Here is a 127,357-nt window from a genome sequence, read left to right as displayed (position 1 = left end):
ACGGCGAGAAGGCAACAAGAATGCAACGACGAGAGAGAGAAAAAAGAAAAACAAAATGAGTTTTTTAGAGAGAAAAACCCCCAAAATAACTTTTTTACCTTCCAAATTAATGGGGTTTAATTCACCCCGTTAAACATAGGTGCATAAAATTGCACTTGGAAATACATATGTCATGTGTCATAATTTTGAGTTAAGTAGGTCACTTCTTTTATTGTTGTCATTTCTTTACAATGTCAATAACACATATGTCATGTGTCATAATTTTGAGTCAAGTGGGTCACTTCTTTTATTGTTTGTCATTTCTTTACAATGCCAATGACGCTTCATCTGATTTACAGAGAAATTTTTACCTATGCTTTCTCAAAATGTACTTACGCTATCCCAAAATGCCATATCCTCTTGCTCTCTCCTCTCTCTAAGGACGTCACACCAACAAAGAATGTGAGTGTGTCAGATTCAATAAAATGTGAACTAGGCTAGTTAGTCTTGTAAAGAAAAAGATGTGAAATTTGAATAATACTATTCTTTTAGACCGGAAATGGGGATGGCACCTTTCATTTCTAATCTAAATATATAGTATTACTTCTAAAACTTGCTCTCGCGTTTCTCTTATTTTGCTTGCTGGGTGCTTCGTTGAAATTATTATTCCACATAGTATCCTGCCCCCAAATGAAGTCCAAATCATGCCGGTAAAGAAGTGATGATTGAAGATAAAGCAAGTTCTGTCTAAATGCTGACATATGTATCTTTGAATGTCGGTTGAAGCAATATCTTGCTTGTTTGAATCCCCTAGAAAGGCAATATGCAAAGATTAAGGTTAAAGAAGAATCATTTAAGCCATGACAGATGGCAAAGCAAGGGAGAAACCTACATCTTCTTTGGTTTGCTGTGAGTGTTTGATTCCAGCAGCCATTACCGGAGGGCTTTTTGTCCATTATTTACCAATCAAGAAAAATCTGAAAATATAAATTTTGAGCCCCCAAATTATTTACAATAAACACACACAATCCCATAACAATTAAAATTATGGAAAGGAGACATATGGATTTTGCTACTTTGCCAAAAAAGTTGACCTACAGCCTTACAGAGACAAGAAGTCACAATATAACGTTCACTTGCTTCTCTCTCTCCCCTTCCCTTGTTCCAGCAATCACTTCTCGCCGCCGTTGCATCCTTTCTCTTGCCATTGCTGCAAAGAGGGAAGGGTGTGCAGCGATAGTGAGAGGCGAGGTGGTGGCGACAAGGAGTTGGCAGCGAGAGCCGATTGCTGGAGCAAGCAAGGGAAGTGGAGAGAGAAATAAGTTGGACGAGTGGTTAATTTTGCAATTGAGTGTTAACTGAGGAGTATTTTTGTTAGAACAGTTGGTCTCGATAGTCCTCTCTAGCAAAGTAGCAAAATTTGCAGACATATACACTATAAACCCACTTGTGGTTCCCATACCAATTCCTGTAAATATTTCTTTTTGTTGCCATTGATTAGGACCCGACCGGTAGGCAGTAGATCTAAATTGGGTGTGATTAGGATGATGGGATGTTATCATGTTTCCTTCATCCACTCTAGAAGAAAAGAAAACAAGAAAAAGATATTCTAGGCGTAGCATGAATGACAGTCAGGTAGTAAATTACAGATAAGGATGCAGATTCGAATTATGGCAGTCGCAGTGTGAGAGTTCCATCCTCATGTGGGAGTGGCTCCTTGTGGGCACTATGCACTGTGCCTCCTACCTGATGTGTCGCCGTGTACCATGTTTAACTCCTTCCACGTGCGTGGGACAATGTGTGGGGCCCTTAAGGTGAAGGACTTCACCTTTATGTAGACAAGAAAACAAGAAAAATGCACTTGAGGAATGCTCAAATGAGAATTGCTGGAAAAATATTTTTGATAAAATTAGAAAACAACGAAAAATAAATGAACTAATAGCATCATATCATTATCATGGTGTTCTAGAGACTTTGAGACCTTGTTATTAGTTGACTCTTACCAGAATCGTTGCCTAGGTAACTAGAGAAGCCATTGAATGAAATTACATCAGCATTCTGCATGAGGATCTCTTCTGATTATGATAACAAAGTTTAAATTTATTACTTTTTTTTGTTACTTATTATTATTTCTTTTGCCAGGCAATGGAAGGGAAATGAAAATATCAGCAAAAATTTAGAAAAGTGAAAGAAGAAATGATTCATGGGATGAACTTCAATTTCATAATAGATCCTTCCGTTATTGAGAGGTTGCAGGTTATTTTACTTAAAGGCATGCTTCTTGTGACACACGTGAGAAGTTTTAAATTTCATTTTATTATTATTTTTTTTGTTCTCATTGGTTGTAGATTATTCAAAACCCCAATAATTATGGTGTCTTAAATTGTATTAGTGGCATTGATGACGTTGACTTAAGAAAGCATATGGAAACTTTGGAAATTATCTTGCTTTCAATGAGTAAGACTTGGTAAGTTCACGCAATTGTTCGTGAATTTGACAAGAAATGGACCCGACTTATAAAGTTATGATTTTTTTTTCCTTTTTTGCTACATTTTGTTAGTATAACAGTTTATAATTGTGAGTTTTACACTTTATAATATTGTCTTAAAAATTATTCTAGAACAAAAATTTGGGTTGTATGTGCAATCATCAGAATTATATGAATTCTTGAAACATAAGACTTTTTGAATGAGAAAATAATTTAATTTTCTTATCTTGCAGTTCAAATCATCATTATTTAGATAATATAGCCATTTCAATACATTTTGACTCTGAAACTAAAGTTCGATTGTGATGATGCAGGGGATGTTGGTTTTCTCATTAATGCATATGATTTATTTTATTGGCTATTTGACAAGAATCTGACTTTCTCTGTTAATATGAATAAATTTATGTGAGAAATTCATGAGATTGTCTTTTTTCTTAGGAAAATTCTTCAAGACAGTCAACAGCTAGTTAAAGGGGGATCTATCCAAACAACCCCAAAGCAGCTACAACAGCGAATTGATATAAAACTGTGTCCTGCATATTGTTGATATGAAAAAATGGTACTTAAAAACATATGTATTGATGCAATCCACTTATAACTTAATATGTTCAGCCAGATAATGCAAATTCCTTGGGTCGGTTTGATGCATTAACGCTGCAAGAACTTATTAGTGATTGAGAAGCTTTTTGGGCAGGGCATGATACAGAAACTAAATCACATCTAGGATGCAGGCATCAACCTAGCTATATGCCACTAGCTGGAGCATGCACTGATGATCAATTGCTCTCTTCAACAAAATAATACTACACGCAACTTATTGGACCATATTGCCAAGGTCTAGTTTCTAGTCATATGGTCCAGCACCATGCCTGTTACCTACCTCGTTAATCTATCCGCCAAGATGGCACAAAAGCAACAATATTGACATGCAAAATTTGTTCTGAATGATTTGAAAAGCTGCTGCTGCTGTAGAATAGATAGAGGCCTCGTATATCTGACAACAAAAGCATTTGTCAACAATGGGATTATCTTCTAACTACAGAACAGATTTAAGTGCATCCCACACTTGAAAACGCTAGCTTGTACTAATCTTATTACTACATTCCCCATTAGAAGTTGCCGGAAATGAAGAAAGAAACACTATACTTAACGGAATGAAATTATGTGAGATTAGTATCTGCCATGCCATCACGTGGTGGATTTAGATATTTGCTTTAAAGCATTAGCAATCTCATCGGCTGTTGGTTCCCCACTTGTGCAGGCAACCAAGGGGCTCTCTCCAGGAACAATATCGTCTTTCAGATAGCTTCCTGCTGTTCTGAGCAACTCTTCGGAGCCTTTCTCCACAACCCCTTTCATGATCAGTGTCTTGTGCGTACCAGATATTAGTTCCTCATAATCAGTGTCTCCAGTTTCGCCAAGAATTACGTACATATTAGCCACGTTTAATCTCCAACGAACAAAAAAGTACCTGAAAGTAAATGCATGCTAATTACTTTCAAACTTCAGAAGCAACAAGAATAATAATACCCATTGGAACTGTTATCCATTGAATCTCAATTCAAGATAATTTAAAGCAAAATATGTTGCCAGGACATTTGGCTAATTACTTGCTAAAGAGGCTGGATTGATAAAAATCCAATTAGAGCCAGCCAGCCATGCATGTATTTACGAGGAGATATATTACCTCAGTGTTTGTGATCGAGATGCAAGGAGAGGGATAACTTGCATCCTTGTTGAGTTTCTGCAGTACATGAGATGGCAACGGAGACCCCGCATCCTAAGCTTCTGCCTCATATCATCCACTTTCTTTGCCTGCAAGTTAAAAAGCCAAACAGTACAAGTTAACTGTTAACACAAACCGCCCACCCCAACCTACAACAGAAGAAGACGACGACCACAACAACGAGGAGGACTAACTAAGGGAGCAAGTAACCTTAATTTTTCCCACCTTGCTGACATCCTTGAGAAAGTAGGAGAAGCAATGGGAATTGCTAGACTTCACATCCTCTTCAATTGGACTGGTAGAAGGAACAGGGCCACCCTCATTTAAGCCTAGTAGCTTCCAAATAGTTTGCTTTAGGCCATCACAACCCCACCGGTAGTCGATGTGCGATGCATAATCTGGGTCCGGATAAAGCTTTCCATCTTCATCTGTGTAGGCGCCTGGGTAATAGACTTCACTCCCGCTTCTACAAATCAAAGCATCAAACTCATTTATTTGAATATTCCCTGCTTTCAAGAAGGCTGTTAATTCTGAGAGACACATAGCTGTTGAGATAGCAAAACCGGAGAATCTGGCAGTTTGGGAGACTAAATTAACAGCCCTGAATATCTCTTTGATTATGCGAATCATCTTTTTCTCGGGGGCTCCATTGCAATCATAGCAATCAAGTGCTATGACAATCAAACGCCGCCGCCTCCGCAACATGGGATATTTGCTTGCAACAGTATTACCAGCTTCCTGCAGTTTCCCGCCGCTTTCAGAGTCTTGGGGCTCTGTTTCTGGCTTCTTCATCCTCCTTAGCACCTGTTTTACTTGGTCTGGTAGCTCGGGATCACCATTGGTTGCATTCTCTCCGTTAACTGACTCATTTAGTGATGATTTTTCCCCATCAACAGACAGCCTAAGGGACATATCTTGCACATCCTTCAATGAATCATTAAAGGACTCTTCAGCGGTAAATTCATCTGATGGGGTGTCCGTTTGCCACTGTGGGTGTCGCATCCGACAGGCGGCCACCCTCGTCAAGTACGTGCGGCAGTGTTCAGGCCAAGAAAAAAGATGGATGTTCTTCCAGCCGTTCTTTCTGCAGTCATGCCATAAGTTCTTCTCTGATACTAGCTTAAGCAGCGCACTGGCAATCGCTTGCTGATCATGAGGATCAACAAGGAGACCATTGTTCAAAGCCTGAAAAGAGAAGAACAAACACCAGGAGAGGTGTCAGAGGAATGAATTCATGGTTTCAACGTATATTGCCCATTTTTCCTTTTTGGCATAATTTATATCAAAATTCCTCCAGATGAGTTGCTAAGAATGCGACGTCAAAATATCAAAAGAAACTCGACAATTGACAAATTAGTGACAAGAGGTCCTCTAATTACCCGGTTAATGTCGACTGGTCCCCCATTTTTAGTTGCCACCATCGGAAGTCCATGGGCTGCAGCCTAGATCATTTCAACCATAATAGATTTTGACCCTCATTTTCAGAACAGAAGTTGACATAAGACCACGAAAATGGAAAAGTAATTAATACGAACCTCAATCAGGGTGAGCCCGAATGGCTCAACCAAAGCTGGATTTATGAAAACTCCCTGCCATAGTTGCAACCCTTGGTAAAACACCACAATAAACCATGCAAAGCAGCAAGTACCAGAAACTGTAAACTACAAGGAACCTTAGTTTTTGCAGCAAGGCGGTAGATTTCTGGAACATCACTTTGCTTGTGATGCTTTGGGAAGGCCACTTGGCCATATAGATCATATTTATCAATCAGTTTTAATACAGTTGTCAGGACACTAGCATTCCCAGAAGACATCTCATCTATATCATCCCTATTTCCCATTATAAGAGTCTGCACGCAGTATTAGAGCATTCAGAGACGCGCTTGATTATGTCATATAATAGTTCAACCAGCAATTGTGACACCTTACTCACAAGATTAGCAAGTTCTCTCAATGGACGGCATTCTCCAAAGGCTTTGACAAGAGTGGTGATATTCTTTTTTGGGTCGGGTCTTGATAAGGCCAAAATCATTGGCTTATGGGGATTTGTTAGAAAACGCATCACCTGCAAATACAGTTCAATTAACTTACAATATTAGCGGAAAAAATATATACACTAGGAAGCACATAAATTGTATGCTCACTTCCAACCATATTGCAGGGAGTGATTTTGGAGAAGAACCGTCTGAATTAGTTAGCGCTGTCAGTTCTCCATCAACTTCAGCATTATCTTCTTGAACCACCACATTACTGAAGTCCATTCCCGGAGGAATGACCTGCAAAGTAAATTTTTAAGCACACAAGTGCTACTCTGGATGTTCAAAAGTGAATTTAAACTCATCAGGCTATCCACAATATATATGCATCACTGGCAGATTAAACTTTGTTTGCTAACATTTTGTCATAAATATCATTAATTATCAAAACCACAAATCAAAGGAAACAGATGACAAAAAGCAGAAGGCAAAATTCAAAATTTTAATTATAATTCAAAAGATGCCAGGCATGATGAGAAGTTCCTTTGACATCAAATAGGCTAGCTTTCACTTCCTTAAAGCAGCATAAAAAAACCTTGTGGGCTATGCATCTAGAACCCACATGCATTTCAACTTAATCTATAAGGCCATAGTGCAGGAGTGAAGGCTAAGGAAATAGGCCTCCTCAATGTAATGCAAAAATCAAAAGCAGTTTATTTTTTTTCCAACTCCAATGTTACTTAAATATTTGTAGTAGGATGAAGTGGATTTCTCATGGAAGAAAGTGAGAGGATTCATTGTTGAAGATATGAGCAATATGAAACCATAGAATTCATCTACAGTTTGGGCTTATAAAAGAAGAAAGGAGAATTTCGAGTGTATATTATAGAAGATTGTTGGAAAAAACATTTGAAAAGATAATATCTGAAACCATGAACATCATCTCTAGATATTTAGCAAAAGACGCAATATGATCAACAGGTTATTTGAAATTTCTCTTTAATTACCGCCATCCTTGGCATGTAACGTCCATGACAATTGACCCCTCGTCTAGAGCGGGCCCGCAAAACCTTCTCAAGCTTGACATCAAATCCATCATATAGGCCCCATTGCTCTTCGATCTCCTGTTTGGTGCTCGTGATAACAAGTTCTGCCGCATCAAGGGAAAGCTCTTCTGCTTCTATCCTTCTCATAATCTTGTATGTAGAATTTATGTCCTCTTTTGACTGCCTTCCTTGCTTAAGAAGTTGTTCTAACTTGTTCCTTCCAAGTGAATGCCCTGTTAAAACCATTGGAACATTCAAAGCACCTGAAAGAAGAGCTGCACTGTCCCCTGCATCAGCATAGTGGCCGTGAATTACATATGGCCAAACGGGCTGTCCCGCACCAATTTGTTCGCCCAAGGCCTTTGACATATTAAGAATATGCGCCAGAGCTCCATCTACAAATTCTTGAACATACGGCCACAGTAATTCTTTCCTTAGGTACTTGTCGCGCGGACCAAAGGGTATTCGTATGATATATGCCCCACAGCTTTCTCCGCTGTCTGTGGCATCAGCATCTTCAGCACCCGTGGTTAGCATCTCTGTGGGTTCTCCGTAGCTCCAATCAACTTCAGGTGAGGAAATTTGGCGGGTGAACAGATCAACCCTATAAACACCAGGCATCCTAGCCAGCGCCCGAGCAAGCTCTACAACATATTTGATCTGGGAATATGCAATTGCCATGTAAGCAGGAGGTGCTTGCTCTTGCTGGTCAGTAAATGAATAGTAGGAAAGTGAATATGTATACCTGACCACCAGTGTCAGAATCACGTCCAAGCTCCATATTTTCCCCACGGACCAAACCATGCAAGCTGGTCAAGGAGATCAGCTATGATTGTGAAATTTTATGATTCAATCAATTTATTCGTAACTACCTTGAACAATAGGCTTAAAGATTTATCTTGCAGCAACTTGTAAGGAATATTTCTATGTTCTAGTTAACTCTTTGATTCTTTGTTATTTTCAAAGTGAGACCCCAGAAAGAAGGTTTGAAAGCAAAGCTATTCTTTTGTGATATCTAAAATCAGCCGTGTCAAAAAGAGAGGGACTTTACACGACTATATCAAAGCTTTTTTTGGCGCAATCAACTGAGAATCACTAAACATACAACTTCCACAAGTGTAACTACCATTATTTTGTGAAATAAATTTCCACACAGCTAGCTAGCTAGGTAGATGTCAATTGAAATTACTAATAGATAAATTCAAAAGTAGGTAGAGCTATATATATATATGTGCGCTATATAGTGGTGGCTTCAAAAGAGTGTTGGCGCCGGGGGGGTGGAAATGGAAATGGAAATGGCATGTAACAGTGTGTGACAGTACTTAATAAGGAAGGAAAGGCTTGGACTTGGAGATGCAGATGCAGTGGTTACCTGATAAGAACAATGTAAAGTTTCTTCTCCTTGTTAGTGTCTGAGTCTGACCAACCTACTTCCAGGTTGGAATAATTACGTTGGAACTTTTTCCTGGGGCTTTCAATAGTGACCGCCGTGGTCGTCATGTCCCCGGCTCCGGCGGCTACATCTCCCTTCTCTCCTTCAGACAAGTCTTCAGACATGTCTTCTGTCACATCCCTGCGCCCTTGTTCACGTTCCCACCTCCGATGAGCCGTCCTTTGCAGGTCTTCCCATTCCAACTATTGTTATTATTATTATTAGAATTGAACACCGCGATTAATTCAGACATCAAATGGAACCCTTTTCTGTTTTGCTTCTTTTTTTTTTTTAATGATTAAGTGATATTAGTATTGAAGAAGAGAGGAGCGGAGTAGTGATGAAGAGAAGAGAAGAGAGGAGAGCGAGAGGCAATGAGTGACAGAAAAAATAAGAAGGATATCTAGAATGAATGAAATTAATATATAAATGAAAGCAACCTGTTTCTTCTTGCGGGTGAGATGCCAAATGCGCCAGCACATGTTCTCCAAGCGGGAGCTCCTCTCGCGGGTGTTGCGGGTGGCGACGACCTTGATCCATGTCCTGTGCAGGTCAGTCTCGTCCACCCCCGTCACCACCTCCTCCACGAAGTACTTTGTGGGATTGAAATATTGCAAATAATGCCCCCCGCCTCCTCCTCCTCTCTCTGATCTCACCTGCTGCACTGCCGCCGCCGCCGCCTTCTTGTTGCTGTTCTCCTCTCTCCCACCACCAGCCCCACTGTCCAGTATCGCCTCCAGGTACCCGTTTATCCACTCGTTCCCCGCCATAACTAAACAACTCTCTCTCTCTCTCTCTCTCTCCTCTATATATGGATGATGATCTGCTGTGACTTCTTAGATATAATAGATTTGCACATACGGCAGCAAGGCCATTGGAATATTAGAATAGAATAGAAACAAAGATTGGAAGAGGAGTCCGGCTGGCGAGGCGAGAGACACCTGAAGAGAGAGAGAGAGAGAGAGAGAGAGAGAGAGGGGGGGGGAGGGGGGAGCGGGAGGAGACGGAGATAGCGGTTGAAGGTGGGGTCAGGAAAGAGACACGTGTCGGGGGGAGATTGAGAGTTTTAACGGGTCTCTGTGCGGTGGGATTGGGATTGGGATTGGGATATGGGATTTGGGATTACGTACAGTAGCAGTAACAGAAGTGGTATTTCCAAGATTGTCCCGCTTACCAATGCTACCTTACCTGTTAGTTCGTTAGCCCCCTCCCAATCCCATGCCCTTCCTCTTCCTCTCATAACTAACCTCCCTCCCTCTGCTGGCCGCCTTTTGCTCCTACTTTATAAACATAATAATAATAATAAAGTGCACGCGCACGCACACACTTAATTAAATTTATTAGGCCTTATATAAGAAGAAAAGATGAATCACGACTTGAGGCACTCTCTTAAAATCATAACTTGAAAAAATTAACTCTTAATTGTAATGTTATGTCTGAAAACATTTATATAATTAGTGTCTATATATATGTTGGTAATTAATTGGCATATAATAAGACAAATCATTGTTCAACAGCTAAGCTAGCCAATTAAGTACCTCAAGGATGGATGATGGGAGGATAGCCAGGCAGCCATATATAGGATCTCTCTGGCTGCTGCTGGTTGATGCCCAAGTATGTGGTAGCAAAATCGTCATCCCCATGTTGAAGTAGCCACCATCAACCAAACTTTATCTCCAATTCTCATCTCATCCTCCTCTACATTTATTTATTTAATTATATATATCCATCTTTAATTATCCCTTGAAATTTACGCTCATATATATACATACATGTGTGTGTGTGTGTGAAAGTTGTAATTTAATTTCACACAAGTACCTTGCCAAAATTCCATGGCTTGAAATTGAACAATATCACTTTTATATATATATATAGAGAGAGAGAGAGAGGGTAGCTGCGAGAATAATAATTTTTGGAAGGCGGGTGTGGGACTGATATGCATTTTTTTTTTTTTTTGGGGGGGGGGGGGGGGGGTACATGGACTAGCATGCAAACTAAAAACTGTTTTGTGGGGAATAATAATAATAATAATTTGCTAATTTAGATTTAGACAACCATTCCATTAGCGACACACTATACATTCATCCATGTTCTTCTCTCTTCTGATCAACTCATAATAATAATCGTAATATATGCATCCAATAGTAGTGTCGTCAGGTTATATTATATGATGAATTGGAGATGGACGATACAAATGAATTAGCAAGCACACATACACTGAAAGAAATATTGGTAGCCCATTGGAGCATGGATTATTGTTTTTGGTTGGGCCTTTACTTGCTATTGCCTTGGGCTTAGGGTTGGACTTGGGACACCACACCAGGCCGCATCAACTATTGAACATTAAATATATATTCATTAAATTGCATTTTCACAGCTGTCGTTTTTTTTTTTTTTTTATTACGCCCCATTACTGACGTACTCAACCACCTTACCCCCAAAATTACACTAATGAGATAAATCGGAGGATATGCCCAAATGATCAGGATGGCAGACCTTAGCACCATTAATATCACTCATAAGGTCCTTCCCTAGAAAAAAATATTATACTTATTTTAGGAATCGAACTCACACTAAGAATATTCAAACAAACTTTTAGCTTACCTCTTTACTACTTGGTTATGCCTTGGGAGTAGGGATGACTAGAGCTAGCAATTTTGGATACGACCCGATTACACGACATGACACGACACGACACGACACGGAGTTAAGCGGGTTAGGGTTGGGGTTAATCGGGTTCGGGTCAACCCGTTTATGACACGATTATTTTCGTGTCTTAGACATGTCAACTCGTCTAACCCGTTTAGATACGAAATGACACGTTTAATTAAACGTGTTAACGGGTTGACCCGAACACGTTAACACAATTATATACGAAATAACACGTTTAAAACTAAATAACACGTTTAACAGGTGACACAACACGACCTATTTAAATTAAACGGATTAAACAAGTTAACACGTGACATGACACGTTTAGTTAAATGGGTTGTGTCGTGTTATACGTTTAATAATCGTGTCGTGTTCGGGTTTAAGGAATTTGATACGATTATTAAACGGATCGTGTTCGGGTTAGCCTGACACGTGTTATACGTGTGTCTCGATACGACACGATTACAACCTAGGTGACAATTCGTGTTGGCGGGTCGTAATCTTGTCGTGTCGAGACACACGTATAACACATGTCAGGTTAACTCGAACACGACCCGTTTAATAATCGTGTCAAATTTCTTAAACCCGAACACAACACGTTTATTAAACATGTAACACGACACGACCCATTTAACTAAACGTGTCATGTCGTGTTGTGTCACCTACAATTCGTGTTAGTAGATCGTAATCGTGTTGTGTCGAGACACACGTATAGCACGTGTCAGGCTAACCCAAACACGACCCGTTTAACTAAACGTGTCGTGTCACCTATTAATCTGTTTAACCCATTTAATTTAAACGGGTCGTGTTGTGTCATATGTTAAACGTGTTATTTAGTTATAAACGTATTATTTCGTATATAATCGTGTTAACGTATTCAGATTAATCAACTAATTCTTTTAATTAAACGTGTCATTTCGTGTCTAAACGGGTTAGACAGGTTGACCCATTTATGACCTGAACCCGATTAATCATAACGCTAATCCACTTAACTCCATATGATGTCGTATCGTCTAATCGGATCGTGTCCAAAATTACCAACCCAACCCAGAGTTTTTTTTTTTTTTGACAGAAAAGCGGAGAATAGAAGAGAAGGGACTCGAAGGGACAAAATGGTCATTTCCTTTTATCTCCAAAATGTTAAAAGCTCGAAGGAAGGAGACTGCTTCCGTCACGACAGCCCCGTTGGCACTTGGCAGGCACCGCCGTCGTCTGAGTCCCTTTAAAATATAGGTGTCAAAAAGGCCGGCCCGGCCCGGCCCGAGTCGGCCCATGGGCTTTTTAAACGGGCCGGGCCGGCCCTTTTACTAAAAGGGCCGAGTTGGGCCCGGGCCCTTTTATCATTGATAGGGCTCGACCCGGCCCACGGCCCCCCTACAAAGGGGCCGGGCCGGGCCAGCCCGTGGGCTAGAGGGCCGGGCCGGGCCCTTAGCCCACAGGGCCTAACGGGCCGGGCCCGGAGGGCCCGGCCCTTTTTTTTTTTCTTTTTTTTTTAAATAATTTTTTTAAAAATAATACATAAAATATATACATATATAAAAATTAATTTGTTTCTTTTTAAAATATTTTCTATCTTAATTCTTAAGTTTTAAATATTATTTCATTATTTTATATACCTTATAATTTTTCTTGTGAATTGATGTGAAAAATAATATACATATAAAAAGGAGAATGTTTATTTATAATTTAAATATATAAAAAATTTAACTTAAAAATTTTAAATAAATTAATTGATGGTTATTATTTATATATATGGTGAAATTAAATTTTTTAATATCCAATATTAATAATTACTAAATAATAACAAAATTAAAAAAAAAAATGAGTAAGGGCTCATGGGCCTGGCCCATAAAGGCCCAACGGGCCACGGGTCTAGCCGGGCCGGGCCCTTAGACGGGCTGGGTCGTGGGCCCAATTTCTTTGGCCCGTATGAACAGTAACGGGCCGGGCCAAAGCCCGGCCCGTCATGGGCTGGGCCGGGCGGGGCCGCCCGGCCCTTTTGACACCTCTACTTTAAAACCCTAGTCTCCACAGAAGAAGCCCGTCGGCAGGAGAAAGATCAAGAAAATGGGGAAGAAGACGGGGCAGGAAGAAGAAGAGCTCCTGGAAACCCTAGGAGATTTCACTCGCAAGGAGAACTGGGACAAGTTCTTCACCATCCGGGGCCCCGACGACGCCTTCGAGTGGTACGCAGAGTGGCCGCAGCTCAGAGAGCCACTCCTCTCCCATTTCCATGCGCCCCAGGCGGCAGGGGAGGAGCCGTTGTCGTCGTCTTTGCAGATTCTCGTCCCCGGTTGTGGCAATTCCCGGCTTTCCGAGCACCTCTACGACGCTGGCTTTAAAGACATTACCAACATTGATTTCTCGAAAGTTGTAATCTCCGACATGCTCAGGCGGAACGTGCGCTCACGCCCCGGGATGCGGTGGCGTGTCATGGATATGACTGGCATGCAAGTACGTTACAACTTCTATATCTTTGTTTTCTTCATATTTACTTCACGGATTTGTGCACGCTGTTCTACAACTATATGTGTGCTTGCATCCTGGCAGCCAAATTGCCCTCAAGTATTGATCGACAAATAATGAAGCTATGCTAGATAGTTATCATTCCTCAACTCTTTAGTTAATCTCCTCATTCTGAGTCCTATAGGCTCGAATAGCTAGGTTGTTTGTAGTATTAGCCAGACGCTGTTCTTTGTAGCTTAACTTCTTGTTCAATAAAAATGGACGAAATTATAAAATATCTACATTAGCTATTTCAGCTGCATATTGGATAATTTTTCACGTTAAATTTATGCTGGGTCATGGGTGCAGTAAGTAAACTGGGGGAGAAAGAGGGAAATCGATCAAATTCATGGCACTAGTAGAATTCTAAGAGCGATAGCATGCATTTTTAGTTTACTCTTAACTCCATTTAATGGTGAAGACAGTTCAAGAGGTGCTATGCAGAAACATAATGGAAATTGATAGAAAGATGTTCAACTCTGTCCTTGTGTTAGGTTGACATATCATGATTGGACCAAAATAGAACCTCATTTAGACAGCCGAGAACTTGCTATGCATGTTATGAGGGTAGTTTGATGATAGTTTAGTCTTGGATGAATAAGTGGGAAAATGAGTTCTAAGCTATTATTTTATTTACTGTCAGTATAAAGATTGTATCCTTTTATTATAGATTTTAGACAAACCCCACCAGATAAGACAAAGGCTTGGTATGTTCTTGTTGTTGACTTGCCTGGAGAACATAGTGGTTTTTTCGCATTGAGGACAAACAAGTAGAATATTAAAAAATCACGAATAAAGAGAGCCAACTTATTGGGAAACATAAATCATCAGTTGGCAACCAATGACACTAAACAACTAATTGCAATTGAAATATCATGAATGAATAGACATATAATGAGTGGAAAAAAATAAACGGTTCAAGTGGATAAGCATGCCCGACATTTTTTTATGTGCTTGTAAAATCTCTTTAAAGTTGTAATTCCCGTTTCTCTAATTGTGATAATCTCTCCAGTTTGCGGATGGGACATTCGATATTGTCCTTGATAAGGGAGGATTTGATGCCCTGATGGAGCCTGAGCTTGGAGCTAAGCTAGGGGATCAATATTTATCAGAGGTGTCCTGCACTCAAATTTGAGTATAATTTTTGGACATGTATCTTGTTGTATGTGCTCAAAATTAGTTTTGATCAGCAATAACTCACCAATAATTTTGTTGTGATTCACTTAATGTCTTGTGTATCAACAGGTGAAAAGAGTTCTGAAATTTGGGGGGAAATTTGTATGTCTCACCTTGGCAGAATCTCATGTTTTGGGTACGGTTCATCTCAACTTTATTTGGGTGGCGTAAAATATTCTTTTACATGCTATTGCTTTTTTCTTGGTTTACTTCACCTAAAAAAAATATTAACTTACCGTGTTGTCTGTGTGATAACTTAATAAAAACCTGTTTTCCCCTTTGACTCTACATGGTTTACCATTAACATTTTGTCTGAGGGTGTATGTTTGCTTGCTTTATTTGTCATTTATCAGGTCTGCTTTTCCCCAAGTTCCGTTATGGGTGGAAAATAAGTCTTCATGCCATACCTCAGAAGCCATCTGATAGACATAATCTACAGACCTTCATGGTGATCGCTGAGAAAGAGAAATCTACAGTAGTACACCAGATATGGTCAGCAATTAATCAGTCTTCTCTTGATTATCATGGGAATCAGGTAGTGGGATTCTCTGCCTTTATGTAGAATACATCATAATAATTGAGCAGCTGGCACTGATAACATTGATGGACAAATCCTCTTGAATGTTGTCTTAATCATGCGAATTTTAAACCCGTATATCTTGAGACCTTGTTGGTAAAACTGCCTTGTATTTCAGGCACATGGGCTTTATGAAGCGCTTGAAATTGAGAACCATATTCGTGTGGAATACTCCAATGGTTCTGATATATTGTACTCACTTGAAGATCTGCAACTGGGAGCCAAAGGAGATCTGTCAGAGCTTAGTCCTGGTCGGAGGGTCCAGCTTACTCTGGGTCAACAGGGGAACTCACGTTTCTGTTACAGATCTGTACTTCTTGATGCTCAACCGAAGTCCAGTCCTTTCTTATATCATTGCGGGGTTTTCCTTGTACCTAAGGTTAGTATTTTTGTATACTCTGTGCATATTTTATTTTTAAGAAGCAAATGTATAAGCTACCTATTTTATTTCTATTTAATATTAACTCTAAATTTTGTGGGGTAAACCCATTTCTTTGGTTGGTTAAATCAGCGTACCAGCTTTTCTTGTTTCTTCCTTTGTTTTCTTTGGTTCTTTGGCATGACCTACAATGGTGTTAGCTTCATCATTGACAGACTGTCAGTTTCATCTTGCATCTACTGTTTGTAAAAATATATGGTAAAATTGGTTCTAATATAGTGGTATGATGCTTCACATATGAACCATATGGTAGAATGTCATGTTTGCACATTGGTTTTTACCATATTGCTGTGAGAATACTTGTTATGCTGTTGAACATATAATTCAGGGAATAATTAGTAAAAGAAGACCTGAATTGTGCTTGCAAAAAAATTGCTATTCCTACTTCCATTAATTTTCTGAAGGTTTGCTTGATTGTACCCTCAAGTATTTTTCTATTTTCTTCTTTAATTTTTAATTTGACTATTTAGTTTTGTGTATATGTTTAAACATACAAAGAGTTTTCAGAATTTGAACATTATTTGTTACTTAATGTATCTTTCTCTGTTTTCTCTTTGTTTGTGGTTTTCAATTTAAATTATAATGGAATTTCAGTTTTCAGGCTCGGGCTCAAGAGTGGTTGTTCTCTTCGGAAGATGGACAATGGATGGTTGTTGAAAGTGCCAAGGCAGCTCGTCTGATAATGGTAACTTGTTCTTTTGTTTTATTGATGATCTCTTTACATCATCTATGAAATTTGAACTATTCTTCTTTCTTTGGTTGAATTAGGTTATATTGGACTCCAACTACAGTACTGTTAGCATGGATGATATTCAGGTGAAATTTTCTTCACATTTATATACTAATGAGCACCAATTGGTGTGTTTATCACTGGTCAGTAGAATGACTTCTGCTTATTTTGTTTTTTTTTTCTCTCTCCATGTTTTCTTCTTCTTCCAGAAAGATCTTTCTCCTCTGGTTAAACAGTTGGCTCCACGAACAGAAGACAGTGGAGCTCAAATTCCGTACGTTAAATTTTTTTCCATCTCTTTCATGTTACCCAAAATTGTTTCTTCTCCTATGGTCCCCTTTGCCAGCATCATCATTCTCATTCATGTCATCCTTGTTGTTAATCATCATCTTTGTTAGATTTTCATGTCAACCTAGTGTATGCATCAATAGCTGGTGCAACTTGTTTCAAGTTTGAGATGTTTTAAATACTTGCGTGCAGTAACAGTTTCTTGCATCCCATCCTTTCCATGATTTTATGATCCTGTTGGAATAAGAAGAAAGTAATCTTTTTGGGTTGCGACTGAAAACAGTAACATTACAGAAAGTAGAGCTTCAATCTATTAGGATATCTCTGTCAAATGTGGTATGATGCCCGAAACATAATCATATTTTGTCTGATAAGGAACAACTTTGTACATCATTTTAGCTTATAAAGCTCATCCTTTGGGAGTATCTTGTAGTTGCTTATCATTTGCATAGCCTTCTTTGCATGCTTGATGTAGTTGCATTACATCATAGATACTTGAGAAATGAGGTTTTTAAGCTTATACACAAACTCTGGAATAATGAGACTGCAAGTTTGACTAGTGTAACAAATTTAGGTTTGTTTATCCTTTGGTTGATTCGGTTTTTTTTTTTTTTTTTTGGGGGGGGGGGGGGCATAAATGTCCTTCAGTTGCATGTTTCCGTACAACTGTTGTATGCCTTAATCCCACTAGGTGGGTTAGCTGCAAGAACTCTAGACCTCCAGCCTTCTTTGGGTTGTGTGATGTTTAAGGGTTTCCAACAAGTTTTCTTTGGTATTACTTCTCTCTTTTGCTATGAATTTTCCCCATTTCATCCACTTGCCTTTTAGCTGTGCCATTGGTCTTCTTCTCATGCAGTGTTATTATGCTCTGTAGATTTCAAAACCATAAGCCATTACCTATGTTCACTGCAAGGAATTGCTGTTTGGTCTACTATTATTCTGCACTGCTTGTTTGGTTTGATGGACTATTTGGCTGTAGGTTTATGGCAGCAAGTGATGGGATCAAGCAACGGAAAATTGTTCACCAGGTTCAGTTCTCTTTCTATGTCCATTTTGGATTTCAATGGGTTCATTCTACTTGGAAAAGTTCAACTTTTGTCAGCCTTTAACTTCTAGTTGCTCTCTCTCTCTCTCTCTCTCGCACACTCACACATGTTGTGACTAGACAGGCCTCACCTATTCTGCTTATTTGCAATGTTCTCCGTGCTAAACATTTTTTTCAAGAGGACATTCGACTTTTCTAGTGATGGAAATTCATAGAGGTGTTATTTCAATATTATTGTTCTGCCATTGTTTATTTGTGAAGATGGTGTGGAATATGTGAGGATGTCTCTAGCAGAACACATGAGACTGATCACTGAAAACCAGGTACTGAAATTCAAAATGCCTTCACAATGTTTGATTCTGGAAGGTGTTTTCCTTGGATACTTATGCTTCCTGGGCAATACTAAAAGTATGTTAAGTAATCCTTTATTTGTGAATGGTCTGCTCTTGTGAATTGTGGAGTCCTGATTATCAGTGTTGTAAGAACCAGATTAAACCAGATGATTGTGCCTGACAAACTGGGACCTGGCCAGCAGCCTGGTCGAGGTTGGCCTAAAAAACCTGCCAGTTTTTAGCCAAACCAGGAGTGACCTGTGCAGGTTGGAATGCACTCTCCTTAAAGCAGTTTCCCCTTCAATTTCAGATCAAACACAGAAAATTCTTTCCTGACAGAAAGGTGAAATTATACTGATTGAATAAAGCCACAATGTGAACAAGAAGCGTTCCAACACTCACTTTGAAGCACTACAGTGAAACAAAACAACAAACAAGCACAACCACAATCAATTCTAAAAACCTGTCGCTGCCCACTGGTAGTGCCTCCAATGTTGTTGATCATCTCTTCCTGGTTCCTGCCACAGTGGGGCAGCAGAAAGAATCGGCCATGAGAGGCTACTATTGGAGATGGAAGAAATGAAATTAGAGTTGAGCTTATTACCATGAAGCGCTAGACATGTTTTATTGTTGTCTCACATATCATATTGGAGTTTTTATTTTTTATTATTGAATCATTTTGGGGGCTTTTAACTTCTGTAGCATTGGCATGTACCCTGCCCTATGATTATAATTTCTATTCAATTGTTAACCACCATCTCATCTAAAAGCTTAAGCTAGTAGATAGAGGGTTAAATTTATCTTTTATGTTATTATTTTTATTCTCAACATCTGTAATGGTATAGCTTATGTTGTTTAGGTAACATCTCCATTGACTGGACCAATCATTGTTGATGATGTGGTCTATGAAAAAGTTGATGGCAATTTCAATAATCTTTTTCCATCCAAAGATTTGGTGTTCCGTCGCCTTACATTTCAAAGAATGGAGTGTTTGGTGCAATCTGAAGCTTTGCTTACACAAGAAGGATCTCAGAAAATTCTTTGTGAAACAGAGCAGAAGAAACCCCGATCATCTTCTAAGTCAAAGAAGAGAGGAAACCAGAGAAAAATTGATTATAAAGCATCTCTAAATAATGGTATTAACTTGAATATTTGATTATATTTTTCTGAGTTGTTGCAGGCTAGCTCTACTTATAAATGTTTCTTCCTGTTTAGTAATTGTTCAACAGTATTTGATTTGATATTTTATTCAATCCAGGTTACATAAGTTTGTCAGGTTTACTTTGACTGCTCTTACATTGGATTTGTTGGTTGGTCTCTCTTCTTATTATATATAAATTCTTTGTGCCATAGAATTGTGGGAATATCTGAAAGTTGATCACAACTATTTGGCTAGTTCATATCATACTGGAATAGTTGCTGGGTTCATGCTGATTTCTTCTCATTTGGAGAGTGCATCATCAACTGGAATAATGGTAAGGAAGCTCTTTTTTCCGTTAAATTATTCAAAAAATAGTATTTTTTCACCATATCTTCTGGTGGTGTTTATATATTAAACAAAGCATTTTTAAATAGATGTGTTTTTGTGTTACAAATACCAGGACTCTGGCAAAAATACGTTTTTCAGGTTTCAGTACAATGAGAAAACCTTTATTTGTCTCAAACTGCTTCAACAAAATAGTCTCCTTTTGAATAAGTTTTGAGCCACATATCCACTTATAACAATCTTATTTGCCACATCAATATTCTTCATTCTTTAACTGCCCTCTACTGACGTAGATGTCTTCCCAGTTTATTACTCAAAAGCCATTGCCTTATTGCCTTTCTCAGGTCAAAACTGTTGTAATTGGTCTTGGTGCTGGGTTACTTCCTATATTCCTCCATAGATGTCTGCCTATTCTGTATATTGAGGTAATTTGAACTTTGGTAACGTTCTCTACGATGGATTTCAAGTTCCTCTTGAATAATTCAGAATATATTTGTTTCATTAACAGGTGGTGGAGTTAGATCCCGTGGTTCTAGATCTTGCAAGGGACTACTTTGGTTTCAGGGAAGATAGTCATTTAAAGGTAGTTAAGTCATTTTTGTATTATCCATCTCTATTTTGGCCACTCTATTATTGGAATGATTTATGAGAAAGATGCAGAGGACAATTCTAGTTACCCTACATAATTAGTTTTCATTGAGCAAGTGGTTCTATTAGTATTTGCCAATGTCGTTGTCCTGCACTGCTCATATTGCTAAAATATTGGAGGGGCCCATTAGATAAATATTAGTTTCATGAGATTAGAATTTTTAGTTTTATCTTGCTTATGCCATTATTTCTTTTTAAGTTTGAATTTTAACAAATTTTATGGTAGACTTTAAGTAGTATTAGATTAGTATGTTGACAGGATTTGAAAGAGTTTTAGTTATTTTAGGATTTTAATCCTTAAATTATTTTGAAAGAGTTTTATTAATGTTTCATTATTTTTTTTAAACATGTCGTATCTCCATGTTGTACAAGTCGGTTTTACAATATCAATTATGCATATGCTCTCAAGATCTAGCAGACCATATTATTTTATAGTCCCTATCATTTGTAATTTTACATGTACATTTGATTACATGTTACAGGTGCACATCACCGATGGTGTTCAATTTGTTAGAGGAGTTGCAAATTGCAACAGAGCGGATGAGCTCATTACTAGACGTGGGAATGATGACACCATCTGCAACATGGGACCCCCTTCCTCAAATGGTAGCTACACTAAAACAGATGCAGAAGGCAAAGGGACTAATAGTATCGACATACTCATTGTTGACGTGGACTCTGCAGACTCTAGGTAAATTGTAGTTTCAATTCCTTGTATATTTGATCAAGGAAAACAGTTGTTGCCTGCTTACCTGTTTTTAGTATTTATATTTTAGTTTCTCATGTGCAGCTCAGGCCTAACCTGCCCTGCTTTGGATTTTGTGGAAGAGTCCTTTCTATCTACCGTAAAGAATTCACTTTCTGAGCAAGGTCTCTTTGTTATTAATTTGGTCTCAAGATCCTCAGCAGTCAGGGAGATGGTTATTTCAAGGATGAAAATGGTGAGAAAAGACATACTTTCACGGGGAAATATTCCCCTAAAACATTTGTTTGTAAGTTTTCTCAGTGGTCTAGCTTTGATTTTTCCCACCGATATGGGAGAAGCTATGTAATTCATTTTCATTTTTCCACATCATCTATAGGAATAGGACCATAGCAATCCGTTGGTTAGCATGCTCCTTCTTTATTTTTTTGACAGTCACACTGGAACTGGTTCTTGGTTTCTTCATATTGAATGAAGGTATACTTGAGTTTGTGGGTATCCCAGGGTTGGTTGGGTATATCTTTAGGAAGCTAGGTTGGGAAAATGAGATACATACTTCTTTGCTAGTATTTTTCTTTTAACGTATTTACCTTTCGTTGGTTTTCAGGTATTTGGCTACCTTTTTCAGATTCAGCTGGAAGAAGATGTGAATGAAGTTCTTTTTGCTCTTAATACAAGTAGTCATTTCAAGGAGGGTTGCCTCGAGGAAGGTTCTTGTCGCCTGGAGAAACTCCTTAGGTCTAAAAACCCAGAGAGAAGCCAAAGCATTATAGATGCCACTAAGAAGATAAAGTATCTAGGGTGAGGAACTTGAAGGGGGTACGTACCTATGTGGTGCAACAAGCATGATGGCATATGTATAAATATTTATATTGTACACTTATTATGGTGCCAGGGTGGGTGGGTGGGCCTAGAATGATTGATAATTCATACAAGGATTTCTCTCATTCATTCATATATGAAGCCAAAGTTAACTTTTGCCTCTGAATATTATGAGAGTCCAAGAGAGTCACAGCAGGAGCAGGAGGGGGAGGGGGCCATATTATGTATGTTAGCAAGGGCCCAACCCCAACCCCAACCCCAACCCCAACATTCCTCTTAATCAGAAGATATCTACATCAGTCATATGAATTGATCTGTGTTGATTTTTTTTTGAAGGCTGTTTCTGAAAATTAAAATTACAAAGAGGGAGGGAGGAGGATCAAGTAATAACAGGAGCCAGGAGGTTAGTATAATAAAATTGAAAGAAAAATATCAGAGTGGCTTGTTTTTAGATTAAATTTCAATTTATACAACTCATCTAGTAATAATAATAATGGTCAAAAGATGATATAATTTGTGTGATATATATAACACGTGTCATATGTTAAAGAAAGTGGAAATTAAATGATTGTTGGCTCACTGCTGTCCAATGCAATATTATTTATTTATTAACTTGTTTGTTTAAGATATATTAATAATTGGTCACAAGTTTTATTAGTACAAATGGGTGTTGAGAGAATATCCATCCTGCTTTGCACACCATTCTATATTATCTCTACGTCATCTTCGGGATTTTTTTTCTTATGTTTATATAATATGTACGTATGTATATATATTATTAATAACAGAGCTTTATGCAACATTCTTATGGGTGGGCTATAAAGAAGGGGCGGGGGGGGGGGGGGGAGTTGGTTGGAGAACCTAGAAAAGCGACAACATGTAAGAAATAAAATAATAATAATAACAATAATACCGGCAACAGCAAGTGCGCTTGACTTCTTGACGGGAGTGTCGTGGAACTGGCGTCAAGCATCACCGGTGGCTCCGGTCAACAAGTCACTCCCTCCCTCCCAACCCCACTCTCCCTTCTATTTTCTTTCTCTTTGCTTTCTTTCTCTCACTTTTCTCTTTCCGGAGTTGGGTCTTTGTCTTTCTTACCGGAAAAAGTGAATCTAATCTTCCGAAACAACTTCAACCTTCCGCATTCATACATTCTGGGTTTTGCTCGGAATTCGTAATGGCAGTGAGTTTTCTACTCTTCACCCCCCCCCCCCTTCCTTTTCCTTCTCAAGTGCAACTGCTGATAACTGTTAATGTGCCTTTTCATCTTGACTTGAACCCGCTGAATTTCACAACTTGGTTTAAAATTTGTTTTAGATTTAGTCGCGCAATATGTGGTTTTTTGGGTTTTTTGTCAATTCGTGTTTGCTTCCTCAATTGAATCTCACAAAATTTGGTCTTGGGCTGTTTTGGTTGATTTATTTGTCGATAGATTGACTTTTAATGTTGGTTGGTTTGTATACGAGACCAGATAAATTAGGCTGATCCGATGCTGGGTATTGTGGCAATGAGTTCTCTTTACGATTTAGAGTTTGCAGTTCCCCGCCCCCCCCCCCCCCCCCCCCCCAAAAAAAAAAAAAAAAAAAAAAAAAAACACACACACACACACACGCGCGCGCGCAGGGGGCGGGGGGTCTCTTGGGGATCGCGGTTCAAAGATTTGTAAGTGGATTTTGTTCTCTTCTGGGCTCTATGTTTGCATTTTTCTTTATTGGAGAGGTAGTTCTGATTGCATTTGGCCAAGGTTCATTGTTGTCACTTTACTGAGTCACTAGTGGATTTTGTTTGTTTGTTTGCTTGCTGATTCGCGGTTTAGATTCTTGATCATAATGATGGGTTCTCTCTCTCTCTCTCTCTCTCGCGGGTATGGGGTTGCCTAACACCTTGTTTTTTCCACATTAGGATGGATCGGGTATGCCCCACAAGGAAGATCCATCATCCATGCACATTTGTTAGATGCTAACAATCTTAAGGCTTAGAAATCCCTATTTGTGCTTTCAACTTCGGAATATTTCAAAAATAACCATTGTGATAACATGGACTAGTGACCACTGCTGAGATGTTATGAAAACAGTCTGCAACTTCAATTTGATAACAAGGCTGGTTTCGCCTGTGCAAGTCAATTATTTTTTAACTTGAAAAAGTTGTAAAGTCACTGAATTATTTCCACCCTTCAGACTGGAAGTTTCAGGTTATTTCTCATAGTTAATTATTTGATCATTCATGAAATCAATGTCCTTTGATGAATGGAAATAATTCACATTTGATGAATTAGTTCAGTGATTCAGGTCACTGGAGGGTAGTAATGCAAAATATTGTTAATTTGCTACAGGATACATTATAGCCTATAAAACCTGCCTGTGATAGTGTGAATAAATCTTGATGAGGAGCTCGAGAATACTGGGAAACTGGTAGACATATTATTTGATGAATACATTGGATACAATAAGTGCTGCTTCAGTAACTGCCAAATGGTTTCTAATTCTTGTAGATATTCATTTTGGCAAGTATTGGGGTTGAAATGGATCCCGTGCCTTGTACCTAACTTAAAGTTAACTTCTTGTGGATGTAGTTGGGAGCATTTTTATTTTGGGTTGGCTTGGAAAGTGGAAGGCAGATATCTTGTATCTTTATAATTATCAATATTTTAGGTTTGAGTTGAAAGTTCAACTTAGTAAATATGTTGAATCAGTCTTTGAGTTTTTGGATGATGCATTTAAAATTCATCTCATGGATAGATAACAAAGTGATGATGGATTGCTCATTTATTGGCCCCAATAATGTGGATGAATATACATGATTTTGAAAATGTGATGTCTCTGAAGAAACATTCATTCTGCCCTTGGTCAAATTAAATAATAAAGTTTGCTTTATCCATACTTGGAATTTGCACTGACATTTGGCATTGCTCCACAATTAAGTAGAATCGTGTTTGAAATTTAGCCAAATATTAGATTTAGATGCTTATCACTCTTGGATTTTGTGACTAATGAGTCTTAGGGTTTTTTGTTGGTGTATTGAACTGGAGTATGGGCTTGATATGTAAAAAAACTAGGAGATAAGAAGTTAGAGGGCATTTTGAGGGTCATGAACAAGGGCGGATCTACAGCTGCCCCCCCACCCCCCCCCCCGGGAAATAAAAAAGGTGGGGGCAATTAAGTAATGTTAATTAAGAATTTAAGATAGGAGAGAGAACCAAAAAAACAGAAGGAAAAAAAAGGAGAGAGAAGATAAATACTGTTTGGATAAAAAAAATAAAATTTTCAATAATCTAGGAATACAAAGAGACAAACCCACTTTATACACATATATACATGTGGATGAATTTGGGTATGTGTATTTGAATATGAGTTCATGACTATTTTAGTATGTAATAAAAAAATTTGGTTTATAGATTTAGACTTCTGTCCCCCTTGATCCAAGGTTTTGACTCCACCACTAGTAATGAACAAGTGTCCCCAGGATAGAGTAACAACAACAATGACATTCCAAGCTTTTATCCCACTATGTGGGGTCCACTACACGAATTCTAGCTTTCCACCACCAAATAGACAACTCAGTCCTAAAGCAAAGCAGCCAGGAACAAACAACTAACAAGCCACAAAACAGCCAGCAAAACACATAGCCAACCTCCCAAAACCAAAGGAAGCAAACCTAGATAAAGACAAATCATCTGAAACACTAATGAGGAAGGTGCCAGCAGGGAACCAAAATCTGCCCCTTAAGAGACCCAGGAAGACAAGAGATCACTCCAAACAACAAGCAGGCGGGCGCCAGTACCGAACTAGAGTGGGGAAAAGAGAGAGAATGAAGCCGCACCTGAACTGCCCGATAAATCTGATGTACCAACTGGCTCTCTGATGGAGCCACATCCAAGATTCACTGCTGGTTCCACTCTTGCCATAGAAAGTAAACCAGGGCCTGCCGGACCAATCAATGAGAAATCTGCCAAGTCTGCTTCCCACTTCATCAAGATGCTGCCCAAAGAATACCCTGCCGCCAGCTACACCATGGCCGGGAGAACTTACACTGCCACTAAAAGATACAGCCACTGCAGCCAAATAGACTAACTGTCCCTCTGAAGGTGCCGCCAAATCAATTTGGCCACCAATGCCATATTCCAAATGTAAAGAGGCTGAATGCCTAGACCACCCTGCTCCTTAGGCCTACAAACATCTGGCCGCAAAACCTTAACCTTCTGGGCATTTAGATCTGCCTCACTCCTCAGAAAGCTGTGGCGAACATTATCAATCTCCCCAAGACCATGCTTGGATAAAATAAACAGGGAGGCCCAGTACCCATGGATAGTAGAGAGGACTGAATAAAGCAAGGCAATCAAGGTTGTAAGGTGCCCTTAAGGTGCCATGATGTTCATATTGCCTGAGGCTCCAGGTGCCAAAAAATTAAGGCGTTATAATGTTCATATTGCCTAAGGCTCTAGGTGCCAAAAAAGTACTTGCCAGAGCAAAGCAAGGTGCTAAATCAATAAAAAATTAATAATAAATATATTTAATATAAAAAAGACAATCAAATAATGCATATAATATAAAACATCTAAAACATTCCTAAATACAAATTCTTTTAATATTTTTCAAGCAAAGACATAAAATATAGCAGCAAATAATGAAGTTGAGTTTGCTTTTTCTCTACTTAATTTTCATTTTTCCCCTTCCTGTTGCATTCTCTAGGGAATTTGCATGCCTTCTTTGATTTTTAGAGACAATGATCTTTTATTTTCATTTTTTTTCCCTTTGTTATAGCTTAGGCGAGCACCTGAGGGCCTCAACACCTCTAATAAGGCAAAAGATCTGTTCTATGAATAGAAATCGAAAAAAAGATGTTCCCACATAGCGGTAAGAGGCAAGAGTTCACCGAAAAGAGCCTCACCTGGTAGTATGCAAGGCGCCTTGTGTCACTCGAGTGCCAAACGAGCTCCTGTCTCCCTTTTGACTACTAGATTGAACCAATTGTAAGTGACCCCCAAAAGATGATAACCAACTTCTCCAGCTAGAGATACATTGATGGATATGATCCAATATGGGCATACAATTCTTAGTAACAAGCAAAATCCCCAAATACTGAATAAGCAGCTGGCCTCACCGAAAGCCCAAAATTTGAATCAACTCCTCCCATAAGGTATTATCCCCACAACACACAAAGAAACCACTCTTTTGGGGATTAGCAATTAGGCTCAACATATTAGAAAGTCGAGTTAGACGGGACTTGAGACAGAGCACAAAATCCACATCACCGTGAGAAAAAAAACAAGAGATCATTGACAAACATCAACATCACAGTTTGAGTGCTCTCACATTGCCAATGATAATAAAAAGGCTCCTCCTGAGTATGGTGAGCCACGATCCCATGCAACACCTCCATAGCTAGCACAAAAAGATAGGAGGCAAAGGGTGGCTCGGGTGCATATTCCAATTCAAATTCTTCTTTCTAGTTAGGAGGAGCCTTTGTCTTTCATTGCTAGTGCTTCATATCTTTTGGGAGGCGGTGTAAGTTCTCCCGGCCACAACGTAGCTAGCGGTAAGGTATTTTATAGGTAACATCTCGATGGAGTGAGAAGCAATCTTGGCAAATTTCTTATTGATTGGTCCTACAGGCCCTAGTCTACTTTCTGTGGTGGAAGCGGGACTAGCAGGCTTCTCGGATATGGCTCGACCAGAAAGCCAATTGGTGCATTAGATTTCTTTATATTGAGCAATAAAGTATCAACATGTGCAAATATGAGTGTAACAGAGATGATAACATTTTGATGGATGAGTAAACATACAAGGAAGTAAAGATTAAAGATGAGGTTATTCATAATAAGGTTGAAGTGACTCCTATTAAAGATGAGATGTATGAGATATAATTAAAATGGTTACATCATATCAACCGAAGGCTAATAGAGGCTCCTAGGAGAGTGGATGGAATGAAAAAAGTTTCAGCAAAAGAGGGAGGAATATTAAGTAAAAGTGATAAGGGCCTTACTATTAGAGTTGGACTTTGACAAGGGATATTCTCCTTGGATTGGGGAGAATTAGAGAAATTGAGGGGGAAGAACAGAAAGAATTGAGAGAGAGAGAGAGAGAGAGAGAGAGAATTAGGCGGGAGAGATGAATTTGAATATTGATCTTCTATGGTTTGGGGCGCGAAATCAACATGTATATATATTGATCCAACTCTTGAGAGTGGCGCCAAGGCCCATTTGTTCAACTATTACATGGGATAATTTGAATTTAAAAGTTTAGCCTAATTGCCAAACTACCTTTCCTGCCCATCATCAACTAAACCCCAATACAATCGACTAATCCCCCCCCCCCCCCCTTTCAGCAGCTTCTTGTCCTCAAGAAGATCAGAGAAGTCCTACCACCTTAGGAAACTGTTTGAGCATGTTGGGAAGGTACTCCCAAGTGCTGTTTTTTGGGTGTAGGGGACCATCTCACCAAGACTTGTGTGATAGGGGCTCCCTATTGGTATATAATCCTTTTGTCAAGGATTGCCATGGGTTCTGCAGCCTTTGAGGAATCTGGGAGTGAGGAGGGCAAGGTTGTACTCACTGAATGGCTCCCTACTAACTTCTTCAACAAGGACACGTGAAATACCGGGTGTACATGGGAGTTTGGGGGTAGCTAGAGTTTGTAGGCAACCGTTTCGATCTTAGCTACAATGGGATAGGGCCCATACTTTGGGCTCAGTTTAGAGTGTTGTCTCGGAGCTAGAGCTTTTAGGTGAGCTTGCCTTAGTCGTAGATAAACTTCTTCCCCTTCTTTGAATTCTCTGTCACTCCTTTTCCTATCTGCAAATTGCTTAGTCCGATTCTCTGCATTGGCCAATTCCCTCTGTAGGACCTTAAGTCCACCGTGGTCTCTCTTGCAATAGTAGGTAGCAGAGGGGGCTTATACCCGTATAAGGCCTCAAAAGGGGTCTTCTCAATGGAACTATGATGGCAAGTGTTGTACCACTACTGAGCCAAAGATAACCACCGGTGCCATCCCAAGTAGGTTTCCAAACATTGGTTCACCTACTCTATTTGGCTATCAGACTCCAGGTGGTAAGCGGATGACATGCGTAGCTTGGCTCCCAAATTCTTTAGTAACTCCTTCCAGAAAAGGCTGATAAACACCTTGTCTCTATCTAAGACGATGGATTGGGGAACCCCATGCAGTTGTGCCACTCTATCCAAAAATGAGCGTGCTACCTCTTGAGCAGTGAAAGGGTGTGTTAGCCCAATGAAATGAGAGAACTTTGTGAGCCTGTCCACTATTACTAAGATACAGTCCTTCCCCTTAGACTTCAGGAGGCCCTCCACTAAATCCATTGACATGTTGGTCCATGCTTGTGTAGGTACTGGGAGGGGTTGTAGCAGCCCCGGGTTGGTTACGGTCTCTGTCTTGCACCTCTTGCAAGTGTCACATTGCAACATAAACTCAGCTACCCACTTCCTTAACCGTGGCCAATAGAATAGTTGTTTGACTCTCTAATAAGTATTTTGTATCTCGGAATGGCCTCGAGTGGTGATCCATGGAGGGTGTCCAAAATCTTCTGCTTCAAGGTCTCACTGTCCGCAATTACCAACCTCCCCTGATACCTCAGTACTCCATTTTTGAGGGTGAACCCAAGTCTCGAGGTGGGATCTAGGGTAAGTTGCTCCATAATTCCCTTAGTCCACTCGTCTTGTTCATAGCTAGTCCTGATCTCTTGATACTAATTAGGGACAACGGCTGTGATAGAGGTCACCATTGCTTCCTCTGTGCACCTAGATAAGGCATCAACTGCCTTGTTCTTTTTTCCCTTTTGGTATTGGATGACATAATCCAACCCCATTAACCTTGTCATCCCCTCCTTCTAAAAGTGCATGTGTAGCCTCTGTTGCAAGAGGAATTTGAGGCTCTCGTGGTCTGTTTTGATGATGAATTGCCCCCTTCTAGGTAACGACGCCACTTATCCACTGCAATTAATACCGCTATTTGCTCCTTGTCATATACACTGAGTCCTTAATGCCTTGGGCTTAGGGCTTGGCTAATAAAGGCCAAAGGCCAAAGGCCTTCCCACCTAGGATAACACTGCCCCTACCCTTGTACTACTAGCGTCCATCTCCAAAGTGAATGGTTTTGAGAAATCAGGGAGTCCCAGAGTAAGGACTTCACTCATTGCCTTCTTGAGTTGCTCAAAAGCCTCTTTTGCCTTCTCATCCCATCGGAATCCCTCATTCTTCAGTAAATTGGTGAGGGGCTTGCTAATCACCCCATAATTTCTTGCAAACCTCCTGTAATAGCCTGTTAGGCCCAAGAAACCCCTTAGAGCCTTAACTGATGTAGGCCTTAGCCAAGTCAACATAGTAGCCACCTTTTTGGGATTAGTGCTCACTCTTGCACTGGATATGACATGTCCCAAATATTCCACCCTTGGTTGGGCAAAGCACACTTAAGACTTTTTAATAAATAGATGATTGAATCTCAGGACCTCTAGAACAATTTTCAGGTGGTTTAGGTGTTGTGGGAATGAAGGGTTGTAAATAAGAATATCATAAAAAAAGCTAGTACGAATTAGCGGAGGTAGGGTTCAAAAATGTGATTCATTAAGGCCTGAAATGTGGTAGGGGCATTTGTTAAGCCGAAGAGCATTACCAAAAATTCATAATGCCCTTGATGAGTAGAGAAGGCTGTTTTGGGGACATCGTCAGGGTTCATTTGAATCTGATGATACCCTGTTCTTAGGTCCAACTTGGCAAATACCTTGGCATGTTTCAGCTCAACAAGTAGGTCTTCTATTATAGGAATAGGAAATTTGTTCTTTACTGTGTGGGAATTGAGTTAGCGATAATCTATGTAGAAACGCCAGCTCCCATCCTTTTTTTTAACTAACAGTATGGGTGAGGAATAGGGGCTTTGACTTGGTCGAACAATTGACCTTGTCACATATCTTTGATCAAGTTCTCAATCTCTACTTTCTGTTTAGGGGGGGACCAATAGGCTCGAATATTAATAGGTTCAGTGTTCGGTTTTAAAACAATGGAATAATCAAAATGTCTATGGGGTGGCAGTGATTGGGACTCTTCAAATAGGTCCTTAAACTCAAGCAATAGTTTATTAAGGGAGTCTATTTCGTGTACCTTCCATGGTTGTTGATGGGTGGTATCCCATACTTTCTCTTGCTCTGCCTCACGTCCCCCATGCTCCACTGCCTCAATTGAAAATAATTGGGCCACCTGAGTCCATTTTGGACTTTAGGATTTTCTATAGCTTCCTCCCAGTTATCATCTTGCAAATTCTGGTCTCCGGGCTCTCGATAAGAGTCATTCTCCTTCCATCTTTCTCAAATGTGACTTCCATTTTATTGAAATCGAAGCTGATAGGGCTAACACCCTTCATCTAGTCCACCCCTAGGATATCACAACCCCCTAACTTCAGCAACCTCAAGTCAGCTTCAAAGGTCTCCCCATGCATTTCCCAACAAAACTCTTCACGTGCAAATCGACACATCACCTTGTTGTCATTTGCTATTGTTACCAACAGAGGATGAGTCCCTATCAATTCACACCTCAATCTGTTGGCGGTAGTCCTTTACTTTCCCTTCCACTCATATGATCTTGCTATTGGCAAGTCCTTTGAGGGCATGGAGTGATATTTCTACACTTTCTTCCTTGTCCTCATCTCCTTAGGGAAGTTCTCCATCATCATTTTCCTCTATCTCCTCATCCCCTTCTTTCAGTAGAAGTTGTCTTCTGCACTGATGTCCAGGGGTATATCGATGCCCACAACGGAAGCATAACCTGGTCTTCCTCCTTTGTTTAGCGAACTTCTCGCTGTTTATGGGCACAGGGACTAAGGCAGAGGATTGTCCCCCTCCTGTGCTCCCCTAGCTCATTTTGCCTCCTTCTCTCCCTATCCCTCTGCTCCCCATTTGAATCATTCTAGCATTCTGGGCCCTCATCTGCCCCTTTTGCTTCCTCATTAACTCCTCCACTGTCAACTCCTATAGCATTGCACACTCCGCAACTTGCTTAATCATTCTAGGCTGCTGCATTTTGACAGTGGGCCTCAATTCCTCACTTAGCCCACTCACAAAACTAGAGACAAAGTACCCCTTGATCCATCACTGAAACCATGTATCCCCTGCATCGTTCAGGTAAGCAGCTACGAGGGTCACATGCTGTTCCAACACCCCATAGATATTAAACATCCTTTCACACCTACGCACGCACCACCTCGAGTTCACTCCATCAAACATCGGGATCTTCAATTTAGGAATTGAAAATCCAGGTTGATGGGGAGCAGACTGAGTCCTCGGTCTCCTCTCTATGTGATTTTCCCCTACCATCACTGGATCGACCTCAAATTCAAAGGCGTCCTCTACTCTGGGGTCGGAATGTGTCTAGGCAAGATCGGATCTGATCTCTCTCTGGGAGGAAAGTCCGGAGAGAGTCTTACCTGGTTTTGGCTATTAAGCATTTGTATGAACATCTGCATTTGATCCCTTAGTTGGTTATGTTGCTCTTGAATCTCCTCCCGCCATCGATCCATGGCTCCTTTGGTCCTCCTCTCCACCATCTTCTCCATGGACGACTCCATGCTACCCATTTGGATCTACATATCAGACGTCGTCGCGGTGACTTGTTGCAGCTGTGCTTCCATTTGTTTCATGCGCGTCTCGTCAGTCATGGTGAATTCCAGTGAAATTGCTGCCCAAGAACTCACCTGATACTAGAATGTAAGAGTCCATTGCCCAAGAACTCACTCTGATACCAGAATGTTAGAGTTGGACCCTGATAGGGGATATTCTCCTCGGATTGGGGAGAATTAGAGAAATTATGGGGGAAGAACAAAAACAATTGAGAGGGAATAGGCGTGAGAGAGAGAGAGAGAGAGAGAGAGGTGGGAGAGATGAATTTGTATATTGATCTTCTATGATTTGGGGTGCAGAATCAGCATGTATATATACTGATCCGGCTCCTGAGAGTGGCGCCAAGGGCCACTTGTTCAACCATTACATGGGGTAATTTGAATTTAAAAGTTCAGCCTAACTGCCAAACTGCCCTTCCTGCCTATCATCAACTAAACCCCAATACAATCAACTAATTCCAAATTTATTACAATTGCATGCCCGTGACACTTACAAAAACTATGACCATAGATAGAGATGATTGGTCAACTAGAATTCATGTAACTTCACCCTACCTAGTGGGTTTAATGCTCGATATGTTGTGATCATATTAAATATTCTAAAAACAAGCATGCGAATAAGCAACTTACTAAGGGTTGCCAAATGCCCAAATAAAGTATATTTGTTTTTGATGGTGTTGGATATTGATACCAATGGGCCGGTTGGTTTATTGAAATAGTGTGCATAACATGGGTCCAGTATAACACACTAAGCACTGCACCTAAATTTGGTAGTTGAAATTTAACTTTTAAGCTCCCATAACCAAGGAATATAACCAAGATTTTCACATTATACTATGATGTGGATTTGAGTTCTAACAAACTTCCACCTTTGGGCCATAAGTCTGACTACACGCCTTAATTTTGAGTCTTTGGCCCGCGGTCAATTTAAAACATTATATTTTTGGACTACTATTGCATGATATAGGCCTGAGTCAACTCCAACATAACTTGTAAAACCATTGTTGATTATCCTTTATGAAAACTGCTACTTGAAGAAACTTTTGGGTTCTTGGAGACCAAGTGATGTACCCAAGGCTTCCGTAGTATATCACTGGCAAAAGATACAAGAGCTTGGCATTTGGTTGGTTCTCCTATACCACGGTGTATCACTTGTATGTGTGTTTGTTTACTAAAACCATTTGTCTTGTACTTGCAGCAACGTTCACAAGTACCGAAGTTTGGCAGTTGGGAAAGTGAGGAAAATGTTCCTTATACAGCATATTTTGACAACACGAGAAAGGGTAAGGATGGTGGAAGGATGAAACAGAATGAGCCTCAGGATAATGCAACTCCATTTCAAGCCCCTCCTTTCCAACAAGAGGCTGGATTGAAGGATCAAATGGTAACAGCAGCAGTAAGGTCAAAGCATGAGCATCAGAGAAGTCATGACGATGATAAACTCTCGATAGTGGCTGATTCTGATTTGCACCCTGAAGCTGTAGGTGAAAGGCCTGCATTTGACTTGTCTCATCAGCATTATGGTGGCGTAAGATCTGGAAGTGTGCAAGTCCAATTGGAGGCACTAAAGGGATCAGATGTGTTAAGACCGAGACATGAACTCCGGCAGAGTCGGGGAGAGGGTGACCTCAGGAGACTAACAGATTCTCCCTTGCGGCATGAAAGTGTAGGCCGGAGAGCTCTTGTGGACTCTCCTCATCATCGCCATGGTGGCACAAGTGCTGGTGAAACTCCCAAAAGGGTTTCACGGCAAAGTGCAGGTTCTGATCGCAGCATTGACCACTCACCACTGCACCCTCATTACCAGGCAAAGGTTGGAGCTAAAGTCGGTGGAGTTTCTTCTCCCTCATGGGAAAGGAAGGGTTCATCCGAAGGTGGCCATGGCTTATCTCCCTCTACTCCTGGGAGGTCCCGATTGAGATCAGCTACTCGAGGAGACAGTGTAACTCCTTCTTTCCTCTTGTCTGACCATCTACATTCTCAAATTTGCATTGCTCACATGTGCATGCATGTATTTACAAGTGGGGGTTTGAATTACCTAGGAATTGTTGAAAATTATGTAATTCCATGTTTAATTTTAGTTCTGAGCCATGACTGTTGAGAAATTGTAGGAAAGAAAATAAAACTTGTAGGATGTGATGTGAAACATCAGCTTTAAGTCACCAAGTTGTCTCTCTTGCCACGTCTTAGCAATCAAAGGGTGGCTTAGGGATGAACGAGGCTGCCCATGTAGAAACTTCTGGCTACCGAAGACTTATTTGTGGACTTGGTTCATGTAGGGATATTTCCTGTTGATTGTTATGCTTGAGGTGCAATGTGGCTCAAATGGTTAATCCAATTAGTGAAATCTAAAAGATCTTTGGTCATAGTTGGCTTTCAGTCTTCCACCCCTTCTCCTTCCTGCCCCTCCTATCTTGCACTTTAGTATCACAGCATAGCTGTGCTTTGTCTAATGTTATAATTCTACAGAAGTCTTTAAGCATGGCACTATATTGGATCCATTGAAGAGGTTGAGGACATGGTAACTTAGAATAGCATACAAAAAAATCAAGAATTTAAAAGTTTCCACACATGCTACCTTAGTTAAAAGGTTCTCTTGTCAAATATGGTCCTCGTATGAAATTATATATATATATATATATTTATGTATTTTTTTTTTTTTATTGTGACTGGATATCCTCATGCTAAATCCCTCATGGCTGTGATTTTGTTTTAATGCGGCAGCCTGATTGTAGTCCTGCAGTTCCCAAATTTGGTGAGTGGGATGAGAATGATCCTGCATCAGCTCAAGGTTTCACTCACATATTCAACAAGGTACGGGAGGAGAAGCAGAGTGGAGCAGGAAAGGTTCCTGCCATTGCGACTGAAGGTTCCTATTCCAATGGTCAGAAGCAACAGCGGAATGACAATTCCAAGGTCAGTGAGTTCCTTTTTGTTAAGTTTTCAGATCCTCTATACTTGTTGCAATTGGTGTTCATTGCATAGTGTATACATATAATTTACTACAATCAGGTGTATTTTGTCATTTACCATCTATAGCAACTTTTTTTTTTTTTTTTTTTGTTGGGGTGGGGGTGGGGGTGGGGGGAGGGTTGCGGTGCGATATTGATATTATAAATCACATTTACTGACCCTTCTATTACAGGTAAAAGAACAAAATGAGCGACGTGTACTGAATGAAGATTTTGTACATGTGTACAGAAGTATTCATCGCTGAGTTCGGTTATTGAACCTTTTCTAACCCGATTCTCTCTTTCACAGAGCTGCTGCTGCTGCTTTCCATGGGGCAGAAAATGAATCATTTGATAACCAATAAACAGTCAGTAAATCAGTCCTGTACACCATATATATAGCGTGGGACTTGGAAGGCTGTCTTCATGTATAGAGTAACTTCCTCTTAAGTGCATTCTTTATCGTGTGATTTCGGCAATTGAAAGCAATTTCCAATAGGAAAGCAGCATACCATCATCCCCCTTCCCTTACTTCATCCTCTTGCATGTGCAGTATTCCTCCATACCCTCTATATTCTCTTATATGCAATAAAAGAAACTCCCTAATGTATATTTTCTTTTTCCATTTTCTATTATGGTGGTATTATCTTTAAGCTGTTGCTATGATTGCACAACTAACATATTAGCTGCAACAACTTAAAAATTATTTTCTAATTATATTAGTAAGGCAATCAAATGTAACGAATGTTGTTAAAAATCAGATTTCTGCACCTTCGTGGACAGACATGAGTTAGTTGAACTTACTATAGTTATCTTCTGGATTGGCAAGAGTAGGTATTCTAGAGAGAGTAGATGGCCGACAACACACTACTACTACATGCGGTGTGTGTGACCTCGTTTTGATTAACTATTAGGACGAATGGGCGAGATCATGCTCATGCTTTAGATTTTGAGTGTTAAGCTAAGTGATGGGCATGAGGAATGCTTCTAAAAATTGTTTGTTGTTACATTCAGATTCAGTGGTATCAGAGAAGAATGACGCAATTGATTTTGATGCCACTCCAGTTGTATATGTACTACTGATTCATTACTATATCATTACTATTACTACCGATATGAACATTCAACAGTCTAAAATTACAAAACAAAAGCTCTTCCTGTACGGGATGTCTATCCTTTGACCTTTTAGGTCGGTTTCCGAGGGTTCGTCTTAGGTTACAACGTGCCTCCCACAAATGCATTTCCTTTCCTGGGTTTCTGTTCTTTTCATAACCTGACTACAAACATATCACATTTTATTTAATTTCTTTTCTTAAAAAAAAAAAAAAAAAAAAGAATCTACCACCAGCGGTTTTCAGACTTTACTCACATAGAGGCACCGAAGTAGGATACAATTGAATCGCACATAAGTTTGAAAATTTTGAGTGCAGTTACACAACTTTTGTTATGAAACAGAAAACAACCTGCGTTGGCACGTCAGCTGCATTCCTCATATCATTGCCGTGAAACCGGTGCTTGACGGGGTGCACCTTGCCTCGACAGCTAAGGTCTTGACTATGCCACGACAAGGGTCAACTCCAAATACAGCATTAGAGACTCCAATTGAACATCTATTCTTTCCTTGACATGCCTGCCCAGAGTAGGAGTAGGAAAAATGTCACTCAACTGACATAGTGTACACATCAGTTTGTTGGCAGATAAAACAGCTACTGTTCTACCTTGGTAAATCTCCACCCAAATGAGTGCATGCTAAGTCAGTTGGAACTTTACAACAGTTGGGACAGGGTTCATGGTCTACAACAACTCTCAGTTTACACCTGGGTTTGACACCACTAAATTGTTGCACAACTACATGCTCCATAAAGCTTTCTATATTGGCTGTCCCCAAGAAACTCAATACTTCTAAAGAAAGCTATTTATAAAATACTGTAGCTTTTCATCATGTGAATTGCCCGGCCATGTAGTTGCACTAAAAATGTTACTAGGTATACTATTACTTAATTACACTAGTTGGCCCTAAAATAGTGATGCACTCAACCTTGTGAATAGGTGCCATCAACTGCTAACTTCCATATATTTAGCATTTTCAGCAAAAATATACACCACTGACCTGAGACACCACAGACAACGAATTTGGTGCATGGCAGTTGCCTGTGGAAAAACTTTGGCAGCTACCTGCAGGGGTTCCATAGCTAGCAAATTCTATGGAGGAAATCTGATGCCCATCATCGCACTGCAAATGCAGTTCTGGGGTCAGATCGCCTATTGATATCTTTCCACTGACGACATCTGGATGGGACCACCACTGAAGGGGTGGATAATGGGATTCTGATACTTGAGCACAAATGCTAACGGTAGAACGTGACTTTATTGAAATTTCAAACGGGTTTCCTCCAGTCTCCTCAAAGATGACAAGTAAATTGTTTGATGCCTGTAACCAGGATCGTGGTACATGGTACCTGGAGATTTGTCAACAATTATGATGTTAGAATAGTTGCATTTACTTCAGTCTACTTTCTTTCCTATGAATTTTGATATATGAAGGATTATCTTCATATAATCATAGAAACATTGGACCAAATTTCTCTTTCATGCTATTCTACATGTAAAAAAGAGAACTAGATACAAATTTACCAGATCTGCGTTGGCTGGCCACAGTTTGTTGTGCACTTGTCTGAATTATAAGGGCCACGGTAGTCACAATTCCTTTCACATCCATGTATTGGTGAAACCAGAGTCCAGTATCTTCCTATATGGTGGCCATTAACCCATGCCTGGCCTTTTCCCATGCTTCCCAAATCAAGGGCAACTGGGTCTGTCCCAACAGGGGCATCAAAGTACGTCTACTTGGACAAGGAACAATATGTAAATAGGTGTTAGCAATTCTTTTGTTTACCTTGTAATTTTCAGATCTACGTTCTTTTCTTTTCCTTTTTCATTGATAAAATCTAATATAGAGGACAGACTCAGATATATGCATAAAAGAGTGCATTTACTTCTTTAAGTTGTTACATGCTCTAGAAAAGCTGATGTTGAGTCAATAATTTGATAGAGAAGAGAATGTTTACACAGCAAGAGAGGCTGAAGAAGGAAATAAGAAGATAGATCATCAATAGGCAGATGAGAATGTTTCTATGGACATGCATTCATGAACATACACAATTCTGAATTGTGACCTTTCACAAACACTTTTGATAGTATGAATATCTGACTCTCTTCTTCTTCTCTTCATCCATTATACTTATTTTGCTTTGATGCCAAAAGACATGATACAACTCTTACTATCAAGGGCAATGAAGTTCATAGAGTTTTCCAATGTGCCTTGTGAATCATTAAAATGAATTTGCTCAAGTTATCGTTCACATGAAAGCGGTTAGGCAAACCGGGGTTACTCAGGCTCTTTAACTCCTTAATTCAAATGTATTTGATTTAAGTCATTTCGGAACACGAAGGCCATCCTTGATTTTGCTTTCAGTTTCCTACGCTAACTCGAATGTCCATTTTTTGTTTGTTTGTTTTCATTACCTGCTAAAAAGATAGAAACTAAACCATTGCATTTGATAATGTTCTCGGTTTTCAAAATTTTGAAAATAAAAACTGAAAACGATGTTTGATAAAGATATTGTATATTTTATCAGATGACTAATATATGATGATTAAATTTTTAAAAAAAACTCTTTATTTTAGATATTTGGTTGATGAACAGGTGTGTGGCTGGTTGGCCACCAGATGCTACATTGATGGTGTGACTAGTCGGTCGTTGGAAGTTGGGTTGATAAGGGGGTGGCAGGTCAGTCGAACGAAAACAAAAATATGAATATGAAAACATATTTTTGATGTTTCCATTTTTTCCCAAAACATAAAAACTGTGTCCATTTCTTTTAGAAATGAAAAAACGTCATTTTTTTTTTTTTTGTCTTTTTCCCCAACACAAGTAAAAACAAGAAAAGAAAACTGATAACTTGAGAAATCAAGCCGCCCTAAATTTTCTGCGCAGCTGCTAGCATTTGTGAAATTAAAACAATAAGAGTGGTACGGATCCTTTTCAGTTATATAGCAGAATTGAATTATAAACAAATAAGCAGACAGGAAAAGCAATTTGTTGATATTGGTCTTCATAGAGATAAGTGCTGAAAAGTGTAAACTCACCTTGAACCAGGAGAAGGTAGATGAATTTGCATCAATTGTCAAATCAGTCCATTCAGCCTTTTCATTTTCGTCAATGCTATATATTTTCAGGAACTCACCATTGAGCCCAATCTGTAGCAAAAAGTGAAGTGTTCACACTATTAGATGCAATATTTTTTGTCCATAGGTTAACGATAAAATGGATCTGTCAATGAAAATGCCTGACAAAATATTATCATGAGGTCCGGCAAGCAAAGTAAAACAAGAACAACGATCAATGGTCTTACTCATAACTCATAAGAACTAAAACCCATCCATTAGAACCACATGGAATAAACACCCTTACTGTAAAAAATCCGAGAGCATGTTTGGAGTTTCAGCCAGCAGGTTTACACTGTTTAAGATAAATTTTCATTTGAGTTATTTTTGTTGAATAGTATTCTGAATCCAAGATGCTCCTGTAAGGAGAGTCCACAGAATGGAAGAAATTGGTGGTGAAAGAGGTCGAGGACCAAGAAAAACGTGGTTGGAAAATTTAGATATGACTTGGTTTATAATGGGTATCCATAAGATAGATGAAAAGTGTAAGTTATAATCCATTAGCGGATGCCACCTATTGGGAATAAGGTTTGGTGGGGTGTTGTATTGTTTTTAAGTCCAAAAGCTTTACCTGTATATATATTTCCTTCCCTCCTACAAAAACATCATTGGGATGTAGGATCATTACTTCATTGTTTAGGACCAAAAATGTACCACTGAACATGCACGCCAATTCATAATGGCTACGGGTATTAGTGTTTACGGTAGCGTAATCCCATATACCATGACAATTTAAAAACCAATTGACATCATGGCATTCATCAAGAGCACAATAAATAAATAAAACAAAAACAGAAGATCATCATCATTGAGAATCCCATGCGGTGCTGTGTCTCACACATAAGTTTGATGTCTTCCACAAGTTGTCGCCTTTTGAAATGCCATATCATACACATGGCACGTGCTTTGACATGTATAATGAATATGCATGCCAAATGTGAACCAGATAAAAATATGTGCCACATGAATGTCAAATGAATTGGTATATCTTTTCTTATAATAACATATCGGGGAGCTTACCATGCACTCTTTAATGCTCGGATAATGACACAGGAGACAGGACAAGTGATTATTCATTCTTGAGAATGTGTAGCATGGGTTCTTGGTTTTGAGGTGTTACCAGAGTCTCTTTCTGTAGGTTATGCAGTTGTTCCAGGGGCTATAATATGGTGGTTGCATACTAGGTCTAGTGGTATGAAATCATGCAAAGGAATACATAACGTGTTGATTCGTCTTATTTGATTTATCTTCATGTGGTATCTCCTCTTTGATTAGTCAATGCAAAAATCCCCTCAAGGTAGGAACAAGTGCCTTTATGAAATCCTAATCTCTCAGCCACTAATACACAAGTCCTTGGTAGATTCCGAGGGAGAGTATGATGTATCACGGAAATAAACACTTTTTGAACAAGAAAACTAACACTAGAAAAAAAAAAAAAAACACTTAAGAACCAGAAAAGCATATATATATATATCTATGTATCTAAGAGACTGATTGCAATTAGAAAAACGAGCTGAGTTCATGATCAGTGGAGTGAACCAAAATGTACATAATAGAAAAATACCTGGTATGTCCACAACGAGTCGGAGAGGTTAATATCCCCATTTCTAAACCCAGTAAGCTTAATTTGACCCTTAAACCCAGCTCCATCTTTCTCATAGAAAGCACCATAATTCTGTACAATAAATGGAAGAATTATGAGCATAAAGATAGTATAAATACTTGCACCATATGACCAAAGGAGTGTGTGGTGTTTGTGGGGGAAGGTCATATTTGTAGGCAACCTCCCCTTTACTTTTTTGCAAAGAGGCTATTTCCACAACTTTCTAGTCACATAGGAGCAACTTACGGTTGCTACCAAGGCTTGCCCTCATAGAGCAAAATTGGATCAATTAAAAGGAAAAAAACCAGCTTGAGCTAATTATAATTAAACATGGGTGAAGCTATCCAGGCCTGAGTTGAGTGTGGTCCAGTTACCCTGCTGGCATCTTAAAGAGTTTCAAGTTAATTGATGACCATATTTACTTCATGGCTCCCATTTTTGACCAGAGAGAATTATTGTGAAATCATCTTTTTCTTGATGGCATCTACCTAATGTATACAGCAGCAAAAGGAACTTCTACCAATGACATATTATTCACATATAACATATATATTATTGACAATGGCAACCATAAAAAATGAAAATAGGCTTAAAATCAAATTCAATAAGCTATTACTTATTTTCAAGTCAACAAGAAGCCACCAGAATCTTAGTCACTAAAGAAGTTTTCCTCTCTGTGGTGGTCACTTCTGCAATAGAAAAAACTCCCAACTCTAATTTTTTCAACGGGTTCTAATTTATTTATTTGGAAGAAAAGTAATACTTCTGTACACTAGATGTTTTAGTTGTAAATTTCTAAAAAATCAAATTTGGGGTTCAAAGTAATGTAGTCTAGCAAAGTTAAATTACTAGATTATAGTGTAACCAGTTGGTTGTTATCTAAATCAACTATGATATTATCAGGCTCCAACTAAAATCCGGCTCCAACCAGGATATTATCAGTAAGCTTTCAAGGAAGAAGCAAATGCCAGAATATACTCAAACCATAGCAAATATGATACATTGTGATTTATAGAACTATACGTCTTATTGGAAATAAAGTTCATGAAAAGACTGTAGTGTTGGAGATATAACACACTCATCATCATCATCATCATCACCATTGCAAGCCCTAATCCCACTAGGTGAGGACAGTTGTATGGAATTTAAATCAAGCCCTACATATGAATTACCTGCAGCCCAACTGTCTCGGATAATAACACTAAATCATTGTATCCTTGTACAAACTGAATGTGCTGATTGACCTTGATCCAATGGCCAGCTGCACTGCCTTCACATCCAAAAGACAGATGACATATTAAGAACGAACTTTCCTATAGGCATAAATGCATATTTCAATTATCCACACAAAAACATACCAGATACTAGGAGATTGTACAGCAAGAGGCATGAAACAAAGATAATACAATTTAATTCGTTTCCATTGATATGCTACTGGTTTGTATGTGTTTGTCTGGATATCTTTCTACATCCACGCAAACAAATAAAACCAAAAGAATCAGCTTCCTATTTCAATGGCATAAAAAAGTGAAGCAGCCCATAATTTTGTGTTTCAAGGTATCAAAGTATTACTGGCTTTCATAAATCAATTTTGGCACCTATTCTTCAGGATTATTTCACAATCATCATAGAACAATTAACCTAGGCCAGATAGAAGAGAATGCTTGACCAAAATCCGGTGGAGATTTAGGATCAAGTCAGCTGGGATCATATGCAAGAGCGTGTGAATACACACACACACACACACACACATTTAAAGCCACAATGAGCTTGTTTAATGAGCAAACTTCGTCCTAGAAAGAAGAGAATGCTGCAAGGGATACAAAAATGAAACTAAATATACCTGTAAGTCTTCCATTTATGAATATGCGCACCAAGTCACGCATGCTATCAATTACAAGAGCTGGCTCAGTTGAACTTTTCTCCCAAAATAAGATGTCATCATTGGACACATATACTCTGCAGTCAAAAATAATGAAGAGGCATCCGCTAGAAAAGCTTATACATTAAATGAGTTATAAAATGTTAACCTATCTAGAAAAGGGGAAGTGACTTATTCATGGTATAGAAAGGAGAGGTTTGCTGAAAAAATATCTTAGGTAAACAGACATGAGAACTGAAAATCTTATCATGTATGCAAAGATTGCCTTACATTGGTCCCCTGAAGCATGGCTGGGTCTTTTAAACAAAGCACTGCTTGATAAGTGGCTGTGGAGCTTTTCTCAGGGACCAGATGGGACATGGAGGAGAGTGATCATATATAAGTATGGTAGTGTGTTAAGAGATTGGTCTATAGGTAGGACCTCTTCTCCCTACAGACCTGGTCTACTGGTAGAATCTCTATTTGGGGTAGTTGATAAGCCATTTTAGACTTAGTGTTGACTATAATATGCTCTTATGCCATGGAAAAATCCATAATAGCTTTAACCTCATTATTTCTTTCTCTAAATCCGTAACCTCCATGCCCATCTCATCCATTCTATTTTCTACTTGCATGACCATTTAAGTCACGTCTTATCATGATCCTCTCCTCTAGGTATTTCTTGTATCAACCCCTCTAAATCTTCCCAAAATTTTGTGTTTATCTCCTCGCCTAACCCAATTTGTTTTCCATGTTTACTAATGATATTCATAACCACTTATCTTAGAACAACCTTAGCTACAATAATCATGTGTCCTATTCTCTTCACATCCACTACCCATCCTTTAAAGTCTTATCCATCATAATCCCCACTCCATTCCTTGCCTGATCCTTCCCAACGTACCAAAGTTTATATCTAGATTATGTCAACATTTTAGCCTTCTCTCTAATCCATCCCATTTCTAGAAAGCACATAATATTAAATTTTTTTGCCACTCATCATTCCTCACTAGTTTCATAGATTTTCCTCCTGATATTCCATGATCCAATCTTTAATCTATGATCCTAGACTTGTTGAGCAAAATTGCTCCAATCAACCTATTGTGTATTTTGATGTTTAACAAAACATAATTTTAGTAAAACTATTTTTGATATTTTTAAATCCCCTAATAGAATTTTGATATGTTTTATGGTGGAAAACATATTTTAAGTATTATAGTATTTTGTGTATCAAAATGAACCAAGAAATGCTATTTTTCTAAGTCTGGAAGATTAGCGCATTATAAGGGGACATATAAGAAAATATTTTCTTTTTGAAAAACTATCTCTCGGTATTTTGATAGCTAATATTCATTGTTGTTAAAATAATTTTTAATGAATTTTTCAAGAAATAAAAGGTGTGTATTTTGGGGGTAGTAAAATCGCTAAATTTCGAATTTGTTCTAAAACTAAAATTTTATTTTCTTATTGTTATGGATTTTGATTTTTTAGATATTTTTATTGAATCCAAATAGGGGGTACTCTCTTAGTAAATGGAAGGTAAAATATAAATTAAAGAAAATGTGGATTTTTTAGAATTTTAGTTTTAGAACAAATTCGAAATTTAGCGATTTTACCACCCTCAAAATACATACCTTCTATTTCTTAAAAAATTCATTAGAAATCATTTTAACAACAATGAGTATTAGCTATCAAAATATTGGGAGATAGTTTTTCAAAAAGAAAATATTTTTTTATATATCCCCTTATAATGCGTTAATCTTCCAGACTTAAAAAAATAGCATTTATTGGTTCATTTTGATACACAAAATACTATAATACTTAAAATATGTTTTCCACTATAAGACATATCAAAATTCTATTAGGAGATTTAAAAATACCAAAAATAGTTTTACTAAAATTATGTTTTGTTAAACATCAAAATAGTTGATTGGAGCAATTTGGCTCAATAATCTCCCTCTTTTTGATGATGACAAAAATACTATAATTTTATGAAAATATTTTTGCAAACCAACTCCCCCTAAGTTTTGTACTAATTGCTTTCCCTAACTAAAATATTTTTTTTGAAAAACATGAGCCAAGATTTTTTAATGAAAGACCATTTTTGAGAAAACATTTTTCCTTTCCCCCTTACAACTTACCTCCCCCTTTGGCATACCTCCCCCTCACTACATACTTCTCCCCCTTTTTTAAAATGTAAATATGTTGTAATGTATACATATCATGGATTGTATAATTAAGCAAATCTAATTTTTCTGAAAATCTGGACTGAGAGTCGACTCCCGGTGAGGGACAATCAACTGTGGGTTATGCAGAGTTGAGGTAGCTGAGAGCAGGTTTTGGCTAGTCGACTGTAGGCTAATGAGAGTTGACTGTCGGCATCTAGAGTTGACCGTTACAGGCTAATGAGAATCGACCGTTACAGTCCAATGAGAGTCGACTGTGGGTGTTGCGGAGTCGATTATCAGTTAGAATAGTTGACTTCCAGACTCCAACGGTCGGATTTTTTAACCATTAAAAAAGCTGTTGGAAGCCAAATCTATAAAAGGAAAAGGAGAAATCTGGAGAAAAGGAATGCACGACCAAGATCAATCTTTCTAAACACACTCTCAAGCACTCAAGAAAAGCAATCCAAGTCCCAAGTGTTAAAGATACATCATTTTGAGCCTAAGGCAAGGAAGAAAAAGTTTGCTTCTTATTGGTAACTCTTGTATTATTTATATTTGCCTTGTAATATCATTGTGTTTAATTCCATTTCAGTCCAAGGTTGTTTGGACATAGGATTTATTTGTAGTAATTGTGAATTCTTAGTGGCATCCTAGAACCCGTTATAATCTAGGTGTCTTGTATTAGTTTTCGAGGCGAGTTAAGGGGAAAACCTTGGTATTGTGTAAAAGTTTCCTAGGTGAGCTTGCTGGAAAACCTAGGTGTGGTTGTAGTGGAACCTCAAGTGTCAGGTTGACCTTGAGAGAATGGACGTAGGTGTTGGAGACACCGAACCACTATATATATCTTATGTTAATATTGTAGTTATTTGTGTATTTATATTGTTATCACTCTCAAACAACATATATATTTATAACAAGTATTTTCTTTATATAAGAAAAGCTCAAGAATTTGAAAAGGGAAGAATTCGGTTTAATAAGTTTTTATCACTCAATTCAACACCCCCCCCCCCCCCCCCCCTTGAGTGGCCATCGTCTATCAAGGGACCAACAAGACTAACTTCTTTACTAGCATTCATTCATAAAAATGCAAGAAACGTTGCAACTTTAACACTATATCAGAGCACCAATAAGTGGCCCTAGCTCATTTGTCACCACACTAGGTGATGTAACATGTTGCTAAAACAGTTACACACCAACTATTTGCTTATTTGTCTAGGATTCATGTTATTTGATTTGATGAGTTTTATGATGGTTTTCAACTATCTAACACAACCCTCATCCTTTACTTGAGCCTGGGACTAGTTATAAATCGGAATCCACAGGCAAAGTTAAAAAGATAACCAACATATCCAAAAACTAATTATGTTTTATATAAGTCAATAATTTAAGCTATCTACTTGCCGAGACAACATGTCAGAAAATAAATAGAATAATTTATATATGGAGTACAAAGACTTAAGAGAACTTGAGACAGAGTCTTCAAAGTAATCTTGTGAAGGCTTTTAGGAAGTAAGGGAGTTTGTTATAACTAATAGATTATTAAAGATGGGTTCAAGGGGAGAAAAAAGCATGTGTTAGGACTTGTAAAAGAGACATTGGAGCTTTTCTAATCACAATTAGATTAAGTCAATGATATATATCTTTATTCTTGAAATTGGAAGAACTCACTAAGCACATCCAAGAATGAGTTTCTTTGAAATATGTGATTCGCAAATAAAATTGTTTTGGTGGATTATGTTCTGGTAAGACTTGAATATTCAAATTATTTCAAGAAAAAATGAGTTTAAACATCTCAAATCAATTATCTAAAAGACATAAATTATTGAGGATGTTATTTACAAAACCAGGTAATGTGATTAAAGTGAAGATTTGTTTTCAACATTTTATGCAATCATAAATTTTGGTAGGCAAGCCTTGGTAACAAACAGAAGGTTGCACCTTTATGACTAGAAGGTCATGGGTGCAAATTGTGGAAATACCTTATTTGCAAAGCAAGGTGATGCTGTGTACAAAAACAACCATTCCCAACCCTTGTAAGGTGGGGAGCCTTGTGCACTAGGGACACCTTATGCAATTACAAAACTCCTTTTAGATTTAAAAGAGAAGTTTTATTGGATGGATATAACACTAGCTCTATAGTATTGTATGAAATGTTGGGTGGTTAAGGATCAATACACGCAAAATAAGAGCAAAATTGAGTTAAGGATGTTATAGGATGTATGGCCACACAAGGGAAGACAAAATTAGAAATAAGATTATCCCTAATATGGAAGGAGGACTGGTCCATATTAAAAATAAGATACACAAGACATGTTTAAGATGGTTTGAACACCAATAGAAGAACCTATGAGGATATTGGATGAAATGGAAAAAGTTTAGTAAAACAGGTATATGAAGACTAAAGAACTTTGTTGGATAACTCTTAGGAAAACATAATATACAATCGACTTGCAAAAGATAAAAGAAAAAATTAGAAAGAGTAAATTACACCAAAGACCCCTGAACTTTCACTAAATTACAGTGTACCTCCACATTGTGGAAATTACACATACCTCCTCTTGGTCAAAAATATTTTTATGAGATCCATGTAACTTATAAAACTTCAAGGGTACCCCAAATAACATAAATCTAACCTTAGGGGTAATCTAATAAAACACTTGAACAATAGGGGTAGTCAACATAATTTCTAAAAAACAAGGGGTACTCCCTATATTTATACCAAACCTCAAGGGTGTCAAGTGTAATTTACCTAAATAGAAATGATTGACAAGCTAGAATACGGGTAGTCAACCCTACTTTATGGGATTAAGGCTTAGTTGTTGTCATTGTTGTTTTCTTTTGCTTGCTGAAAAGAGTGGATGCAATCATCTGAAGCAGTTAATATATAAGAGAAGTGTTTGGCATACTGCAATCAAGGGTTGGAAAGGGAATCCTGTCTCATTCTTTTGAACTCCATATTGAGGACCCTTTAATAGGAATCCTATTGCTCTGAGAGAGATCCAATTCCTACTGTTACAAATAGAAGGATTAAATGGATGTCTGATGGTTACGTGGACCCTTTTTCCTCTAGTTGGTTCCATCCGTTTTGTTTTGTCCATTAACATTTGAATTGATAAGAAACAAAAACTATAAACTGAAATGAATTCACCAATGCAGAGAAGGATACTTCTGCCTAACATTTTGATTGAAAACAATGGAATAAAAATTCTGTTTCTATTCTGTTATGAATCTAATTACATGGGCTCTTCTTTTATAGAAGAGGTTCTACATAAAAAGAAAAGCAATCAATCTAAGAGGTATTTACATAAAAGGAAAGCAATCAATCTATGCAATAGGAAACTATAGATCTATATGTCATGACCCAAGGAATAATTAGAAGGGCAATAATGTAATTAGTTACCTTAGTTGGTTATGAGCTATTTCTGTTACAGCACATGGGTGTTGTTATTTTGTTATTTTCCCTTTTTGTCTTGTAGCTTAGTTGGTTAGAGAGCTTTGTCTGATAGCTAAATGAGGCTATATATATATTGCCTCAGCTATAGGAAGAGGGCATCCAGAATCAATGAATTGAATACTATTTCTCTCTAATATTCCACTCTTTCTCTCTCGTTCTTCTTCCTCTTTCTTCTATTCTTCTATTTCTCCCTCTCTTTCTCTTAATATCTCTCCATCTTTCTACTGATTTCTCCCTTCCTTCAATCTGATTTTCTTCCCCAATTCCTCTTTTAACCTATCACGAACCCTAGGTTCGTGACACTATACACAATAGGAAACTATACAATAGGAAAGAATAGCAGCTGTATATTTAGGAGAGTTTCCCAAGACTGGTTTAGGCAAGATTCCCTTAACTGATTTTAGGAAACTCATATCACCTTGAATTCTCCGAATGCTAACATTGATCTTACTGGATTCAGCTGTAACATTCAGATAAAGATGTACCTTATCATACACCACAAGTAATCAGACCGATCTTTTGTCACATTTAGATGCTCCAATATTCCTTGGGCAGTGAAATTGTCTGCACCCCATGCACCAATTGGCTCTTTAACAGTCATCCAAGTATTTGAGATATAGAAAGTTTCATCCTCTCCCGGTGATTGTCTAGGAACAGAAACAGTTGTAGAGAGAGGTAAAGTGAATTCCATTTTCTTAATGGAAGTCTGTGCCCCAACCTGCACGAAATATAGAAAGGATGGGAAGTACCTTAGAAAAATCGCAAAGAATCTATCTACACATCTTCTAGCAAGTACCAGAAGCAGGATTATTTCATAGCATGGTTATAATTCAAAGCTGATAACCTATTCAAAGATAACAGTAACACTCATATCATGCAAATAAAGATTTAGTAACAGAATATTACTGCAGTCTGGTAACCTTGGCAGTGTTGAAAGCCGTGTTCCTGCAGTCTGGTAATATACTCACTGACCACGGCGGTAAAGTATACACTTGACCCAAGAATTTAACAACAGCCACATTATGTTCATCAATATTTGCAATGAAGGCTGAGCAGCTTCTTTTATTTCCTGACCAAAGTAGGGCCTGACCTTCCCTATTAACACTTCTACCGTACACGTGAGCCTGAAGTTAGTCATATCAAGAACATTACTTTCTAAGAAATCTACATTAAAAATACATTCAGGGCAGAGAAAGGAATTTTAATGGCATTGTTCTACAATAGCAACAACAATCACGTCTTAATCCCACAAGCCGGGGTCAGCTTGACTGGCATTTTTCTATAACAGTAAGATAAATACCAAGAAATAAAGTTTCCTCTGCCCAAAACAATGAAAGATTTCCAGTACGTGTGTCAAACAACTGAAAGACCAAATAGATATTTTACATTGAGTACCACAAAACCAGGTTTGAATGTCCTGGGGAAACTGTGTTTTCCACTTACAGTGTACTTGTCATTTCATTTTAATTTATACTTTTAGACATTTTATAGTACCAAAGAAAAACACAGAAATCCTGCTAAATAAGATCATTTTTTCATTCCCATTGGATGTCTGAACAGAAAAACATTCATAGAAGATTTGATTACATTGCAATTTGGAAAGGGTAAATCTACAGACTATTTTTAGTCCATTCCTTGCCTTTTCTAGCATGATAATGATGCATTTGCTGCTATGAGATCACTAAATGATGTAGAAGAAACAAGTTCACAAATCACACCCATTTCCTAAACAAACGTCGCCATTGAAACAAAGAAAAAGAACTATTTACAACAAAAGGCAAGGAGCTATTCAGATGTGGAAAACAAGCCCTGTTTTCTGGGGAAAAAAATTCCACAAAAACGAAAAAGTGGGTAATTGTGTTCAAATGAGAATTTTTAGACAAAAAGTAGAAAACTTAATTCTCCAGTTTTCCAAATTTATACCTACTGTTAAAAAGCATATGAAAACGGGAAAACATCCAAATTTATACATACAATTAGAAAACTCCTGTATTCTATTTGAAAAACACCTCTTTTTTTTAAGGGAACAGTAAAAAAATCCTAAAGATGTTTCCTAACAGTCGGTATAAATTTGAAAACTGAAAAACAGAGTTTCCTGCTTTCAGTTTGGAAAATTTGGGGGTTGTTTAGTTGTGTAATGATTTCCAGTTTTCTATCTCTAATTTTCTAAAAAATCTCTAGTTTTCATTTTCCATAGAAAATTTGAAAATTGCATTCAAATGTTAGAAGAACAGAAAATAATTTTCAATTCAAAATTTGGAACATATGTTCATAAAAGATAAGAGAGATTTGGAAAACTTGTGTAACTTGCATTAAAGAAGAGAATGGAGACTATCCAAACAAAAAAAATTTAGAGAACCGCATCGTACAATCTCCAAATTAGTAAAGAAAATTTGGAAAACTCATTTAAGGAGTTTTCCAACTTTAATACAATTTTGAGAACCGCGCTTTCAAAATCTTCAGTCTCTACTTGGAAAATTTTTGTATTTGAACAAGTTTCTAGTTTTTCATTTTCTGTGGAGTAATTTTCCAGGAAACTCGGGTTGTTTTCCGCAACAAAACAGCCCCTTGCTCTTTTGGACATGTTTTCAAAACGAGGCCCATTTTCCATAACTATACATCTCTGTGTGAAAAAGACTTCCAGAAAACAAGGCATATTTTCCATAACTGTACAGCCCTAAGAAACTTAACAAGAACATAGACAGTTGACAGACAACTTGGACTCAATATCATAGCAATTAGAAGAAAGTTATTGAGATTCCCAGACAGAAAACAATTTAGCCAACAGTCAGGCATATCACACTGTTTTGGTCCCAGTTTAAGAAGCTAGGAAGAAGCTGAGAGAAAACCTCCTGTTTTGGTCCCAATTTAAGGTAATGAGGTGAATCAACAGCAACTAGAGCTGGTTCACAGAGCTTTATAGCAGCATGCAGATCCCTTAGGTGGCCCCATTTAGGCTGTCTTAGTAATCCTGTGTGGGAAAAAAGAAAAACAGCCAAAAACAGAGAAGTAGAAGGGAACATCATCAACAGAGATGTGAATAATAAACAAAATGAAACATGTACATTTAAGTGTTAATACATCAACCAACAATTGTTTTTAACCAACCCCACCTATGCTTGGTTGGGGTTACGTTGCTCATTTAAGTAAGGCTTACCTACCATATTCATCAAGTGGAGCATCATAATCATAACTAGTAATATAATTTGGTCCCCCAGAAGTCCGCCCAAAGTTTGTTCCACCAAAAAACTGCAACAACAAATCAGGAAAACCATGCATTTGGAAGTCAATATGGATGCGGAATAATCAAACAATTGGAGAAGAAAGTAGGGGAAGAAGAAGAAGCTTAAAAAACAAGTAGAGTCGAGAGACAATAACCAGGAGAGAAAGAAATGATATCACTTGTATTCAATAATCAAAGGAATGAATATGAGAATGCAGTGGGTGCCTTATTTATAGGCAAAATCTAATCCTAACTATAATATGATTATGAATCCAAATCCTATCATAACTATAACTCGATAAGATAAAAAATGGAAAGATAAACCTACCTAAAATATAACAAAATAAGATAATAAGATATAACCTAATCTAAACCTAATCTCTGAAATCAAAATAGGAAACTTCATCAAAATATCCCTATCAGCGTGTCACCATCACCCTTCAAAAGATAGGCCTTTTTGAAGATTATTCTTGGATTATGTTTCAATGTTCTCATCTCACCGTGTAGACTTTCTAGCTTTCTATCCTTTTAGAGTTAACCAAAATAATAACTAAAAAAGAAAATCAGCTTGAACAACATCCAAAATGATACAGGACCATGACGATCTAAGGATGAATCATCTATTCAAACTTCATATATGTAGGAGCTGGTGCTGTGGTTGTGCTTCAATCCTGCCCCTTAGATTATAAGTTACAGATAAAATTGTGCACCATTGGCACATTTTTAGTTGGTAATCAAGGATTACCAAGTAAATATGGTTTTTTCATAGATTGGACTAGAAGAAAGATAATAGCCCCCTGAGGAGTCTTTCATTACTGCTGTCTCTTGTTTTCATTGATAGGTCATGCCCCTTGCATTGTATTGTCTTCTGAGCCAATGTCAGGAGTAAAGCAACTTTAGGTAGTAACTAATTTCAAACATTCCAGAAAAGGAAACTTGTTTAATCCCAACATGTGTTGAAGATCAGCGGAACCAAAACCCAACATCTGTTGAAGATCAGCTGGCGACAAGCTGCTGAACGTATAAAAATGTTCACAGATCCGAAGCACAGATTCAATATCTAATGCTACTATATTTAGAATACATGCTATTAAATGCACTTAAACAATTTAGTTTATAGTACCATATAATAATTCTGAAAGCTCCCTCCACGTTCAAAGAAACGAGCAACTGCAAATGCAATGTCTTCAGCAGGTCGATGTGGCAACCTTCCACCCCATTTTGTATACCTTTGGAAAGAATTTAAAGGATGAATTCAGCTTCCATCAACTTCTAGCAATATAGTTTGGCTTAAATTACATTGAAATGAAATCATTTTTAACAGTATCATACACAGAAGAAAGAAACAGCAAAGGACAGAATGGAGGAATTCAATGCATTTTGTCAACAATAGACTCTTACCAAATAGTTTTACATACTAGTAAATCTTCTCCTATACGATCAGATTTCAGTGCTCCATCAAGAAAAATAAAAAAGAAGTAAAAAAAAAACACTTTCATATAAGTCATACCACAAAGAATAAATAATGGAAACTTCATCAGTATACCGACAAGTGCAAGAAACTATTCAGATAGAAAAGGATAACCAAAATTACAAAAACTAACCCAGAAATGTAATTAATGTATATCCAGAAGAACCTTCGTGGCACTTACCAAAAAGAGCAGAATTTCAATGGATGAGTGGTTTGATCTACTATTTACAAAACATTGGAGATCTTGTTTCCTAGATTCTTAGGATGTCTCGGTCGTTGAAACATCTGAGAATATTTCAAGAAAAATGCAAATGTCTTTAATTTAATGAGGCTTTACAAGGTTATTTTGGAGAAGACAATTGCATGCATATTTTGCTTATCTACAATTTAATCTAATGCTACCAATGTAAACACTAGCATATGGGGCAAGCTTTCAATAGATAGGTCCCTTAATAAAAAAATGCAAAATTAAAAAATTTGAATGAGCAGGAATGAACCCGATGACATCATGAATTGGTCATACCATCCATCCCAGTTCTCTGTCCACAATATTGGTTTCTTGTAAGAATTAGGCCTAAAACCATCACAGTAGTATCCATTGCAAGCATTTATCTGTGAGAGAGCAAAAAAGAAAAATATAAGGACAGGTATTATGATGCTTAATGTCAACCACCAAGACCATACAGAACAATTGATAAAACGCAACTGAAGAAACTGGAACCTCTTGTTCCTCCTTTTTTCTTACTCAAATCCAAGAGAATAGATTACAATATATACATAAACTTCGGCTAAGATTTCCTAAAAAATCTCCTAGACTTTAGCTTCTAGATATTAGGATGAGGACTCCTAATTTTTAGGACTAGATTATACACTAGATTAATTCATAAGAAAAACAAAATACATGAAGAGATAAATAAAATAACTCTAAAGATGATAAGCTCTTCTTCCAAATAAGATGATAAGCCTAAGCAGCCCATTCTTCATTCACGGAACTAGCAGATAGAAAGCATGTAGGACATTGTGATGCATAGTTGGAATTCTACACTCCCCCTCAAGCTGGGTTGTGTATATCAAGCATCCAGCTTGGACTTCAGTTTCTCAAAGGTCTGTCTCGGCAGTGCCTTTGTTAGAATATCCACAGTTTGAGACACTGTTGGAATATAAGTTAAGTTCACTATACCTGCTTCCACCTTTTCTTTAATGAAGTGTCGATCTAATTCTATGTGCTTGGTTCGATCATGATGGACTGGATTTTTTGCAATACTTATTGTGGCCTTGTTATCACATAATACTCTCATAGACATACTGAGTTGCATGTTTAGCTCCCTTAGCAGCCTCATAAGCCATATTCCTTCACATATTCCATGAGACATGGCCCGATATTCTGCTTCAACACTGCTTCTTGCCACCACTGACTGTTTTTTGCTCCTCCATGTAACAAGGTTTCCCTAAACATAGGAACAATAGCTTGTTGTAGATCGTTGGTCACTTATGGAACCAGCCCAATCTGCATTAGTGAACACATCTATTCCTCTATTTTCTGTTTTCTTAAAGTATAGCTCCTCACCTGGATTTCTTTTTAGATACTGAAGAATTCGATGAACAGCCTTAAGATGCACTTTTGTTGGATTATTCATGCTTCGACTTACCATGCCCACTGCAAATCCGATGTCAGGTCGGGTATGGGAGAGGTAGATTAGTTTTCCCACAATCCGTTGGTATCTCTCTTTGTCTGTTAAGCTATCTCCTTGAATTTTATCAAACTTGTAGGCTGCATCCATTGGAGTTTCAACTGGTTTGCACCCAATCATACCTGTCTCCTTTAATAAATCTAATACGTATTTCCTTTGGGTCACAGAAATTCCCTTTTTTGATCGAGCTATTTCCATCCCAAGAAAGTACTTTAGGAATCCCAAGTCTTTTACTTCAAATTCCTTTGCTAATAGTCTCTTTGCATTACTAATTTCTTCATTGAAATCTCCTGTGACAATTATATCATCCACATACACAATAATAATAGCTCTTTTCCCTTCCTTTGAAAATTTCACAAATAATGTATGATCAGATTGGCATTGGAGGAATTCATACCTTTTTAGAACTCTAGTGAGTCGGTCAAACCATGCTCTTAGAGATTGCTTAAGCCCATATAATGATTTTCTAAGTTTGCATACTTTCCCATCCTTACTTTGGTTATCAAATCCTGGAGGTATTTCCATATACACGTCTTCTTCCAAGTCACCATTTAAAAAGGCATTCTTGATGTCAAGTTGGTGAAGTGGCCAATCCAAGTTTGCTGCTAAGGTAAGTAGGACTCGAATTGAATTTAATTTAGCCACTGGAGCAAATGTCTCCTCGTAGTCTATTCCATAAGATTGGGTGAATCCTTTGGCAACTAGTCAGGCCTTGAATCGGTTTAAACTTCCATCAGCATTATATTTAACTGTAAAAATCCACTTGCAACCGACTGGTTGTTTACCTTTGGGAAGATCAATTATCACCCAGGTGCCATTCTTTTCAAGTGCTGTAATTTCATCCATTACTGCCATCTTCCACTTAGGTTCCCTGAGAGCTTCATAAATATCCTTTGGAATCTGTACATTGTCCAATTGGGTAGAAAATGCACGAAAACTGGGCGATAATTTGTCATATGAGACAAATTTCGCTATTGGATGTCAGGTAAAGGATCTGACTCCTTTCCGCAGGGCTATGGGCATGTTTAAATCAGCTGAGATCTCCTGTATTTGGGTTTCAATGTTAGCTTCAGGAGTAGGAACATAAAGTATATTACCTGTATCAACTTCAAGAGGTTCAGAATTTGGAGTTGATTCTTGGTTAGTGGTGGGTATGTTGCAGTGCTCTACTTTCCCTTGAGTTTTCTGACGCCTTGAATACACAATCAGCTCCTTAGGATCATTGGAAGGCTGAAGCAGAGGGGTTATAGAGGTAGGTTGAAGATCCAAAAACTGATATTTCTCATGAGGGTGATGCTCCCCCAGAATATCAGTTCTGGTGTAAAAAGGCTGATTTTCGAAGAAAGTAATATCCATAGTGTTGTAAAATTTTCTGGTGGCTGGAGAATAGCATTTGTAACCCCTTTGATGAGATGAATAGCCAAGACAGGCACACTTAATAGATTTTGGATCAAGTTTGCTGCGTTGCGGCTGGGTATTATGAATAAATGCAGTGCACCCAAATACTTTCAAGGGAATGGATGAGAGTAATTTGGTGTGAGGGTAGGTTTTAAGAAGAGTTTGGGATAGGGTTTTGAAATTCAACACACGGGAAGGCATCCGGTTTATAAGGTAGGTGGCAGTGAGGACTGCTTCACCCCAAAGATGTTTAGGAATATTGGATGTTAACATAAGAGATCTGGTGACTTCCAAAAGGTGTCTATTTTTCCTTTCGGCAACTCCATTTTGTTGTGGAGTGTCAACACACGAAGTTTGGTGAACAATACCATGTTTGGATAGGTAGGCATTAAGATTGGAATGGAAATACTCCCGCCCATTGTCAGTTTTGAACACTTGAATCTTGGTTTGAAACTGATTCATGATCATGCTGTGGAAGTGTTCAAAAATATTTCCAAGTTCTGATTTTTCTTTCATTAGGAACACCCAAGTGAGTCTAGTGTGGTCATCGATGAATGTGACAAACCACTTAGGACCGGTGATATTGTGGACCCTAGATGGCCCCCAAATATCACTATATATCATAGAAAAAGGATGTGAGGATTTGTAAGAATGAGTAGGACATGTGGCACGAATATGCTTAGAAAGTTGACAAATCTCACATTGATAAAGAACAACCTTCTTATTGAATAATGAGGGAAATAATTTCTTGAGATACATGAAATTTGGATGTCCTAATCTATAATGCCACAACATGGCTGGACTAAGGGTATTTAAGCTAGAGTTTAGTGCACTACATGGTTTTGGACCTGATTGTGATAGTTGAACATCTTCAACTCGAAAAAGGGAAGAGTCTTGAACACATCTTAGCACTGCCAATCCTCTTCTCCGAGCCCGATTCCTGAAATTCACACAAGTTGGAAGAGAATTTAGTGATGCATTTTCTCTCTTTTGTCAGCTTACTCACTGAAAGTAAGTTACAATTGAGATTAGGGACATAAAGAACTGATTCGAGGTTGATGCTCCCTGAAATCATAACAGATCCTATGCCTTTTACTTGGGATAGAGTTCCATCTGCTATGCGGACAGTATGCTTACTATCAGGACAAGAAGTATACTTGTTAAATAAAGATATATCTCCTGTCATATGATCTGTTGCACCTAAGTCAACTATCCAGGCCTTTGGATTTTCTTGTTAGACACTTAGGGCATGAAGGAAGTTACCTTTTGAGGCTAGCGTACCAGATCCAGTAGTATTATTTTGAAGAGTCTATTGCAGTATCTTTTGAAGGGCTTCCAGTTGTTCTTTACTGAAGGGATTGGCCTCAGCGTTTATTTGTGATTCAGCAGTATTTCCACGTCCTTCTTTCTCTCGGGCTGATTTCCAGTTTGCTGGTTTGCCATGAAGCTTCCAGCATATATCCTTAGTATGCCCAACTTTCTTACAGTGTTCGCACACTGGTCTGTTCTTCTATTGTTTGTCTCGATTGGAGGAATTTCCTTGGGCTATCATGGCAGAGTTTTCAGCTGGGAGAAAAGGGTGATGTGATCCCAGCATTAGTTTCTTTCGGCTTTCCTCCCTGCGGACTTCTGAGAAGACTTCCCTGACACTAGGAAGAGGCTTAATACTTAGTATTCTTCCCCTCACATCATCCAGATCTTTGTTGAGTCCAAGGAGGAATTGGTAGACTCGATCTTTTTCAACAATCTTCTTGTATTGTTGAGAATCTTCTGAGCACTTCCACGATTTTTCTTCAAGAATATCCAGCTGCTGCCATTGGCGAGTTAAAGCATTGAAATAGTTTGTTACAGACATATCTCTTTGCCTTAATTCATGAAGCACACTCTTTATTCCGAACACCTCCGATGTATTATCAACATTGGAGTAAGTCTCCTTAACCACATCCCATATCTCCTTTGCGGTTTTATAATACAAGAAGTTCTCTCCTATTGCATTCGTCATGGAGTTTATTAACCATGACATGACCATACTGTTTTCTACCTTCCAAATCTTGTAGGTAGGATCGGTTTCTTGAGGTTGCACTGTAGTTCCGGTGTGGTAATCTTCCTTGCCTCTTCCACAGACGAACAGCATGACTGATTGTGACCATTGGATGAAGTTCTGGCCATTCAATTTGTGTCCAGTAATCTAAAGAATAAGACCTTCAGGGATGATGGACATTGGAACGGCCATTCCTCCGGATCCGGACGATACTTCAGATGCTGAAATCTCGCCTGTGTTAGCCATGACGGCTTATCAGAAACAAGCTCACAATGGATCAGATTTACTGCTCTGATACCATGAAGAAACTGGAACCTCTTGTTCCTCCTTTTTTCTTACTCAAACCCGAGAAAATAGATTACAATATATACATAAACTTCGGCTAAGATTTCCTAAAAAATCTCCTAGACTTTAGCTTCTAGATATTAGGATGAGGACTCCTAATTTTTAGGACTAGATTATACACTAGATTAATTCATAAGATAAACAAAATACATGAACAGATAAATAAGATAACTCTAAAGATGATAAGCTCTTCTTCCAAATAAGATGATAAGCCTAAGCAGCCCATTCTTCATTCACGGAACTAGCAGATAGAAAGCATGTAGGACATTGTGATGCACAGCTGGAATTCTACAGTAACATTCAAATTTCAAATGAAGGTTTCCATCAGCTTTATACAGATCACAGTGCATTAAATCAACAAGAACAAATTGAAACAAGAAAATGTAAGGAAACAAGAACTTACAATATATTCTGGAGCATCAACTTGCTTGCACATGATCCATGGAACACCAGCATTGAGCCCAATAGCCATTTCAGCAGCCCATTTAACGTAGTCCTTCCCTTTCTGACCATAAGATCTTTCAACATCTCCATATTCATTTTCAATCTGATAAATTTCATTTCAGAAAAAAAGCATGCCTATTTACAAAAAGTATTGCTTCAAAGGAAAGGAAAAAATGAATATAACTCAAATGCTTAATCTCCCAGACCGTCTACCTAGGGCAAGGGGTGGGAGGAAGCAAAACATAATATCCATACCATCCCTCATGGAGATGGAAGATAGTGACTAGGGAGGATGTTAGAAAACAGAAAAAGAATTGTCCTTAACCTTTCATAAGACAATAAAATAATCAATAAACTCACAGTCTTCCAAACTAGATACCAATTATAAGCATTTACATTCTCATAGGGACATCAAAAGGACAAGCTTACATAAATGCCTCATAGATTGACCTTATAAACTAATATCAATGAGTGAAATATCCTACTACCTGCAACATAATGATTGGACCACCTTGCCAAGAGAAAAGCATCTCTTCACGCATCAGATCCACTATCTTCTTAACAAAGCCCTGCATCTCATCCTGCAATAGCATGAAATGTGATTAATCTGCTAACAATAATCGCCAATATAAAGTTTTTTTGGGGCATAATTTGTAGTGCAGTCGCTAACAGAAGTAAGTTGGTTTTTCAGCTTCCACAGCTGATAACCAAACAAAATAGAATGACTTCTGTACAATGTTGAATGCATATCAAGCTGAAGAGCATAAATCCTAAAAGTCTTGCTTATGGAGTAATGTAAATGAAGCAAGAATAGAGGAGCAATTACATTACAATAGCGTGGAAAAAGGTAACAACAGCCAAATAGTCAGTTAAAACTAACTAGCCAAGAAACTCAGCCCCTTAAAGTTGGCTAAACCACAGTGGCAAATATAATTTTATATGAAAAAGTATTCTAGAAAGGTTTAGCAGTAGGCATGACAGCTCAAATATGCAAGGGAGAGGAAAGATGGCAAAAGGAACCAGAAGGGGCTATAATTGAATTGTGGCTTTCTCATGTCTAGCAAAGTAAATGAAACCTAATGCTAACTAATGGAACATAAATACCATTTTAGAAATAAACATATACTAGAACAGTACTAGCAACTTGTTTTAGGCATTGCAAAAGGATTAAAGTTTTCTGAGGAAAAAAATCTCCATCAATCAAGACTTCTTTAATTTTTTTTGTTGGCTTGCTGAAAGTTGCATGTGGTATGTGTAAGTATTGAACTTCAACTGAGGCTACTTCCTGTTTCTCATCAATGATTTCAACTGTAAGTTCATCATTTCCTGTCTTTACACATCCAGTTCAGCATCAACGGCTCATCCACCTAAGATATAAAACAATTTGACCGTGTTTCAAATCACCCCCTTCCTTGAAACAAGCAATGGGGAGATGCCCTAACTAAATGAGAGGTTCAAGAACCAAAACTATACATTTATCACTCCGTAACTAAAATGATAGTCAAGCCTAACTTGCTTTTGATTTTCAAACAAAGTTCTAATTCCTAACCTTATTCCTGGTGAAACCTTTTGACCTTGAACACCCAAATTAACGTAATTACTTTTTGAACAAAGAGAATTATATTAATTTTCAATTTCAATCTTACTTTGTAGATTGAGTGTAACATCCCGCATCAAGCGATAGGAAGGATCGGAACAAACTTACCCAGATGGGTCTACGCGAACTTCTCGGGGGGTCACCCATCCTTGGATTTTCCCAGATCAAGCACGCTTAACCCTAGAGTTCTTTGCCTGCATTCAACCCAAAATTTATCCAACTGATGTTGTTTCCTTCCTTACTTATCCTCGACATATCCTATTCTCCTCTGGGCTCCCAGGATATTACATTGAGCATAATTTATGGTCGTCAAATCTACAAAGACAAGCCATTCCTCCCACTCCTAACACTTGAATGCACAAGTTCTGTAACTTCCAACACCTATATATCAAACATGGGACTTATTTGGCTTGCTAGAAGGTTCTACACCTCAGATTTAGCACCCAGCTTCATAAGATATCATGTCTTTTCATTTGTCCAGCATTTAGGACCTGGTTCAAATTAGGGTATAAATCAGAGATATTGCCAAACCAAAGGTAATTTGCGCTGAATAGCCTTATTTATCACCAAACGATACTATATGCCTGTTTTTCTATAGCAGCAACATCAACTTAATCAAAGAAACCATTTAAGTGAGTATAAACAGTAATGTAAAGATAAAACAATTTAAACTTGTAGATGAACTATATCACAGCAAATAAAGGTCATGAATATAAACCTTACTGTCTACCCACAAGTGAGAGAGAGTGTTCAAAGTTAAATAGTAATATAAAAGATACAACTATTCCACTTTTATCAGTTTAAGTTTTCTATTGAATTAGTCAACAATTTAACAATTACAGGTACGATCAAAACATAGACTTCGTAAATATGTAAAAGAAGACAAGCTCAGGGTAACATTATACCTTGAAGGGTAAATTGTCTGTTCGAAATTCTATGCCAGGAAGATCACGGAGCCACACAGGGATACCCCTGCACAGTTATCTAATTCAAGTAAGGATCCACATTAAACCAAAACTGGGGGGGGGGGGGGGGGTGTACTTTATATAAACCTCACCAGGAAGAAAATTTTCATCTCAAGGATCTAAAACCACTGATCTTTACCAAACATGAGAGATGATAAAAAAATAAAAATAAAAGTTTTATCTGGAGTACCATAACCAAAGAAAATTGCATTTTGTATTTTTGCAACTCTGTTTTTGCAATAATTGTAATGGAAGTTCCATTGGCAATTTATGTTAATAATTCATGCATTCAAATGGTAGGTTTATCCATCCTCAACAAATTCATTCATGTTTTAGAATAATTTAACAAAATAAGCATTCCTCAAAAAGAATAAAAGCATTTTTTTACCCCAAAAATGGCACATAAGAAACTGGATTTTATGAATGTCGAAAGAATTAATGTGAAAGAAAAATTTCAGGGAAACATGACTTGGAACAAATTCTACTGAAGGTAAGTTTTCCTGCTGAAGCATCTGATTTAAATGACAATAATAACTGCTCAAGCAACAACTCCCAGTACTGAAGAAAATGGAGTAAATCATTAAAGGCCTCAGTTCTAAAGATTTCTATGCAAAAAGTTGTAATAGAATCAAAGTCCAAATGCTATAGAATTCTGTGAAAAAGAGGAGACCAAACACAGCCCTCAAAAGAAAATGGCAATACTCATTCATTCTAGCCTCAAGGTCTCTAGCTATATTAAAAAGGTTAAAGAAAATATCACATCGGTCTATGGCCAGACTGACTATCTAGCCACAAAATTGATCTTAAAACTAATCTTTCCTACAGGAAACATTCCAAACAACCTCTCAAAAACACCATAACTAATAGCCCCAAAATGGAATCAGAAGTCCAATTGCCTTGTGAACTACCAAGTTTATTAGAAATCACTCTCCTCCAAACAAAATAACCAGTAGCAATGAACTGGAATCAAAAGCCCAATCACCCGGCAAACTACCAAATTTATAGCAATCACTCTCCTTGGGAGGATAACCTCTCAAGAGTGAACCTCCAAAACCATTAGCCTTCCTTATATCAAGCTTACAAATCAAACCATAATAAAAAGCTTTTGAGTGTAGAATGAATATATTTGTTAGTAACTAGAGTTGTATCCAAAATTTGAAAGTCTATATCATGCTTACAAAGCAGCCACATCAATGACCTCTTAAGATTAGAATCAATATACTCATTAATAATGAGAGATACATTAAAAAATCTGAAGACCCTTCACAATGGCATTGTAAGATGAAAAATGACAGTATCAACAATAGCCCTAAGTTTCAAGTCAGAATTGACAATAATCTTGTCGCACAACCTATTGAAAAAGATTTCTAGCATCTATTGAAAAATACTTTTACTACCTTCTAATATTCTATAACCATAGGTCTAAGAATGTAAAGGGCATTGAAAAGGGGGAAAAGGGGAATAAAATGCTTATACTACACACTTACAGACAATGCCCAGCCTAACACCTTCTCTTTTATGTTGCCAATGGACAACCAAACAAACATGCTTAAGAGGCTCATCGAAAGAGCTAATTGCTTCTGATTCATATTTATTTCATTTAGCCACCACCAAGAATGGCACCTAGACAGGCAAAAAACCACGGAATGCTCATAGATAAGATTGAGCTAATGCTAGTCTAACCTCAGTAGAATACAACCTTTTCTTTCTCCAACTGCCAAACTACTTGAATGGGCTAAAGCTGGACCACTTGGTTTCCAGTATAAGAAATGCATTGTAGGACAACAACTTCAACGTGCTTGCAGCACAAGAGACCAAGCTTTCTCCAACCTGTGACCATTAGCATAAAAAGCTACACTTGCAAACATAGCTCTACAGCCAAAATACATGTACTGGTGGAGATCCAAGTGAAGTGGTGAAATATGGCAGGTGTCTGAGTACCATAAGGAGGCGGAATTCTCAAAGCAGTCAGGTTATGTTATCCTTTCGGAGGAATTTAAACTTCCTATACTAAAACTACTCTTAAAGCAAATGGCATCCCAGTAAGACTGCATAAAGCATCTAGTTTCCAGAGGAGGGAGGTAGGATAGACACACACAGCCCTACCACTGCATGCAGAGAGTTTGACTCTATTTCTTAGGCCTGTGACACACAGGAAGCAACAGAGAAGCAACTTAGCTGCTGCAACAAGGCCTGCCCTCACCCCCTCTTACATTTACAATTGAGAATAGGAAAATACATAGAAGGGAAAAGAAACTACAATATTACATGGAAAAAGTAAAACCCATTATGTTTGAAAGATGAAAAGTCCTGCACAGGAGAAAAGAAAACATTAAACTAAATAACATACACTTACTGCAAAAGAGCTGAATTTAACACGCCTTACATATACAACCTAGAATTGATGTAAACATAAATGTGTTGACACTATGGAACAGAAATTTCTTGCTTTTTCAAATCCACAATCTTAATATGTGCCAACATAAAACACATAATAGCAATAAACCATCTTCTGAGTAAAGCATTCTAAAAAATATAGCATCATTAGTTAAAGGTGTTGAATATTGTTGATAAGCCTATATTTTTTGTTCAATTATAACATAATGAAAGTGAAATTTTCATTATTCAAAATGCAAGCTAAAAAATGTTATAATCAGAATGAGGAAGAGGGTAAGACCCGAAATTCCACTCCGCGCAGACATAAGGACCTATTCGAAGATGAAGATAGAGTCCACTGGATCCCACTAGCTTCACAAATTTGACGATATCATATCTCCCCTCAAAGTTATACTGAGCAGGCATGTAAAAAAATAACATCATTTAGTAAACAAATCTTATCTTGTTTAAGCCAACTTTCCTAGGCTACTAACCTTGGAATGGACTGTAAAAAACAACTACTCACCTGCCCTCTTACTGGCTCATGTCCACTCCAAAATGCATAAGTTTGGATGACATCTGCTCCACCTTCCTTGCTTTTAGAAATCAGATCAGGCCACATCTGTGGTGACTTCATATAAGTAAGTCTAGCATCATGAAGGCTTCACAATAAAACACGCAAAAGAAACCTTAAAAACCCTCATAGGAAGCATAGTGGTTGTTCAGTTGTGGAAAACAGGCCCTTTCTTTATTTTTTTGGAAAAGGAACAGAAGAATGAAAATCATGTTCAATTGAGAAATTTTTCTAAACTTTATTTGGCTGAAGATCTAGAATTCATGTAGCTGACGATTGTGATTGTTATAGAAAATGTAAACTTTATTATCTAGTTTTCCAAATTTATACAAACTGTTGAGATTTTTACAATAATTTTTACTGTTTTCTTCACAAAGAGGAAGTTTTTACAATGTTTTCCAGATAGGGAATAGGGCTTCCAAATCCAACCCAAACAAAATCAATAGTAATTATATTTATTAATATCAAAATAAATAATAAACTTATATTTATTAAATTTAATTTATAACAAATAATATTATAAAATTAGCAACATAACAATAGTAGTATTAAAAAAACTAAAATCGATCGATAATAAAAAGTAAAATAGTAATAACAACATTATCACCATCACAAAGCCTTAATACCACAGGGTGGGGCTAGCCACAAATTCTACCACTTCAATCATCTTTATTGTTTTAAGTTAAGAATATCCAACAAAGTTTTTGTGCTGACTAATTAAATTTCCAGAAAATATTCCTATCCGAAATAAAGAAATCCAAAATTTGCGTTGCCATTCAGAAACAATAACTATTTTTTTTTTTTTATAATTTTTTCTAATTTCTCTTTCGGTTAGTCCAATTTTTATTTCCCAGAATGTTGAAGTTGAATAACTTATCAAATTTGCAATTTTTCTTTTAAGGTCCTATTTTAGTCAACAAAACAAAATTACAAATTAATAGAAGAAAGAAACTTCCAATTTCAAATAAATTCATATGGCAGCCAGCCTCTTACTACAAGAGTCTTAAACAGAAGGAAATGGAGGAGTTATGAAATTAGAAAGGCAAGATTAGAATGTAGAGTAGGTACTACCTACCTCAGGAGTGGCGCGAGGATAGTGAATCCCGGCGGAGATAAGCATCCGCCTCTTGCCGTCTATGATCAGCGCTCGGTGATCGTAGCTGACGTTGAATGGTTTGAAGAACTCGCCAGCGATTAATGCGACCTGCAGGGTCAACGCCAGAACCAAAAACTGAAACGAAATTGGTCGAGTCCCAACCATATTCGATCGAGAGAGAGAGAGAGAGAGAGGGAGGGGAGGGAGTTCGACAGTGAGTTAGGCAGGAAGATGGGTTGGCTCTTAATTCTTATGACGGCGACGGTTCACCGGTCAGCTTTCTCGCATTCATCGTAAAACATATCTCCCAACCCAACCATTTCCTGGAGGGAAGTGCGCGCGTTGGATATTATAATCAACAGAAATAATTAAATATAAGATTTATTAATTTACAAAGCTCAATTCTGAAGTTTGCTTTAGTTGTAACAATATTTTTGAGGTTTTGAAAATAATAAAATTATTTTTTTATCAGAGATTGAGAGTGAGATAAAATAATAAAAATGTCCTTAATTTTAAGATTATTGTAAAATAAAAAAAACTAACGGTGATTATAACTAGCTATAATAAACACAATTAATGCCTATTAAAACCTAATAACTATTGAGGTTTTATAACAAAACCTTATAAAATTATCAAATTCTATGATTAAATCCCATAAAATTCTACGACTATGGTGATAAATATTAAATTACAGTGATCAATTTATTATGAGACAAAGTTTAGTGATTAGTAGTGTAATTTATTAAAAAAAATAAGATATAATTTTACATATTTTTAACATTAATAAACATAATTTATATATCATTACTCGTGTTTACTAAATATGATTTTTATTAATATTATTTTACGTCACAATATAAAAAAAAAAGAGAAATAAAAAACAAGTATTGTTTGTGTTGCCAAAGTAATATTGAAAAAAAAAAGGAAAATAAAAATAAGTTGTGTTTGTGTTGCCAAAGTAATATTGAAAAAGACAAAACATTCGATGATTTAGTGTAACACTACTTTACTTATTAAAATATATTATTTTTTTAAAATAAAAAAAACTCAAAGAGGAGGTCTCGTGTTACAAAATTCCAAAATCTTTTAGATATATAATATAATTTTTGGACTAAGGCCCATACAAAAATTAGTCTTAGTATGGAAAATGCTAGAAAGCCCGATGAAATTATCGACACGCTTACTAAAAGGGGTCAAAAAGACCTAAATGCCTTCGCTCACCTTCACCTTTCTTCTCTCTCCCTTCTCCCATGGTTGTTTTGCAGAGCCCTCGCCTCCCTTCTCTCTATCTTTACCAGGCGACCGTCATGCCTTGTTCGTTGCCTCGCCGACCGTCGCTGCGGCAAGGCGACGATGCTGGCGGCAAGGCGACGAACGAGGCGAGGCGTGGCGGTTGGCAGTTGCCCGGAGAAGACAGAAAGGAGGGAGCAAGGGCCCTGCGCGTAGCCATGGGAGAGAGAAATGAGATAGAAGAAAGGCGAGAGCTTGGCTGTGCAGTGAAAAGTATTTTGGTCTTTTTAACCCTATTCTATAAGCTTATTTGTGAGGTTGTCTAGCCCTCTAGTATTGATTAATACTAACATTGATACAAGGAATATTAAAATAATTAAATATATAATAATAAATAATCAACCCCACAAGAAATATAATATGATAGGTTAAAAATATATTCATGTCAATCAACTAATCTGAAAAATACATTACATATCAGTAATGTCGGGCAAGGTCTCTTGTCTTGATCATGATATTACATGATAAGCAACGTATTTTTTAAATTAATTTAACTCATTTTATAAGTTGTATTGCGTATTTTATATTATTATTATTTTTTTAATTTTTGTAAGTCAGATGGGTTAGATGATCCATATAGTATTTTTTTTTTATATAAAATACACTATGATGGGTTCACGAGTATTATCAATAACAATTATAATGTTTTTTTATATGAATTTTAACAATTACTTCTCTCATGATGGTTCATTTGTTTTAAGTTGATCTCCGTATTTGCATTAGATAATACAATGCTCGACACAGGTAATAGATTAAACTTATTTTTTATAAAATATTCTTAAGTTGTAATTTATTTAAAATATTACTTAAATAAAAATATAATATTAAAGAATATTATAATAATATTTAAAAAAATTATTAAATTATCTTATCTATGTACGCGCGATAATTGTGGGTGCCAGGGTTTCTGTAGGGCACGTTCAAGAGAGGTGCTGGGTGAGGGGTTGGATTAGTTCTGTACATGGTGGGGTGGAGGGTGTGGGAGAGGGGTTCTCTATATGAAAAATTTTAGAAAACCCGACAAGCTTATCGATTTGGTTACCAAAAGGAGGTAAAAAAATAATTTTGCCTTCACGCCTTGCTATTTCCTTTTTCCTCTCATGGATTATCTCGCATTTGCTCTCTTGTCTCTCCTACTATGGTCGCTGTCTCGCCGCTACATCTCGCCTTATTGTCGTCACCTCTTTATCATCGCTGCCTCGTCTCGCCACGTCGACACCAATTATTGGCGAAGCGAGGTGACGATGGTAGAAAGGCGAGGCAATGGTCATGACAAGAGAAATGAAAAGAACAAGGATGAGGATAATGATTTGCTTTATAAATTTATAAAATAGACGGTGACAAAATCATTTTTTTATCTCCTTTTACGAGGAGCTCGATAAGTTCGACGACTCTCTCCACATTTTGGGGGGGTCCAAAACTGGGTGGTGGATATTTTCGATAGTTGATTAAGTTTCATTTTTAAATACATTATTAATATTGCTGGCCAGCAAAGCCATGACATCACCTTCAACGTCTGCAAGCAGGCGCCCCCAAGCCAGAGTCCAAGATGCTGCTGTTGCTAGATTTGCCCATCCGATCTCATCCCTTCCTATCCTATCCTGTCCTCTCTCTCTCTCTCTCTCTCTCTCTCTCTATATATATATATATATATATATACAAGCCATCCAGCTGCAGCAGCTAGCCAGCTAGCAAAATCAATTCATTAAAAAATGACGAACGAGTTGCCGCCGCCGCCTCAGGCAGAGCTGGTTTTCATCCCCATCCCTGGCAGGGGCCACCTCCAGTCGACGGTGGAGATGGCCAAGATCCTAGTTGCCCGAAATCCCAGCCTGTCCATTACCCTTCTCACCATGAGGCACCCTTTTGATGATCCGCGTCCGCCCAATGAAGAAGATCCCCACGACAGCGCCTCCTCCTCCGATGCCCAATCCCAGCTCTCTAAGGATGCCCCCCAAAGAATCCGGTTTGTGGAGCTTCCCCAGGATGAATCCACCGCCGGCCCGCAGAAGCCCAGGTCAGGCAAGGACTTCGCCAAGGTCATTGCCGGTTACAAGAATGCTGTCAGAGATGCGGTCTCCAAGATTATTAGTGGTAATCCCAACGTCAAGCTAGCAGGCTTTGTTATCGACATGTTCTGCACCCCCATGATCGACGTGGCTAACGAGTTCGGAGTCCCCACCTTCTTGTTTTTCACGTCCACCGCTGCCTTTCTGGGCCTCCTGTTCCATTTCCAGGCTCTCCAAGATCACCACAACCAGGATTTTACCCTGTTCGTCGACCCGCATCCTGATTTATCCGTTCCATCTCTCTCCAGACCAATCGCCGTCAAGTACTTGCCTTCAGTGATGATGGACAAGAACGGCGGAGCCGCCTTGGTCATCAGCATGAGCAGGAGGTTCAGAGAAACCAAAGGGATTCTTCTCAACAGCTTCACAGAGCTAGAATCCTATGCCATCCAGTCCCTGTCCCAAGACGACAGTATCCCCAAAATCTACCCCGTGGGACCCGTACTCAGCCTGGAGGTGGAGGGCGGCAAGACGGATGTTCAACAGTACGAAGCCATCATGAGCTGGCTGGGCGAGCAACCGGAGTCTTCGGTGGTGTTTCTATGCTTTGGGAGCATGGGCCATTTCGACAAGGAGCAGGTGTCAGAGATAGCACACGCTCTGGAGCGCAGCGGGCACCGTTTCCTGTGGTCCTTGAGGCGGCCTCCGCCAAAGGACGCGCCGGGTTTCCCCACCGACTATGAAGAGGACCTGAAGGAAGTGCTGCCGGAGGGGTTCAAGGGAGAGATGGGGAAGGTGATAGGGTGGGCGCCGCAGGTGGCGGTGCTGTCGCATCCGGCGGTGGGAGGGTTCGTGTCGCACTGCGGTTGGAACTCGACCTTGGAGAGCCTGTGGTTTGGGGTGCCGATGGCAGCGTGGCCGTTGTATGCGGAGCAAAAACTGAACGCATTCGAGTTGGTGAAGGAATTGGAGGTGGCGGTGGAGATAAAACTAGACTACAAGAGGGACTTCATCACGAGGGAGACCACGGAGGTAGTGAGGGCGGAGGAGATAGAGAGGGGAATAAGGCAGCTGATGGGTGAAGATGATGGCAGCACCAGCAGGCGGAGGCGGCAGAAGGTGAGGGAGATGAGTGAAAAGAGCAGGAGCAGCGTCAGGGAGGGTGGCTCCTCGTACAAATCTGTCGGACGCTTCATTGATGATTTGCTTGTTTTGATGAACAGCAGCTAGCCCCAATATTCCAAGAGACGAAAATAAATAACTACTATAGCTAATATTACTCATTTTTTTTTATTTACTTGGGGGATATCCCGAAACATGAAGTGAATCTTTTTCTCTAATGTATCGTTGATAAATTTGAATGTAAACGCACTCTATACATATTTGGAGTTAAATATTTGACCTAATCTATATAAAATTTATTTTTTAATTAAATATTAAAATTTAACAATAAATTTATCTTTTCAATTATCACACTTACTCGAATTTTAATTTTTTATATAAGATTCTATGTATTTTATCACTATATTTGTTATTATTATTATTATTATTACATAGAGTGATAGAACTTCTCGATCAATCATCAATTTGTCAAATTAATATATATATATATATATGCTCACTTAGTTGATTGATGAGTAGCATCATCCAGTAGGCTCACAACAATAGTTTCATTACGTCACTTGAAACGGAAATAAAAAACGGCTAGAGTAATGTGTGGGTGATGGATGATCGATGACCATTGACCAATGAAAAGAAAGAAAAAAAGGTGGCACTTGGAAATTAAGCCTTCCCGTCTTTACCCACCATATATCCTCCGCCCAACGACGAAACAAGGCATATTCCTCGTTCCTTCCCTTCCGCTTCTTTACATTTTCATCCACTAACGTAGCTGTTGGAGGACTGTCCCACTAGCTAGTTAGCATCAATTAGGATCGTCCACACGTTAATCAACACAGGCATACAGACCCCCCCCCCCCCCCCCCCCCACACACACAATATTCCACCTTTCCCATCACATCTGATTGAGTGAACAAAGATTACTAAAGATGCCAATCCTCATCTGATCAATTATATAATCCTAAAATTAAGAGCAACAATACTCACAATTAACATAGAGGAGAGTCCTATGTTAAACAGCCATTTCCCTATTCATATGCCATTTTGCTTTCAGATACTAGCCGCCTTGTGAATTAGCCAGCGGGCCCAGCACTGTCCAATATATATATATATATCACACCATAAACTAAATAAACATGATGTTACCTTTGGTTTAGTAGGCGGAAATGATACTCTGTCGTTTTCATAATGACCAGCCACACCCACATGCCCTCTAAATCTAATGGGAAAAATATCTCCTCCTCCTCCTCCTCCTCCGGTATGCTGGCAAAGCTTCATCAGATTTTCACGATTGGTTGACGACATGACATGGTTGCTTGTTATCTAAACTGTTTCACACCTCTGCTTGCCTTGAATTTGAGTCTCTGTCTATAGATGTCTCAAGTACAGGGTTTGCTGGATTCCCTCCCATATCTTTCTTTCTTTTTGTGAAGAATAAACGTTCCAGCTAAAATCGTGAAGAACCCACGCAGCTCAGTCGCAATCTGTGATGCATTTTGAGAGTCCCAATCCTGAAACATTAGCCAGCCCCACCCCCGCAGAGGCATGCATTAATTAATCACAAAAATAAATAAATTAGAAAAATAATGAAACATGTTTACAACTTGGAAACTTCAGAAGAAATTATCTGGATAACATAATAAACAACAGGGGGAAAACACATGGTTTATTAATTAGTAATAATATATCTAGGACATTCAAGAAAGTTATATATATATTTTTTCATCTTTCTCAAATTCATTCATCAATAGAGGCACCAACTAATCAAATATGAAATACATATACATATTTAAGTTATAAAGAAGCAGTTATCAGACAAAAGAAAGGTGTGGCATTCCTGTTCCTGCAAAGCCATCCACTCAAGTATAACTAGATCTCCCTCGTAATTTTTATAAGCATTAGATGAAGCTGACAACATGAAGAGTCCATGACAAAGAAAGAAGTATTAGTTAGATGTATAATAAAAACCTGTACAGCCATTAGTGGGAAACAGAGACAAACATGCCAATTTCTTAGAACAATAGGATTGCATTGGGAATTAGCTTTACATTCTCTACTTTGCCACTAGGCTAGAGATGAGCTTACTACAGACTAGTTCAAGAGGATGTCCTGCCTATGGCTTTAGACAATAGCTTGCAGGGAGATACGTTAGAATCTAAAGATTCCAAGTTAAGTAGGGCCACTAACAATATATGAAGAATAAAGTCAAAAGGTAGAAAAGATTATTGAAAAAAAAAGAAAAGCAGAAGCAAATCTACTGTGTGAAGTATACCTGAGAGTGACCATTTTTTAGATCCTAAAGAATTAATATTTATGAGGAAGAAGAGGTGAAAGAGGGTATGACCAATGACTTGTGGACTTGTAAAATAAAATAAAAGTATAAATGATAATAGCTAATGAAAAGATGAATGTTTTACGAGTTGTGCAATATAAGATCAGTATCAAGTTGAAGGAAAAAATTTATATAACTTCTATCTGACCTTGTATGATCAATATTTGTGGAGATAAGATAAGTGGTGTCACATGAAAACAAAGTACACTAATAAATCCATTAGGGAGAAGTAAAATGTGGTGATAATTGAAGATGAAATGAATAGAGACCGTCTAAGATTGAACAACCACCCTATAAATTATAGACCAACCTATGAACCTGGAAGGCTACTGAAAAAGGTAGAAGGGAAACCAGGGAACAGGAGGGTTGATATTGTAATGGAGAACACAATTACCTTAACTTTTAACCAAGTATATAATATTAACTGCTACCAACAGGAGGAAATGGATCCATATAAGTGCAAGCCGATAGGTCAAGTGACATAAAAATTCATTTTTAACATGATAAACCACTTTTGTTGGTCTTTTATTTAAAGGGAAGTCCTAAACAATCTCAACATTTTGGGTAAAAATTCAGTGGTTTTCCTGTTTGACATGCACTGATTCTCATAACGATTCAAATTTTCAGCATATCCAGGTGATGTTAATTCTTTCTAAGAGATGAAAATATAGGACAGACCTAAAAGATTAAAAAGAAAAGAAAAGAATCCATTATAAGATTCCCTGCGTAGACCGACAATATTGATAAGAAATGGAGAAAAGGAAAAGCTTTTCCAAGAAAACCAGAAAGATACGTGCAGAAAGAAATCACCTTAAAAATGATGATGCTTGCTAGGATGGTGAGGGTTGTAAACATGACATAATAGAAAGGAGAAACAACAGCAGTGTTAAAGGTGTCTAGAGCCTGCAAAAAATGAATCCAGGAAAAGGATTATATATTTTCAAAACTGCAGGATTGGATAAAGCACCTTTTACTTCACACAGGGTCCTTGAAAATATAATTCTCCACAAGATACCAACTATACTTCATATTTATCTAAAGGCAAGGCACATTAAGGAGGTGGATGAATCACCTAACTTAGTTAACATCCATCTTTCCAGTTCCCTTCTCAAATTGTTGCAATTCTATCAATCTGATATATCCTTCAAGTTTTAGGGCTTTCAAGATATAAGCCTCTCTCTTTCTCTCTCAGAGACACAATAATACTACTAATCATCCGTACTATATTGATTCTGTATGTGAAAAACCATGACTTTCAACAAAATATGCTTCTGTTAAGTATTCAAATTACCTTGTTCAAATAGTTAATCTGCAAAAGACAACAGACAATCACAAATACAGTGAAAAACTATGTCTGGAAATAGGTAAATTGGTTTGATCCTGAAAATGACAGCTTCAGAGCTATTACCACAGCTTTAACACTCATAACCTACAAAAAAAAAAAAACTAGTAAGAACTACAGAAAACAGATAAAGGGGATGGTTTTTAAAAAATTTGAAGATGGTGTACATACCGTAAGAGACCCCATAAGTGAGCATATCCCAATGTAAACGATCATATGCGTTTGCCCGTAAAAAGGCACATAGAGGAAAATGAGGACAAGAACGAGAAACAAAACTATGGCAGCATAGACTAGGAAGGCTGTTGGTGCCAAAAAATTGCTTTGTCAGTTCAAATTATTAAAAATATAAAGAAGTAAAGATAGTGTAGTGCCGCAAAGAAGATATGTGTTAGATAGTTGGCATTTCAGTTCCAGTTTACTGTTTTTCCGTTTGTTATTTTCTTCATTTTCTCATTTGACTTTGTCAAAGTTAGTTGCTAGTGGACAATAATGGCTATTAGTGGCAGTTTTTTCTCAATTTGTTTCATCCACTCTGTGATCATGGCTGGTAGATAGGAAAGTTTGTTATTTTCTACTTGTATAAATTCTGCAGTTTGAAAGAATAAAATATGCTGGAATTTTCAAACATTTTATGTTCTTGTTTCTACAATTCTAAAACTATGGTTGTTCTGTTTCAACTTTCAACAGTGGTATCAAAGCAACAGTTGATCTTACAGGACCAAAAATGGCGTCCAGCAGCCTACCTTTAAATCCACCTATCATCTTCACTGGTGAAAACTATCATGTTTGGTCTGTGAAGATGCAAGCTTTTTTGGAAGCATATGACCTCTGGGAAACTGTGATTGCAGACAGGCCTATACCTCCTCTACTAGCAAATCCCACTTTAGCTCAAATCAAACACAACAATGAGGAAAAGGCAAAAAAATCCAAGGCCAAGTCACTTATTCAGAATTCTGTGGCAGATTGTGTTTTCTACAGAATTATGGCATGTAATACTGCAAAGGAGGCTTGGGACAGGTTGAAAGAAGAATACCAAGGCAGTGATAGAACATGCCAAATGCAGGTGTTGAACCCAAAAAGAGAATTTGAGTCTCGGAATATGCAAGAGGATGAAACAATTAGTAAGTATGCTAATTGAATCTCTTTGATTGTAAATAACATCAGATTACTTGGTGAAGATTTTGCAGACAAAAGAATTGTGGAGAAAGTTCTTGTGACTCTTCCTGCACAAGCTTTTTTGAACCTTCACTACTGCTGCCACTTCCATTTTTGCCCTTATTCTTTTGGTAGATCTACTTCTTTCCTTTTTCAGATTGTTGCTTATGCACAAAAAAGGCACCTTCAGTGACTCTATCTTGAACATCAACGTACAACACCATACACACCACAGCAAAATGGCGTCTCTGAGAGAAAGAACAGGACTGTAGTGGAGATGGCTAGGTGTCTCTTGATTGAAAAAAAGATGCCAAATGAATTCTGGGTAGAGGCAATCAATAACAAACCATCTGTGCAACATCTCAGAATCTTTGGAAGCATTTGTTACTATCAAGTACCAGAGCCAAAGAGAAGCAAGCTGGATAACAAAGCTCAGAAGGGAATTTTCATGGGCTATGGGTCATCAACTAAAGGCTACAGGATTTTCTGCTTGCAGACAGAAAAAATTATCTTGTGCAGGAATGTGAAGGTTGATGAAGCAGCAGTCTGGGATTGGAAAAATCAGAAGAATGCACAATCTGATTTCTTTTTCAACGGCCACTTTAATGAGTAGCCTCAACTTGCAGCTAATGAACTGGTAGATGACTTACCAGTGAGGGGCACCAGGACTTTGGAGGACATCTATCGGAGGTGTAGCTTGGTTATCACTGAACCAACAAGCTATGCTGAAGCACAAGACTCTCAAGAATGGGGGAGAGCTATGCAAGCTGAACTGGATATGATCAACAAGAATGGAACCACCTGGCAGCTCATTGATAGACCTACAAGCTACAAATCAAAAAGTAATAGGAGTCAAGTGGGTCTTCAAGACTAAACTTAACCCTGATGGCTCAATTTGCAAACACAAAGCAAGACTTGTGGTAAAGGGCTATGCTCAGTGTGGACTACCAGGAAACTTTTGCTCAAGTAGCAAGGTATGACACAATCAAACTTCTTCTTGCATTTGCAGCTCACAAATCCTGGCAGATTCATCAGCTTGATGTCAAATCTGCTTTCTTGAATGGACTCCTTGTTGAAGAAATTTATGTAGAGCAACCAGATGGATTTGCAGTTTCTGGTAAAGAGGATCAAGTTTATCTTCTAAAAGGCCTTGTACGGCCTAAAACAAGCCCCAAGGGCCTGGTATGAAAGGATGGACAGTCATCTCATTCAACCTGGCTTCAGCAGAAGTAAAAATGAAGCTACATTGTATGTGAGAGTCACTGATGGTGAGTCCCTAGTTGTTTCAATTTATGTTGATGACATGCTTGTGACAGGAAGAAAAATTGAACTAATCCAAAAGTTCAAGAATGAAATGAAGATAGTCTTTGAAATGACTGATCTTGGAGTCATGAAGTACTTCCTTGGCATGGAAGTGATGCAGTCCAGTGATGGGATTTTTATATGCCAGCAGAAGTATGTTTCTGACATCCTAAACAGGTTCAAAATGCAAGACTGCAAACCTGTGAGCACTCCAATTTCTACTGGATTAAAGCTTGGTAAGGATGAGGACTCTGAAAAAGTGGATGACAGCATGTACAGAAGCTTAATTGGCAACGTTTTGCACCTCATTGCAACCAGGCCTAACATTCTATTTGCTGTGAGTTTGCTCTCTAGGTTCATGCATTCGCCTAGAGAAACACACCTCACAGCTGCTAAAAGAGTGTTAAGGTATATTAAAGGAACCAGCACACTTGGGATTTTCTTTCCAACATCTATAAAAGAGACTTTGAAGCTGGTTGGGCACTCTGACAGTGATTGGGGTGGCTGCATTGATGGTTCCAGAAGCACTTCTGGATATTTATTCTCCTTGGGTGCAGGTTGTTTCAGTTGGAGCTCAAAGAAACAAGAAACTACAGCTCAATCAACAGTAGAAGCAGAGTATATTGCAGATGCCTCTGCTGTAAACCAAGCTATCTGGCTAAGAAAGATGCTGAAGGATTTGGGACATGAACAAACAGAAGCTACCAGGATCATGTGTGACAATATTTCTGCAGTTTCAATCTCAAAAAATCCAGCGTTTCATGGTCAAATGAAGCACATCAAGATCAAGTTTCATTTTATTAGAGAAGTTCAACAATCTAATGAAGTGTTACTTGTTCATTGTTCATCCGAGAACCAGCTTGCTGATATTTTCACCAAGTCACTGCCAAAGGAAAGATTTGAAATCCTGAGACAAAGAATTGGTGTCTGTCACCAAAATGCCAAGGAGGAGTGTTAGACAGTTGGCATTTCAGTTCCAGCTTACTGTTTTTCCGTTTGTTATTTTCTTCATTTTCTCATTTGCTTTGTCAAAGTTAGTTGCTAGTGGACGATAATGGCTATTAGTGGCAGTTCTTTCTCAATTTGTTTCATCCACTCTGTGATAGTGGCTGCTAGATAGGAAAGTTTGTTATTTTCTACTTGTATAAATTCTGCAGTTTGAAAGAATAAAATATGCTGGAATTTTCAAACATTTTATGTTCTTGTTTCTACAATTCTAAAACTACGGTTGTTCCGTTTCAACTTTCAACAATATGAACACTGCTATTAAATGACAAGCTTTTGGATCAATTGACTGCATATCCTTGATGCTCTAAACATTATATGAAGCATCTAAGATACACAAAACCATATCAAGTTCATCATCAATCTGAAAGCATATATTAGTTGAATTAACAGAATTGAAAGAAAATTTTTTAGCTCAACTATCTGGTGAATTAATGTGAACAGAAGTTACCTGTAAGATCCAGAATAAAGAAATAAGAACTAAAATCCTTACAAATCTATTAGTGATAAAGACCACTTACCTGCAACATGTACCGAAGTGAAGAGTTTGAAAAGTAGATTTCATGATAATAAGAATTAGATGGCCCTTCCTAGATACCTGGCTCAGTGGCTAGGTGCCACACTTCCTTAACAGATTCAATTTTTCTCTCCTGTGGAGCATGTAAAACAACAGTTGTAGAACCCACTAAGCACAAAGCACATCCAACCACGCCAAAGATATGCAATTTTTCCTCCAAGATAAAATGGGCCAGCACTGCACTGCATAGAAAGTTGTGCATTAATTGAATTGATGAGTTCTGCTATAAAAAAAATAAGTGGCTTCATTTCTTATCATCTGTTGCAATGCTGTCTGATACCAACCTGAAGATAATACTTAGTGCTCCCAAGGGAGTGACAAGAATTGCCAGAGCATATGCATAAGCAGCAAAATTAGCTTTCTCCCCAACAATCACTATATGCCATAGAAGTAAGGTTTAGTATGAAGCAGAAGTATAACCTTTAAAAGATCAATTTTGAACTACAAAGACAACCATAAAAGCACAGAAGTCAGCTATCTCCCCAACAATCACCATATGTCATAGAAGTAAGGTTAAGTATGAGGCAGAAGTATAACCTTTAAAAGGTCAATTTTGTACTACAAAGACAAAACCATAAAAGCAGAGAAGTCAGACCTGCCCAACAATCACCATGTGTCACAAAAACTCAGCAGTTATGTGAAGCAGAACTCTAGTCTTATAAAAGACCTTAAAACCTAATAAGTAAAATTACAAGGGGCATAAGATTCATACAAGGTATTTTCCATTGTCAATAGGTAAATGGTTGTCTAAGTTTGTAGAACTCCTAGATTGCTCATTATTCTTGAACTATCCTTCTTCAAGATACCAATTACTTATCAATACCCAAATCCAAAAACAATATAAAACTTCAAGCTGGTAGCTAGGAAAATGTTAAGCAAAACTTAAAGTGGTCATACTACAAAAAATAATTTCAAATACATCTTACAGCAGAACACATTTAAGTGACAAAAAAGGGGCCCTTTCAAGTTCAAGTTGAAAGAGTCCTTCATACTTACTAGTTATCATCCCAGCCCACCACCAAGGTTCCCAAAAGTATGAGTACCCTCCAAAACCTGACAAAAAAGGGCCATAGATAGAAAACAGAAAACAGAAAACACACCACTCATTAAGAACTAAATTTTTAATGATGCAAAAACTGCCACATGTTCAACAAATTAGACACCAAAGTCCCAATAAGTGCAAACTATTACATGGACACAGAGAGGAAGCTCCAGCAAATAGCTAACAGGACTTTACCACATCCCCCTTGAAAACATTTGATAAAAAACAACTTGATCTTCATGTGCTTGCAAACATAGACCCCTCCAGTTAACTAACCAACAAAATGATAAAGGAACAAAACTGGAGTCATTGCACGGTTGCAGCCTACAACATAATAGAAACATGGCATAGATCCACAAAAGCCAAGAGTTTGGATAGCTACCCATATTTATCAAAATGTGAGAAGATACCGTTTGGTATTCTATTGAGAAAATACCCCTTATGTTCCTTAATAGCGATTAGCAATTAAAAAATTAAATGGAAAACATGTAAGGCATGACTGTATAAAAAGTGAAGAAAAAGGAAGCAGATGATTCTATCTTTTTTGTATATACGATGTAGAGATTATAGCCTCATTATATAGAGGAAGGATGGAGGATCAGTTATGGTAATTATTAGCGAGTATTTAATGCAAGGCAGCAGCAAGGAATGGAAGCTTCCTAATTCAGCCGATATCTAATGATTACGATTGGCTGTTCTTTTAGTCAATCAATTAGTCTCTTATATCTTTCTATTCTTAGTTGATCTTGTGCCTAGGATAGGATCATCTAAAGTAGGAATGTAAATCTGTATATAGTCTTTTGTTTCTTTATTTATAGTTTCTAAAAATAGGTTCTTGTATAGTAGTTAGAATCTTCCTAAAATTAGCAGGAAGATGATTGTTATTTATTGTACTCGTGTGCTTCTTGATTGAACAAGATTAAAAAAGACCATTCATTTTTTCAGTTGACATGGTATCAGAGCCAAGACAATAGCTTTCCGATCTGTGAAACTATTGTGGCCATGTCCTCCTTGGTTCAACTTGATCCCTTCCTTCTTTCTTCAGTCCAGCTTGAATCATGTCTAATACTCAAACCCTTGAGACTACCGATTCCAGCAATATGAGAGTGGCTGAACCTTCAATGACCAGCAACAATGGCGGAAATACCAGTGGGTATCTACCAAGCCTTCAGATAGCTTACCGTTTAAATGGTAAGAATTATTTGAAGTGGTCTCAATTGGTTCAGACCATTCTTAAGGGCAAAGGGAGGCTTAGTCACCTAGAAGGGACTGGCCCTAAGACCGATGACCCAAGGTTTGTTACATGGGACGAAGAAGACTCTTTAATAATGTCATGGTTATGGAATTCTATGGTCCCTGAAATCAGCGACACGGTGATGTTCCTATCGACGTCAAGGGAGATTTGGGAGGCTATCAAGTTGACATATTCCAAGATCAAAGATGTTGCCCAGATCTATGAGATCCGAACTAGAGTGGCAGCAACAAAGCAAGGTACTAGATCAATCACAGAATATGCCAATCTTATGCAAACTATGTGGCAGGAATTAGACCATTACCATTGTCTAAAGATGACATGCAGCGAAGATGCTGCATTACACAAGAGGTTTGTTGAAAAGGAAAGGATATATGATCTTCTAGCTGGGCTAAATACTAATTTTGATGCTGTGAGAATTCAGATTCTTGGAAAAGAAGATTTACCGTCCCTCAATGAAGTTATTTCTATAGTTCGGGCAGAAGAAGGAAGAAGAGGTGTTATGTTAGAAACCAATCCAATAGAAACTTCGGCTCTATTGTCTCTAAAAGGTCAGGCCCAAAACAAAGGAAAAGATGAGAAGAAGCCCTTTGATAGAGATAACCTATGGTGCACCTATTGCAAAAAGCCTAGGCACACCATAGAGAAGTGTTGGAAACTTCATGGGCGGCCTAATAAGGGAGGATCTTCAGGGAAGAATTCTGGCCAGGTGTATATGGCAGCTAGCAGTAACCCACAGCCTCAAAATCAAAAGGAACCCGAGCAAGAAAATGTCCCAGAGCTGAATCAAATGGAAATTGACAAGCTGAGAAAACTATTGGAATCCCTTGGAAAAGGTACAGAAACTGAGGGTGTAGCCTCTCTTGCTCTCACAGGTATCTCTACCATATCTTATAGCCTATATGCTTCAGAAAATAATTCCCCTACCTCATGGATCTTAGATTCTGGTGCCACTAATCACATGACACCAATTTCATCCCATTTCAGTTCTTATATTCCTTGTCCTAGTTCCAGAAAAATCACCTTAGCAGATGGTTCTTCAACCACTGTGGCAGGCCAAGGTGATGTGATTCTTAGTCGGCACCTCACCCTTAAAAATGTGTTGCACGTCCCCAAACTTTTTGCTAACCTAATATCTGTTCATAAACTTGTTTCAGACTCTAATTGCAATATCATATTTTGTGCAACCCATTGCGAGATGCAGGAGCAAGGCACGAGGAGGAGGATTGGACTTGCTAAAGAGAAAGCATGCCTATTTCTTTTTGAGGAACCTAGAGAGCAGGGAGGACAAGGGAAAGATCAGATCATATCATGTTTAGCTCAGTTTAATAAAAACCAACTGTGGTTGCATCACTACAGATTAGGTCATCCATCTTTTTTCCTTCTCAAAAACATGTTTCCAGATTTATTCAAGGGTCTAAGTACTGCTGTCTTTCATTGTTCTGTATGTGAAATGGCTAAGCATCGGAGATCCACGTTTACTTCCTCAAATAAAAGGTCTTGTTCACCTTTTTCCCTTATTCATAGTGACATCTGGGTCCCTCATCTATGTCTAATATCTCTGGAGCAAAGTGGTTTGTAGTGTTTATTGATGATTATACTCGAACCTCATGGCTATATCTTTTAAAAACTATGGCTGATGTAAGTAATGTGATTCCCACATTCTTCAACATGATTAAAAATCAGTTTGGAGTGAGCATTAAGAGGATTAGATCAGATAATGCTAGAGATTTTTTCAATCATTCCCTATCTGATTTTTTCCTAAAACAGGGAGTCATACATGAATCATCTTGTCCCTACACTCCCCAACAAAATGGGGTGGCTGAAAGGAAAATTGGGCACATTCTAAATGTTACTCGGGCACTTCTCTTTCATCATAATGTTCCCAAACATTATTGGGGGAAAGCTGCTCTAACAGCCACATTCCTTATCAACTGCTTACCATCTCAGCTTCTCGGGTTTTGTAGTCCAATCCAATTGCTCACTAAGTCATTCCCTGATTGTCGTATGATCAATCCAAGTCTGCAGCCTAGGGTGTTCGGGTGTAGTGCCTTTGTTCATATTCCTTCCATTAGCAGGGGTAAGCTAGACCCAAGAGCTGTAAAATGTATATTTATTGGGTACTTAGCCACTCAAAAAGGTTACAAGTGTTATCACCCTCCTACAAAAAAATTCTTTGTGTCAGCCGATGTCACCTTTACAGAAGAAGAGTCCTATTTCCATCAATCCGATCATTCATCTCTTGACCCAAATTAGTCTATGGTTCCTACTCCTACTTGCCCGAATCAACCTTTGTTTCCTTTACCGGCTGCTAAGCCAGAGAGCACCCAAAAAACAGGAGTGACAGAATCATTCCCGAAATCCCCTCGGCCATTACAAGTTTACTCAAGAAGAAAAGGTGCTGAAATTCCTATACCAGATCCAGCATCCTCCTACACAGAGCCTACTCTTGCAGATGACAGAGCTACTGATTCTATCAACTCAACCTCAGGTAACATCCTCACGGAATCTCCAACTGCTGTTAGCAACAGCCCTGAAAGTCCCAATCTTGTGACCCTTGAATCTGTCGATTTCCCTAATGATTTGGATTGGCCTATTGCTCTTTGCAAGGGAACTAGAGCTTGCACCAAACATCCATTACATTTGTTTCTTTCTTATTCAAAATTATCCTCTCCTCACAAAGCTTTTCTCACTACCTTGCATACTACCTTTGTTCCAAAGACGTTTTCTGAAGCAATAGGACATAAGCAGTGGAGAGAAGCCATGGAAGCAGAGATGGCAGCCTTACAGAAAAACCAGACCTAGAAAATTGTTGATCTACCTGAAGGAAAGCACCTTGTAGGCTGCCGGTGGATTTATACTGTCAAGTACAAAGCTGATGGCTCCCTAGATCGCTATAAGGCTAGATTAGTGGCCAAAGGGTATACTCAGGTATATGGTATTGATTATTTAGACACCTTTGCTCCTGTTGCGAAATTAAATACAGTTCGGGTCCTTCTATCCTTAGCAATTAACCTTGGCTGGAAATTACACCAATATGATGTCAAAAATGCTTTTTTACATGGGGACTTTGAAGAGGAAGTGTACATGGACATTCCTCCGGGATATGAGCTTCCTAATCAAGAAAAGAAGGTGTGTAAGTTGAATAAAGCCCTATATGGCTTGAAACTATCACCACGTGCATGGTTTGGTCGTTTTACAAAAGCAATGGTTGCTCAAGGGTTCAAGCAAAGCCAAGGAGATCATACTCTATTTGTGAAGCATTCGGTTTCAGGGGGAGTCACTATACTTATTGTTTATGTTGATGATATTGTGGTTACAGGGAGTGATGAAACCGAAATGCAACGGCTGCGAGAATGCCTAATTTGAGAGTTTGAAATTAAAGACCTGGGGAGACTAAAGTATTTCTTGGGAATAGAAGTGGCTCATTCGGAAGAAGGTATCTTTATTTCTCAGCAAAAATATAACATCGACTTATTAAATGAAACAGGGATGCTGGGATGCAAAGCTGTGGACACCCCAATTGATCCAAATCACAAGTTAGGAGAAGCTTTAGGAGAAAATGCAGTGGATATAGGGTCTTATCAAAGGCTGGTTGGGAAACTCATCTACTTAGCTCACACTAGGCCGGACATCGCCTATGCGGTTGGAGTAGTCAGTCAATTTATGCACAGTCCGAGAGAACCTCATTTGAAAGCAGTCTACAGGATACTTCACTATCTTAAAGGAGCGCCTGGCAAGGGAATTCTGTTTAAAAAAGGTGATGATTTGACTCTTGAAGCTTATATTGATGCAGACTATGCAGGTTCAATGGTGGATATGAGATCAACTTCAGGTTATTGCACTTTCCTAGGAGGGAATATTGTGACATGGAGGAGTAAAAAACAGAATGTTGTAGCCTGATCTAGCGCTGAGGCAGAATTCCGGTCTATGGCTTTGGGTATTTGTGAGCTGTTATGGCTAAAAATTATTTTGAAGGACTTAAAAATTCAATGGCAAGGTCCTATGAAGCTCTATTGTGATAACAAATCTGCGATCAGTATAGCCCACAACCCAGTTCAACACGACAGAACCAAGCATATTGAAGTGGATAGACATTTTATCAAAGAAAAATTGGACAATGGTTTGATTTGCACTCCTTATGTCTCCTCTAGTGATCAAGTAGCGGATATTCTTACAAAGGGATTACCTCCAATGGTATTTCGAAGACTTTCTAGCAAGATTAGGATGGATGATATCCATTCCAATCTTGAGGGGGAGTGTTAGCGAGTATTTAATGCAAGGCAGCAGCAAGGAATGGAAGCTTGCTAATTCAGCCGATATCTAAGGATTACGATTGGCTGTTGTTTTAGTCAATCAATTAGTCTCTTATATCTTTCTATTCTTAGTTGATCTTGTGCCTAGGATAGGATCATCTAAAGTAGGAATGTAAATTTGTATATAGCCTTTTGTTTCTTTATTTATAGTTTCTAAAAATAGGTTCTTGTATAGCAGTTAGAATCTTCCTAAAATTAGCAGGAAGATGATTGTTATTTATTGTACTCGTGTGCTTCTTGATTGAACAAGATTAAAAAAGACCATTCATTTTTTCAGTTGACAGTAATGAATATCTGATTCTAAAGTTTAGGAGATGATAATGCTAACCATACAAAGATAGCTATCAACAATTGATACAGAATTGATTTACAGGGATTTATTGGAACTAATTAACAGAGTTTGTTCCATAATTTTAGGACTTTCCTTCAAGACTCCCCCTCAAGCTGGATCAAAAGGATTGATTGAGCCAAGCTTGGACAACAGACGATGAAATTGTGTGCATGACAACACCTTTGTGAATACATCAACAAGTTGATAATGACTCCGGGTATAGGTAGTTTGAATAACATGATTTTGAACTTGATGACGAATAAAATGGCAATCAACTTCAATATGTTTTGTTATTTCCTGAAACATGGGATTAGCTGTAATATGCATTGCTGCCTGATTATCTCAAAAAAGAGTCATAGGAAGATGATGATGCGGTGTCCAATCACCTTCCCCTGCCTCGTACTAGGTACCTGCAATGGGGTCGGGGACATGTTCCCATAGGTTCACTCCGACGTTCAAGTCATTTTTTTCGGCCTCACGTAAGCTTCAAGTACGCTATTACAAACTTAGAGAAAGAAAGGATTCGATCCCTTACCCGTTGCTCGTTCCCTCCCTTTATCCTCCTACCAAGGTAAGGATTCTTTTTCAAATTGTTGGGATTCTTATGCCATTCTTCGCAGAGCTATGATCTTACCGATATGGATCCCATAATCGCTTCCGAGGAGTTCGAGGTAGTTCCTATCTCCACGATTCTTGATGTGATGATCGATCTCGAGGAATTCGAAGAATCTTCGCTAAGTAACGGGCTAACCGGTGTGGTGAGGCGTCTCTGCCATGTGTCCTCTCTGGGGTTAAGTAGGATGACGTCGGGGGAGTGACTCCTTAGTGGGCACGTGTCACCGCCGCCATTGGCTGTATTCCCAAGGTATTGGAGTAATTATGGAGCCGAGGGTATTTTCCCTCATCACTTGCCCCTCCACTCCTCGAGCCACCTAGCTTGAATGGCTCAAGGAGTGTCGAAGTCTCCGAAGGTTCGCGCTCTCTTATACCTCGAGGGTCGAGATCTGTCAGGCCCGAGGAGGGAGTTTTTCCTTCTTGCACATGCTCGTGGGGTGTGGTTACCAATTTGTTCCGATGCTAATGTCTGTTCCCCAGACGTTGTCCAATCCTTTCACATCTCGAGCCGCGCGACCTCTAGATAATTAATGCTCATCATTACCTGCCATTTGGTTCTCCACCTTCCAGGCTTTAATAGTCAACTCTTATCCTTCTTTTTCCTTCTTCCCCAGATCCTACTCCTGCGCAGCCAGCTATCGTGTTAGCAAGCATCCCTTCCTTTTGCATCTTCCTTGCTTCCTCTTCAACTTTTTGCGATGGCAATTACTGGATCCAGAAGACTTAACTCGGCCGGCCCAGAGCTTGTTAAGTGAGAGAACCACCCTACCTCCTTCATTCCTTGCCAATGGATGAGCGAAACAGAGTGTCAATAGTTCAAGGAGAAATATAAGATTCCCGAAGAGTGGGAGGTCAAATTCAACACCAATCTACGAGCATGACACCCTGTCGCCGGCCGTCTTTGTGTCTACAAGTGCGCCTTTGATAGGGGCTTTCGCTTGCCCCCCTGAGGGAGGGTCATGTCGCTTTTCCAACATCTCACCATCATCCTAGCCCAACTATCCCCTTTCGAGTGGAGGTACTCGATGGGCTTCATCATTATCTGCAGTTTTGGTAATGTAGAGCCTTCGGGGGATCTTTTCGACTATTTTTCACCACCAACCGTGATCCAGGGGGCTGGATTTCTATCTCACCCATAATTGTGAAGGAAGGCTGCCTTATTGCATCCAAGGAATGTCCTGAACTTGAAATCAGGGCCTCGACCCTCATGCAATCCGAGGGGTCTAAAGACTCAAATGACTGGAAGGAGCATTTCGTCTTCGTTCGCCCCAGACCATCCGGTTCCACATAAGAAATATGGTCTGTGTACAATGGGTGGACTCTGGACACCAAACACAAACGTTCGAACGTCGAAGATATCAAGGAATCGGCCCGCAGGATCATGGGTATCAGCCGGAATTGGGAAGAGGGATGGCTCTCCGACCCAACACTCAACAAGGCGAGCCTAGATGGAGAGACCTGTAAGTGTTAGCTTTTTTCCTTTTTCATTACCTCCTCGTTCTTACTAGATATTGATCTTCGTTATTTTTCTTACGTAGTCGAAAATCTCTGGGAGATAACTTATTCTCCTATCACCGAGGGGATGATCTTGGACTTCCCTGAGAGCAGAGGACCTTCGGCCCTCGCCAAAATGAAGAAAGCATTTGAGAAGATTCCCAAGCCTTCTCATGGCAAAGGGCTCACAGTGCCACCCAGGAAGGCTCCGAAGAACTCTAAGGGTAAAGGCCCCTCCACCTCTTTTAGATCAAAGAAAACGGTGGAGGGGGACCTCCAGACCTTCCAGGAGGCCTCTAAGGATGGCTCTGAGGCTTGCCCAAAGAGCTCTTTCACAGGATCCCAAGCCTCGAAGAACAGGAGGGACTCCCAACCTACTCAACCACCAACAACTACGCTTGCCTCCTCGTGAGATTCGTCCGAGGGTGATAATGAAACTATCGCCCAAGCACTAGAGATGACTAGAGCGGGGGCTCAAGGAAATCGGCCATTTGTAGGTATGGAGTCAACCATAATGCACCTCGCCATCCCAACCTCTTCTGTTTTTGGGCACATACTAACATCCCTATCACCAGAGGACCACTCGGAATTGACAGGGAAGGCTTCACTAGAGGAGACTTCAGTGTTGTCTCCCAAAGAAATTCTGGCCAGGAGAGAGAAACGCCGAAGAGTCGAAAGTGCCTCCATCTTCTCTTTGGCTGGAATAAACAAAGACCCCCAGGCGGCTGAAGCTTCCCCTAACACTCTAATGGCTCCAGTCTCCAACTCTCGTCCTTGAGCTAGGTGCAGACCCTTTGGACTTAACTGTTTCTGCGCTTCCGCTAATCCCTGGTGAGACGGACTACTATGCTGAAACCTTGAAGGTAGTATTAATAGCCTGATTTTCCTCTCCAAGCTTCCTTTCCATCAGCAGGTTTGATAATAGCGCTTTTCTTATCTTTTTCAACAATGTCTTTTGGCCTTCAGGAATTCTATAATCCAATGAGAGTCTGATTATCTGGCTCGCCTATCGGTTTTGGATTCTGAAGTTCGAAGACTCCAAGGGTCCAAGGCCCTATCTTCAAAGGTAGCTGACCTTGAGCATCATGTATGTGTTCTCGACAAATCCATCGAGTTGGCTCGAGAGGAGGCAAAGCTTGCAAATGAGGCTGAGGCCCAGGCTCGCCAAGAGCTGGAGCTGGCGCAGGACGGGATGCTAGAAGCTTGTCGAGCCAACTCCACTCTCGGGGAAGAGCTGGATGCCGTAAAGGCCACTAATGAGAAGCTTAGGGAGACTACCAAGAAACTATCCATGGAGCTGAAAGAGAGCAAAAGGAGCCAAGCAGAGACCCTGGAGTCCTACACCCAGTGCAAGGAAGCTCTTCATGTGGCTAACGCGAAACTCCGATCCGCCCTTGAAGATACTCGCGTAACTTTTCAAAAGGGTTGCGAGGAATTTCGAAATTCCGAAGCTCATGCTGCGGAGCTAGAGGGGGTTCTTCGGGGTGGGTTCGAGTATATGAAGAAACTTACGAAGGAACGCTTCCCGAACCTAGACGTGGACTCCATCTCCTTCGATGTCTCGACAGCTTTATCTTCCTTAGAACAGATGCCTTTGTATTTTGAACTTAATATTTCAATAAAATTTGCTTGCTTGTTTTACTATCCTCATTTGAGTGTTACCTACATTAGTTAATTACCCCATTAAAAGACCATAATTCTAAGACTAGGGGGTTGCATCTAACCCCTCTTACACTTTAGAGGATATCCTTGAGACAAAAATCTCCTGGAGATCGGATTTGATCCTCTTTTTTTTTTTTTTTGAAGGTTTCGAGGCCCTTCGAGGATCACATCTAATCCTTTCTTTTTGTCGAGGGTTCGAGGCCCCCCGAGGATCACATCTGATCCTTTCTTTTGGTCGAGGGTTCGAGATCCCCGAGGATCACATCTGATCCTTTCTTTTTGTCGAGGGTTCGAGGCCCCCAGAGGATCACTTCTAATCCTTTCTTTTTTGTCGAGGGTTTGAGGCCCTCTGAGGTTAGCCTTATTTTTGGTCAGGGATGGTCCCCTGGGGTCTTTAGGAGCTTTAACTGTTGGGAGAAAAAAATAGATTTATTTCAAAAATCATAGTCAATAAAGAACATTACTGATATAATTTCCTCAAATTTTGCACTTTCAAATGTTTTTAACGGGTGCACCCTCGGCAGTCTGGTGTTTATAAGCGCTAGGGCTAAGGGCTTCTACCACTTTGAAGGGACTTTCCCAGTTAGGTGTCAATTTGTTTGCTTCTTGGGCACCTCAAACATCCACTCGCCGCAATACCCAATCTCCAGGAAGGAAACTGACGCAGTGTGTAGTGCGTGTGTGAAAAAACACACCAAAATAAACCCTTGAAAGAGCAAACTTCAATGGCCGAAGTTTGGCTTTCAAAAAGACGCAAAAACAAGACTGTTTTGCTAAGAAAACCCAAATAGATTGCTGAAATTTGATTGATTAAAATTTGATTACAAACTCTAGATCCTAGGCATATTTATAGTATTTGGCTAATCCAAATCCATCTAATATATGGAAAACAAAATCCAACTAAAATCCTAATAAAAATAAATCATAAATAAAAGTTAACTAGAATCCTAATAAAAATAAAATCCTAATCAAACATGAAGTAGAATCTTAAATCAAGTAGAAACATGAAATAGAATCCTAAATCAAGTAGAAATATAAAGTAGAATCCTAAATCAAGTAGAATTCTAAAACTTAAGAAGTATTAAAATAACATTATGGCACTACTATTTTGGTGATATTGTTCTGGTTTGGTTAGGTCGGCCTTGGGCCGAGTCTTGATTGGCGACCGCATCATTCACCTTCACTTGAGAAAAAATTCGACCTTGAATTTTGATCCTGTTTGGACAAATCCACATCTGATAAGTACGAAGAGAGATTAGCCACTTTGAATGTTTAGAAATACCCATATGATTAGGAAAATCCACAACATAAGCATTGTCATTGGTCTTCTTTGGAATCTTGTAAGGACCATACTTCTTTGGCTTGAACTTGTTCTGCTTTCCTGCTGGAATCCGTTCATTCTTCAAGAATATCATGACTTCATCTCCAACCTCAAATACCTTGTGCTTCCTATGCTTGTCAGCTGTCGCCTTGTATTTCTTATTTGTGCAACTTTTGTTTGACATCTTCTTGAATTGCTGGAACTTTTCTGCTAAGGGAACATAAGCAAAGACATTCCTTCCCCTCTTAGCCCTATCTTTGTTGGCATGGGTCCAACCATCACCATGTTTGTTGCCCTCCGCCTCCATTGTATTATTACTGTTAGATTGAGGACGTTGAACCTTCTATCTTGAGTGCTTCTCTAATCTGGTAGATCTTATTGCTTCGATTCAACCATGCCAGAGCTTGAATAAACTATAGAAGGATTTTCTACCATGATTTCCATCTCCTTTACAGTCGCAAGTCGATCAGAAGAAACACTACCATCCTTGGGTTGCGAAGCAATGCTTGAGCCATTGGGACTGAAAAATACCCCAATATGAGTCAATAACCTTGGAGTTTCTGTCATGTTAGCAACATAAATCAGACCTGAGTTTGCAAACGTTGAGGTTGCTGGGACAACATAATCTTCGAAATCAAGCTCCACTTTAGAAGCTTTGGTTTGATTCTTTTCCACTATGGGTAACAAAGTATAACGCACACCTTATTTCTCAAGCTGATATGTGTTCTTCCTACCTAAGTGCTTAGCATCCACATTAAATTGCCAAGGCCTCCCAAATAAAATATGGCAAGCATCCATATCAACAATATCACAATAGACTTCGTTGGAGTACTTACCAATAGAGAAAGGCACCCTGCAACGTTCATCCACATGTATGCCACCAACTTCTTTGATCCATCCAATCATGTAAGGGCTTGGATGTTTTTCAGGAGTTAATTGCATCTTTGCCACCACGTCTCTTCCTATGATGTTCTCCTGACTTCCACTATCAATAATCAATTCAAAGATTTTTCCTTTCACCGTACACCTCGTGCGAAAAAGCTTATGCCGTTGAGTAGTATCTTCATTCTTTTGAGATAGCATTAACTTCCTCACTACACAGGTATATTGCCCATGTCCATAATCTTCTTCGTCATCCTCCCTATTAGGCCCGCAATATACTTCCTCTTCAGCAACATCTTCCTCTTCCTTTTCTACAATGTTAACTGTTTTCCTCCTTGGACAATCACTAGATCGATGCCCAACTTCATTGCACTTGAAACATTTTAAAAGAATAGGCTTTGCATAAGGATTAGGGGATTTTGGAAGATTAGAAGTAGTACCTCGAATGTTTCCTCCCGTTGTAGCCTTATTAGGGTTGACTGTATGGGGTGGATTGGAGGGTTGCGCTCCTTGAACCGACTTGTCTTTATCAAAAGCTGGTTGTTTATTTTCATTCCCACTATACCGACGATAGTTGTCATTACGAGATCTCTCACTCAACATTAACTCAGCCTTTAAAGCTAAGTTCCTTGCTTCTTGCACACTCAGAACCATCTGAACCCCAATTTTATCACGAATAGCAGGCTTCAATCCATTCAAGTAACGAGCTGCTTGTTGATTGTCACCTTCTGACAATTGGTTTCTCTCCGCCAATCGCAGAAACTCAGAGGTATATTCATTCACACTCTTCATTCCCTGTGCACATCTTTGATAAGCTTCAAACATATATTGTTCATAGTCAGGGGGCAAAAACCTACCTCTTAACAGTTGCTTCATTCGTCTCCATGTCTGAACTGACTGTCGACCTTCCCTCAATCTCGTTTCTCTTAATCGCTCCCACCAAACAGATGCACCTCCCTTCAACCTGTAAGCCACTAACTTTACTTGTCGTTCATCTGGGATCTCCATGTATTCGAAAAAACGGTCAACCTTAGTGATCCAATCCAGGAACCCCTCAATATCAAGATCTCCACTAAAGGTAGGAATATCAACTTTTAGTTTATACTCATAGTTGCCCAGGTGGTTGTGCTGATGCGCATTCCTCCTAACCCCTCTACCACCAGGGTTAGCTATTGCTCGACCAAAATCATCCTCTTCATCGCTATCTTCAATCACTGGTCTTCTAGGATTAACAAGGACATGATTAATGGGTGATCTTCCCGCTCCGGCTTGATTCACCCCATTATTCAGGTTCCTGTCATCATCAACTCGTAGTAAGGTGCCCAATTGGTTGCTATGTTGCTCCAATTGCTGCTGGATAGTACGAGTTACTTTCCGATGTTCTTTGATTGCTCTCCAAACTGCGGACAACCCCTGATCACCGTCACGAGGTTGGTTGCTACCGTTACCTTCAAGATTGACCATCTGGTTGGTTGATTAACCGCTCTGATACCACCTGACGCAGCGTGTAGCGCGTGTGTGAAAAAACACACCAAAATAAACCCTTGAAAGAGCAAACTTCAATGGCCGAAATTTGGCTTTCAAAAAGACGCAAAAACAAGATTGTTTTGCTAAGAAAACCCAAATAGGTTGCTGAATTTGATTGATTAAAACTTGACTACAAACTCTAGATCCTAGGCATATTTATAGTATTTAACTAATCCAAATCCATCTAATATATGGAAAATAAAATTCAACTAGAATCCTAATAAAAATAAATCATAAATAAAAGTTAACTAGAATCCTAATAAAAATAAATCATAAATAAAAGTTAACTAGAATCCTAATAAAAATAAAATCCTAATCAAACATGAAGTAGAATCCTAAATCAAGTAGAAACATGAAATAGAATCCTAAATCAAGTAGAAATATAAAGTAGAATCGTAAATCAAGTAGAATTCTAAAACTTAAGAAGTATTAAAATAACATTATAGTACTACTATTTTGGTGATACTGTTCCGGTTTGGTTGGGTCGGCCTTGGGCCGAGTCTTGATTGGTGACCGCATTAGAAACTCTGAGCTCTCACTCTTCGGTTATAGTATCTCTCGATACGCTGATTGTACACAACCTGTCGAATCTTGACCTGATCCTGAAGTTCATCAAGGAGATCACGGTTATCTCTTAAATTCTGCTCATTAGTCTCTGAGTTGAAAAGTTTCACTCTGAGGGTTGGCACACTTATCTCAACCGGGATCAGAGCTTCCGAACCATAACATAGGCCGAATGGGGTCTCACCCATAGAAGCCTTTTTGAGGTTCGGTAAGACCGTAGAATACTCGGTAACTCCTCCACCCAAATGCCATCTGCCTTATCCATGCGGGCTTTAAGACCATGCAACAAAGTTCGGTTAGTGAGCTTGACTTGGCCGTTGGCTTGCAGATGGGCCACCGAAGTGAAATGTTGTCTTATTCCCATCTCCTGGCACCATTCTTGCACCGATTGGTCAGTGAACTGAATGTCGTTATCGAAAATTAGAACTCGAGGAATCCCGAAACGACATACCACATTCTTCCACAGAAATTGCTTTACTCGCCGAGCAATAATGAAGGCCACGGGTTCTGCTTCAACCCACTTCGTGAAATAATCTATGGCAGAGATAATATATCTAACTTGGCCCGCCGCTAGGGGAAAAGGACCCAAGATGTCGATGCCCCATTGAGCAAAAGGGCAAGGTGTAGCCAGATGAGTTAAAGTGACTGCTGGTACATGAACCAGGTTGGAAGTTCACTGACATCTATCATAGGTCCTGACTAGCTGCTCCAAGTCCTTCGCCATTGTCGGCCAATAATACCCTTGCCGAAGAGCTTTTTAGCTAAGGGTTCGGGCCCCAATGTGGCTCCCACATACGCCTTCATGGATCTCCCTTAGGATGTAGTCTGCTTCACGGGGCCGAATACACTTGAGCAACGGCTGCGAGAATGACCTCTTATAAAGTTCCCCATTGACTAGTACGAAGCTCCGGGCCTTCCTTCTGACTTCTCGAGCTTCCGAGTCGTCCTCGGGAAGTTTCCCCTCCTTCAAGTATAATAGCAAAGGATCCACCCAACTAGGCTCGTCCTCAACACACAGCTGTTTGGCGAACTCTTCAATGCTCTTCTGTGGTAGAGATTCAATTCGGATCTCCCGAGAACTCGTCAGGAAGGAAGACGAAGTGATTCGGGACAAGAGATCTGCTTCTACATTCTTGGCCAGGGGAACATATTCCACCTTCACTGACTGAAAGCGCGCCATCAGCTCCTTGACCATAGCCAGGTATTTTGCCATGTGACATTCTCGAGCTTCATACTCTCCATTCACTTGTTGCACGACCAAATTGGAGTATGAGCTTACTTCAATTTGTTGCGCTCCTAACTGCTCAGCCAGTCTCAATCCTGCTACCAGGGCCTTATATTCAGCTTCATTATTAGATGCTCGGAACTTGAAGTACAAAGCATAGGGCCAGGTCTACCCATCGGGGCTTTTGATCATCTGCCCCGCTCTGCCCCCGCCCGAGGTCAAGCTTCCATCCACGGCTAGCACCTATGATCTTTGGTCCTATTTCGAAGCCTCCTGGAACCCAACTTATTTGGCGATGAAATCTGCCAATGCCTGGGCCTTGATAGCCAACCGAGGTCTGTACTCTATATCAAAAGCTGTGAGCTCCATGGCCCATTTCAACATCCTTCCTGAAAGTTCCGGCTTGCCAAGCACCTGCCTCAAAGGTTGGTTTGTAAGCACAATAATGGTATGAGCTTGAAAATAGGGCCGAAACTTCCTTGCTGAGATCACTAAGGCAAAGGCCAACTTCTCCATGGGAGAATACCGAACTTCCGCTCCTGTTAATCGCTTACTGGCATAGTAAACAGGTCTCTGCCTTTTATCTTCTTCTCGGACCAGAACCGAACTCACGGCCTCTTCGATCACTGCCAAATAAAGATACAACGATTCTCCTTACTGAGGCTTGGTGAGAACTGGAGGCGAGGCCAGATGCTCTTTCAACTTGCTAAAAGCTTCCTGACATTCATCGTCCTAGACAAAATTCTTAGCCTTAGACAGGACCTTATAGAAAGGAAGGCCCTTCTCCGCCAATCGAGAGAGGAATCTCCCCAAAGCCATCATTCTTCCCGTTAGGCTTTGCACTTCCTTGATGCTCCTTGGGGCTGGCATGTCCATAATGGCTTTAACCTTTGCTGGGTTCACCTCAATTCCTCGGTGATGAACTATATAACCTAGAAATTTTCCTACAAAAACTCCAAAAACACATTTGACAGGATTAAGTTTTACATGAAACTTACGAAGGGTTTGGAAGCATTCTTCTAAATCTATAGGATGATGTTCGGCAACGAAGCTTTTCACCAACATGTCATCCACATAAGCTTCCATGTTTCGACCAAACTGATGTTGAAAAACTTATTCACCAAGCGCTGGTAAGTGGCTCTAGCGTTCTTTAATCCGAACGGCATTACTGTGTAACAGTAGGTTGCTTTATTGGTGATGAATGTCATCTTCTCTTGGTACCCTTGGAAGGCACCTAGAAAACTCATTAGCAAATAGTCAGGCATCCCATCAATCAAGGCATCTATCTGAGGAAGAGGGTAGCTATCTTTCGAGCAAGCCTTGTTAAGATCAGTGAAGTCAATACAAAGTCTTTACTTACCCTCTCCTTTGGGCACCAACACTACGTTTGCTAACCATTCGGGATAATTAACCTCCCGAATGTATTGTGCCCCTATCAACTTCTCCACTTCCACATCAATTGTTCTGACTCTTTCTGGGGCAAAACTTCGCTTCTTTTACTTAACAGGTCGGAAACATGGACGTATTCCCAGCGTGTGCGTCATGATCTCTGGATAGACCCCAGGCATGTCTTGGATTGTCCATGTGAAAACGTCTGCATACTGTCGAAGGAAGGCTAAGATTTAACCCCTTAGAGGGTCTTTAACTCGGCGCTTATCTTTATACAACAATCAGGACAATCTTCCCTTAAAGGTACCTCCTCAAGCTGGTCCATGGGCTCTGCTATCTTCAGATCTCCCGACCTTTCCAAAAGAAAACTGACAGCTGGTGGGGGTCTTTTCTCCCTTTCTCCTCCGGAGTCCTTCCCATGACCAAGAGTTTCTCCCTTAGGTGGCCTCCCTTATCTGTCCTCGCAAGGTCTCCGCACTCCTTGCCACACCTATGGAGGCCATGTAGCATTCTCGGGCCGAACGCAAATCTTCTTGCACCTCACCTATCCCGTTAGTCGTGGGGAACTTTATCAGAACTTTATCATCATGTGATACATACTAGGAATAGGCCGAAGAGCGTTGAGGCCTGATCTTCCTAGAATCATGTTATAAGCAGTAGGCACATCTGCCACCAAAATATCTAGCACAACCTGCGAGGTTCGGGAACCCTTTCCCAAGGTTAGCGGAAGCTGGATGACTCCATCTAAATACACTGCTTCCCCCTCAAATCCCACCAAGGGGACACGAGCCGGCCTTAGTTGCTCCATCTGATACCCCATGCCCAAGAAAGCTTGTCTATACAAGATTTTCGAAGAACTAACTGGGTCCACTAGATTCGTCGGAGCTCCCACTTTCCAAGCTCGGTTGTTATCACCAGCGGATCATTTCTATTCAGATACCCAGGGAGGTTGCTATCCGAAAAAGAGATCGTTTCCCCTCTCTTTGATCTCTTCAGCCCCGAGGTTCAGCTGCTCACTGCTTCTTCCTCGCCCTTCTTCGCTCCCGGGACCTCCCTTGCGGCAAGCGTACGAAATACTGGAGGTCGAGGATAACCTTCTGCTTCCTGCGGTGGTCTCTCCCTTCGGGGAAAACGCCGAGCTCGTTCTTGCTCTTTTGCTCGATCCCTCCTGGTGGGGGGACTCCGCGAACGCTGCTCCCCTCCTTTCAAGAATCTGCTTCCCTGGCAACAAAACCCCTAAGGAAGCCTCGATTGATGAGTTCCTGGATCTCCTCCTTTAACTGGTGACATTCCTCCGTATCATGACCATGATCTCGATGGAAGCGGCAATACTTATTCCGGTTCCTTTTGCTGAATGGTGCCCTCATTGGCTGGGGCTTCTTCAGATAGTCCTTGTCCTCGATGGTGGCAAGGATCTTCGCTCTTGGGGCGTTCAAAGGGGTAAAACCACTCGATTCCCATCGAGGACGAGGCTTCTCCTTTCGATTCTCCCTTCGGCCCTCGCTCTTACTTTCCTCGGGATGCTTCTTTCTTTCCTTTTTCTCAGTGTACTCGGCTCTCTTCGCCTGCATCACCTCCTCAGCATTAATATACTTCATTTCCCAGGCCATGATATCTGTGAACGCAAGCGGGGGAGTCTTAGCCAACGACTAAGCAAAGGGACCGAGCCTTAAAGCCAAGGTTGTTAAAATCGGGATTTTAAGTGGGATCGACAAAGGGTCCATAAAATCGGATCGTAAAATCGAATCGTAAAATCGTAAGATTTTAGAGATAATTAAAAATACCCTTTAATTTTTGTAAATATATGTTTATAATAATATAATTTTGTAGAAAATGAATTAATATTATTTAATAACATGATTATTCCTTATTATAATTCAAAAAATGATACTTCCCAAATATAGCTCAAAAACTAACAGGTTGGTATAGGCAATTTAGAGGCAAAATATAGGTAATTTAGAGGTAAAATATAGCTTAAAATTCTTTAGAGGATGCTTCCAATGTCTTCCATTAGATTTAGATTGCAATTTTTTCTTGATTTAACATTGATTAAATCAAGTAATATCCCAATTTGGGGTTGGGTGGTCCATTAATTAATTACTTGTTTGTCTTGATTTACTTATGCAATCAATGTTAAATCAAGTAAAAATTATAATTTAAATCAAGTAAATTGGAATTTATGCAATTAATGTTAGATGCTATGTGACATTGAAATTTATGTAATCAATGTTAAATCAAGTTCCAATTTAGAGGCAAAATATAACAATTCATTGCATAAGTTCCAATGTCAGATGCTATGTGACATTGAGACGTTGGAAGCATCCTCTAAATTACAACTTAAATCAATAGAGGTCTTTGAATCGTAAAATCATTTGGGGATCTCTGAAGCGTAAAATCGTAAAATCGTACATGTAAAATCGAGATTTTATAGGATTTTATCCCAAATTGGATTTTACATGGGATTTGAATTGTTTGGGGGTCTTCGAATCGTAAAATCGTAAAATCGTACGCGTAAAATCGGGATTTTAACAACAATGCTTAAAGCATTCTGGAATGCCACCATAGCGACACTATGGTCGAAGTTTTCAATGCTCAAGGCTTCCATATTGAAGCGCGAGACAAAGTCTTTCAAGGATTCGCCCTAGTTCTGCTTCAGGCTAACGAGGGCCATAGTGGATCTTCGATACCTCCAAAGAGGCGCAAAGTGAGCCAAGAAGCTACTCCGAAGCTGCGCAAAGTTGGCTATTGAGTGATGGGCCAGATTTGAATACCAGGCACGCACATGCCCCTCCAATGTAGCTAGGAAGACTCTGCACCACATTGCATCAGATGCATCTTGCACCATCATATGGGAGGTAAAAAGATCTATATGATCCATTGGGTCGGTAGTCCTCGCGTAAGGCTTGATAGCTAGAATGCGAAGACGTTCCGACGGTACCGCAACCATAATTTTCGAACTAAGGGGTTGATTCACTATCGTCCCCCGAGACTTTCCTTGCTTCGGTTTCAAGGCTGCAATCTCCTCCTCCAGCTGACGCAACCTCATTTCCTGCTGTTACTGCGCATACGACATGCCGGAAGACTCTTCGGCCTCTGCACCACATTGCATCGAATGCATCTTGCACCATCATATGGGAGGTAAAAAGATCTAGATGATCCATTGGGTCGGTAGTCCCCGCGTAGGGCTTGATAGCTGGAATGCGGAGACGCTCCGGCGATACCACAACCATAATTTCCAGACTAAGGGGCTGATTCACCATCGTCCCCCGAGACTCTCCTTGCTTCAGTTTCAAGGCTGCAATCTCCTCCTCCAGTTGACGCAGCTTCCTTTCCTACTGCTGTTGCGCATACGACATGTCGGAAGACTCTTCGGCCTCTCCATGTCTATCTTCCTGACCGCGTCCCCGAGGATCCGCCTCGCGCGGACAAGATCCTTCCTCCAGCGGAGGGTCTTACCTCCCTCCTTCTTGAGAATGATGGGCTTATTGGTGCTGGTGGTCCAAAAAGCCAGTGAGCAGCTCCGTTAGGTGCTAAACCTAATTCTCCAAAAGCGTGATCCGATCAGGTGGGGGAGGAGGGTTATCTGGGCTACGGTCCCTCCCCTGCGGGCTGCTTGGGGGATTGTTCTGGCTCGGCTCCGGGGCAGGGTTACCATCGGCAGCTCGAGACTGGTGCCTTCTAGTTACCATTGGAAAGATAACTCGAACGTGGAGGTTGCTCGCTCTGGAGAGACAAGAAGAAAAGTGCGTGGGCCCCACAGTGGGCGCCGATTGATGATGCGGTGGCCGATCACCTTCCTCTGCCTCGCACCAGGTACCTACAATGGGGTCGGGGATTTGTTCCCTCGGGTTCACTCTGACGTTCAAGTTAGTTTTTTCGGCCTCACGTAAGCTTCAAGTACGCTATTACAAACTTAGAGAAAGAAAGGATTCGATCTCTTACCCGTCACTCGTTCCCTCTCTTTATCCTCCTGCCAAGGTAAGGACTCTCTTTCAAATTGCTGGGATTCTTATCCTGTTCTTCGCGGAGCTATGATCTTACCGATATGGATCCCATAATCGCTTCCGAGGAGTTCGGGGTAGTTCCTATCTTCACGATTCTCAGTGTGATGATCGATCTCGAGGAATTCGGAGAATCTTCGTTGAGTAACAGGCTAATCGGTGTGGTGAGGCGTCTCTGCCACGTGTCCTCTCTGGGGTTAAGTAGGATGATGTCGGGGGAGTGGCTCCTTAGTGGGCACGTGTCACCGCTGCCATTGGCTGTATTCCCGGGCTATTGGAGTAATTATGGACTCGAGGGTATTTTCCCTCATCAAAAGACTACTTGGAAAACCAAGATTAGTGAGGAGACCTTTGAGCCATATCATTTCACAAGCACTGGATGCCATGGAACGATTTTCAGCTTTGGCACTAGAATGGACAACATGTTTTTTACTACGCTAAGAGACAAGATTACCACCAACAAACATACAATAACCAGTGGTGGATTTTCAATCAAGTGCATTTCCAGCCCAATCGGAATCACTATAACCAGTGATCCGTGATTCTTGGCTAGGACAATCCCACGCCCAATGGACCCTTTGAGATACTGCAAGATACGCTTGACAATGCCCAAATGAAAAAATGTAGGTGCATGCATAAACTAGCTAACAAGACTAACAACATAAGTAATGTCAGGCCGAGTAATAGTAAGATAAATAAGCTTACCGACCATTCGTTGATAGTCATTGATAGCCTGTAAAGGCGCACTTACTGAGTTAAGCTTCAGTTTACTATCCAACGAAGTAGGAGCAGGCTTAGAGTTCATCATCTCAGCATCTTTAAGTAAGTCAAGAATGTACTTCTGTTGGTTAAGAAAGAGGCCTTTATTGGAGGCTGTCATTTCAATTCCAAGAAAGTAGTTTAAGTGGCCGAGATCTTTAATAGGAAAACAAGATTACAGAGTACCTTTGAGTTGAGAAATAGTGTGATCACTATTCCCAGTAACAATAAGATCATCGACGTAAACAAGAACTACCACTGTTTCATTTGAACCATTCTAAACAAATAAGGAGGAGTCAGTAGCACTTCTTAAGAAACCTACTTCTTAAAGAACAACACTTAATTAAGCATGCCAAGCACGTGGATATTGTTTCAAACTGTAGATCGATTTGTGCAGTCAGCAAACCAAGGAAGGATCTAAGCTTTATGGATGCCCTGGAGGTAATTTCATGTATACATCTTCTTTAAGATCCCCACGTAAAAAGGCATTTTTTACGTCCATCTGGCTCATCAACCATCCACAATTCACGGCAACAGAAAGCAAAACACGTACAGTGTTCATCTTAGCCACATGAGCAAAAGTCTCCTTGTAATCCACACCAAGTGTTTTGAGTAAACCCTTGAGCCACTAGACGAGCTTTATGCCTGTCAATCGTGCCATCTGAAATAAACTTTGTTTTATACCTAGTGGCTTCCAACAGGTTTTCCATTAGGAAGTTTGAGGACACTCCAAGTGCGATTTTCAGCAAGAGCTTGAAGCTCTTCATGCATAGCCTTACGCCAAATTTCGTGGGAATTTGCTTCATGGAAAGTTTTAGGCTCATGTACACTGGATATAGTAGAGAGAAATGCTGCATGAGTTGAGGAGAATCGATGATAGGTGATATACTTTGAGATTGGATGACAGATTGAGTATGTAACAAAATCTTGGAGCTTTGCTGGAGGAGCATGGCTGTGAAGAGGATATTGACGGTGCTGTGAAACATCCTGACAAGCAGGAGAAACAGACTCGACTTGTGATGACTCAGCCCGTGAGCAATCAGAGGAATCAGCCCGTGAACAATCAGATTGAGCTGCATTTGTGTCTGAAGGTGTACTGGCAAATTGACCTGCATTTGCATCAGTAGGGACAGGCAAAATGAAGTTACTACTTGTATCTGATGAAGTTCCAGGAGAACTTGGAGGAATGGATGACTTAGAACCAGCAAGATGATTGTATAAAATGGGCAAGGGGAAAATATCCTCCAAAGAATCTTGAGAGCGATATAATAAGGGGCTGTTTCTTCGAATTTAACATCTCTTGTAACAAATAGTTTCCTGGAATCAAGGTGATAACATTTATATCCTTTCTTGGTTGATGAATAGCCCAAGGAGACACATTTAGCAGCCCGTGGATCAAATTTATCACGAAGAGAGGTCTGTATATGCACAAAACAAGTGCACCCAAATACCTTCAAATGGGATAGATCAAGAGATTTTCCTTGCAAAACTTCAAGAGGAGATTTAAAGGACAACACCCGGCTTGGTAACCAGTTAATAATATAAACAACAGCCAACACCCCTTGAGACCAAAAATGCTTTGGAACATGCATTTGTATCATCAAGGCACGATTTTTTTCCAAAAGGTCTCTATTCTTGCGGTTGGCTACTCCATTTTGTTGGGGAGTACCAACACAACTAGTTTGATGCACAATGCCATGAGAATTTAAATATTGTGTCCTATTTTTAGACATGTATTATGTGCCATTATCGAACGAAGGATTTGAATTTTGGTAGAGAATTGATTTAGAACAAGCATGGGGAAATCTTTGAAAACATCCATAACCTCACCTTTAGACTTTAATAAGTACACCCAGGTAACATGAGAGAAATCATCAATGAACATAACGAAATACTTAAAACCATCAAAGGATTCAATGGTAGGTCCCCAAATATTAGAGTGTACAAGCTCAAACATTTTATTAGCTCTAGATAAAGATGACATAAAAGGTAGTCTTGTAGACTTTGAAAAATGACAAGTATCACAAGAAATGGATTCAATACCCACGTGGGGAAGCAATTTGGTAAGAATTTTTTTTGATGGATGTCCTAGACGTCGATGCCATAGGATATAGTCTGACAAGGAAGAAGAGAAAGCTGAAGCTTGAGCACAAAGGGTGTTTAGGAAGTTTCCTGAGATGTAGTAGAGTTCCTGTAAGAAGAATCCTTCACCAATCGTCTTCTTGGTGACGAGGTCCTGAAAAAGTACCATACGAGGAAGAAATATAGCACGACAATTAAGTGCTTGAGTGAGTTTGCTAACAAAGAGCAACTGGACTGGAAACGAAGGAACATACAAAGCTATTGAATTCACATCGTTAGGGAACAATTTAAATTTTCCTTCACCAATAAGAGGAACACCGTACCCATTGGCAACTGACACATGAGATGGAGCAGGAAATTTTTTGAAATCGAACAGATTGGTTAATTTATTGGTCATATGATCGGTGGCACCAGAATCAACAATCCAAAAATCATGCACAGTACTAAATTTCAAGACAGTTGAAAGTGCAGTTGAAATACCTTCAATATTTTCATGAGACTGATGCTGTGAGTTTGCCAAGAAACCAGCAAACTTACCAAAAAGAGCTGTGGAATTTGAGTTTCCAGAGCCTAAAAGTCCCTGATCACCCTTTTGTTGAAGATATGTAGCAAACTCATTGATAAGTGAAATTGGATTAGAGGTATAATTTACCATATCTCCCTGCAAGGTCTCGGCAACATGGGTTCTATGTTTTGGAGGTCCCTTGTCCTTGGAAAACTTCGGTTTTAGTTCTGGATGAAAAACCCAGCATCGTTCAACTAGATGTCCTAGATGATGACAGTGTTGACACTTCAAATCTGGTCGCTTGCCTTTGTAAGAGATTTCCCCTTTGGGTAGGCGATTTGCAGCATAAGCACGGGTGTCAGACAAGGTAGACTTAGGTTCCACATTCATGACTTTTTTCCTCACTTCTTCTCTCTGAATCGTGGAACAGACATACGCAAACGATGGGAGTTGTGGGGACATGAGAACGATGGGAGTTCTGGTTGACTTGCTGACAACTAGAAAATTTTGTCCTCTTCGACTCGCTTACTAAGCATAGTAGCATCAACTGTGTGGGGACGGTACACCTCAAGCTCATTCCACATTCTTTTCAGACTGCCAAGTAGTTGAACAAAGGGTTTACCAGCTTGTTGCAGGTTCACAATTGTCTCGTTGGAGTTCAAAAATTCAAGTAGAATTATTCTGTTGGCCGTACATATCACGAACTGCCGTCCATAAGTGTGAAGCAGAATCTGAATAGCTGAAAATCCCTGCAAGGTGAGAGTCCATGGAATTAAGAATCCATGATCGCACCAGCCGGTCTTTGGACAACCATGTCGCATAGTCTGGCGATGATGCATTTGGAGGAGAAACTTTATCGTCGATAAAACTAAGTTTAGATCTTCCACCAAGAGCAAGAGTTATGGCCCTTGACCAAGGAAGATAATTGAACTCATTTAGCATAACAGAGCTCAATCGTTGATTAGGATTGGATTCGAATTCTGACCCAGCAGACACACCAAAAGAACTTGTGGCTCCCGAAGAAGACGACACAGCGCCGGAAGATTGAGAATCGTTTTCTGCCATAGTTGATTGGGAAAAAATAAATCAAACAAAGCAGGACAACCGCTCTGATACCATGAAGAAAAAAGGAAGCAGATGATTCTATCTTTTTTGTATATATGATGTACAGATTACAGCCTCATTATATAGAGGAAGGATGGACTATGGAGTATCGGTTAGAGCAATGAATATCTAATTCTAAAGTTTAGGAGATGATAATGCTAATCATATAAAGATACCTATCAACAATTGATACAGAACAGATTTACAGGAACTAATTAACTGAGTTTGTTCCATAATTTTAGGACTTTCCTTCAATAAAAAGCAATTGTATAAGGGAAAGTTACAGTGAACGCCATATGTCCTTCCAATTTCCCATCAGCCCAGCCCAGCCCAGCCCAGGTAGCATTAATTTGAAACTCTACCCATTACCACTTCCAGCAAGCCCCTAAAATGAACTTCCATTTCTACATGTATTATCCTAGCTATCAGACAAAGTGATGGCACTTTTCCCCTTGCTCCCCTCTCCTCCAAAAATCCTCCAGACGTTTTATTCGTTCGAATATTTTGCTTGATAATTGAACTCCCTATAATTTGTGAATGATTGGAGCATAGATCCTTCTTCTTTTTTTTTTTTTTTAAATTTTGTTCGTTTGTGTGTGAGCGTGGGTGTGATTTCTTTTCCATCCACATGATGATCATTTTTTAGCAGTTCTAGGTAGTGGGTACCATTCGGCATATGTAAAATTAGAGGCAATAAAGTTTTGTGGAATGTGGAATATTTCATTTGAAAGAAAAAACCTTTAAAAAAAAAAAAAGACAGGGGAAGCACTATGGATGGACCAGAAGCCAGATCCAATTCATTTGCATAGCCCAAATGCTGTCCACAGCAGAGAAGCGGACTGATCGAGAAGGTATTGCTGCTAATGCATTGTAAGTTATGGAAGAAGCTACTTTATGCATGCACGTACGTACATGTTGCTTATGCATGCAAATGGGATGCGTGCACAAGTACATATTGAAATGAGAAAAATAAATAGGACCTGCTCTGTTTCCAGTGGCACCGGCTTTTTTAAGACCCCCCTTCTTGATAATAAAAGCTCGACCCAATGAAAATACTGGAAGAAATACTGGAAGAGACAGCCATAACAAGTCCATGAATATTGTCAGATGAGATTCCGCCCATTTAAGCCAAAAACCGGCGAGAAGGAGAGAGGGAGAGAGAGAGACCCGTGGGGGCGGACGGGCGGGCGGTGAAACAAATCAATGTTCCAAGCCAACTTTCTCAAATTCCAACTCCTGCAACAAACCCAAGCAAACAAGATCGAACAGTTATTATATGTAGAGAAAGGGTAAGAAACCCCCCAATTCCACATATATATTTATATATATATAGATAGAGAGAGAGAGAGAGAGAGAGAGAGAGAGAAGAATAAAAACAATGCCTTTTTCTTTCTTTGTTTTTTTTTTTGGTTTCTATTGGCTACTTGCAAAATGCTGAAGGATTGCCTGTGATATCAAGTACGACTGAGTTGCGAATTGAGATGATGTTTGGGCATATTATACTATACATGTACACACACATATATATATTTAGGCTAATAGTAAGATAGATGTTGATAGTGTTGGGTCTGGAAATTGCTCTTCGATTGTGTCTTGGTCTCGAACGAAAGAAGAAAGGGGGAGCGTTGAAGAGCAGAGAGAGAGAGAGAGAGAGAGAGGCCAAACAGCGTGTCCGTTGCATTTGGGACTCTCCAATTCCGGATGCAAGTACAACTAAAACAAACAAACACAGCCACAATTTAAGATTGTCTCCGCATCCCGCGTTACAAAGCTCCGTCTCCCTCTCTCTCTCTCTCTCTCTCTCTCTCTATGAATCAATCGGGCATTCGGCAGCAAGCAACTCTATCCCCTATCCTTCCTCCCTTTTATATTATATTAATATTACCAACCCCCCCCCGGCACCTTCTATCCATCCATCCATCCATCCATCCATCCATCTTGATGCCAGACTATCCTGGTTGTACTTCAAATTAATGGGTTAAATTGACTTTTTTCTTTTCATTTCCAAATTAGAACGACTTTTCTGTTTTGCCCAATTCACGCCTTTTCTTCAACTTATAATGAGTTTTATGTTATCTAATTAACACATAATGTAATTGTGAGTTTTAAAAGGAACAAATAATAATGATAATAATGATACTTTCTCTTTTAATACATATAATAATAACTGCAAGTCTCTCTCTCTCTCTCTCTCTGTCTGCCGTTTGAAAAGCGACGGATGGCGCCAAGTATATCACTTGAAAAGCAACTAAATACAATTCTCTCTCAAATTTACTTCCCGATGAATCATGAATGAATCGCTTTTAATAACATTGCTGCGACGGGGGTAGGAGCGGAGCTGGGCGCGCATAAATATGTAGAAATATCTTCATCGTGGACTTAGATTTGGATTTAATCGACTTAATTTCCCACTCTTTCATAATTTTGGTAACAAAGCAATTAAGCAACCAACCAAAATCTTCTCTACCAAATTTAATTTCCACAACATATCACACGCTTTGTTAGGATATATTGCAGTGTCAGCAAGCAGAGGCAGGAATAGTTGGATCAAGTTAATGCAATGATCAAAACAAGAAGAAGAAGAAGAAGACGAAGACGAAGACGAATGCTAAGCACTGTAAGTCTGTAACTGTAACCAGACTTTGCATTACATAATTAGAAATATTATTGTAAATGATATACATATATATATATATATCAGTATATGCTGCTCATCGACAATGGATGCCCACCAAATAACTTGAGAGATGGATCTCAAAAACCTACGGACTTACGCGGAGCTCCGTCAGCAGCTGGTCATACATTTTGCTGCAAAAATAAGACATCACACCCGCATAACTTATATATATATATATAGTCGATTGAACAATAATATAATATTAATATTAATATCCCTGTATATATATATATATATTATATAATAAAATTGAAGCTAAGCTAGCGGTAGGGAGGACATACAGTTTCACATAATAGTAGCAAAAATCAGCCAAGATAAACGTATGAATGATTTCTGATATAAAAGCCATCAGCACCCATAACGAACCGTATCCAACCAAAAATAGAAACTTCCCCCCTGTCTGGTAAACCTGCATGGAAAATTAATTATTAATTCACTAATAGTGGATGCTTTAATCATTAATAACAAACTAGCTACTAACCATCGGTGTACTTAATAATAATAATAATAATAATAATAATATATTATTGTTATTGTTGTTATTATTATTACTAGTTTATCCCTGTGTAACGCACGGAAGTTCATATATATTGAATTTATTTAAAATTGACAATCTCACAATCATAAATTTCATCTACAGATTTCAAGAACTACACATTTTTTCATAAACTAATAATTAATTTAACATATGATAAATATAAATAGATTATATAAAATAATAAATAATATGACAACATATAATTTATATAAATTAGTAACATAAATAATAAAACATAAAAAATTTCAAAAGAAATATGACAACATATGATAAATATAAATAGCCTATACAAAATATTAATTTTGTCAAAATAACTTAAATGATTTATTTAAAATAATTCAATTTTGCTTAAATAACTAATTTAACATAACCTACAAACTAATTATTTTTCAAAATTAAGTAATAACATAAATATATATAAGATTTGTACTTTTTTTGTATGAAATTAATTAAGGGTTTTAGAGTTTTGAGTAGTGGCTTTATTGAGAGAGAATGAGAGGTAAATTATGAGAAATAAAATAAATAATTTAATTTAATTTTTTTAAAAAATATACTTGGCAGTCGGTATTTAGCGATATTACTTAATATCTCAAGATTCCTCCCGATTTAAAAAAGTCTTTTTTTTTTGTAATTTATTTTAATTAAAATTTTATGTTAATATTTAAAAATTAATAATATGAATTAGATCTTGCCTCTTCATATATCTGCATGCTTACATATTCTTCAAATACTATTCAACCATAAATAAAACTATTTATAGGTATCAAGAACTACACGTTTTTCATAAATCTATACTTAATTAATGATTTATAAAAATTTAATTTTGGGTAAGTAAAAAAAAAATATATATATAATAAAATATCGAAATAGAAAGTGAAAATGGGCGAGAAAAAAAATTGACGGCTGTTTTATTATAATATATATATATATATATATATAGATTATTATTATTATTAATGCATTTATCCTCCTGAAAGGCGATCCTGCGACTACCCCATAATGAAAGCCAAGCCATCAGCACCTATATATAAAGAACCGTATCCAACCAATCATGTATTCTTCAGAGGGAAACACACCGTTTGGAGGACAGGTACACGTTCTATATATGGAGACTTGATCAGGAAGATATGTATCCCTCATGGAACCACTATATGAACATGCATAAAAATTTAATTAGCCCTGCCTGGCTTATAATCTGTATCTTCTTGTATCAGATTGAGATTCATCCATTAAATAATTAATGAATTATTTAATGGATTGAATGAAACACATTCAATATCTAGGAGCAGTTAGCTTTTCTGTAAATACAGAAATTCAGAATTTTCAAATAATTAAACAGTATATATAAGAAATATAAGCATAACTGTATATGAGCAATAGATGGAACTCACCATAACGATCCAGAATGCAAAGCCCAAGAATCTTGCAACACCAATTGCAAAAACATAATGTGCTGTAATTGGCTCAAACATCTGAAAACACAACATTTGCAGAAAAGAGAATGGATCACAACTTTTCATGTGTTAACTAGCACGTGCATATGTCAAATGCATGCCTGTATATATATGGTAAGAAGTAATGTGTACTTATAGCAATAACGATGTATGTGTGTGTGTATATATATATACACAGAGAGAGAGAGAGAGAGAGAGAGAGAGAACCTTCTCATTTTGCATCAGACGAAGCTGAGGCAACATTGAGAGTGCTTTCAAATACACGCTGAAAGCCCAAAGCCTGCTTATTAGTGTATGCTCACTGTTAGGAGCAATTAATAAGGCAAGGACTGCCGCTGGCACCAGCTGCATGCATCATTAGGACCAGACAAGTCAAGCATATTAAGGTGATGTCGATTTTCCTAATTGTTGAATTATATGCCCTGCGTGCATACCGTATAACGTGCTGACAAGTTGTCTTGCTCCTTGGCACAAGTTGACTTCAATCTGAACCGCATCAAAAAAATAACCCAAGCAGTGGAAATAAGGCCAGCAATGGCAAGCACAGTATGTTCACGGTGTGCAATGACACATGTACCAGGTATTCTGGTGGCTAGGAACAATGCTGTAAGTTCTTGACTTCTAAGTGAAAGGCCTGAATGGTATATATCAAATTAAGCACACTTACATTAGAAAAGTTATGTATACGCGCGCGCGCACACATGCACAAGCTAATTTTCTGAAATAAACAAATCACAGAGATGATATGGTTATAAGCTCTATTTATGCAATAATTAAATCACTTGCTACATATTGAATAAATAACAAATCTTAAAGTGACTCTGGAGCTTCCATGCTTCATCATAAAAATCTGCATTTCTGAAAATGAAGTCAATAGAATTAAAACCACATCAGTTTTAGAAAATTCTTTTTCCGTCTCACTAGAGAGGAGCATTTTAGAAAATTCTCAAAAAAAAAAAAATGACAATATTCAAAACCAAATATCCAAAGAAATAATGACAATTAAACTTTGAAATCCCTATCATGAATCTCTAAAGCACAAAAAAATCAGCACACGATTTGAACATATAATTAAATGAAGATGTATTTACCAGCACATGTCTTGGTTTTGACAAGCTTGTGTATGAGAACCATGATCCCTAAACCTTGGATTGCTTCAGAAACAATAAACAAGTTGGTGTGATCTTCTACCAAGAGGTTTACGGCAACCAAACAACAGAGGAGAGACAGAGCAGCTACGCTGATTTTTACATTCCTCGGTTGTTTCTGGACGCATTTGATCAGTATGTTTAGATTCAAGCTGCTCTTCTTTCCCATGGCTTCGGTCTTGTTTTGTGTAAGGTTTTCTCTTGGATCTTTTTCTTTAAATTAGAGTTTGAGAGTGCATGTATGGATTCATGAAGAAAATGACACAAGGAAGAAGACTGGCCAAAAAATATCCCTTGATGAAAGACATTAACATAATTTCTGGTTGTAAAAGAGCCTTTGTTTAAGTAACTGATTGTTTAAGTAACTGATCAGAGAAAAAGGAAGTTAAGGAAGAGACATATATGCGCAAGACAAGAAACTGACAATTAATATGGAAATTAACTTATGAGAAAAGGTATATGTTACTTTAACAGATTTGGATTGGACAACTTATTATCTCAATTTATTTCTAGAATTTAATTTCTCTTTTAAGTCGAGGGATTTGAATAAATACTAAATACATCATCAAAGTAAATGCATAACAAAATTGATGATGGTATTTGAGACCGACCACCATGTGCCGCCTTGACAATTGAACCTCGGGAGTGGAGTTTCGAAATTGGCAATGTCGGACCTCAGGGATACAACCTGCAAGACAATGGAGTGACGGGGCTAGGATCTTCCGGGGTGGACTCCGACACTCAAATCAGTAGAGTAAATGCGAGTAGTAATAAATGTAAGAGCTAAAGAGCTTGTTATACCTGGTGAGAACCTCTGCCTTTTATAGTCAAGTCCGTTATAGGGTATCCAAGATAAAACCCGAGATGGACGGGCAGACTCTTGAGGACCCCAGTCAAGCTGGAACGAGTCTTGCGGTCCGGCCCGGCCCGAATTTTTCAGACGCCGCTCCGGATTATGGGCTTGCCAAGTGTTAGTCTCTCGAATGGGGGAGGGGGGGTATTCTTATAATATAGGTATTGCCATATCACTTGCCCCCCACTTCTTGAACTAAGCTAAAAATCATGTTGGGTCGAGAAGTAGTTTAATTTTTTAGGCTATTTGACAGTAGATTTTTTTCGAGATGCATATGAGTGTTTTTAAGCATGAGATTAATGTTTAACAGCCTCATTTATTACCTTAAAATTATAAGGGGTGTTAGGTTGGAGGGAAGCATTCATTACCTCGCAATTACAAGGGGTGTTTGGGTGAAGGGAAGCATTCATTACCTCACAATTATAAGGGGTGTTTGGTTGGAGGGCTTGGATCCCTCTATATAAGCCCTAAGGTCCCACCCTCAATTATTATTTCAAGACAAGTTCCCAACTTTTGAGATTAGTCTTTCCCTCCCCTTCTTTGGTTTTCTTTTTATTTCTTCCTTTGCTTTTTTTTTTTTTTTTTATATTGTTTTGTTTGTTTGTTTTTTAATAATTTTTTCACCTTCTTCCTCAGCCAGGCAGACCTCTACTGGCCGAGCTCGGCTCTGCCAGATCTCGGCCATGGCTGAGGTCGGCCTCGCCAGATCTTAGCGAGGCTAAGCCCGGCCATAACTGACTTGGCCGGGCTCAGCCCTTGGTGCCTGGCTGAGCTCAGCCATGGCCGAGGCCAATTTCGGCCTCGGCTGGGGTCGACCGTGGCCGATTCCCCTTGGCGCCCTTCCATTGCTGCTTTTCCTTCTTTCTTTTTTTTTACATATAAATATATATATATATTGAGGTTGGCCATAGCCGACCCCTTAGGGCTTTGTTGCCCCTTTTTCTCCCCTTTTTTTTTATATATAAATATATCTATATTTTTTCCCCTCTGCTTGGCCGAGGGCGGCCTGGCCGAGCTCAGCTCTACCAGGGGCCAAGCTTGGCTTTGCCAGATCTCGACCATGGTCGGGCTCAGCTTGGCCCTTGGCTTTGCCAAATCTCGGCCATGGTCGGGCTCAGCCTCGCCAAGATCTGGCAGAGCTGAGCTCGGCCAGGTAGAGGTCTGCCTGGTCGAGGGAAAAAATATAGATATATTTATATATAAAAAAAAGGGGAAAAAAAAGGAAATGGGGGCAACAAAGCCCCAAGGGGTCGGCTATGGCCGACCTCGATATATATATATTTATATGTAAAAAAAAAAAAGGAGAAGCAGCAATGGAAGGGTGCCAAGGGGAATCGGCCACGATCAACCCCAGCCGAGGCCGAAACTGGCCTCGGCCATGGCCGAGCTCAGCCATGGTCGGGCAAACCTCGCCAAATCTTGGCGAGGTCGACCTTGGCCATGGCCGAGATCTGGCAGAGTCGAGCTCGACCCTTGGCAGAGCTCGGCTAGGCCGCTCTCGGTCTGGTTGGCCGAGGAAGAAGATGAAAAAATTATTAAAAAACAAACAAAACAATATAAAAAAAAAAAAAAAGCAAAGGAAGAAACAAAAAGAAAACCAAAGAAGAAGGGAGGGAAAGACTAACCTCAAAAGTTGGGAGCTTGCCTTGAAATAATAATTGAGGGTGGGACCTTAGGGCTTATATAGAGGGATCCAAGCCCTCCAACCAAACACCCCTTATAATTGTGAGGTAATGAATGCCTCCCTTTAGCCAAACACCCCTTGTAATTGCGAGGTAATGAATGCTTTCCTCCAACCAAACACCCCTTGTAATTGCGAGGTAATGAATGCTTCCCTCCAACCAAACACCCCTTATAATTTTAAGGTAATAAATGAGGCTGTTAAACATTAATCTCATGCTTAAAAACACTCCTATGCATCTCGGGAAAAATCTACAGTCAAATAGCCTAAAAAATTAAACTACTTCTCGACCCAACATGATTTTCAGCTTAGTTCAAGGAGTGGGGGGCAAGTGATGTGGCAATACCTATATTACAAGAATACCCCCTCCCCCCGCGCTAGTAGTCTTGCTCACCACGTGGATTGCCCGAGAGACTAACACTTGGCAAGCCCACAATCCGGAGCGGAGTCCGAAAAATCTGGGCTGGACCGCGAGACTCGTTCCAGCTTGACTGGGGTCCTCGAGAGTCATGCCCGCCCATCTCGGGTTTTATCTTGGATACCCCATAACGGACTTGACTATAAAAGGTAGAGGTCCTCACCAGGTATAACAAGCTCTTTAGCTCTTACATTTATTACTACTCGTATTTACTCTACTGATTTGAGCGTCGAAGTCCACCCATCTCCTAACCCCGTCACTTCGTTGTCTTGCAGATTGTATCCCCAAGGTCCGACAATGCCAAGTTCGAAACTCCACTCCCGAGGTCCAATTGTCAAGGCGGCACATGGTGGTCGGTCTCAAATACCATCATCAATTTTTTTTATGTATTTACTTTGATGATGTATTTAGAATTTATTCAAATCCCTCAACTTAAAAGAGAAATTAAATTCTAGAAATAAATTGAGATAATAAGTTGGCCAATGCAAATCTGTTAAAGTAACATATACCTTTTCTCATAAGTTAATTTCCATATTAATTGTCAGTTTCTTGTCATGGGCATATATGTCTCTTCCTTAACTTCTTTTTTCTCTGATCAGTTACTTAAACAAAGGCTCTTTTACAATCAGAAATTATGTTAATGTCTTTCATCAAGGGATATTTTTGGGCCAGTCTTCTTCCTTGTGTCATTTTCTTCATGAATCCATACATGCACTCTCAAACTCTAATTTAAGGAAAAAGATCCAAGAGAAAACCTTACACAAAACAAGACCAAAGCCATGGGAAAGAAGAGCAGCTTGAATCTAAACATACTGATCAAATGCGTCTAGAAACAACCGAGGAATATAAAAATCAATGTAGCTGCTCTATCTCTCCTCTGTTGTCTGGTTGCCATAAACCTCTTGATAGAAGATCACACCAACTTGTTTATTGTTTTTGAAGCAATCCAAGGTTTAGGGATCATGGTTCTCATACACAAGCTTGTCAAAACCAAGACATGTGCTGGTAAATACACTTTCATTTAATTATATGTTCAAATCATGTGCTGACTTTTTTGTGCTTTAGAGATTCATGATAGGGATTTCAAAGTTTAATTGTCATTATTTCTTTGGATATTTAGTTTTGAATATTGTCATTTTTTTTTTTTGAGAATTTTCTAAAATGCTCCTCTCTAGTGATACGGCAAAAGAATTTTCTGAAACTGATGTGGTTTCAATTCTATTGCCTTCATTTTCAGAAATGCAAATTTTTATGATGAAGCATGGAAGCTCCAGAGTCACTTTAAGATTTGTTATTTATTCAATATGTAGCAAGTGATTTAATTATTGCATACATAAAGCTTATAACCATATCACCTCTGTGATTTGTTTATTTTAGAAAATTAGCTTGTGCATGTGTGTGCGCGTCATATACATAACTTTTCTTGTCGGGCTGCTCATCCCTCTTGACCCTCATTATTTCTTTAGTGTTGATGTACTTGTTAGCCCGAGTAAGGATTTTTGTGAAGGTACGAGGCAGGGTCTTGGCCAAGGACTGAGCAAACGGCCTAACCCTCAAACCATTATGGAAGGCCACAATTGCAATTTGCTGATCGAACTTGTCGATGCTCAAAGCTTCCTCATTAAATCTGGCCACAAAATCCCTTAGAGACTCACATTGGTTTTGCTTGATGTTAACCAGAGCCATAGAAAACTTTCCGTGACGCATCAGAGGAGCATAATGGGCTAGGAAACAGGTCCCTAGCTCTCCCCAGCTGTTAATGGAACGATGGGGAAGGTAAGAGTACCAAGTCTGGACATGACCTCCCAAAGTGGTCGAAAAGGCCCAGCACTACATAGCATCTGACCTCGATTGCACCAGCATGTGAGAAGAGAAAAGCTCTACATGATCACAGGGGTCTATGCCTTCGACATAGAGCTTGATGGATGAGATACGAAACCTCTCCGGAGGAGCCTTTGCCATGATGCTCTTACTCAGGGGTTGGTTAGAACCGAAGTGGGGCAACTTTTCCTTTCCCTTCTTGAGTCACTAAACTTATCTCTTCAGAAAACGTAACCGCCTCTCCTGCGAGATCCGTCATTCTCGCAAGGGTGAAAAAGTAGATCCTTCCGCCTCAGAGGGATGGATTTCTTAACCCGACTGGCAGGATTGACGAGGCTCCCGAGTAGGATGAGGTGACTGGTGCTCCTCCCGCTAAGAGAGCACTTGCGGACGACGTTGTTCACTCTGGTGTAGATAGCCAGTTAACAACTCAGTTAACTGCTAGACCTGATTTTCCAGCCTGGTGAGTCGGTCCTTTGGCATTGGATTGGCAGGAAGCGGTGGATTCTCTTCTTGCGCCGGGGCCTCTAGATTGGCACCAGCCTGGCTACAAGTCACGTCTCTTCGAGGAGCCATTCGGTTAGCAAGGAGTAAAAATCGTTGACACATGTGGGAAAGCCAAGATTTGAGGTGAGGAGTGGAAGTTTGAAGCGCGAGGCATGGAAAGAAGAGGTTAGCGAGTATGGACGTCAGCCCCACGTTGGGCGCCAAATGATGATGGTATTTGAGACCGACCACCATGTGCCGCCTCGACGATTGGACCTTGGGAGTGGAGCTTCAAACTTGGCGATGTCAAACCTCGAGGATACAACCTAGAAGACAACAGAGTGACGGGGCTTGAATCCCTCGGGGTGGACTCCGACACTCAAATCAGTAGAGCAAATACGAGTAGTAATAAATGTAAAAGCTGGAGAGCTTGTCATACCTGGTGAGGACCTTTGCCTTTTATAGTCAGGTTCGTTATGGGGTACCCAAGATAAAATTCGAGATAGGTGGGCATGACTCCCGATGACCCTCGTCAAGCTGGAACGGGTCTTGCAGTCCGGCCCGAATTTTTCGGACTCCACTCTAGATTGTGGGCTTGCCACGTGTCAATCTCTTGGGTAATCCACGTGATGAATGAGACTGCTAACACGTGGGGGTATTCTTATAATTTAAGTATTACCACATCAAAAATCATGCATGAGTATGTACCAAAGAATCATGCAAGGAGGCCCCTCCGTAAATCATTCACTAAAAAGTTTTTAATGGCCCAAGTGAGCAATCTTAAGTGGGTTAAGTGCATTCCAAATAGTCACATAAGTAATGTTTACCATATTAGAGATGATACTTGTTGGTTGGTTGTTTAGAAAAGAAGTTTTAGAACATGTGTAATTTTTTGAAAATTGTACATTTAAGTAGTGAAGTTTCCAAATTTTTAGGCTGACTTATTTCAATACTATATATGGATAGATATATTAAATTTTTTTGTTGGTTTTGAAAAGGGAAATGCTAGCTATATACAAATTAAATCACTACCTTATTTGATAAAGAATCAGAATATCTATGGTACTGTGGCAAATCAACTCCAAAACACTACATTGGCTTCCCTATAATTCATGAATGAAACAAAAACACCTTTGTATTTGATCAAAAGCAAAGACAAGAATTTTGATGGCATGAAACAATAATCAAGTATTGAACTTGCAAGGGTTCAGAGCTACATATATGCCAGAGTCAAGAACCAAAATTTTACAAGCCAGGATAAACTGAGCTGGTCCTCTGTTCTCTTCAAAAGTACAGCTTCTAAGTTGAACATGGACATATTAGAAAAGCTAAATCAGCACCGCTTCTCACTTAAGCAAGCAGTCATAATATATATGCTGAAACAAAAGTAAGAAAAAAATTGCATGAAGTGAGATAGAAAGGAGGATAACTAATAGCAACTAGGATGCAAGAAAAACTTCTGCCCCTAATGCTAATTCCCCAACTCCAAACTAGCTCTAGGGTCAGAGAGATCAGTTTTTACCTTAACACTAATTTTCTGCACCCGTCTACCTCTGTTCATGGTTGGATAAATATAATGCCCCCAATATCTTCAAGCCTCTGATATCATACATTCATGCTCCTAAACACATTCACCAGTTTCAAACCTTTGCTCAACTAAATACAGGACCAGACTCATAACCAGGTGAAGTGCCCCTTTTATCCACTGTTATATCAAAAACATCTCCTTCTAAGTTAAGAAACCTACCAGTACACTAAGGTGGCACAGTTTCCCATGGGAGGTACAGTCAATCTCTAATGACAAAACATGTATTTTGTTGACTTTTTGTATTTGGAAAAATCCAACAGGCCACAGAAACATACATACTAAAGAAGTAGAACTATGAAAATCGAATAACTCTGTTACTGTTGATTAACTCGCCAATGTGAATAGAATGGAGTTGTTTGCCACTAACATATCCCTGTTCATGTTTCTAACCCTCGAAATCAGCAGAAAGTAAACCAGAAGAAGGTTGGTAATCCTCATCCTTCATTAGCTTAAATAATCTTTGTACCTTTGAACGTACTTCTTTAATTTGTGGATGCATCTGGTCTCCAACAACAAACACGTGAACCTGAGTCTTCAGCTCAATCCAGCTACATCCGGGCTCCTTATTCACCCCTCTAAGATTCATCATCCTTCTGATCCGTTCCACATCGTCTCTCCTGCCCAATGCTGTATAGATGCTACAAAGCAACACATAAGCAGATGATTCTAGTGAACCCAATTCCATTAATTTTTCTCCTGCATAGGCTCCCAAATCATAATTACGATAGTTACGGCAAGCACTTAACAAGATACGCCACAAACACTGGCCATGACCAGTAGGTGTTGATTCAATAAGTTCTTTTGCTTCGTCAAGCCTTCCAGCACGGCTCAGTATGTCAACCATGCATGCATAATGCTCAACTCTTGGCAGTATACCAAACTCATTGTACATCATCCTGAAATAAACCCAGCCTCTCTCTACCAACCCCATATGGCTACAAGCAGAGAGAACATTAATGAAAGTAACGTAGTCTGGCTTTGTCCCCTCAAACAGCATCTCCTCAAAAAGTTCAAGAGCTTCATTGCCATGTCCATTTTGATGAAGCGCAGATATCATTGAATTCCATGTGACTACATCCCTCACAAGCATCCTCCTGAAGATTATGTTTCCATCTTCAAAGCTCCCACATTTTCCATACATAGTTGAGAGAGCACTTCCAGTTGGAACTTCAATATTAAACCCATACTTAATGATACAAGCATGGATTTGCTTTCCTTGCTGCAAAGCAGCAAGGTTTGAACAGGCTTTTGTGACACTGACTATTGTCAACTCATTGGGCAATAAACCTTTATTTTGCATTTGACAGAACAAATTCAGAGCTTCTTCACTCTCCCCATTTTGTACATACCCACCAATCATGGAGGTCCACAAAACAATATCAGGCTGTTCTAAACAGCCAAAACCCTTCCGAGCATCCACTAGGTAACCACATTTTGCATACATGTCAACCAGAGCTGTCATGATATAAATTTGAGATTCAAATCCCACTTTTATCACATAAGCATGGACCTGCTTTGCTTCTCCTGCAGTGCCAAGGTCAGAACATGCATTCAGGACTCCCACAAGGGTGAACTCACTAGGCATCATCCCAGAAACATGCATCTTCGAAAAAAGTTCCAATGCCTCGTCAGAATTTCCACAATGTGCAAAACCAGTGATCATTGCCGACCAGGTAACAGCATTCTTATCGCTCAACAACTCAAATGTCTGGAGGGCATCATCTAAGCCCCCACATTTTGCATACATAGTTACAAGAGCATTTCCAACGGATACAATGGATATCAACCCGTTTTTAACAGCAAGACAATGAAGTTGCTTCCCATTTTGAATGAGCTCAGGCAATGTGAAGGCACTAAGGACACTGGTCAACACAAACTCGTTCACACCCTCCTTTGCTGAACCCATCATCAATTTAAAGAGCCCTAGAGTTTCTGGAGTAAGCCGCTGTATAGCATACCCAGAAATCATTGCAGCCCATGAAACTGAATTTCTTTCTGGCATTCTATCAAACAATTTGCGAGCATCAGACACGAGACCCAGTTTGGAATACATGTTTAGCAGGGAACTACCAACAAACACATCTCCAGAACTTGCAGTTTTGATGGCAAGCACATGAGCCTGCTGTCCAGCACCCAGAGGGTCTGGCAAGCTTGGCACAGCAGTGAAAACGCCAGCAAAAGTGTGGGCATTTGGGAGTGTGTTGCTTTCTGCGCTCAACATGCGCTTGAATAGCTCCATGATGGAGGAGGAAGCTGTGGGATCACCAACTTGAGAGTAACCGTTGATGAGGCAGTTCCATGAGACCACGTCTTTGTGCTGTATCTCCTCGAAAACGAGCTTGGCGTCGGCCAAGTGTTTGCACTTGGCGTATAAGTTGACGAGGCTGTTGGCAATGTAAATGCAAGAAGAGGAACCGGCTTGGGTGATGTGGGCATGTAAGGCTCGGCCTTTTCGGAGGTTTCTTTGCCGGGTGTAATCCAGAAGGGCGATGAAGAGAGAGCGAGAGTGAGAGGGAATTGCTAGTACTGTCATTACTCATTAACAACAAACTCTGGGCGTGCACTCTCAGTTGCTAAATTAAGTACGCATTCCTTGTCTCATTATTTTAATCACTCTTAACTGTCTCATTTGCATGCAGTTGGTGAGGAAAAGTTGTTGAGAATTTTCCTTTTCGGTAAGGATCAGTTCATCTTCAGACCTGTGAAAATTGATCTTTGCTGGCAGAGAAAACGAAAAAGAATAGGCCTAATAACACGAACATGCCCTCAACCTGGATAAGAATGAGTAAATTTATCCCTTACCCTTTGACTCACTCAACTTGTGAGTAAAATATTCAATGTTACCGCTCTAAAGCATCTATTTAACTGTAAAAGAAAGGCTGGCTGTTCACAAATACAATCTCCAGAAGAAGAATAGCCGTTCACTTCACAAATACAACCTCCAAAGAAAGAATATACAGCCACCGGAAAATTCATTTAATTGAGGTTCGGAAACAAAGTTGATGTCATGAGAAAAGACGAAAGAAAGGAAGGAATAAACCCTTTTTCACAGAATATCTTAGAAGAAGCCTACCCAATAATCAAGCCACATCTCTAGCGTAATGATAGCGATAGAGCAAGAGGAAAAGTAAAAGAACAAAGAAATAAATAAAAAGATAGCAGCTTAGCAAAGAAAACGTAGGCGATCAATGAATTGTGCGAACTAGATGGTTCTGAACCAACAAAGAAAAATCTATGATAAAGCCATGAACTGAGGAGCCCATTATGCAGTAACTATGACAGGGCATGTAATGTAACCAGAGTGTAAGAGATTCAAGAAAACTCTGAATATCAGAAAAAGGCAGAAATCGTTTTCAGTGAAATTCGTACAAGGGATGGTGTTTCTCGGAACATTTTGATCTCTTTTATATATACATTTCAAGGGAAGGGAGGATGTTGAGGAAATTGCTGGTTACGTACTTCAACAAGGTGGGAGGACGCGGAGAGAAGAGAGCGGGAAAAGAGGTCAGAGGATGAGAGCGCCGAAGTGGGTTTCTCCGTTTCAGAGAGAGAGAGAGAGGCATCACTTCATCAGACAACTGAATTAGCTAGCTAGGAGCACAGGAAGTTACCTTTTTTGAGGGACGGGACGACGCCAAGGAAACTGTGAGAGAGAGCAAGGGAGACGGCCCTCGGCCGAGTGAGGTTAGAAGGTTTTCCCGATGGATGGAAAGAGAGGTTTTGATTGAACTTGCGATGAATCTTAATTAGATTATTATTATTATTATTATTATTATTATTATTTGCATCACGCATCGAGATATTTTGCGATTTAAAGATAATCTGTCTGTGTTTTAGAATTTAATTTAATATTTTTCCACTCCAACACCAACAGGATATATGGTTTTAGAATTCTTTTACCTTAACCTTAAAGACCACCCCCTCCCTCCCGGGTGAAGAAGTTGAAGTGCAACATTTTAAGCAAGGGTTACTGAACCCATTAAGTGTAGTTGTATTCCCTATTAGGATGGCACTAAGAAAGGATTTACATAATCCTTTATAGGCGCAATTTATTATGATTTTTTTTCACTCATTTCTCTTTCTTTTTTCTTTCTTTCCTCGCTCGCCTCGTCCTTGCCTGCCTGCTCTTGCCACTGCAACCTCACCATCTCCTTGTTGTTGCCTTACCACCTCATTATTGTCGCATTTCACCGTCTTTTGTCGCTCACCTCTTGCCTTCACCTGTTCTGGCAGTCGCCTCGCCTTTGCTATCTTATTGCCTCATCGTCTCTCGTCACTCGCTTCTTGCCCTCATCTGTTCTTGTCACCATCTTGTCTCCTCTTGTTGCTACAATTTTACTATCTTGTCGTTGCTTATCTTTGCTGCCTCTCATCGCTTGTCTCTATTGCCTTGTCTCTATCGCCTCACCGTTGCATCCTCTTGCAACCGGGGATCACCCAAAATAACTAAGGATATAATGGGTGATGAGGGGGAGAGAGAGAGAGAGAGACGTAGAGGAAAGAGAGAGTTTTGAATGAGTTTAGGTTATTTATTATAGGGGCAAATGGGTGATTTTATGTAATTCTCTTTTTATGCATACAGCATTATCCCTCGCTATAAGATCTAAAGTTAATTTTGAATTTTTATGATGAATTTGTCACATTAAATGTGGTTGGATTTGATTAAAAATGTACTTCAAATTGACTAAAAGTAGCAAACAGTACACCCTCGATGGTATTTGTCATTGTTCGACAAGACAAATGATATGATCCGATCCGATCCGATCCCCCAAGAAGGAACGAACACGCGGAAGCAGAGCTGAAACTTACATCATTCATTATTCACTGATTTCAGGTGGCCGGACTGAACCGGAGACCTGGCTGGAGTTAGTCTTGATAATTAAGAAGAAGCCATTCAAAATAATTCTGTTAACAAATCGGATTTGAGATCCACAACTTCAGTGTCTGGCATGATTAAGGTGACAACCTTCCCTTTCCCCTTTCCAATTCCGCCGCCGGCGCCTGTTTCTTGGGGCCCTGGAAGCACCAGAACGGCTCCTTGGTCTCCCACGCCATCTATGCTGTAAGTTGCATAAACAGGCCTTTGGCCTTTCAGTTCCAGCCCATACAGATCGGCTTCCTCCAGATCCACAAACGTCAGGTTTGCTCCGTAAACAACGAAATCACCCAATCCTCCTTCTCGCTCCATTGCTTCTTCGATCTTGCTTCGCTCGTCCTCAAGACTTTCTTCACCTATCATCATCATCAACAACTCCGCCAGCTGCTTTGGTTTCGCTTCCGCTATGGAAACATCCTCATCCGCCTTGACTACGCCTATCCCTTGAGCGTTGCTCAAAATCACCACGCCGCCGCCGCCGCCACCATTTTCATTTTGACGACGACCACGACTATTTTTGCAAATCGTGACGACCTTGGGCTCCTCCGCCACATCCCCATCCTTCCTCCTTGTCCTAGTTTTGGCCACACATTTCCAAATAACAGCGCAGAGGGCTTCAAAGAATGGAATTCGATCGCCGCCGCCGACCTTGGACTGCAACTGCTCCATCTGTGCGGCCGTGAGGTGCAGAGAAAATGCTTCCATTTTGGCGCGGGTATTGTTATTATGATTGGGACATATCCAGTGGTCTCCGACTGGGCCGACGCGCTTCACTGAGAGGGGATCCGTGGGCGGGCTAGGGCACCTACTAATGTCAATCCCAGCGCGCGATTGGGGTTGGGGTTGGGCTTTGACAGGGCGGGGGGGCAGCTGATGGCCTGCCATGACTCGGCCCAATGCGTTCATGAAATCTGCCGCGGAGAATGCATCTCCAAGAACGTGGGCCCAACTCAGGCCCACAGCAACTCCACCACATTTGAACCATGTAAACTGCACAGACAAACAAACCCACAAATTAAGAAAGAGGGCAATGCTTGTAGTAACAAGTCTACCTAGTTTAGTCTAACCTAGATGTCTCTAGGTAGTTGGGGGTTCGGAGTGTTTTTAATATATAGATGGTGATGTAGGTAGATTGATTATATGTGAAGGGGCAGGGGGTACGTACGTACTGCAGTCTGCAGAGAGTACAGTTGTGAGTAAAATAATTATAAACTTTATTAAATACGTATATACAGATAGATGAAATTGATGACATAACATATATGTCCATACTTTTTAAACTAACTAGCTAGCTGGGCATAACTGATGGTCGTCTCCTCTGATCATGTCATGTGTACATCTGTAGTGCCAGTATTCATACTTTTAATAATTTCTTCTAACTATAAACCGCAAACAACATTTATTTTATACTCCATCGATCGATCATGGGACATATATATACAAACACGAGTACTGTACTCTAGGCCTCCAGGGGCTAGGGTGGGTGATCTGGAGCTAATTACTTAAATTTACCCCTACCTAGCTACATCAGCATATCCAACTTAAACAACACACATCCGTCAATCACCACCTTCCACGTGGTGATACTGATATATATGCAGCTGAGCTAGCTTCTGAATATGCAAGATTCATTAATTATTTAATCTAATTAAGAGGAAAACAAATCAAGGCAGCTTATATATAATAGTTATATGTAGTTAATTATCCCGAGAGCCTTGGAAATTAATTAGGGTCCATGCATGGCATTGGCAGGGCCGGGAGTGGTTAGTTAGTTAGTTAATGTTAATATAAAACATTGAATTACCTGTAAAAGAACAGGAGGAGAAAACTGAATCTCAGGACCGATGACTTGGTTGGAAACAAGGAGGTTGTGAAGGGAATGATCGTGGAGATGATTGAGGAGGAGGGGTTGGAGGCATTCGTCGAGAGTGTAGGGGGAGTGGGCCTCGATGAAGCGGGCACCACAGTCGTTGCACTTGATGAAGGGGCGGCCGCCGGGCCCGCCAGAGTGGGAGTCGTGGGGGCGGCGGAAGCGGCCACAGGTAGCGGAAAAATGGTTGAACCAGGTGAACATGGGCTCCTTGATGTTCAGGACGGACAATCCCTCCAAAGCTTCCCGCCTGAAATAGTAAACAGCCCTCAGGTAGTGAAGCTTCATGGCCAGGTCCATGTTGTTGAGCTCCTGCACCACGTCTTGCCCCGTAACCCTTCCTGGTCCAACCGAGGACAGTTTCACTCCATAGATTACGCTTTCTACCATCTTCTACGTACGTACCTTGCTGTTTTGTTATGTATAAGTATATATTCAAACTTTTTAGTTTTGGTGGAGTAACTGGCTAGCTACTAGCTAGTCTTGGACGAACGATCGGCGTACCGGATGGGAGTATGGAGAGAGAGAGAGCGTGTGTGTGTGTGTGTGTGTTTGTTTGGGAGGGGGGAGATGGGGGATCGATCTGAGTGTGCGGTAGCTAGTTAGATAATTATCTCCTGCAATTGCTTATATGTGTATATATAATTAAAGAACGGAATTAATGGAGGTAACTAGCTAGGGAGAGAGAGAGAGGGGGGAGGGTAGGTGGGTACGGTTGGTGGGAGACTTAAAGAGAGATGGATGCGTGTAACAATTGCGTAGGGTGGAGTAGTTGTCCTCTTGCAGGAGCATTGAATTATGGTTTAGTAATTTGCTCCTCTATACATGATCTGTATATATACATATACATATATATATATATATATACACGCGCGCGCACACACACGTAGGATAATGCTATTCAGCCACCCTCAATGCCACCCACGATATATCACAATATATTGACACAAAAAAATTGCGATAGATCACAATAAAAAGAGCAGCACATTTCAATAACAAAATTTTAATTTCTCCCCTCCCCCTCTCTCTCTCTTTCTTTCTGTGCTGAAATCAGCTCATTGTCATAACTTTCTCTCTCTCCGCCATCCCTTTTTCCCCTTCCGACTATCCCTCTCTCTTTCTTTTCTCCGTGCAACTCGATCGGGCCTCCAATGTCCTAAAGATTCGTTCTTGTCGTATCTCTCCTTTCGCATCCAACAACCATCTCTCTCTCTTTCTCGCCCGTGCGAACAAGCCTCCTCCATTGCCGCAACTTCGACGTCTATCTCTCCCTCACCAAGTATGATCTGTGTCCCTACTTCATTCTCTCTCAAGAACTCTGTAAATCATTGATTTTGTAAAATTCAATCGTTTGGTCTTGAATCCAAACGTATTTTCACTGTGAAAATAGCTTTGATCTACAATGAGGTAAGTTTTTTAGTTTTATCAATAGTGATTTTCAACACACATCTATGATATATACGTATATACACACGATTATGGTTTGGTCGAAAGTTTAAACTTAGATCTACGGAGATTCGACCATTGAATCTTGTTGATTTTTGGGTATGTTGATAGGTGGGGATAAGGGTGTCGGACGATTGCATTTGATTGCCGAAAACCACCGGCTACGATGGTTGCTGGCGATTGGCACAATATGTTTTTCTATTGTGGACGAAAATTAAAAATCAAATCTATAAAAATTCAACCTTTAAATCTGGTCTGCTTTTGTGTATGTTGATCCCCTTGACTTGGTGTTTCTAATGATAGGCTCCGATAGTAAGAATCCCTGGCCAACGGTGGTTGCTGGCGGCTGCTAGTGGCGACGGTTGTGACCAGTTGTTTTACGCATATGTATACATATATATAATCATGTATGTATTTCCTTTCTTTTGCTTTAATTTTTTTTGTTAACTTTATGATTTTTTTTATGGTGATGATGATGATAATTTGAGTTTTTGAAACAGAAATTAAAAAACGTGATTTGTTTTGAGTTGTAAAAGAATTTGATTTGTTTTTTTTATTTTGTTTTGTATATATTTAGATATCCAAAAAAAAATTTGAGGTTTTATTCGTTGAGGAGGAGAAGAGTTGGCCTTATGTGAGAAGGCCGAGGAACAAAATTCACCCATTGGCGAATGTCGCGGTGAAGGGCTAAAGATGATATTGAGGGAGACAGATTACAAGACAATATGCTAAGAGACATAATTTATCTATTATATTTTTGTGTAATTTTTTATGTTATATTTTAATATATTTAAAAATACAAATTTAATGTATTATTTAATCATTTTAGTTTGTTTAGTTTTATTTATTTATTGTATATATTAAAAATAATTTAAACATGATTTTGTTCCTAATAAGTAACACGATTTTGTTCATTTATTAATTTGAATGAATTAAAGAACATCACTGATAAAGCATGATGATAGAGATGGAAATGGGTTTCTAATAAATTTTAATTAACTCTATTTAATACAAAAATGATGTACAGTTACAAATAAAGTTAGTTTTTTTTTTTTTTTAATTTTTTGGTTAGGATATAAGAGAGGGAAAAGAAAATAAAAAAATCGACAGCAAATGGAATTACTAAGTTCTGAAACAGTGAATGAGAGAGAGAAGATTAACGACAAGTTTTCATGAAAAACTTGAACGAGCCAAAGCCTCACGAAGTGAAGTGCGTACGTAGTCAACCATCCACTCGTTCTAAATTTTTCCTCTTCTGCTTTCACTTCTCGTGGTTTGAACTTGCATCTGGTTCTTCTCATCAGATTGATAGGTTGGGCATTGGCACTATTATGCCATTCAATTTATTATAAAAAAAATTAACATAATTTAAATTTTATTTAATATAAATTTAAAATATATATACGCATCAATAAATATTTAAATTTAAATAAAATTAACAATAACTATTTATCATTCAATTCTTAAATAAACTTAATAATTTCAATTTAAAGATTCACAAAACAAATACAAATTAATTTAATTTATTAACATTTAAATTTTATCCAATTCAATTCAATTATTTTAACCTCCACCATATTCAAAGATCACAAATTCAATATTCAACTTCAACATTTTCAATACAAATTCATAATTAAATATTATATTAAATATCAACATTCAAAATATAAACTAAAATTACAAAATAATATGTATGTATACATGTACGAACGTCTCAACCACCGCCAATGTTGCCGACTGAAGATTCCCACGATCAGAATCTACCACTATAAACACCAAGTTAAGAGAGTTAACATATAAAAAAATGAGTTGAATTTAACAGTTGAATTTTAGTAGATCTGAGTTTTAATTTTTGACCAAATTTAAAAATGCACTGCCAGTAGCTACTGACCACCGTGGCCGGTGATTTCCGACAATCAGAGGCAACCACCCGACACCCAAAGGCCCATCGACCAACATACTCAAAAACCAACAAGATCTAACGGTCAAAACTCCGTAAATCATCTAAGCTTAAAGTTTCGATCAAACCTAAAAAACGCTTATATACGTATATATGGGAGAGACTTACCTCCTTGTAGGTCAGAGCAATGGAGATGACATGCGACGATGGTGTCGGGTGTGGGCAACAACGATGCAAGAAGCGGTGGCG

General features: G+C 39.2%; 9 protein-coding genes across 20 annotated transcripts; 3 read left to right on the top strand and 6 right to left on the bottom strand.

The window, feature by feature from the left end:
- Positions 1–3,431: 3,431 nt before the first annotated feature.
- On the bottom strand, positions 3,432–9,625 carry LOC127799357 (probable sucrose-phosphate synthase 2). Its single transcript, XM_052333327.1, has 12 exons — positions 9,087–9,625; positions 8,587–8,849; positions 7,960–8,023; positions 7,176–7,874; positions 6,337–6,468; positions 6,126–6,257; positions 5,866–6,042; positions 5,729–5,782; positions 5,573–5,635; positions 4,419–5,378; positions 4,155–4,282; positions 3,432–3,938 (listed from the first exon to the last, which is right to left on the bottom strand). The coding sequence occupies exons 1-12, from the start codon at positions 9,414–9,416 to the stop codon at positions 3,656–3,658; spliced, it is 3,285 nt and encodes a 1,094-aa protein (XP_052189287.1). The 5' UTR covers positions 9,417–9,625; the 3' UTR covers positions 3,432–3,655.
- Positions 9,626–13,311: 3,686 nt separating this feature from the next.
- LOC127799356 (uncharacterized) lies at positions 13,312–22,346 on the top strand. 6 transcript variants are annotated; one of them, XR_008022605.1, is made up of 16 exons: positions 13,312–13,752; positions 14,816–14,917; positions 15,049–15,115; positions 15,333–15,514; positions 15,675–15,935; positions 16,597–16,680; positions 16,764–16,811; positions 16,935–16,999; positions 17,993–18,041; positions 19,250–19,526; positions 19,744–19,865; positions 20,221–20,301; positions 20,385–20,459; positions 21,007–21,215; positions 21,320–21,516; positions 21,835–21,979. XR_008022605.1 is itself a non-coding variant. In XM_052333324.1 (16 exons), exons 1-16 carry the CDS (start codon positions 13,366–13,368, stop codon positions 21,610–21,612), a joined length of 2,217 nt encoding a protein of 738 aa, XP_052189284.1. In that variant the 5' UTR covers positions 13,318–13,365; the 3' UTR covers positions 21,613–21,789. The 6 variants fall into 6 exon arrangements, 4 of the variants coding, with proteins under 4 accessions (XP_052189284.1, XP_052189281.1, XP_052189283.1 ...); XR_008022604.1 differs by having other exon boundaries at positions 13,316–13,752; positions 21,320–21,465; positions 21,835–21,983; XM_052333324.1 differs by lacking the exon at positions 21,835–21,979 and adding an exon at positions 21,607–21,789 and having other exon boundaries at positions 13,318–13,752; positions 21,315–21,516.
- A 720-nt stretch (positions 22,347–23,066) lies between these two features.
- On the top strand, positions 23,067–36,953 carry LOC127799526 (RPM1-interacting protein 4-like). 2 transcript variants are annotated; one of them, XM_052333632.1, is made up of 4 exons: positions 23,067–23,232; positions 33,864–34,607; positions 35,390–35,581; positions 35,927–36,953. In XM_052333632.1, the coding sequence occupies exons 1-4, from the start codon at positions 23,227–23,229 to the stop codon at positions 35,960–35,962; spliced, it is 978 nt and encodes a 325-aa protein (XP_052189592.1). In that variant the 5' UTR covers positions 23,067–23,226; the 3' UTR covers positions 35,963–36,953. The 2 variants fall into 2 exon arrangements, with proteins under 2 accessions (XP_052189592.1, XP_052189591.1); XM_052333631.1 differs by having other exon boundaries at positions 35,811–35,955.
- Positions 36,920–66,474, bottom strand: LOC127799524 (beta-galactosidase 9). Its single transcript, XM_052333628.1, is given in 20 exon segments — positions 36,920–37,109; positions 37,112–37,246; positions 37,727–38,075; positions 38,251–38,459; positions 39,766–39,876; positions 41,408–41,518; positions 42,619–42,716; positions 43,290–43,405; positions 49,415–49,647; positions 49,850–50,053; positions 51,779–51,900; positions 52,091–52,178; positions 53,276–53,381; positions 54,147–54,235; positions 59,502–59,645; positions 60,031–60,123; positions 62,045–62,111; positions 64,782–64,894; positions 65,007–65,102; positions 66,130–66,474. Coding segments are annotated over 20 exon segments (2,733 nt in total). The 5' UTR covers positions 66,316–66,474; the 3' UTR covers positions 36,920–37,046.
- A 2,622-nt stretch (positions 66,475–69,096) lies between these two features.
- Positions 69,097–70,843, top strand: LOC127799525 (anthocyanidin 3-O-glucosyltransferase 2-like). Its single transcript, XM_052333629.1, has one exon. The coding sequence runs from the start codon at positions 69,153–69,155 to the stop codon at positions 70,677–70,679; it is 1,527 nt and encodes a 508-aa protein (XP_052189589.1). The 5' UTR covers positions 69,097–69,152; the 3' UTR covers positions 70,680–70,843.
- A 626-nt stretch (positions 70,844–71,469) lies between these two features.
- On the bottom strand, positions 71,470–104,617 carry LOC127800483 (probable magnesium transporter NIPA2). 2 transcript variants are annotated; one of them, XM_052335106.1, is made up of 8 exons: positions 103,224–104,600; positions 79,278–79,334; positions 78,566–78,656; positions 78,303–78,463; positions 74,414–74,541; positions 74,192–74,329; positions 73,711–73,803; positions 71,470–72,079 (listed from the first exon to the last, which is right to left on the bottom strand). In XM_052335106.1, exons 1-6 carry the CDS (start codon positions 103,708–103,710, stop codon positions 74,249–74,251), a joined length of 1,005 nt encoding a protein of 334 aa, XP_052191066.1. In that variant the 5' UTR covers positions 103,711–104,600; the 3' UTR covers positions 71,470–72,079; positions 73,711–73,803; positions 74,192–74,248. The 2 variants fall into 2 exon arrangements, with proteins under 2 accessions (XP_052191066.1, XP_052191067.1); XM_052335107.1 differs by lacking the exons at positions 71,470–72,079; positions 73,711–73,803; positions 74,192–74,329; positions 74,414–74,541 and adding an exon at positions 77,871–78,225 and having other exon boundaries at positions 103,224–104,617.
- Positions 104,618–105,455: 838 nt separating this feature from the next.
- On the bottom strand, positions 105,456–109,518 carry LOC127799086 (uncharacterized). Its single transcript, XM_052332808.1, has 5 exons — positions 109,456–109,518; positions 109,229–109,366; positions 108,959–109,039; positions 107,311–107,438; positions 105,456–105,588 (listed from the first exon to the last, which is right to left on the bottom strand). Exons 1-5 carry the CDS (start codon positions 109,516–109,518, stop codon positions 105,456–105,458), a joined length of 543 nt encoding a protein of 180 aa, XP_052188768.1.
- LOC127800481 (pentatricopeptide repeat-containing protein At2g33680) lies at positions 109,485–120,745 on the bottom strand. Of its 5 annotated transcripts, none has more exons than XM_052335100.1 (2): positions 117,483–120,745; positions 109,485–109,655 (listed from the first exon to the last, which is right to left on the bottom strand). In XM_052335100.1, the coding sequence occupies exons 1-2, from the start codon at positions 119,547–119,549 to the stop codon at positions 109,614–109,616; spliced, it is 2,109 nt and encodes a 702-aa protein (XP_052191060.1). In that variant the 5' UTR covers positions 119,550–120,745; the 3' UTR covers positions 109,485–109,613. The 5 variants fall into 5 exon arrangements, with proteins under 5 accessions (XP_052191060.1, XP_052191062.1, XP_052191064.1 ...); XM_052335102.1 differs by lacking the exon at positions 109,485–109,655 and adding an exon at positions 113,521–116,804; XM_052335104.1 differs by lacking the exon at positions 109,485–109,655 and adding an exon at positions 113,521–116,727.
- Positions 120,746–121,673: 928 nt separating this feature from the next.
- On the bottom strand, positions 121,674–124,388 carry LOC127800482 (protein ECERIFERUM 26-like). The gene is made up of 2 exons (XM_052335105.1): positions 123,697–124,388; positions 121,674–122,882 (listed from the first exon to the last, which is right to left on the bottom strand). The coding sequence occupies exons 1-2, from the start codon at positions 124,150–124,152 to the stop codon at positions 121,911–121,913; spliced, it is 1,428 nt and encodes a 475-aa protein (XP_052191065.1). The 5' UTR covers positions 124,153–124,388; the 3' UTR covers positions 121,674–121,910.
- Between the last annotated feature and the right edge of the window lie 2,969 nt (positions 124,389–127,357).

This window comes from Diospyros lotus, chromosome 4, assembly GCF_014633365.1.
Source record: "Diospyros lotus cultivar Yz01 chromosome 4, ASM1463336v1, whole genome shotgun sequence".
Lineage (NCBI taxonomy): Eukaryota > Viridiplantae > Streptophyta > Magnoliopsida > Ericales > Ebenaceae > Diospyros > Diospyros lotus.
This window is presented reverse-complemented; position numbering and strand designations above follow the sequence as displayed.

What these genes read in the sequence shown, in the direction of transcription:
- LOC127799357 (XM_052333327.1), bottom strand. Translation starts at nt 9,416, where the DNA reads ATGGCGGGGAACGAGTGGATAAACGGGTACCTGGAGGCGATACTGGAC. An exon ending in CTTTACATTGTTCTTATCAG is followed by an intron (nt 8,024 to 8,586) that starts GTAACCACTGCA and finishes CTCCTTGACCAG; the next exon opens with CTTGCATGGTTTGGTCCGTG. An exon ending in TCTCGATCACAAACACTGAG is followed by an intron (nt 3,939 to 4,154) that starts GTAATATATCTC and finishes ATTTACTTTCAG; the next exon opens with GTACTTTTTTGTTCGTTGGA.
- LOC127799356 (XM_052333321.1), top strand. Translation starts at nt 13,366, where the DNA reads ATGGGGAAGAAGACGGGGCAGGAAGAAGAAGAGCTCCTGGAAACCCTA. An exon ending in AACGGAAAATTGTTCACCAG is followed by an intron (nt 18,042 to 19,249) that starts GTTCAGTTCTCT and finishes TATGTTGTTTAG; the next exon opens with GTAACATCTCCATTGACTGG. An exon ending in GGGAAGATAGTCATTTAAAG is followed by an intron (nt 20,460 to 21,006) that starts GTAGTTAAGTCA and finishes TACATGTTACAG; the next exon opens with GTGCACATCACCGATGGTGT.
- LOC127799526 (XM_052333631.1), top strand. An exon ending in CAGCTACTCGAGGAGACAGT is followed by an intron (nt 34,608 to 35,389) that starts GTAACTCCTTCT and finishes TTAATGCGGCAG; the next exon opens with CCTGATTGTAGTCCTGCAGT. An exon ending in AGCGGAATGACAATTCCAAG is followed by an intron (nt 35,582 to 35,810) that starts GTCAGTGAGTTC and finishes CTTCTATTACAG; the next exon opens with GTAAAAGAACAAAATGAGCG.
- LOC127799525 (XM_052333629.1), top strand. Translation starts at nt 69,153, where the DNA reads ATGACGAACGAGTTGCCGCCGCCGCCTCAGGCAGAGCTGGTTTTCATC.
- LOC127800483 (XM_052335106.1), bottom strand. Translation starts at nt 103,710, where the DNA reads ATGTCCCCACAACTCCCATCGTTTGCGTATGTCTGTTCCACGATTCAG. An exon ending in GTCTCATGAAAATATTGAAG is followed by an intron (nt 79,335 to 103,223) that starts GTATTTCAACTG and finishes CTTTTTTGTCAG; the next exon opens with GTTTTGGAGGGTACTCATAC. An exon ending in GCACCTAGCCACTGAGCCAG is followed by an intron (nt 74,542 to 78,302) that starts GTATCTAGGAAG and finishes TGGCACCAACAG; the next exon opens with CCTTCCTAGTCTATGCTGCC.
- LOC127799086 (XM_052332808.1), bottom strand. Translation starts at nt 109,518, where the DNA reads ATGCGGTTCAGATTGAAGTCAACTTGTGCCAAGGAGCAAGACAACTTG. An exon ending in GTCTGATGCAAAATGAGAAG is followed by an intron (nt 109,040 to 109,228) that starts GTTCTCTCTCTC and finishes TTGTGTTTTCAG; the next exon opens with ATGTTTGAGCCAATTACAGC. An exon ending in TGCTACTATTATGTGAAACT is followed by an intron (nt 105,589 to 107,310) that starts GTATGTCCTCCC and finishes GGTTTGTTGCAG; the next exon opens with GAGTTGGAATTTGAGAAAGT.
- LOC127800481 (XM_052335099.1), bottom strand. Translation starts at nt 119,549, where the DNA reads ATGACAGTACTAGCAATTCCCTCTCACTCTCGCTCTCTCTTCATCGCC.
- LOC127800482 (XM_052335105.1), bottom strand. Translation starts at nt 124,152, where the DNA reads ATGGTAGAAAGCGTAATCTATGGAGTGAAACTGTCCTCGGTTGGACCA. An exon ending in CTCCTCCTGTTCTTTTACAG is followed by an intron (nt 122,883 to 123,696) that starts GTAATTCAATGT and finishes TTGTCTGTGCAG; the next exon opens with TTTACATGGTTCAAATGTGG.